Here is a 144,179-nt window from a genome sequence, read left to right as displayed (position 1 = left end):
ATACTTATTGTTGCCAACCCTTTTCTTCCTATTTGCCATATTCTCCATAGTCCAGCTGATCAGGATGAAAACCTTAACTCTCCCACAGTCCTTAGCTAATCTGAGAGCAAATCCTACTGTCTCTTACCTTCAAAATATATCCAGAATCTAACCACTTTTTACCATGTCCACTGCTCTAACCCTGGTCCAGGCCATTGTCATCTCTCACCTGGATTACTGATAGTCTCCTCACAGGCCTGCTGCTATCATCCATGCCTAGTGCAGCAGACAGAAAAGTCCTTTTCAAAACCAAGTCAGATCATATCACTCCTTGGCTCACAACTGCCCAGTGTCTCTCATCTCACCAAGAGTTAAATCTAAGGCCCTACAATGACCTGTGAGGCTCACATGGTCTGGCTGCCAAACCCCTTTGACCTTATTTCCTACTTCCCTCCCCTTGGTTCACCCAGCTCTTGCCTCATGGACTTCTGTCCTCTGACTGCTCTGTCAGCATATGAGCTCCACAGAGTCGGGGATCTGTTTCTGTGTGGTTCACTCATGCACCCCAAGGGCCTGGAACAGTGCCTGCCACAGTCTGTAGTTACCATGTATTTGTTGAATAAGTAGTTCATGCCTACCTATCATAAAGTTAGGTGTAGATTTGCCTGGTTTTCAATTAATCTAACTGGTATATAGAATTCTGTCAAATCATGTCACAGTGTTAGTTACTGAATATAGTTCTCTCTTAAATAAATAAAACTACAAGGTATAAAACTCCAGCTCACTACCTTTTACACAAAGTTAGCCATTTATTAATCTCTTTCATATATTGAAAAGCTGTTTCATTGGTTGCTGCCTTAGTTTCAGGATCTGATCTCCACATTGAGGGAAATATTGCTTCTTATTGTTCAGATTATTGGTTCATGACTATTTAAGGGCCTAGAAATAGAAAATAACCTTAAAATAAGCAATTTATTCCTTCCCATACAGAATCAAATCTACTATTGAGTATCTTCTGGGATCAGTGAAAGTTGCCATGAGAATATATAATAGCTTTTAAGTTGTTCATATAAAATTGAAAATGGTTACTTATGAAATAGGAACAAAACAAATATTTCCCTTTAAAACAATTTGTGACTTAGTAATTGAACTAGAACTTTCTCAGGATTAATCAAGAATCTTTCCATACACATCAGAGATGATGATAAAAATGAGGGTGTTCAAACTGTTGTGGTGATTATTTCACAGTATATACATAAATAGAATCATTATACTTTACATCTGAAACTGATATAATATTACATGTCAATTACATTTCAATTTGTTTTAAAAAACAAAGGTACTCAAATATAGCCAGGGTACCCAATTATGAAAAAGCTATTCTATTGGCTGCTACCTCAGTTTAAAGCAAAGTATATAAATATATGACAGAAAATATAATATAGATAAAAATGAATAGAGTAAAACATTTAAAACAATCAATTACATCTCTGGCTTAATTTGAAAAAAATTATTATACTGAAGTCTCATAATTACTTTTTTAACTCTAAAACCAGAAACCATTACAGCAATTTTATAAGGTTTTTTTTTGCTTAACATTCTTGAATTGAGTTCATAATATGAGTGCTTCCCTGTATCTCCTGTCACTCACATATCTAAAATTAAAAACAATAAATTTATTCCGAGAATGTGTCTTACACTCTTCCAAAGTTGTTTGTGGAGTTCTCAGAACTTTGAAATCTGGTTATTTCAAGACTCGATACTTCCCCAAACCCTTTTCATTCTCTCTCAAAGAAGAAATCAGTAAGGAAATTTCAAACCCTAGACACATCCTACTGACGTCATCGGGAGCTTTTCTGCAAGGTTTGATGCACACACAGCACAGTATTCAAGCACTGGGCCCAGGCCTCCTCCGTCAGGCCTATCCCTGCAGGGTTTGCTTTGCTTTGTTTTAAGAAACAAGAATCTCATTTTTTGACAAAGGTCTGCAGAGGTCATTACCATTTGGGACTGAAGGAAACCCAAAACTGATTGCCAAGGAATGATTTTGGATTATCTAGTCTTAGCTCAGCTCAGCTCAGTTCAGTTTAGTCCTGCAGTCAGACATGTATCTGGCTTGCTGGCCCAGTGCTAACCGTTAGACCAGTAACGCACGACCCTGCTTTTCACACAGTAAGTACGGTTGTGGAAATGGCTGCAGGGCGCTCAGTAATACAGATGAGCTGTGCTTGCCTAGCTCTGAGAGTCAAGAAAACTTTCCGGACAAAACACACAGGGACCAAATTTTCAATACAAGTGAAATGGAAACTGAGCAAAACCAGGTGGAAAGAGTGTTTACGAACTCCATTGATCCATTTTCACTAATTTAGGCAGGAGGAAGGCTATTTTAAAGGAGGTATTTTAAAGGAGGGTGGATTTCTGTGTTTTACTCTATCTTTGGCTCGTTCACCTTTGCTGGGCCCACTTGGAGTTAAAAGTAGGACCATGTTTAAAATGTTTGATTTGTTTTTCTTCCCATTGTATAAGCCTTTTCATTAAAAAAATTAGTTGCCTTCATCTGCATTTTGAGAGTAAAATTAATATATTCTGGATTAAGTCTGAGGAGAAATACATCTTTAACTCAGTAAAAAAGTCATTCGTTTTAATAATCTGCTTTAAAATTAGTATTTTTAAAAGAAGTATTCAGTTTGAGTTTTATTTACCAATATTGTAAGAAATCCTATTTTTTTAAAAAAAGAACTGCATTACAGTTTCTTCAGTCCTTTGTGAGTTTGTCTTCCTTCGTGTACCCACAGTGCTTGTTTCTATAACATATGGGACTTTATACATGAAAGCAAAGCTGTGTTTGTAAAAAAAAAAACTTCTGGTTTTAAATTCCAGTTTTTATTCCATGTATACCCTGTTATAAAAAAATTACAGATCATTGCTATTTTTGCCCAAATTTCACCCCACAGAAATCCCTTTATTAAGAAATGAGAGTTAATGAAAAGTAGGGCTACTGTTTATATGGCTACAAATATCGCTGGGGAAATATTTCATGTTTAGATTTTGCTTAACTATTTATAGTGGTGACTCTTACTACTGTAAAGCCCTCTTTTCCCCATATAATGGATATCTTTGTGCCTGAATTCTATATACTTATATGGTTTACATTTTTATCCAGTCTGACCACATTTTATGCCACATGACTTTGTCTTCCAAGCCTAGCAATATTATAGCAACACCTTCTGGTAAAACAGAGAGCGACACTGAAAATCTAGTGAAATAAAACAGTGCCTGCCTAATAGTGTCTTAAATCATTAGCAGGGAACACAGGTGAAACTTAGCTGTTTAACAGACTTTTCATATCAGTTATTAGGTTCTTTTTTCTATCCTCACTGATGGTCTTGAAAGCTCTCAGTTTTAAGCATCTGAGTTCCTTCCTCTGGCTAATACCTCTTTGATGTATTTTATCTGCATTTTAACTAGTTAGCATGGGGTATGTATAAATCTAAGTCTTCTAAAACATTTCTTGCCTGAGTACTGTATCAATGAGTGAATTTTGGAGTCCCTCTGGTGGTCAGTTAATCAGTTTTAAGTGAGACGTTTCCCATAACCTCTCTTAGCTACCAGCCTTACCCACCTGTCCTCTTATCTCTGTACCTCCAGCCAGCCTATGCCACCCCTACTCCTTGCCACACACAATTCCTTACCTCGTTCCTGTGAAATATAAACATACAATGCACATATTTTCTACAAATTCCTAATGCTGGGTTGTGAGAACATTTTGCCCATGACATTGGTTTTACAATAAAATACTCTCACATTTTACGACACTGCTAAAAGTTGAAACTATTGCCAGGTCCCTGGCTCCTCAATTAAAAATCACAGCTCTGGCTTTTTCCTTACTTAAATATAATTTAGAAACTAATTTGAATGTTTAAAGAAGATCTTTCTTCATTTGCATGGCCCTACATAACTTGCATTTCTTTTCAGTCACCTGATAGATTCTTTCTGAACATTAATTTCACTAATTCAAGATCCCAAGCAGAGAACAGTTTCACTCAGAATAAACAGTAGCTTGGGGTAAACATGGTACAAATGTACAGTCTTTCCACTGGCTCCTTGTTTTCACCTACATTGGAGTGAAGTCTTCCTGGGACTGGCCCTTGAGCGATGAGGAGGTTTTCAAACAGATAAGTCTTAAATTATCCTTAGAAGAGATTAAGAAGTTATTTATGCAAACAGAAATGAGATGGCTCCTTGACATTAGATGTTGTGCCCTGACATTTGTGTCATTATCTATGTTTCTAGTCAACAGTCTCAGATTTCAGGGCATTCCACCTTCATTTCCCACGAGTTTACGGCTTTTCTGAGTGGATGTGTATTGGCTGCCTTCACCCTCAGTTGAAAGATAGTCATTCATCCTTCAGGGCCGTGTTTGCTTTCACTCAGAAGATGAGTGTATGTAATTCACTGTTTACAACAGGAAAGGAGTGAAAGCAGTGATTGTGTTGGTGCTGAGATCACTGGGTTGCCTAAATCCTTCCAAACACACAGCTCCCTGAACACCTCTGAATCCACCGCCTTTCCCTCTTATTATAATGAATTTAAGTACCAAAATGCTACATTATACATCACTAGTCATCAAATACAAGATGTCAACCACCCATTTTATTAAATTAAAGTGAAGAGAACTGAGTATAAAACTGTGGTAGAAATATTATCATCATAGCATAGATTATGCTCTTTAAAATTAGAATAATCAAATATCATAAATCCACATATACACATACTTTATACTATTAAAATAGTCAAACAGATAAAATGTACAGTAGGAGCTAAATATAACTAATGTTGCATTTGTTAAAAGTCAGCACTAATAAGATATGTATCGTGAAAAAATTTGCAAGAAAAATCACAAATGGCCTCTGTCACTGCCTCTTCTTAATTGTTGCACCACTGCACATGTGTAAAAACACACAACCGTAGTGTAATTTACTTTGCAGACATCTTTTCCCTGTGGTTTCTGATCTCCAATTCACTTTCATATACTGTGTGGCCTGAGGGTGTTCAGTGTTTTTGAAAAGGGGTTGGAGTTCATGTTTTAATATTTATAAGGGGATGTAGGCAATTCAATATAGCAAATAGAAGATATGTTCCATTATCGTTTGGCTTTTTATAAGTAGTTACTCTTCAGTTATAGCAACCCAATGTCCAACATCCTGGCATTCACCACAACTCTGATGAAGGTATTCTGAATCTGGAACAGTGTGATCTGCAGACTTTCAGGAGTAACTGCTTCAACTGTTGTTGTATGGCCCTAGTTATTTTAAATGGGAGGATCTGGCTGACAACACTAGAAACACGGATGCTTAGCACCATCTATTGTTCAAGAACAAAACAACTGTAAATAAAGGGGAAAGTCATTCTTAAAGTAGCACGTTTAAAGAGAGAGTTTGTATTAGTTTTCTACTGCCACTATAACTACCTACCACAAACTTATTGGCTCAAAACAACACAAACTCTTCAAGTTCTGTAAGTTAGAGGTTGGGAAGAAGTCTCACTGGGCTCACAGCAAGGTGCCAGCAGAACAGCATTCCTTCCTAGAGGAGAAGCTGTTTCCTTGCCTTTCCTATAATAGCTCATAGAGGACACAGAGGCTATCCACTTTCCTTGGCTCGTGGGCCCCTTCTGTCACCTACAAAGCCAGCCACACTGCATTCGTACAATCACTCTCTCATAGTCACATCTCCCTCTGATTCTGACCTCAGCAGGGAAAGATTCTCTGCTTTTAATGACTCCTGTGATTAGCCTAGGCCCACCCATCTAAACTAACCCAAATAATCTTCCCATCTCAAGATAATTAATGACATTTGCAAATTCCCTTTCCCCATGTAAAGTAACATCATCACAGCTTCCAAGGATTAGAACCCACACATCTTTGTGGAGTCATCATTCTGCCTACCACCGGGTCTGGGAGTCAGAGCATTAATTAAAAATCTTGTGCAAATACCACAAATTTAAGTCCTTGACTTTTGATACAGTCAGTGGTATATTATCATTTATGTTGGAGGCATCAAAGAGGAAGGCTGCAACATTTGTCATTTTTATAATTTTAGCTCTTATGAGTTCAGGCTACAATTGTCCATTAACTCTTACTAATACAGAGTAGGTAAATGTTTCTTAAAATTGCCATCTATTAAGACCCTTCTAAATTTAATATTCCTTAGGGGAAGCGTCAGTCCTTATTTCTTATCTTTCAACACCCAAACTACTTCCTTCACCTCATCCTACCCTTCGACCTGGTCACCAACGTGAATACCACAGGTGTAAACACATCTACAAATATTAACACACTCAACAAATGTTCTTTTCTAATGTTTAATTTCTATTCTACTAAGAGGCAGTGCTTTGAATGTCTTTTTTATAACATACAGTGCACCCTCCTTGTCTGTGGATGATCTGATCCAAGACCCTGAAACCATTTACTTTTTTTTCCTTTACATGCATACCTATGATAAAGTTTAATTTGTAAATCATGTAAAACTAATAAAGCAAAAACATTTACAATAATGTAGTACAATAAAAGTTATGTGAATGTGGTCTCCCTCTCTCTCTCTCTTAAATATTGTATTGTACTCTACTCACCTTTTCTTACAGGAAATAATTTCCAGCTTCTCTTTGGCACATCCAAATTGCCAGCATCACTACTGTTGTGTTTCAGGGCCATTATTAAGTAAAATTAGGGTTACTTGCACATGAGCACTGCAGCACGATGTGATAACTGATGTGATGGCTACTGAGTAACTAAGGGGCCTGGAGCGTGTGCAGCAGCGTGGACACATCCAGCAAGGAGATGGATTTCATCACGCTGGTCAGAATAGTATGCAATTTAAAACTTGAGAATTGTCCATTTCTGGAATTTTCCATTTAATATTTCAGTCCATTTTTGACTATGTGTTACCAAAACCACACAAAGGGAAACTGCAGGTAAGGGGCAACTCCTGTATAGATAACTTTTCTACCCACCTTACAACACTGAAATACCATTTGTGATTATTCCTATTCATTTCCCATAGCAATGTGATTGATATGTGAGTGATAGACAACGCTGATAGGCAGTACTTGGTATCCAGTGTTATTGTATTTATAACAATAAAGCAGATGCATCAGCTACTGGACTTCCGGGATACTGCTGGCATTTCAACACTAATCTAGAAGAACTGGCAAAGGGCGGGTGCTCGAGGAATGTTCAAAAATACTTGTGCATCCCTTCTCTGACCAGGAGTCACTGGTGGTGCTTGGAAACAGAAGGCATCTTTGGGCTGACAACGTTGTTCAGAGTCCTCACTGATTTAGAACTGGTACTCACCACTCCAAGATCTCTGGCAGAGAAACTACCTGAAAAATAGTTTGCTCTGGCCACATTCACTTTGAGATGTGTTTGATGTTTCTCACTTCAGAATGGGAACCATAGACGTTGTAGAAAATTGTATCTTTTTATAACTTCTCAAACTTGGTAATAAAATAAAGGCACTGAGTTTTTGAAAGAACTTGAAAATTAATGTAAGTGCTCAAAGTCTATCAGAATATCATTCACAAAATAACTAGAATGTATACAGAGATTATGGTTTATAAATCACATTCACAACCATCTAACTTGGTAATGGCACCAACCCTTTAAGACAGACATCATTTTACAGTTGAAGAAACTAATGCTCATGCCTAATTGACTAGAATTCTAAAAGAGCATACTTGTTCACAAGGATATGAAGAAAGGATCACTATTATATAACGCTTTGGGGAGAAGACTCTTATTTTTCCTCTATGAAATATAATCAGTCAACTTTGATGAGAGTGATCCACCTTTATTAGTTACATTCAGTGGGTATAACTAAAAACTCCAAATAGTAGACTTATTACACAAGCTAGAAGTGTATTTCTCTGACATGTGATGGTCCTGGTGTAGGCAGTCCCCGACGGCTGGGCTGGAAGCAACATAGGTTCCTTCCATGTTCTGCTCTGGAATCCCCCAGGCAGTGGTTTCCAAGCTCCCACCCCAGAAACTCTTATTTGATTGTCCCACAGTGTAACCCAGGCATCACAATTTTTAAAAAACTCCCTAGGTAATTCTGATATGCAGCAAATGGATACAACTTTTCAGAATGGCAGTGGACTATATCAAAATGTTAAAATGTGTGTTAAAGTCTTTGACCCAAACATCCACTATAAATTATGTATTCTAAGGAAAAGTTTAAGAATGGGAATAAAGATTGAAATAAAGTGGTGTGCATCTCCAAGTTGTTTATGATAGCAATAAATTGGAAATAACCTATGGCAGAAACTGCTAGACAGCAGAATCTGTTTCCCCTAGCTCCTGGCCACACAGCTGCATTACATTTCCTAGCATCTTCTACTGGTGGAGATGATTATAGGACTGCATTCTGGGTAATGGGTTGTGAGCATAAGTGACACAAAAAGCTTTAAGTTTTAGTCCATGAATACCTCCTGAGTGGTCACCCATTCTCTCATGTCCTGATGTTGGTGAGATACAAAAATTCAGTGAAGAAACTCAAAACTCTGGATGAGGATAAAGCTACTAGGGGAAGAAACCTGGGTCCCTCCTGGAGTGACCATGTGGAGAATATCCCTGAGCAGGAACATGCACATTATGTACGCATAATGTGAGGAAGAGAGAAACCTTTAGTGGATTAAGACACTGAGATTTTAGGGTACAGCAGCTAAAGTTGACCCTAATATAAACTTTAGGTATTCAAGAATAGAAATATTAGTCAAAGAAGCTTAAGTGAATTTCTTGCAACATTGGCTTTCTGTGGATGACTTATTGATTGCAGTCTGGGCAGTAGCCAAACCAGAATATATATAAAAGCATGTGCTTCCATTCTGCTTTATTATGATCAATTCTAATACTAGGCTATTAAATTAATGCACTACTATTTATTTGACCACAGTCATCTTTGTGTGGTTGAGTTGGGGTTGTTCTGCTTCACATTTTTGTTTTTGAAACAATAAGAGGTAGTCCACCCCCACACCCCCCGCTTCAAAAGTCACCTGTAACTAAAGCCTTCAAAAATTACATGACAGGTTCTGACCAGTGACTTGCCACAGAATCATGGAACTGGAGAATTAGGATGAATTAAGGGTTGGTTAAGCCAATCACTCAGATAATTTGAATTCCAGCCACAACATTCTTTTCCTTGAATACCTCCAATTATGGGTGCTCACTGAACCTAGAAACAGAGCACCTTAGCGTTTCTGTGTCTGTTTTGCAGAGCCAATAACAAAGATAAAAAGATGAACACAGGCAAGAAGATAAGCCAGCATTTATTGAATGTCTATTGGCTAGGTCCTGAGAATAGTATTCCTTCCATATATATTATTTCACTTAGTCTTCACAACAACCCCATAGGGTTAGTGTGCCCATTTTTCAGAAGACCCAAAGCTTGTAGGGTTGAAATGATTCACATGTCCGCCAAGTTTATATGTCTGTCAAAGTGATAGATGCAGTGCTTACCCCTCCTGAACCTTAGAAGGAGAAAATAGGAAGTGGCAGAGGATAAAAAAAGTTTTGGTTAACGATTGATGAGATTATGTTTGACATTTGTTTCCCTGGAGGACTGGAAAAAAATAGCTTCCAGTAGGCACGTGGCTTCTAGAGTGAGACTTCTGGGATTTACATCCAACTTCTGCTTCCTAGCAGTGTCACCTTGGGGGGACCTCCTGACATCTCGAGGCCTCGGACTGCTTCTCTGTACAATGGGAAAATGTATGCTAGCCGCAACCTGTAGTGCTACTGAGGATGCTTGGAGATAATGCCCATTAAGTTCCTCACACCATGTTCCACAGATAGTGGTGTTTGCTGCACAAAGAAGAGGAAGGTAGCAATAGTTATATCAGCTAAGAAATGAAAACACTTCAGGGTGTCTGCTGTTTTCTCAGAGACATATCAATAGATATGAAAGTGATGTAAATGCATAATATAGTTTTAAAGTTGCATATATTTTACTTCAAGTCATTCTCATGTGGCAAAAATTCTGAGATACCCTGTGCTTTGTATATGAACATGATGTTATTGCTTGTTCTTTTTGAAATATATCTCTACCCATCATCAGAATTTGTGCTGGGTATTGACCACTCTCCTTCCCTATACATTCCTCAGTTAATTTCTTAAACTAACAACCTAGAATCTTAGGGATACAGTCTATAATTACTAAACTCTGAGGGGGGCCAACCTAATAGTTTCATTAAATGGCAGAAATAATTATTTAGGATAGTAATTTCAAGCATACTTGACTCAGGTTCTGAATATTATGTCAAAAAATTAAGCACTTTTTTTTGGTTTCAGAACATATCAATATAAATGACAAACATAAAGAAGGTCTCATCGATTTATGTTAATCTGTTCAAAGAAAAACTGAGGAGTTTTCTTTGAGTGTTCCCATGTTGCACTTATATGCATGCAATGATTTCAGTGCTGCGGGAAAAGTTAAGGAGTGTCTGTCTGACTGGGGTTATTTACAACTCAACTCCAGTTGTCCGTGGGAATCAGGAAGAGATGGAATGCAAAATGGAAAGAAATGTCCTGGTGAGCTGCAGAAGAAAAGCATTTGGGACTTTGTGCTACTGCTGAGGTATTAGACAGAAAGTTATGTGGAACTGAGGAGAATTATTTGATTAGAGAATGGTAGTGGTGAAAAAACAAAAGCAATGGAACTCTTAGCAAATAAAATCCAGTGGAACCCCAATGTACAAACAAGCTAAAAATGGAGTTGCTCTGTTGAAGCAGGATATTTAGATCATCTTCTAATAAATCTTTCCTCTGTTGTAACTTGAGTCTCTTCACATTACGGTTTGGAGATGAGTATCTACCTGAACACATGATAATCATCTGGGGTTGCTTGTTGAAGGTGCAAATATCCAGGTCCCAAAACCTGGAAATTCTGATTCAGTAAGTCTGATGTAGGAATATTTATTACTGAAATACCCTACTAGTGATTGTGATGTACAGTGAAGTTTCGGAAGTGCTAACAAAGTCTTGAAGCTAAGGCCATTGAATAAATCCTACAAATAATGTACCTATTCCAGTATTTCACAAAGTAAAGCCATAAGACATGAGATATAAGTTACAAGATATATATATATCTATAGATAGATAGATAGATAGATAGATATGATATAAAGTTATAAAATAATGTGGCTGACAAAAAAAATAGATTCAGTGCTCTATATTTAGCCTCAACCAAACAATGAAGACAATGGAAATGATTAAAGTTATATAGTTAAAGGATGACCAAAGCTTGGCCTGAGGATTTGGCAAAAAATGGAAAGAAAATACAAGTGCACTCAAAGAGAACCAAGTAACAGCCTTTCTCCACTGCACAGCAGTCGTCACAAGGGACTAAACAGAATGGACTCCTGCGTTCGATTCCTGAGCAAGAATTCTGTTCTTTCCACTTAGCTCTTTGACCTTGACTGAGTTATTTAATCAGGACACAAGGAAGTTCAGGGATCACAGGGAAGCTTCCACTGGTAATCTTCACCCACCTGCAGCAGATAGTGGCTAACTCCCAGGAAGACCCCAGAAGTACAGAAAGCCCCCATGGATGATCTCAGCTGCCTCGAGAGAAGAATGGCTCTCCCTTTTCTGTACTTTCAAAACCTTATATAAATGTCTGCATTTAGCAGAATTTAACCCAGAAACATATTGGAAAGGGATTCTGAGAATTATATTTCTGGAGTTCTCCCCTATAGGAGAAGAATGTAGAAGGCAACATGGATGAAGTAGCTGTAGTGCTAACAGACAATCTGGTATCTTCTTGTCTGTCTCCCATGTTTCAATGCCTTCTGACTCTGCTCACTCTCCCACCATGTTCTTCCCTGCTCCTGGAACTAGCCAGGCTGTTAAGAGTCCAGAATTTGCCACAGCCAGATGTTGGTACATTGCCTACCACAAATATGAATGCCTCAGAAGTCTGGCAAGAATTGAAAAGCAAGAAATACTGTATTAACTTTTATAAGGGTTTACTACGTGACTTCTGTGAAGATAACTTGATTTCTCTCAGGGTTCATGGGCACACAGTAATTCCCTCAGCTGACTAATACTATTTACTTCTACTTTTCTCAGGCAAAGAGAAGTCCTTTTTGAGAAAATGTTATAGTGACACTGCCTTAGGCCACTTGAAATATTAGTTGATGGTTCCTTGATCATGTGTAATTGGTACTAACTTAACTCACTCCTCTATGCCCTTCCCTCTCTGCCCCAGCATTATGCAAATACACACCAAAACAGTCATGTTTGGAAATGAGAGAATTATTATACCATAAGATTTTGAAAATAAAGTCCATATCCTTATCTGTTGGGAACTGCCCTGCTTGGTTTCAGAAGCTGTAAACCCCCCATGGCTAAGGCTGAGTGAGTGACCTTGGGACCATAAGCCACTAAGGAGACGAAGCTTATCTCCCTGGCAGAAGTGCTGCCTCTGCCTCTTTTACTTCACTCTGCCTGGCCCCCAATGTATGATCAGTTAGCCAATGATGGGTAAGATTCCTCATGGGAGGGACAACCTAAGACAGGCCCTTCCCTGGGGCCCAGGGAAGGACTTGGGGGACTATAGCAAAAGGGGGTGATGGACCCTCACCCCTCGGCTTTGATATAGCCTGAGTCCTCATTTTGTCTACAAGAAGTCTCCTAACCTATTGGCTGCCTTATTTCCCCTGCCTGATTTAAGCCTGAAACAATGACAGAGGGCAGTGTAGCCCTGTGCTAGAAAAGGCAGATTCCCCGGGTAATCAGGTGTAAGAAAAAGTATATAAAATCCTGTGAAACCTGCTTTGCTAAGAATGCTCTCAATTAAATGATAAGGGTCCGAGCAGGAAATTAGTTTGTTTCCCAAAGTTTTGTAGCCCTTTAGCTAACAGACCCTGACTCAGAATAAGCCCTCTTGTAGTTCTTTGTATGCTATCTGTTGTTTGATCCTTACTGCCTGACAATGATTAAGGAGCTTTACCTGTATTCCTGTGCAAAATGAATCCAGTAAAAGCCCATTGAGGAAAAGGCTCTTGGCCCTTCTTCTTTGAGAGATTGATCGGCCACCTTTCCTCCCCACGCAGATCGTGTCTTAGTAGACTTATTCTCATTCGTGGCGGGCGGGGATGGGGGGCCTGTGGTGGAGGTCCCCAACACTTATCTATCCCTAGGGCCATATTCTACAATAGAATTAAATTAACATCCCATCCCTTTTGAAAGAAGACTGATGCACTTACTGACATAGAGTACTATATATTAGAATGTATCCAGGAACTCACAAATCCATGTTAAATTCCTACTTAGGTAGTTAGTTGGCAATTAAGTCCTCTTAGGAAATAAAAACTTCCCTGAAGATTAGAGTATGGACTAAAAATAAAACCATAAGAAAGGATTAACAAAAACATGTCAGTATTAGAAAGAGATTAAAATATAATTTGGAACCTAAATGCACAAAATGTTTATATAACATTTTATATAACAGTTTATATAAAAAACTTCTAAGATATATTTTTTCTAATTTTTTTGCTAAATATTTAAAAAATAGAAGGCATTTCTAGAGACATATATACACACAAAACCTGGGCACTAAAACTACCAAAAATGTTTAATATCACAAGGTTTTTGAAATTGCTACATATAATTAAAAACATTTAATAATAATTTGTTTAAATGACTTAAATGCTGCATAAAGATATAATAAGAGAATGCACCTATCTTTTTTTAACCCTCACCTGAGAACAATTTTCTCATCACTTTTAGAGAAAGAAGAAGGGAGAAAGAGAAACATGGATATGAGATTGAAACATTGATTTATTGCCTCCTGATCATGACCAAGGATTATGTACACCTGAACTGGGAATTGAACCTGCAACCTAGGTATATGCTCTGCCTAGGAATCAAACTCACAACCCTTTGGTCACTGAACCATACTCCAACCCACTGAGCCACACTGGCCAGGGCCACACCCATCTTAAAAACCAGTTAGTGAGAGGAGGACTCAGAAGATATAATTCTTATTTGTGAATAACAGAAAGTATATGTTAACTTTTAAATATTTAAATTCTTAGAATAAGAAAAATGGTAGTATTCTTCAGTCAAACTCAAGAAATACTGTTCCTTTGCATTTAATCATTGCTTGCTTCAGAAAAATTAGTGATGACATTTTCTTTGGTTAAGTTGTCTTTGTTTCCATCCCAAAGGTTAACATTATTAAACCACTTGAGAAGTACAATCACACTCTTTCATAATCTGCTTTTTTCCCTTCTTTTTCTACACGTGTAGTGATATTACACAAATTAGTATATATATCATCAAACTTCAGCTCAAAAAATCAACTATTGAATCTTGTAAGTAAAATTACTTATATAACACAATGTTTCACTTTTAAGTAATTCCTGCTTATTTCTATGTTAATTGGGACAATGGCTATTAGACTACAATGAACAAAATTAACATTTCTGGGGGATACTAAAAGAAATCCCTCACCTTTCCTCAACAATAGTCAAATGGGTCCTGTTTATCCACCTCCAGAAGTGAATCAATGCTCTTAGCTTTTAGTTGAAATAGTTCTAAAATTCTCTCATAAGCCAACTACTCAATTTAAAAAGTTTAAGGCAAATTTAAGGCAGTCTGAGGACAGAGATCATACATTAATAAACCTCAGACTTGTTCAATATCTGGTTTGCAAGGTACTCAAAAGTGACTCAAGAAAATAGTATAGGTCTTAGAATTGCATGGCGAGAATGCTAAAGAGAGAATATTTTATTTTCTATAAGTTGACTCCTGTATATCTGAACCACCCTCAGCCACTCTCTCAACGCATTAGAGCTAATACTTTTTTTGAAATACTTATCCATAAAACTTGTTATTAATGGATATTAGAATGTTTGCATTCTGTTCAAGAACTTACCCAGTCATTTTGCATGGAAGTAAATAGTAGTTAGGTTAACACCTAAATGAAGAAAAAATAACAGCACCTTCTCTTCAAAAGGTAGCAAACCCCTTTTGAAACACCCTTTTCCCACACTTGGCTCTACCTCTTTACTGCCCTCATTTCACTTCTCCTCTGCCCGCTCTGCCACCCTTTTCTTCTTTGACACCATCTACATGTGTTATATGTGGCACCTTCATGTGCTCCTTGGTTTATTGCTGACAATTTTGTGAGGAACATCTGCTGCTCAGATGTTCAGTTCTTGTTTGTCTTAATCACTTCTCACTCAACTCTAGAATGAAGGGAGTTAGACAAGATTACTCATCTAACATAAAATTATAAAATCACATTAATAAAACTGATCTTCCAAACTTTTCTGTATTTACCAAAGGACAAAAAAAAAGCATATACATTTAACCAAAAGGTCCCTATACCTAACCTATAAAACTATAATCATATCAGCTTACTTTCAGTTTTCTATTCAGATTGCAAAGTCAACATTGATACATATAAGAAATAGGCTGAACAAGTCTTCTAATATTCTGAGGAAATGAAGAATCTCTAGGAAGTTGTCTATCCAGCTTTACGTCTAAACTATATCTGTAAATCCATATAGTCTAAGAAACATTCCCAAATTAATCTTACCCATTCTTAACAAGCTCAGGCAATATTTGACTTTCCCCTACCATTCTTCCCCATATAAATACATAAGTGTCTTGAGAAAAGGACATAATTGTCTGTTTACTAGACTGTAAGAATTCTCAGGGACTTGCTGTCAAAAACTAGAATGTAAAGATATAAAAAGGCCACTGAGGAAAGTCACTGATTAGGAGGAGTGAAAACAGACTGGAGGAGCAGTATTCCTTTGTGTTGAGTAGAAACAGATCAGACCTCAAACCTAACTGAAGACAGGAAGAGGAGGCCTACCTGGCTTTTTGAAAGTGAAAAAGTAATCGTGTCTGTCTCAACAAAACAAAACGTGTGCGAAGTCTGAAGTAAAGAATAACCCCGAGTGTTTCTGGCAGCCAGAATCAATGAGGACCTCTCTAATCACTGGAGACAAGTCTAAAACGTTAAGTGAAATGAGTAAGACTTGAAAAGTGCATTTTATCAGGAAATGTATGCTCAGGTCACTCAAGCAATGAAAATTAGATTATTTTAGAAAGCCAAAATAAGGAGAAGATAAAAATGAAAGTAATGGGTTGTCTGGAAAGGCTGCAGAATAAAACTTTAATTTAAACTCTTAAGGAGGAAGGTACAGAAACTATAATCTATAAAAGAATTCATCATCGTCCACACATTAAAGATTGAAGATTTCTCTACTAGAAGATTGATTTTTATTAGTACAGATTTTGCTCTTTGAAGAGAATAAAATTACTCTTTTACCTTTAAAGAGCCCAAAATATCAAACTGTGAGATAAGCTACAGTATTCATAAACATAGTACTTTTTAGTACCATAGGAATGTAACATCCAAAACCAAACCAAACTAATCTGTTAAGAATGACAATGGGAAAAAAACACACCACCTAATAATCCACAGGTATGAGTGTCATTGAACTGTAACAAAGGGTGGATGAGAACAAGCCGTTCAACTGAAGCCATAAGAGGGTCAGTATTAAACCCAAAGAGGAAAATTGGTCCATATTGTTAGAACTAGAAATGACACTATACTAAGTTCTATCTCTATCTATCTATCTATCTATCCATCCATCTATCTGTCATTAGCTGTCTCCACATTTTAATATAAGTACTTATTTAGTTAATAAATAATACTAAAGAAGGTGTGTATGTATGTGTACTATGTGTAAGGAAGGCATTCAGATTAAATACCCTAAATGAGAAGATCTAAGAGAAAACCATATGTCTAAAAATAGGATATTTACTTAAAAGAATCTCATTTTTCTTAGCCTAACTAATGCTGGTACTATTGCTTGGCAATTTATCAAAAATGCTTTGGATTTAATATAGTTATAAGTTTCACCTCTTTCCTCTCTCAGAGTAAAATTTTAAGTCCATTTACTCATAAGATAAATGATCATTTTACTTATCCGAAAATAACTGCCTTTAAGCTTCAATGGTTTTTAAGGCAAAGTAAACTAAAATTTACCAAAATAGCTTTAAATTTGTGCCAGAAGAAAAACTAAACCAACTAGGGCATTTCAAGTTGAAGGGTAGAAATGATTGTGTTTAAAGAGATATCAGAGGTCAACAGTTTTCTGAGTATTCTTCTGGACTAAGGTGAGTTGATTTATAGAATGTGAAATCTGATGAGGACCCAGAGATTACTTGTTAGAGCCTCCTTTTTTTTTCCCAAGAGGGGAACTGGGGACACTTCTCAGGAAAAACAACTAAAAACCAAACAACAAAAAAACTGCAGAGCATGAGACAATATTTTCACTGAGAACAAATGAGATATAATCCAGAATATATGGCTAAGGCTGCTGAAAAAAAAAAACAATACTAACCAGGAGAAAAACTAAATTCAATGGCTTGGGTTACTTGCATATGATTTAATGTCTTAGTTTATTAAAAATACTCCACAAATGTTCAGAGCTACTACCATGGGAAAGTACAGATAGTACCTATCATAAATGCCTAAACTGTAAAGCACATATTTAAAAACACAATTTATAATTTGAAGATAGGGAGATATATATATTTGAACTCAGTAAAAATTTCCCACAGCAGCTTATTCTCACATTTGAATGCAAAATACTTTCAGGATTTTGGTTTAACATAACCATTCCAGGACACCACAAGCATGTTCGTGCTGGTAACTTTCTGTCAGAAATGATCAAGGAGAGAGGAGCCTGGTTAACAAAAGCCCTTTAGAAGGAAAAAAAAATGCATATGTTATTTCAATTCTTTGAAGCTCAGACTTCTAAGCAATGCGAATATCTTCAACAAGTGAAAAGGCATTCCCCCAGCCTTTCAGGTTGGGAAATGCACTCATCAATTGCAAGAACTAGAAAGCTGGACAACGAGGAAATTCCCAAGATATAGCTGTTTATGTGAACAAAGCGTTTTACAAACAGGGCATGAAATGCCTCTGCAAAAGTCAAGTCGAAAGGAAGCAGTCTAAAACATACAGGCCATCACTGTGTGAAGCAATAATTACTCACCTTTCTTGCTGGAAATACATCTGTGGCATTTAAATTCAAGGAAGCCAAATCCTCAGTAGAGCCTGTTGTTCCATATTATATCTGGGTAGTTCATTTTGGGGAGAAAGACTGCACATATGTATGATTAATAACCCCTTGTTGAGAGTGTGTCCTGTAGAGCTGGTGACCCCCTTATAAAGAGATTTTTTGTTTGCTGTATCTGAAGGCTTAGGTCTCGGGCAAAATAATGGCCTGCTGTGGCTTATTGAAATCTCTCTTCCAGAAATTTTGGGCAGACATGGAGAGTGTGGTGGTGGTTATAACTCTAAAGTGAAGAATTATGTAAGGAGGTTTCCTAATAATCAGCTTGTCACAGACTTGAAGCTTTAAACCATGAAGAGTTGAGGCAGCACATTTATTTATGGTTTTCTTTTATAACCACAATATCTGGATCACTCGTAACCAAACTAAGAAAGAAAGTTCTCTGAGAACATTTAATTCTCATTCCATATCCAAATTTTTTCAACTGTTCCCAAAGACCTTGACAAGCAATCTGGGTTCCCAGCCAGGGCATGATCTATGATCCCACACTGCTGTTTTGCTCCGTCTCCAACGGCCTTATAAACCCTAAGCAACCCCTGTAACACTACCCCCACCTTCACGTTCATTATTTTAAGCTGAAAGTATTATTAAAATGATTGTAGATTCACAGGCTCCATGGAAGAAAGATTACAGAGAGACCCTGGGTGCACTTTTACCAGTTTCCCCAGATATAAGTAACAATGTACCACATTGTAGGATTCTGTCACAACCAGGATTTTGACAGTGATACAATCCACTGACTTTCCTAGATTAACTTGTACTTACATGTATGTGTGTGCATTTAGTTCTATTCCTATGTTCATTTTTTAGTAATAATTTCAGCTAAAATATATGGAGTATCTACTATCTGCCTGGCACTAAGTTCTTTACATGTATTATGCCATTTAATACTTGTGTTAAGTGCTATTCTTCCCCCGTTTTACAGATGAGAGAGGTGAAAAGACTTGGCAGGGGCAAAGCAAGGCCATTTCACTTAATTGCCACATCACTTGTCTCTCCTTATTTCAGAGCACCCCTCAGTACGCAACACGCAGCCTTGTGGAGCCAGAGACAGACTGTGTCCCGAGCGGGGTGAAGCTGGGAATGCATTTCTAACAGAGCTATGAAAGTCCTTGTCTCCTGTATGGGATTTTTAGGGCAGTGAAATTATCCTATGTGATGCTATCATTTTGTGGGTACATGATGTTATACATTTGTGAAAATCCATACCACTGTACAACACAGAAAGTGAACCCTAAGTATGGGTATTAGTTAATAATAGTGTATGAATATTGGCTCATCAATGATAACAAATGTACCATATCATTGCAATATGTTAATAATTGAGGAATGGGAGAAGGAATGTAAAACAGCTCTAAAAAATAAAGTCTATTGACATAAAAAAATTTTAAGTCAATGACTCTTTCAGATGGACCCAGCTAACAAAGTAACAAAATATTTGTATCTTTGGAAATCTCCAAACTGTGGTCACTGAGCATTTGTACTTCACCAGCTGCCTTGCATTATCTGAAGTGGCAAGAAAATAGTGACAAAAACTCAGGCACTTAGAAGGAGCCCTGGGGAATGTATGTGGCTTTTTCCCCTTCCACAGCTTCCCTTGCACCGACCTCAGCAGCTGAGCAGAATGAGGGCAAACAGAGCAGAGTGTCTGTAATTCCCATCCATTCCTGGGCCCTGTGGAATTTGAACTTAATCTTGCTGCATTGTCACTTGAATGCTAAATCTTAAATGTCAAAATATTCTTCAAGGCAGAGGCATCAACATGATATCTGAAAATCTCTTTTCCATACTTTTTGGAAGCTCTGAAAGAAAATTCTGCTACTGCTTCAAAAATATTGTTTTCACGTTCTTGTGGAAATTCACAATGGGAATATTATATTTAATCATTACCACAAGCAGAAATACTTATTTCTAATGGAAATAATATAAGACATGAATGTCATGGAAAATATTATCTAAACTTTCATATTGGGTAAGAGTTTCACCCCACACCTAAAGTGTATTGCACACCTAGAAAAATTGCCAATGACCGTTCGCTGCGGAACTGGTCCTTTGACAAATGTGCTGTGCTCCTAGGCACGCTGTCCCACCACACACCATCACACAAAACCAGAAAGACAAATCACTCTTAATAGCTATTCAGAGGAAGATATCTGAGTATGCCTCACCCTCCTCTGCCCCAAATCACAATCCAATATTAACTTCTAATCTTTTTCATTGACTTTGGTAATTGTACCCTTTGAAGACAATCTATGAATATGCATATGGCCTTTAGGCACTTTAATTGCCATCTCATCCAATTAACAGATAATTAAAAATGCTCTGTAGGAGTATCTTTTCCCCCTTCCTTTTATCACCAAAGAGTGAGCAGTGTCTGTAAGGAAGAAGCGCAAAAAGCAGTCCAGACCATTGACGGTTGTCGGGTGTGTCAAAGGCAAATACAGCCAACTTCCTTCCCTCTCTAAATTCACTAGATTTGGGTTTCATGATTGCTATTCTCCTTCAACCAGTTAACTAGCTCCCATGGGGCCAATTATGAGATCTTCCCAAAGTTACAGTGTGTTGTTAGAGTCATTTTCATGGAGAGTCTCAGGGGTGAATCATTTTTACAGCAAAACAAGGAGTAAATCAAACACGGCTAAATTGGTGGTGAGATCCATTTACAGATATGTAACCAGCTTTTTCCACACTCATCAATGGAAGGAAATGAGCATATCTCAGCTCAAGAAATAGAACTTAACTTGACAGAACAATAAAACAAATATAAGGTTTTTTAAAATATATAACCACCAAGATGAGCTATGTTATAAATAAACATACAGTAATAAATTAACCCTCAAATCTCAATGACCCCATTCAGGTTTATTTCTCAGTCATGCAACATGTCCACCACGGGTCAGCAGGGGTCTTGGCTTAATATAGTCTCTCAGGGATCCAGGATGACGGAGGCCTCAAGCTAACTCACGATTCCATGGTCACTGAAGCAGGAAGAAGGAAGTTTGCAGTGAGCACCACCAATTAAATGCTTCCGCAAGGAAGTGACACATGTCACTTCCACTCACATTTTATTGGCCGAAGCAAGTCATTGGCCAAGCTTACCTTCAAGGGGTCAGGAAATTGCAACCTTCGAAGGGCCTCCACAGGAGGAAAACCAGAATATTTGTGAATAGCTCTAATTATTACCATACTGCCTATTACCTGTGATTGACCCACAGGAGATTAATAATTCAGGGCATTTTGGTGAAGTTTGAGAATTTCGCACTGAGTATTTCAGCTACATGTGAGCGACCCGGAAAGTCTATGATCATGTCTAACGTCAGGTGGGAGGTAACTATTTAGCTAACGAGTGAGTTTTGTGGTTCTCCACTTGTTTCCACATTTGCTGTAATTTAAGGAAGGTGATAAAAACTGTATCTCTTACAAGCATAATTAGTTGTCCCTTATAAGAACTTTTTATTGTTTTAGGTACTAAAAGGCTTTGTCCCCCTCTGAAGAGCTGGTTGTTTTCCCTTATAAATAGTTAGAACCAGTTTCTAAACTTTGAAATAGCCCCAAGAATTAACATATTTTCTTATACGATTTTAACCTCATTTTCTACTTTGCAACTAATTTAAAAATAATATTATATTTATCCTTTTTATAAACTACCTCAAGCCTTTTGTGAAAGAGATGGAGAATGAATGAGGAATTTGAATTGAAAAATGAACCTGTCATTTTGTTAAAAACAATAGTTTTCCTGGTTATGATGTACTAGAGTAATGCAAAATGTTACCATGGCAAGACACTGAGTTTAGGATGTACAGGATTTCAGTGAATTATTTCTTACAAGTGCATGTAAATCTGTAATTATCCCAAAGTAAAAAAAAATTGTTTCACCTACAATTTAAATTAAAAAAACCTACACTAGCTCCTAAAGAGTGTTCACTGCTAATGTTTCAAGTCTTTTTAAAAGACTTGATAAATAACACTCAAAAATGCCAAGGTTCTCTTTCAAACCAGTCATTTAATGAAGAAATGTCCAATTTACCGTGCAATAGAAATCATTTTGGCAGACTTGGAAGCTAGTCAATGTGATTCCACAGCCAATATCTCCCTCCCTCCCTCCCTCCCTCCCTCCCTCCCTCCCTCCCTTCCTCCTTTCCTTCCTATTTTCTTTTAAAAGATATTATTAAATCCTTCCTATAGTGCTTTAAGGACTATAGTAAGTAATTGATAAATAACACTGGAAAAGTGTCTGCCCACAAAGTGCTTATATTTTAATGGAAGAGGCAGTAAAACTGCAATAGCAATACCGGCTTTGAGGCAAACTGAGAGTGCTTGGATGAGAACAATGGCAGTGGAGAGCCACTCTAGATACGATGGTTATTAGAGGGGAGGAAGGAGAAGGAATGGCTTGTGTCATAAAGGAAAGGATAGGAGTATTCCAAGCAGAAGGAACAGCGTGCACTAAAGGCCTTGAAGGGAGGCGGATCTGCAGTATCTGAGAACCTGGAAATTGGCCAGTATGGCTGACAGCTGGTTAACAAGGAAAGGGCAAAAGACGATAATGAAAACACTGTGGGCAGAGCCCCAGCCTGGGAATTCCAACTGTTGTTATAGGTCAGTCAGCTAGGACTGACCTGATTACTGATGTTTGTCTTAGTAAAGAAATTCATTGTTAAACCAATGGAAACTAAGGTTACTATTCTTTGTCTCTCTGCTGTATATATCATTACTGCTCCCATAGTCCCAAAGTCAGAATTAGAACTGTGGCTAGAACCCTACTATGTAAATTAAAGCAGCAGTGACAGGAAAAGTTGATTTGTTGATATGCTTAGGACAAGTATAAGTATGTTATGACTCTCAGAGCCAGCTATCACCACTTTGCTCTCTGCATCTTTTCCATTTGTCAAACATTCTCCTAAAGACTTATGCAATCCGTTTCATTATTAATTAGGCTTGACTACAATATCCCTTGCAGGGGTAACAACACTATGACATAAATTTATATCAAAACTTAAGTGAGTATTCTGGAGAGTTTAACTCCTAAGGGTATGGAAGGAATTACAGCAGATGAGATCACAGAGAATTAAACTTTATGGTAATACTTGATTAAAATTGTCAGGTGGATGCATGGATGATGAAGGTATTAATCTTTATAATGTTTTAGATTATATAAATTTCTTAATAGTGTCTTTTTTAAAATTACAGTATTGCTTTCAGGTTCTCTCCTGAGTAATTTTTAAGCAAATGAGCTCCAAAAACAGGAAAATTAAGGGGCAGGGGTGGGATGGAAAGGATCATGGGAAACCCTGACTCCCTTAATGACTGATTTCTCAGAGCTGAGGAAACCTAGAATGAGAAGGAACCCGAGGGCTCCACTAAGTGAAGCCTTTCTTCTCTGAGGAGTCAATCTGTTCAAGGTCGTGCATGAGGTGGCAGAGCTGGGGGACGAGGTAGGGTTCCGAGTCTCAAATCCAGAGCTCCTGACCTCAGTCTGCCACTTGGCATTACACCACAACTTTCTTGAGCTTCCTTTTTGTTTAGTCACTGGTGACACCACATTTCATTTTGGTGACAAAAGGAACATCCAGAGTTAGAAGTAAACCTCAAGATGATTATTTGTTGGCAAACCGGAGAAAGTACCTTAAATAAGGATGGTAAGGGGAAGTAGGGACAGTCACCATGGCTGAAAAGAAAAAGGCACTGAAGAAATCACTGCAATTGATTAACCAGAAAGTGTAAAGCAGAGTCCAAAAGTGAACATCGTATCAGGAAGTATGAAAGAAATGCCACTTCAAAAGACTGCGTCCTCTCCATTGACCAGAATGTTGCTAAAGCCCATTGTCCAGGCCCAGAGTGTGAAGGGTGAGAGAAGCAGAGAGCTTTGAGAAGCTAAAGAGGTAGGCACAAAAGTTAAAGAGAAAAAAGGAAGCACAAAGAGGAGAATTGAAATTCCACCTAGAGAGGCAAGAAGTATTGATAATATTCTTTCATATAGAAGGATATTTTACACAGGCAAAATTAGAATTTCCTGTTTGTAGATGTCTGTCTGTAGATAACACATGAAAATGTCTTTGTATGATAAAGCAAAGAGAATTTAGACTTTAGAGAAAAAAAATCCTAACACTTTAAACATTAGAATGATCTCCTAAAAGGGCCAGCTGCTTCTGTTCTGGTGAAACTTGAAAAAGAACAAATTCTTCATATCTATGCTGGTTTAAAGGCAGTCCAGCCCAATGTAAGAATTCCTTCCAGTCTACAATAAAACAAGGAACCATGTTTCTGGCAGGAACTAAGTCCAACTGACTCGACTTTCAGATGCCTAATTTCAAGTTCTAGGAAACCTACTACACTCCGAACTGGGGAAGGATCACTCATTGGGATCACGTGGGCCCGGCACTGTACCTGCAGTACCTCACAAAAATACTCAGGCACCTCAGGTTATCAGTCAACCAACCGTCATTGGCAATGAACTTACTTTAATGTAAAAGGAAGCATGTATCTTAGGTTAGTATTCCCAGAAACTTAGGAACAGCTGCAATTTGGCTGGGAATCTTGTTTCTCTTTTTAATTGTATATATATGCCCAGAGGCTCTCTAATAGCTCTAAATAGAAAGAATAAATAGTGTGCAGGAATTCAGTAATTAAGAGTCTCCTGTTGTTTCCTGTGTGGTAATTTTCACAGAGACCACCATGATAATTTACTCACACAAGACTGAGACGGAAAGGAAGTGCCAGGAGAAACCTCAGAAGGAATTAGCAATTTAGGAGGTGCATTTCATAATCAAACTCGCATATGTTAGGTTTTGAGCAAACTGAAGCCTACCTTGAGTTCTGGGATGTAAAGTCACTTCAACTTTGGGACAAACACCTTCATTTATAAAACTGATTCTGCGTTTCAAATGAATCTTGTTTCTAACCTCACAATAGTTGCTTGGTGGTACCTCCATTTTAAGTGGCTCTGTTCAGCTGAGAAGTGTTTAGAGCAGCTCATTCACATTTGAAAGTGCAGGTAAATTATCTTGTTAGCATGAGGATACTGATTCAGTAGGTCTGGGGAGGGGCCTGAGATTCTGCATTTCTAACAAGTGCCTAGGAGTTAGCGGTGCTGCTGATCTGGTAACGATGCTTTGAGTGCCGAGATTTTAGATGACATGTCCAGTAGCTACTACTGTATTTTAAGTTTTAAAAGACACTCTCTGAAAAAAGTAAAAATTAAATGAAGCCCGGGTAACAGGAAGCTAGGATGATTCTCAGTGCTAAATGGTCACGTGGCTTTGGGCCAAGAGGGAGATCTTATAAGCTGAGACCTCAAGCGCAAGCTGGCAGGCAAAAGCAGTGCCAAGCAGCCTCCACCCCATGGAGGAGGCAGGAATCAGCCCAAATCACCACATCCAAGTGGTGATGGCAAACTCAGGTCTAATCAAGGCCATTTCAGTAATGAAGTGTTGCAATCTGGTTGATGGGGTCCAGAAATAACCGTAATCGAGCAAGAGGCAGTGATTCATTCCAAATGTTTCGATCTAGATTGACTGGATCCATCTATGTTTGGACAGCAAGAGACAAAGTCCAGGCTTGAGAGGTCTGTGTCCCCATTGAATGGGCTGAGGCTGTGAGCAGGTTGACTGCTAAAGAGAACTATACCAGGGCAGAAATCCAGTGAATCAGGATGGATGGACATGCAGGTTGAGGGTTAGGAAGAAAGCCCAGTGGGATTTAGTAGCTCATCCAAGAGACACCAGATGCTGGGATTAGGGAAGCAAAGCTAATTTCACACCCTGAACCTCAGCTGTTAATGCACTATCAGAGCTGTTTCCAGTTAACTCACGAATTGGGTAAGATTGAGCCTGAAAACAAGTATTCAATATTTGGAGTTAAGTGTTGCTTTAAGAAAGGAAGGTGTGGTGCTGTCAAATATTATGCACCTACTAGGTGCTAGGCACTCTGCTAGCTGCTTAATAGATGCTGTACTTCTTACATACGATTAAAGGATTTTGCTCTGGGAAGATAGGAGAACGAGTAAAATGTAATCTTTTGAAGTTACTAGTTATACGGGCGAGTCAACTATTGACATAATTACAAGTTCTCAGAATCGCCGAGATGAAAGGGGAAGTATGAAAGCAGAACTGTCTGTGGCCTTCGTACACTTGACTGACTACAAGTCACTCACATCAGTGATTAGCAGGAAGAATAACTGTTGAATAGAATCAGGAGTAGGGTCATTGTCATTAAAGAACGTTTGCATTAAACTGGGGGAAAACACTCTAACAGGAAATGCAAACGTTAACCTCGTGATTATGACAATACCTTCTTTCTCATAGGAAATAAGTTATCACCTTCCTCTCTTGAGAGAACAACTAAACTGGTGAGGAGCTATTTTGAATGATCTCTGTCCCCATCACTTAACCTCATTTGGCTTCTTAGTGCCTCTTAAACTGCCTTATCAAATTGCACTGGAGAAGCAGACCAATTCATTGTCTCTGTTCAAGAGTTCAAAAAATGGGTCTTGCAAAATATAACTCCGATATATGGGGGAGATAAATAAAAGTCCAAATGATTACAAAGATTATTCCTAAACTGAGTGTGGTGGTGAGAGCATCAATCAGCATGCATGGAGTTGAACCCAGATGTGGCACTGTGCGAAGCCAGCAGGGTCCAGGGGACCCCCGAGAGGGTTAATGTAGCCCCGCCTTCAGTAAATCTATAAACTGATTTTTATCAGGATGGCAGCTCACCTGACAAAATAACCCTGCTCCCTCAGTTACAACAAAAGGGGAGTTCTTTACATCCACTTGTGGCCACACGGTATTTTCAAGGCATACAGTCCAGCCAGAAACACTAAACTATTGATATGATAGGGGGCCTTGAATGGTCCAACACTCAGAAATATTTTCCTCACTGATGCCTGAAATTTCAGTGGTGTCTACCTTCATTTCATAAGCTTGGCCTGTACAACCTTGCCAGTCTGGGAATTCTTATTTTCTCTTAAGCACTCTCTTTGCAATTAGAGCAAATTATTGCTGGTGCCTTATGTGATTAACAGTTTTCTGAATGCTAAACATGCCTTAAGTTAGATACTTGACTCAAAAAGAATAAGACAGCATATGATTTTCTTCCTTAGAAAACCGTAAGTAAGGATGTTGTTGTATCAAGGGTCTGTAGAGGAATGGAACTGATATGTGTAGAACGCATATATATCATGTTTTACATTTTATGCATATATCAAAGACCTTATATATTATTATACAGGGTGAGGTAAAAGTAGGTTTACAGCTGTGAGTACATAAAACTTTATTCTTGTATTATTATTTATTAGTTATCTTATTATTTTTTCATACAAACAACTGTAAAACTACTTTTGCCACCCCTCCGTATGACAAAGACCTTTGGAGAGCATGACCATGGTTTTCAACATAGTAATGAATTATATTATTAATTGATTACACACACACACATATATGGAGAAAGAGAGATTTTAAGGAGTTGGTTCATGGAATTGTGGGGACTGCCAAATCCATAATCAAAGGGCAGGCTGACAGGCAGGAAATTAGAAAAGATGTTTCCATTATGAATCTGAAATCTGCACCACAGGCCAGGCAGGCTGGTGGCTCAAGCAATGTTTCTATGTTACAATCGTAAGACTGAATTCCTCCTTCTTTGGAAAACCAATGGGCTTTTAAGGGTCTCAACTTATCAGATGAGGCCCACCCTCATCATGGAGAGCAATCTGCTTTACTCAGACTCTACCAATTTAATATTAGTCACATCTAAAAAATACCTTCTGCACGGGAGCATGTAGGCCAGTGTTTGGCTGAACAGTTGTGTGAGCTTGACTAGGCTGGGCACCACAGCCTAGTCAAGCTCACACATAAAATTAATCATCGGTTACAGTCATGTGGAATACGGAACCTAACTCATATTTCTGAAAATTAAAAGCATCTAATTCCTTCTTAATAATTTTATCAATCATTGCTTAATCTAGTCCTCGCTTGCTTTTACCTCTGGGCTTGAGTTTCAGTGGATCCCGCCTTTCTAACTCCCCATAAGCACTTTGGGGCCTCTCCATTATGTCACTGGTCCTGCGCCATGGATCGAGGAACTTTCTCCATCTGCACCAGGCATAGAGGGGGTGCTGATAATGACAGCAATTTTGTGGAGTGTCTATTTGCCCTGCTTGTCTTCCGGTTCATAAAATTCCACCGGCTTACACTTTACACACAAACCGTTATAAATAGTTTACAATATTAACTCATTAATCCTATCACCCATGAGATTGGTACTTTGATGATCTCCATTTTCTTCTCCAATTTGAGTAACTGGTTGAAGGTCACAGTGTCAATGGGTGGCTCTTAACCATTCTGTTAATTATTAGACAACATGCATGTTCTGTTACATCCAGCCATGGCTTGGAAGGAGCCAGAGATTGAAGGTGGCACCACCTCTGCTTATCATTATCATGAATACTGATGAGAAATGTTTACTAGATTATTGTAGCTATCTTTAAAACAAACGCGGTTTAATCATCTCTTTTGCATTTGGAATACAATCAGCCTGAATTGTGCAACTCTAAAACTTTTCATGAGTTCATCTTACAGATACTTCAAAAATCCTATTGACTTTGTGATGGAGACATTTTGGAGAGAATGACCACGGGTTTCAATCCATGTGGTCCCTGTTGCCTATGGACATAGAGAATAAGCCCAGTGATTATTCTACACACACGTAAGCATTAACGTCTTGGCTGTAGGGGTTTTGGTTACAGGAATGTAGTTTTGCACATCGTCACCATTATAGCAACAGTCTACAATAGACCATTTCATCCAAAGATAAGTTATGGTGCAAAGCAACTATATGTCATGTATGTGGAATCAGTGCTTGATTTAAAAAATATGCTTGCAATCAAACTGAATCAGCTTAGCAGAAAAACTATTATAAAGGTTGAAATTCACTCTTGCTTCCACCTCCCCCACTTTTTTTTTTGGTTGTTAGTAAACCAATGTAGAAGGGACATACTCTACCCTGAAGGAGGCTGCTGTCTCATTTGATAAATCATATAAGCTCCAGTGAATGCATGTCATCACCTTCAGGAATGTCAAGTCCATCTTTGTCACTCTTGGGGGATTTGGGCATTGACACTGTAAAAGGACTTGACTAATAACCTTCTCCTGGACCTTCCAAACTCTTCATGCAACTTCCCGATAAAGATCTTCATGAAGACCAGTATTTCCAGTTTGACAGGGTTTGGAGAAGATGCTCATTGAGCACTTTGATGCTTTGATGCAGTTTATAATACCCCCTTGAAAAACCTTAGGTTTTGCTGCACTTGCAATCACTGAGCCAACTCATAATAAGAAAATGGATGTGAAATATGTGACCCTCATATATACTGCATTTGGTTTTATTCTGTCAAAGATCTGTGTGTATGAAGGCAATTTATGCAAGGCCTGGTTTGATTAAAAGAACACACCATTGATGTTCACTAGGTTTAGACCAGATACCTTTTCTTTATAGTGTCTTTTATTCTAAAGCTGGCTAGTCACATACGGGCATGTCATTTAGGTAGGTTAATTATAACAGTGAAGGGGAAGAAGTAATCTATTACCTTTATTCTGTGCAAAATTCCAAAGGCAAAGGTAAATTTGACTAAAGACAGATTCATACCTAGGAGAAAGGACAATCTCAAATGCACATGGTATTTCTTATCCAAGTGTTTGAAAATATGAGACGCATTTATACTCTGCCCAGTTGTATGGTTTCAGGTCTTCCTGGGGTATTCAATTCTTTTCATTCTCTCAATGTCATTTTGGTTTAAAAATACCACACTACATTTACATCCCACAACCAAAAACCTTGGAACAGCATTAAAATGATAATTAAGCATTATTATTTCATGCATTCAACAATGCCAATTTCAAGGGACTACACAAACAAGATTCCTTTAAGTTGTTTTATTGATGACAGAAACAGTGCATAATTAAAGATCTGGTGAAGAACCCACAGACAATGAAGAATGTGTCTATTGCTAGCAAAATACAATTATTCCAGGTCCTTTAGACACTGCAGGGTTCTTTTACACCAGATGCTTCATATGTAACAAAGCCATTTTTTAAAGTTCATTGTGCTTCCATTAAACCTTCAAAAAAATGAAGTAGTTTCCTTTACCCACTCTATTTTCCACATTTCCATCATTATGCTTTTAGTGAGCCTAAATTCCTTTTAACATACTTTTAACAATTTTTTATGAAATCCTTATTTTTTAAAAGACCTTATTTATTTGTAGAGAGAGGGAAAGGGAAGGAGAAAGAGAGGGAGAGAAACATCAGTGTGTGGTTGCCTCTTGCTCATCCCCTACTGGGGACCTAGCCCACAACCCAGGCATGTGCCCTGACTGGGAGTCAAACCGGGGACCCTTTGGTTTGCAGGCCCGCACTCAATCCACTGAGCTACACCACCAGGGCCCTGGAAATAAACAAAGTGTTTATTTCCTTCTACTTGAGTTTTCTTAAACAGAATTTCAAGAATCACTACACAACTTGTGAAATTTGCAATTAGCAGTGGCTGTGGTTTTTCATTACAATCAAATTTAGATGTGAGAACATGTTTTGAAAATTCCACAGTTAAGCTGATATTCTCCTCTATCTTTAAACTCTGATTTAAAAATGACTTCCTCAAACAAGTTATTTTCTCAAGTAAGCACAAATTCTTCAGAATGGTGGGCTAGGCTCCACATACTAGCTAGTCGAGTGGATAGTAGGATCATTCATTCTCATCATCAATGGGGAAGCAATTTACAGATGCACACAGAGGTGGCTAGCTTATTTTTAAGATGATTCAAAAACTGCTTACAGCCATACTCTTGAGAGAATTCTTGCATTCTTCAAAAACACATCAATGAAATAGAAATTGAGGCATCTGTCTGAATTCCTTTTTTAAACCTGGGAATGACTTTAATGGCCACATGAAATGAGCTTGAGGAAATTGCATGTTGTCGCACATTTTAGTTAAACACTAAATGATAATATCCAACTAATTTCCCAATCAGTCCATCTCCACCAAGAAAAGGGGGTATTGGTAAATACTATTCCTAAGGAGGACAAATAGTCCCAGTCTAATCCGGCCACAATCTACTCCTTGTCACTTATGCTTTTATTCAGCCTCAAGAAGCTTCACAAATCTTAGAATCAGACCACTGTAGAAATGCCACAACAGATCATGTAGACTATGCAATTATACAATAAAGCATTGCTCATATAGGTCGTCATCTACAGCAGTTTCCATGGAACACAACCCTCAGATTATTACCTAATGACCATAGCCTAATTCTCACGTCTGATGAGCTGCCACTACATTTGGTCACTTCCTAATTGGCAGGAGTCTTCGTGTTTGGCACCTGTGTTGAAAGCTGAAGATCCCTGTGGCTGGCAGAATATGAAAAAAGCTCCTTTGGAAAATGCAGAAGCAAGCCTGATTCCTTTTTTCCCTATCATTCCTTTCTTTCTCTACCTCCAGTTGTTCTTCCTCTGATATCTTGTCTAGATAAATTTTCCTCCATAAGTCACTAATGGGTAACAAGGAATGTAGCCACTGTGGTAGTGGTTATGCAGAAAAATCTGTTGAGGAAACTACGTTTTAATTCACTCCCATACCACAGCTTAGAGTTGACCTTACAATCCCAACAGCAGATTCTGTAAGTTGAACACCATGCAACTTAAGTTTTAGGCTTTACTAACTGTATCTATTATGGGGTAAAAAAATATACTTTTGACAGAATAAGATTACCTAAAACTTCAGTACTTACACTTAGCAGATTTCAAAGACTACTTCATTTTCTCAGACTAAAAATTTTATGCCCTAACATTCATTAAAGCAAATATATACATATATATGATCTCAAGGAATTATTTACCCACAAATAGTACTATAGCCTTTTGATACATTTCATTACCAACCTTCCTCCCCAAAATATCTAAGTATTTTATTATGATATGTATGTTGAAAATGAAAATAAATCACTTTCTTCTACCTTTGTATTTTTGAAGGGCTTTTTGGCAAGGATAAAAATGAATCTCTTTGCAATGGTTTAATTTACTTTTATTTTAAAATCTCAAATTGTGAAAAATCATTATTAAAGTTAGTCTTGCACCTATTTTTTTTGAGTAGCTAGATCCATTATTTTCAAGCAAATGCTCTTAAACAGACATTTTCCTCAAAAAATTCATACCAGGAAGATTTTACTTCAGTATTATCTAACTCTGAGGTCAGCAAAGATGCTGTGATTCGAGGTGTTTCTTTGTTAGGTGCACCACGATGACTCAGCAGTGCTCTGGGGGAATGCAGCTAACAAATGGGCTAAGGACTGGCAGTAAGTAGTAAACTAGAGGAGGTGATTCACACCACAAGGCAGTGGCTGAATAACTCCTAACTACTAACCAGACTGAGTAGTTTTGACTAGAGGAAAAAAGAAATATTTTAAAGGGCAAATACCCTTTAAAAATGAGATGAAAATATTCATTGTAATTTCTTATTAAGAGATGTGTTCTGGTCTCTGGTTCTTTATTATCATACTGTGTTTTTGTTTAAGTAGTACATATAAACAACTTGAGGGAAGTATACTATATGTACTATTTATTTTCTAAAACTAACTTCCTAATTCCTATTGCAAGTTGGGTTAGATGTACATATGAGTACTCAATCAACATTTATCAAATTAACTGATCAAATCACAACAATCTTCATGATCCTCATCAATTTATAGGTTATGGTTATTGAAAAGCTGGTACCCTTTGCCTCCTTTTCAAAGAGAGATCTGGAAAAGAGATGGCTGAACAAACTCTTCTTGTTGCAAAGCCAAGTGACAAGGCAAAGTGTCCACTAAAATTACTTGCCGGCATTACTGTGTGTAACTAGGTTTCTGCAAATCCACATTACAAGGAAGAATTCTTTGATCATATTTAGAATCAGGACATGAAATAAGGGCTCCTCACAATGTTTCTCCAACCCCTGGTTAAGCCCTTTGCTTTAATGCATGCAATGAATATTTATGACTCTAATATTTTCAATATCAGTCCTTGAAAGTGAACAAATGCTATCATTTTCTGCTTAAAACACATTTTCCCCAATCATAAGGGCAAACCAAACACATAATTTTAAAAATAAACTTTTGAAGAAAAAAGAATACAATGATTGCCCTCCAAGGGGGGAAAATAAATAAGCTTATTTTGGCAGCCGATTTCACAGCACAAAGCCCTAAAGCAGAGTTCAAACTGCAGCTTTAATAATGGGCTCCTACTATTCTTTTGACTAAGATATATACTCATTAATTGCCTTCAAGTGCCCAAGAATGGCCTGATTTGAAGAAAGCAAGACCGCTTGTTTAGATACAATTGTATCAAGCAACAAAACTGATATGGTGAGGAATTTTAACCCAGGGTGTATATACATAATGTAGGCCTCAGGGGTGCTCACATGACATGTCACGTAGTTGACGAAGCTCTGCACTTTCTTGCTGCTACCTCTGATCTTTTTTTCCCCTTTACTTACAGAAATCTTTTGAGAAAAGAATAAAGGGTGTTTACCAGGGAAGAAAAACACAATCCCTTAACAAGTGTCTCAGTCATTTCTCTTTCCCTTTAACTTTTCCTTTGTATTTTTGAAAGCAAAGGGGAGAGCAGGTACTATTAACTAACTGATTCATTCTGCCAGCTGCTCAGTGCACATCCCTGACGTGGACCCTTCTTTTGGTGCTATGAGTTAGTCCTTAATAAACTACTGTAACTCAGAATATCTCCAATAGCAAATATCTTCAGGAAATGCCCATGTTTTGTCTATGTTGGAATGTTTCATTTTAAAATTTGGTTTCTACGGATCTGCTGGAAAAAGCTGACAAACTTGGTCTGAAATGAAAAAAAAAAATGTGGGAGGAAGAGAACATGCAAAATAAGTTAATCATTATCATTTCAAGTGCCACCAGTTCTGTTTCTATTCATGCACATGTGAATTGCTGAATCTCATTTGATCAACCAATTAAACATTAAATAATTGCAGCCAATTATGCAAATATCAGCAACAATATTAATTTGTTGATCTTTTTGAGCAGATTAGCCTTACATGTTCCTAATGCTACACTATCTTACACCTTAAATGATCAATTAGTGTTAGGATAACTAAGCCCTGAAGAATGGATAATTGCCTAGTTATAATGTGCCACTCTTGCTGTATTAATCCACGACAATTAAACAAATAGTGCATAAGGAAAAGAGATGTGCAGATGTTCCTTTTAAATCTACTTAACAAGTTAGTGTCAAGGTCAATTTCCTGTCTTATTACTTGAAGGAGAATGGCAGATTGTGTTCTCTGTTTTAGGATACCCTCAGTTTGTTTAAATACAGACACAATGTCAAAACGTTGTTCTCTAGCTTTTATAATGGGCATGTCTTGTCATACTAAGTTTAGAGATGCAAAGTAGAAAAGGCATTTATGGCAAACAAACAATTTCCATTTTTCATAGAAATGTGAGTCTGGTCACTTATGTGCTACCTGACAGGTTAAAATTACCTAGAAGTCTTTTCTAGAATACTATATGAAAAATGAGTGGGGAGTAAAGAACAAACTGTCAGTGGCCAGAGGGGACACATGTGGGGGATAACTAGGGAAAGAAGGGGAAGGGTCAAGTCAAGGAACATGTATAAAGGACCCATGGACAAGGACAAGGGGGGTGGGGAGGATTGAATATGGGGGGGGAAGGTCAGGGGACATCAATGGGGGGGGGATAAATGTAATTAAACAACAATTAAAAAAATTTTTAATGAGTTCCCAGGATTTAGCCAAAGCAATACATACCCTTAGCATGTTACTGGGAGAAGGAGTATAGAGAAAGATAAATTACCTGAGGCCTGAGACGAACAGGTACTTCTGATCAACAATTAAAAGCCCCCTAAAAATATTTTTACCATTCTTTTTCATGTTATACTTCCCTAATTTTCATTTTACCCTTCCTATCTAAAAAGACCCCATGGCCAAAAGTCTTAGAAAAGAATCAAAGCCCCATTTGCTATGTGCAGCTATGTGCCTTAAGGAAAATTTTCCAAGGTACTGAACTTTTAGAAAGTTTTCCCCTTGCTTTGAAAAGAGAATAAAATATGACCAGCAAGATGAAAGTTATTAGTACTGAAGGAAACCCAAATATAATGTTTAAGAGTTGACCTTCCAAGGGTAAATGTTTTCTATTTTATTTTCACTTTCTCCTAAATAAACCAGGATACAATTTTAACTCTGAGCTCCTAAACAGGGAAAATGACATCTATAATTGCATTCAGTGTACCCTAATCATGTGTCATCTCCCTATTCAACAGAAAAGAGCACCTATAAAACCAAAAGTATAAAGACCAGAGTATACCTCTCTGCTTTCTACTAAAAAACAAATTGAGATGATTTATTTTATATTTAACACTTAATATACAACATTTGTCATTTCCATTTGGTTGGTTCAACGCTATGACTTCTCTGTAGAGTTATAACTGCAATTCCAAGACAGTCTTTACACATGAAGCAATTCCTCTGAGGAACAATGCTTCTGAGTATCTCTAATAACTGAGCAGTCCATGGAAAATAAAGACATTATGAGGTAAATACACACAATGTCAGAATCAATCACAATTCTAATAAAGAGGTTTCGTAATATAGAAACAAAGAAGGTTCACTTCTATAGAAGGTAAATATTCATTTAGTCATTATTTACTGAGTACCTATTATGTGCCAGGCATCGGGGACACAAAGATCTCTAAGGCACAGACCCTCAGTGATGTAGTGGAGTCTACCAAGCAGCCAATTACCTATGACACAACATGGAAAGGGCGATGGCGGAAGTGTGCACGGGTCCTACTGATGCACGAAGAGAGATCGTGACATCAGGGAGACAGGAGAGATGCCCCTAGAGATGGACTTGGGGGCCTGCAAAACAAACGTGACATGAGGAAATACAGTTCTTCCAAGTCTTGACTTCAAACAACAAAACACCTTCTGAGGGTGGAAATGTGTCACAGGAAGTGTTACCTCTGAAATTTACTCAGATCAGCTTCTAAACACACACAACACAACTCATTTGGTTGAGGAGCAGAATAATACTTATGCTAAAGAATAAACAAACATTTTTGTTTATTCTGAATGAAGTACCAAGAGAGGCACCAAGAATACTGAGGAAATTCTATGCTATATGGCTTACATTATTATAATCTTTCTAAGGGAAGGTAACATAAGCTTCTACTACCAAGTTTACAAAACACCATTTGATGATTGCAATTTATTTTCTCTGGCATGAGGAAACAATCACCCTCCTAACATGGATAATATAAACTACATTACGCACAACTAAAAACAAGTAGCCAAAGAACATATCATAATTCGAAAGCAACACTCTGTCCCCATAACACACAGGTAATAATGCTGTATTTTCCATTCAGGATACGATGATTGTCCAGTCACTCTCTTCTCTTCCATACTACAACAAAAACAAGAAAACATCCTTCAGTATATAAGCTAAGAGGCTGTACAAAGGGTTCACTTATGTTTTGAACATTAAAAGTATATACACAATAAAAATAGGGTCAGACAGAAACAGCCAAATACCTGGAAAGAATTACAAAATATTTAATTATTGTTGAACTCCAATTTATAGTTGAAGAAGGTCCCTGATAGATTTAAGGGCATGCCTTTTCATTACCATTCTGTATTTAGCTTCTGCTCTCCAGACTGACTTTAACTATTATCATCCTTACTCTGAAGCAGTGATGCTCAAAGTTTGTTCCCCAGACCAGCAGCACTGGCGTTGCCTAGCAGGATGTTAGAAATGGGCATCCTCAAGCCCCACCCCGGACTTCCTGAATCAGAAGCTTCGGGTATATCCTAGCAACCTGGGGTTCAACTAGCATTTCAAGAGACTCTGTTGGGAGCTGAAGTTTGAGAGCAACTGCTCTAAAATCCCCTTTCTCAAGAGCATTTTATGTTCATGGACAAAACACAATATTATATTGACAAGCCCAGCGGATCTGCACAGTGACTTTGTTTTCTAAATGAAAGTTGTTTGTATTATGTTAGTGTCCCAGTTTTTCTTATCCCTTTGAGAATCATGGACCTGTAGCATAATCATAGTCAGATTATTTGCATCTGCAAATTTGCTTTAGCAGACCTAAATTTTAATATTTAAAACTGAAGTAAATGAAACATAAAGATATTTGAGGTATCAAAAACAGAAAGCTAATTCTATATTCACCTGTTCATTCATTCATTCATTCATTCATTTAACAAACATGTATTTAAATGAATGTTCACCTTTGAGCAAGTATTGCACACCAGCCCCAGCGCACCAAGAGCCGTACAGACTGACTACCTCATTTAACCCCACTGGAACCCCAGACAGCAGGTGCCTTTATCAATCCTGCTTTATTTTATAAATGAGAAAACTGTTTATCGGTGAGACTAAACAACACACTTAAGATTATGCTGAATAAAAGGTGGAGCCCAGACTCCAGTCAAGGTCTCTCTCGCCACCAAAACCACATTCCTGACCACCGTCTAGATTTCCCTCCACATGTCTTCAGAGTCATGTGTGCAGCCTGACTTGGAAGAGATGCATCTCCCCAAAGTGGCACGTCATGAAGTCTGCCACTCAGTGTTCACCTAAATCAGAGGGTAGCCCCTTCTCCCCACGAATTGGCTCTTTAGTCCTAATGTAACTTAGGCTGAAATTGATACAAAACATTTGAAAACTCTGAGTTGAAAAGAACCTTATTGATCACCTTATTTGAATGAACCAAGTAAGTAAGGTTCTGGGTTTTACTTCTTTACCTCGAGAACAATTCCACTCTTACTGGTTTTGTATACTGGGATTCCAGGAAAGATTTCTTTTGTAGAAAGTACTATTGCTTAGAAATCAAATGTGAAAAGCAATGGACTCTTGAGGAAGCTTCTAATTTTACATATAAAGACACTAAGGGTCTAGGAAACTCATGGTCACAAGCTCGGTTCTCCTGCCTCTGCCCACTGCAGTTTCTCCTTTGTCACATGGTCCAAGTGCCATGTTGAAGACCTCAGGATTTCCCAAACCAGAAAAATTACTGGGAACCATGAATGGGTCGACCTACAACCTTCTGGTTTAAATGAAAAGGAGAATGAAGGAAGCCCAGCAACTGGCTTAATCCACATCAGAAATCAGTGTCTAGCCCTGGCTGGTGTGGCTCAGCGGATGGAGCACGGACCTGCAAACCAAGGGGTCACCAGTTTGGTTCCCAGTCAGGGCACATGCCTGGGTTGCAGGCCAGGTCCCCGGTGGGGGACATGTAAGAGGCAACCACACAATGATGTTTCTCTCCCTCTCTTTCTCCCTCCCTTCTCCTCTGTCTAAAAATAATAAATAAATAAAATCATTTTTAAAAATAAAACAAATTGGTATGTAAAGAGGGTGGCCTCTCACTATTGGCTGATTCATGATGAATGCTGAATAAAACATTCCCAAATTCTTCCGGATTTACGTGTGCTGTCAACATGATGGAAGAGAAGAACAAAATATGTCTTTTATTTTCCTTATTTGTATTCCCATGAATACATTAGATACTTTTGCCATTAATAATATTTGAATGTCAGCATATTGACATTTTAGCAGGTATACAGAACTGTGATTCATGACCACTATAATTTCATCTTGAATCTCATTGGTTAAAGTAAATTTGCTTTCAATTAGTTGTTTTAGTTTTATAAGCAGTGGAAAATCAATTTGGGTTTCAGTGACAGTCATAGGCCATATTGCTCTGTGAACCTACATAATATGTATTCAGTTCCCCCCCCATCCTGCAATTTATGCTTTTATGTGAAATCATAGCATTCTGAGGTGTATCCAAGAGATAGGATAATACAGGTAATTCATAATGTCTAGACCTAGGCAGTTAGCAATCAAACTTTTCATGTGGATGATGGATAATCCAATTTAATTTTGTAAGGAAAATAACTCAAAGTACAGATGGCAGATTGTAGCAGAGACAAAATTATATGCTTTCCCAAGAGTAGGTGTCCAGAGGAGGTTGGAGAAAGAGCAGTACCAGCATGGGTTAGGCTGTCCTCCTACCATTGTCAGGGTCATTACCAACCACAGCAGCTGGCCCATGCCTTCAACACCTGTCAGTCCTCCTGTTAGTCACAGGTACTTGATTTTCACTGGAGTCCAGCATGGGGTTAAAGCGACACAGCCAATCACACTGAGGCAGGGGGAGGGTACTTTCAGCCTATGCAGAAAACTATCTGAGTGGTATGCAGAATTTTTCTTTTCACGAATGCCCGTTGAACACTCAACCAAAACATGACTAATGACAAGTTCATTACCTCACAGGCAACATATGTATGGCAAATAATTTTACATGTCCCTTGCTAAAAGGCCTTTTACATTCAGCAGAGAATTCCTAGCAACATAGAAGGACAACCTCTGTGTTATGTACTTAGTTTCTGTAATATCATAAAAATATAATAAGCACTGCCCACAAGGTAATAATTCGTTGTCCTTCTTCCCAATCCTATTTCATGGCCATGCAAAGCTCTGCAACCCCATAACATGTGGGGTCATGTGTATTAGGAAACAGGAAGAGGGCAAGAAGCTCGTCAAAGGACGGCACCATCAGGGGGATTGCGAGATGTCCCCTCAGAACGTGCTGCAGCTGCAGGGCAGCTCAGGACTTCTGCAGGGAAAAGGGATGGGGCTCTGCCTCCTTCTGCAACCGAAAGTCATCAAGTGGTTCCACTGAACAAAAGAAAAATACCATAACCACAAAGGGTCATTTAGTCTTATAAGGTGGTAGCCACTAGTGGGAAAACAGAATTTAAAAAAAAATCTTTCTAGTAACCTGCAAGTGATACAAATCCCACTCATGCTTTTCTTTCTTGTCTTTTTTTAAATCTTGATGTTTATCTATTTTTAATTAAATTTACTGATGTTACATTGGTTAACAAGATTCCATAAGTTTCAAGTGTACATTTCTATGATATGGCATCTGTAAATTGCATCATGTTTCCTGACTGTTTCAGATGTCCACCTCTCAGTCTCCACCATCACTACTTCCCACCTTCTGAAACTCACCAGCAGCTCTGCCAGTCACTCAACATGCTGCCCCTGATGTTTAATACCTGGGTGGGCTCCAGTTTTTAGTTACTCCTCACAGCAGTCCTGAGGTGCATGTCACTTTGAAAAATTCTAAATCAGGGTCTCCGAAAGTTTTTTGAAGAATAATTTGACATTATTCAAGACTCTCCTTTCACCTTTTTTCAGAATGTGTTAATATACAAGAGCGACAAGGTTTTGTTCTTTAGTATGTGCTTGTTCTGTCATTCACACATTCATTTCTCTCTCATTTATTCAGGAAATGTTACTCAGTATGTACTATGTCCCAGATCTTGTGCTGATGACTGGGGTTACAGAAAGAGAATAAAACAATTCCTACATTCAAACAGCCCCAGAACAAAGATGAGTGTGTAACCAGAAGATAAATTAAAGGCCATAATGTGATGATCCCAAGTACTATGGCAGCTGGAGAAAGAAGCAGCACTTAAGTGGGTAAATGTGTGTTTGTACTGGGGGAAGGGATGTTATTCAAGGGAGATTTAAGACTCCTAGAGGACATGTGTCTTGAATGACAACCGATACCTTATCAGGTGGGCGAATTGTAGAAGGTGCAGAAGCTGAAAGGAAGCAGCAGACAGCAAAGCACGTTGGAAAACAGAAAAGACCCAAATGGTCAGAGCACAGGTAAAAAGGATGGTGAGTGGAAGAGCAAAGAATAATGGGAGAAAACAGAAACACAGGAGACACCGAGCACGTTCTCCAAGTTTAAGTATGGTGAAGTATGAGCACAGAAGTGTTTTTCTTTGTGGCTTAAAAAAGAAAAGGGAAAAAAAAAAGAAACTGCCATTTGAAATATTTCTCTCCAAAGAGGTATTTGTAGGACAATCTAAGACCCAGGGAACTATATGAATAATTAGCCAAATGGGATGAATACTTAACTTCACAGATGCTTTCTTACATACAGAACTAAACAGGTTAAGTGAAAATCAAATCAGCATTTAAGAAGAAATTTTTCCCTCAAGGTCACCTTGGAAAGAATCTCAAAGTTGGGGTTTTTTGTTTTGTTTTGTTTTGTTTTTGGCTGTTGTTGCTCTCCTCTTTTTCAATTTACCAGAGCATTTTGTAAGGAATATCCATATTTCCATGTAATGTCAAAGTGATCAAATGTGAAATGTGATGCAATTCTATGCTTTTTCCTCCATAACTACTTAAATTATTTCTCTTGGAGAAAAACAGACAACCTAGTAGCTTGGATGACAGCACCAATTTGCCATCTTGCAAGAGATTAATTTTGAAACTTTAGGTTCCATGCCCACAAGCATAAAATAATTGAAGAGGAAAGATGTGTCCTTAGATTCAGCACAATGGCCTTTTGGTAACTTAACAATTTGAAACAGAGTTGGTGTTTCTGGTTTGTGGTTGAATTCAGAATCATTGTATTATCTCATGTATTCTGTGTAACTAACTGTATCCTTTTGTTTCTTTGTTCAGTATGAGCTTTGACTGTATCATTAGTTTTTAATGTTACTGCCATTATCCACTGTACTTTACTACCTAAGGAAAAAAGAGAAATTATCGACTACTTCTTAGCCACAGTCACTGTACGGAGACTGCATATAGGTAAAAAGAAAATGCATGTTTCTTCTCATTCTCTGCTCTCTATTTATCTTTTATTCTTAAACTTTTTCACATGGTGCCACATTAACACTGAGTATTAATTGTGACCTTCTGTATCAGTGTTCTGTGACTTCCCTAGTGTTTTGTCCTCCTTTTAGCTACTGTACCACCAATACCTGAACAGTCTCTGGCACCTTGTTTGTGCTTAATAGATGTATTTGTTGACTGAATGAACAAAAACACTCACTTCAGTCACCTACATTCTTGGCTTTTATCATCTTACTTTTAAAAACACTCTTTCTGCCCTGGCTGGTGCAGCTTAGTGGAATGAGTGCCGACTGAGAACCAAAGGGTCACCAGTTCAATTCCCAGTCTAGGTCCCTGGGTTGCAGGCCAGGTCCCCGGTGGGGGCTGTGTGAGAAGCAAATACACATTGATGTTTCTCTCCATCTCTTCTCCCTTCCTCCCCCTCTCTAAAAATAAATAAATAAATAGAATCTTTTAAAAAATAAAAAATAAACGCTCATTCTGAGAATTTTTGCAATGGCTTCCCATCCTGCCCCAAAATTATGTCTTGGGGTTCTCTTCTAACTGAGGGTTCGGAGGCATTATTTGTCACCACCTCCAGGGTGACACACGCATTCCTGCTTTGGCCCTCCTCAGCCGCAGCTTCACGGACACCTCTACTCAGATCTTTCTTTCCATTCAAATTGAATCTGATTCCCCCCTCAGCCTAGCTGAGTATTTTCCTTTTCTTCTGATCCTTTCCAACCAAATCAAGTCAGTTCAAATTTTCTTATTTCATATAATCTCCAGAGGTAACCCTGAAATCTCATTTTGTGAATTAACTACTATAGAAAATAACATTCTCTTCTGTACAAATTGTTCGAGAACATTTTCCAAAGTGGTTTTCCTTTCTTATCACCATAACCACACTTCCTCCCCTCTTAAAGACCTTTCAACTTCTATTTTTAAGAAAGTCTTTTGTAATCTAGCAAATTATATATTTTAGTTCTGTTTGTATTTTTTTTATTTGAGCAAAACACTGCTAACATGACTTCTATCAGATTTACTCAGGCAACTCTAAAAAACATATAAACACCTGAAACACCCATGAAGAAAGTTTTATTAAATTTCTTTAAGTTTCTTCCTATTGTTTCTATGTATACTAGTAGAAAACAACTCTGAATCTATTTTATGCCTTCAATATTAGGATACCCCTTTAATTAATTTGCAGAAAATTCCTATGGAAAAATATTTGTTGAAGAGGAGAGGTAAGGAAGCTCATCGATTCAATAGCCACTATCATTCCTTCCTTTTATTAATATTACCAGTTTTGCATAAAAGGTGCTCAGTATTCAAAAATACTGTTTATCACTGTCCGAGGACCTCAGTTGCTCTGGAGGGACCTGCGGCTTGCCCAACCACCTGAATCTTTGCTTAGTGTTAAGATCCAACACCATCTGACATCACCCAAACTGTCAAAGTGCATTTTGTGTTTCAGTATAAATCTCAGCTCCCCTTAGGGATTTTCACTGACTGGTACCCATCGGCTCAATGAGATCACCCGGTAACTTTCTGAAGTATTTACAAATTATAGAACAGTCTCTGATTTCCTGGTATTTATATGCTTGCCTAGAAAGTTGCTTAAGTGCTTTGTGAGATATTAGATTGTTGCTCCAAAAACATAGGCAAAACAAAGTTAGCATATAAAAAAATAGGTGTGCACACCTTTGGACCCAACAATTACAATTCCAGGCATTTATCCTAAGGAAATAATCAGGGATGCACTATTTATAGTAGTAAAAGAATTGCCACCAAGATCAATGTACAATAATATGATTTCTTTTTTTTTAAAAGATTTTATAGAGAGAAGGGAAGGAAGGAAGAAAGAAAGGGAGAGAAACATCAATGTGTGGTTGTCTCTTGTGCATCCCCAACCAAGGAACCTGGCCTGCAACCCAGGTATATGCCCTGACTGGGAATCAAACCAGCGACCTTTGGTTTGCAGGCCAGCACTCAATTCACTAAGGCACACCAGCCAGGGCTGATGTCTTTAAAAATTGTAATACATAGATATAATAGAATTCAATTTAATTTCATACTAAAATTATTTCAATATGAAAAAGCTCATGATTTATTACATGAAAAAGTAGGTAAAAGTATGTGTAACTCCATTTTGTTAGAAAATATAATTACATAAAAATATATAAATGCTTTCAAAATATTAAAAGTTGAGACATCAAAAATTAACAATGGTCAGTGTTGGCATCACAGGTAATAATAAATTTTCCCTGTGCTTTCTTCTACTTGTAGGTTTTTTTCTTTTATAAAAGTATTATATATTTTAATGAGATTTTTAGATTACATATGTGTGTGTGTGTGTGTATAAAATTTGGACTCCCTGACAATTATTTATTTTCTTTCTTTCTTTTTTGTTAAAAAAAAACCCTCAAAACATTTCTTTCCCATCTCTGCATTGCTTATACCCGCACATACTATCAGGAACATCTTCCTTAAATTTGATTTGTTGACCCCAAGTGGCAGAATCTAGTCTCTTCCAGCCATTGAGACATGATTTGGTTCTATGAGCTGATTAAGATAAGATGGCATTTTAACCGAAAGAAGCCCTTACCTGAATATCAGTCAGTTTGCCCAAGATCCGGCTCGCCAGCTTCGGCCCATTCTCCATAGACGGGATGTGTAGAGTCTGCGAAAGAAAACCGGACATGAGACAATTTGAGAATATTCATGTAAACAGTGACGACCAATAAGACACTCAGTGATGCCACTGTATTATGGCAATTCCAATGAAATAGGGAATGGCCCTATTATAATCTGATTCTGTTAGCTCCTTATACCAAAGCCTCTTTTCTATCCCAAGTTTGAATACGAAGCAGCCAGTAATAGGTTGTTCATCGCCCACCAACTGATTTCAGGACACAACCGGTTTGTACACCAGTCTCCGGGCCAACTGAGAAACAAATAAACTAGGGATGGCTAAAATAGTGGCTGAGCTTGAGAGAACCCTACCTCTTCCAGCATGCCTCAGAGGATCAATGACTGGCCTTCATATCTAACCCTCCCGGCAGGAAATGAGAACTCAAAGATATTTTGCCACAAATTAAAGCAAGTCATTTCAGGAACATAAATTAAAGCAGGTTTATGCTTTCACAAAAGGGGCTTCTAAACTGATACCTGTTCCAAGGGCCACACCCTCCACAATGCTGGACAGCATGGTTGAGTTCAAGGCTGAGAAAGATTTCTTGACCCTTATTTGTATTTCAGTCATGCCCATCCATGCCTTGCTGACTTGCTGATAGTTTGACTTCAGTAGATAGCCCATGTTCTCACCTTTCTTATTATGCCCTTTAGGATAACAGGATAATTAGATGTGCCCTTTGGCTCTGAATGCCCTCTAAAACAAGGCCATTAAAAACATGCTAAATTTTATAAACTTCTTATTTCTAGAGGTGAAATCATAATTGGACTCCAAAGTATGTGACCTAATGGCAACCATAGTTCATTAAAAAGTAGACCAATAACACATTATCTAGATACCACCATAATAAAATATGAAACAGCAGCTTCATAATCAGTACACGTATTGAATGATAATAGAATCAGTCATCTCTACTGAAACTGTCTGTCCATGGACTGATGTCAGGAGCCATCCCCCAAAGGCAAGTTCAAAAACCTCAAGCAATGAAGCAGCCACCATTGAAATCAGCAGAAAAAAGAATCAGTCCCTCAGCTGAGAAAAAATAATTATGATGTTGAACATTAAAACAATAGAATTTATACTTAATATAATTGATTTAAGCCAATTCATGTTTTAAGAACAATACCCACATGACTTTACGTGATAAAGTTAGCTGATGATGTTAATTGTAAGTATTATATCTTTGTTATAATGTGAAAGCAAAAAATCCAACCAAACAATGGAAGAACAGCACCTATAATTCAGACTGGTTTACGGGGAGGAGGGAATTTCTTCCAACCAAATGCCTGAATTCCTTTTGGAAGATTTCAGTAAATGCACCAGGTTTGCCAAATAAAAAATTCTGTGGAGTGCTCTAAATAATATCAACAGCAATAATAGTAACAGTGATAAAGGTGGGAGGTGAGCATTCAAATGAATCTTCCAAAACTATTTGCCATTCCTACTCCAGTAGTTTGGAAATACTTTATGGAAACCAGAAATTCGAATCTAGCTGATGTCACCCAAATTATCACCCTTCATTTCATGTTTCAGCTCCCCTTGGCTATTTTCACTGACTGGCAATCATCAGCTCAACAATGGCTCAACCATTACCCAGTATACTTACTACCCAGGGTAGAAAGAGAAATTATTAACTTCTTAGCCATGAACACTGAAGTATACAGAGACTGTATACAGATAAAAAGAAAATGCATGTTTCTTCTCATTCCCTGCTCTCTTTCTATTTATCTTTTATTCTTAAACTTTTTCACATTAACACTGATTATTAATTGTGACCTTCTGTATCAGTGTTCTGTGACTTCCCTGGTGTTTTGCCCCCCTTTTAGCCTCTCTACCACCAACACCTGAACAGCCTCTGGCACCCTGTTTGTGCTTAATACGCGTATTTGTTGACTGAATGAACAAAAAACACTCACTTCAGTCACCTACATTCTGGCTTCTATCATGTGACTTTTAAAAATGCTCTTTCAGAGAATTTTTGCAACGGGTCCCCATTCTGCCCCCAAATTGTCTTAGGGTTCTTTAAGGACTCAGGGCTGGGAGGCATTATTTTCTACCCCTCAGTGGGGATGACATACACTCTTTAGAGAGCCAGCAGAGAAAAGTGAGTGGAAGTCTAGAGACACCGCTTGACCCCAAACGGACAAAAGGCAGGTGTGACACTTGTCCAGGGACAAAGCTGACTCCCCGTCATGCTGCAGCTCACACAGATCACTGGGAAGAGGAGAGTAATTTATTTGCTAATACAGGTTCATGGGGACAATTCACCTCAGTTAATGAAATGCCAAGTTATATAAAATACTTTTTGCGTCCTGGGCCCATCTAGCATTTTGTTCACACATTTAAAATAATTCAATTATAGGCCATACTTTTAGAAATGGCAGGTGGTGAGGAAACACTGTCTTACCTCGCCTTTGTACAGTATGTCGGAAACCGGGCAAATGATGCAGGCCGTGCCGGTGCCGAACATCTCCTTCACTCGGCTCTGCTCCAGGGCTGTTGTCAGGTCCCCCATGGTGAGGTGTCTCTCCGATACCTTGAATTCACCCTGTTTGCAAAAAAAAAAAAAAAGGTGGGGGGGATTCAAGAGACATTGAGTCATTTTAACCAAAAAAAATTTCACCGTTTGCAATATAAAATATTAAAAAATACCTGTTTCCAAGGAAAAGGCATGCAAAAAAAAAAGAAAAAAAACCCTGCACTGCCTTTCTACTTTACATTCTTTTTGGACCCAGATAATGTCATGCCACCCTTAGAAGGAAAGCTGAAGAAAGCAATACCATCTTACTGGTAAACACACTGACGTGTTAAGCAACCTGCTCCAAAGTCACAGCCTCTCTAAACCAGATGATCTGAATATAAAAGATAAGATTGTCATTATAAAATGCATGGTATATTTTAATACATGTCAGCTTTTTTTTTGCCTTTTATATGTTGTCATGGCTAAAGCCTCACTAGTTATGCATGGCGGTGCTGCATAATTTGTGCTCTATGCTAACAGTGTCTTAGATCCTATTTATCATAAAAAAGAATATGGTATCATAACATTAATAATTATAGCTACCATTTATTGAGTATCCACTGCATGCCAAGCTCTCTTTTTTATAGTGGGTGTTATCATCCCCATTTTACAGATAAAGAAATAAAGGGTTGAGGAAGTCGAGTGACAGCCATAAGGCCACACAGCTAGTCAGTGGCAGAAAGTGTGTCTGAGTTTAGATCTGATCCAACTTGCTCCAAATGTGGTCCTTGCTCTACTGTGTCTTTTATAAAATAAAAACATGGACTGGGTTTAAATATCTGAAAGATTTCATTATTTTAAAATATCAAGAGTATATTTGGACTTCATATGAGAAAGTACACTGTATATTTTTTCTTCATAAATTAAGTTCACTGATTCAGTTGACTTTATGGCAGTAATTCCCTCCCTTCTTCTTAGTGCCGTATTAGATTGAGTTTCACTGCAGAATTATTGGTGTAACCTCATCGACTTCTGCTGAACTATTTCAATGTTTTATTTGCTCCAGGATAAGAAATGAAAACAAAACAAAACAAAAAAACCCAATGATTTTTTAAGCTATCTGTTTAAGCTATCTATTTAATATGCATCCTTTCATCTGTGTAATTCTCACTCTTTTATGTTAGTGGTTAAAGTTCAAAGTTTGTCAACAGGCCATTTTAATTAAGGACAACAAAGAATGAATAGATTTTTTAAAAAAATAAAGATTATTTTTTAAACCTACAAACCCTCAACAGATAAAAATGGAAATCACAGCCATTGGCAAGATTCAAAACACTGGGAGAAGAATGCATCATGCTGTAAGTATATTTATTATTTGGAAGGGCAGGAAAAAATGCCTATGATAGAAATATGGCTTTTTGCAAGTTTCAATTTATCTTAGTCTATAATTTCAATTATGTTGTTCAAAGGTAAATAAATTCCAGAAAATCAGCCAAGTTAACTGAAAACAAGCTGAGCTCTGTGTTCTGGAAAAGAAAAATAAAATCTCATAAATATACAGAATTGTTTTTACTCTGCTCACTCTTACTTATCTTTGGACAATTTTCCCTGTCTGGCAAGTCATGGTAACCCCCCACATGCCTCTTGGCATTTATGTCTCACTGTTTTAAAATAGCTTTTAAAATAAATTACAGCTAAGGAGTCAAGAAAAAACTTCCTCTATAATAACCTATTTTCATGCTAGCAAATCATTAGTGTGGGAAAGCATTTCCACTTGCAACTTGTCATCCAACCTTCTGGACTTGGTTGAATTCTTTCTTTAATAAAACAAAAATTACTGAGCTTAGAAACTACATCTTTCCAACTGCAAACATATTTAGGACAGGGCAAGCTGTTTGAAATTATACAAACAGTTTGTAAATGTCATGCCCAATGTGCCAGCCAGCATGTGGCAGTTGTGCTATAAATAATTCTACAAAATCCTGTAGTAGACAAGGCCCAGTTTCTCTATTTCCAAAGTCTTTTCCAGAGAGACTATGCTAATAGTCTCCTAGATAATGTGTGTGTTTCTAAACATTTGCCCTATTAGTACAGTTTGACCACAGCTTGTTCAGAGCCTTTTCATGTGCCCTAAACATCAGTTTAACACATGGGTCAAAAGTTATACCCAAGAACCTTTGCCAGATAACTAGCTCATTCAACATTCATTTTGAGTATGTTACAATGTCGTTTCCAATACTAAACAGTTTAACGTGCTTGCTTGTGTCACATGAATCAGAAAGTCTACTGAAAACAACTGTATACTCGCTTGAGTGTTTGGTTTTAAAATAAGTATGTATGTGAATTTGGGAGTACAAGGGGCAGGAAGGAAGGAAAAAGAGGGCAGCTAAACTAATAATGTCATGCTAGTAAACATTCATGTTGGTAAAATTCTTTAATTTCTACACTAAGCATGGTTACACTGGAATAAATAGAGGATGAGAAGAACTATGCATCACTCGTTGCCATGTGGAAACGATACACTTAGACTTGAAAAGTTAAGGACTGGCTAAATGGAAGCATACATAGTACAAACCAGGTGAGTTGGAAGGAGACCCAGATATGGAGCTTGAGACTAGCACTAGAATACTTCTTCACTAGGACAACCTGCCAAACGGGTTCTCCCTGCCCACCTTATAAACAATACTTATTTGATAGTCTTGCCAAAACACTCCTAGAAGAGTTCTTTTCACTCAAATTAAGATTAAAGATTAGATAACATTGGTTGCAACTACAGGATATTATTTCAACACTAAGCTGGGCTTACTGTGATTTTTTTTTCATGCTTATAAAAGTTGTTCATGTCAAAGACCCACCCACTTGCCAGCCAGATCCAGAACGCTCTGTCTCATCACTCCTGGAAGAATGATGCCATCTAGTGGTGGAGTTGCCAGTTCTTCTTCTGTCAATTAGAAATTGGAATTATTTTCAAACTTTAACTGTATTAGCCATGCCTTATATCAGTAGCCATTAAAAAAAAAAAGCAACCTGCTTCTTACAAATTTGCTAGTAATAAACATGGAGATAATGTTACTATTCTGCATTGTCAAATTTCTCAAATCTATTCACACTTCAGGTAGATCTTTATTAAAAGAAGAAAAAGAAGTTGAGGAGGAAGAAGAAAAAGAAAAAAAAGAAGGCAAGCCACTCATCTAATCACCTTTCATGTATCTTTTTAAAAATATTTTATTTATTTATTTTTAGAGAGGGAAGGGAGGGAGAAAGAGAGAGAGAGAGAAACATCAATGTGCGGTTGCTGGGGGTCATGGCCTGCAACCCAGGCATATACTCTGACTGGGAATCGAACCTGCGACACTTTGGTTCGCAGCCCGGGCTCAATCCACTGAGCTACGCCAGCCAGGGCTCACAACTTTCAAATTTCTCACCTTTCATTTATCTTTAACCAGTAAAAAAGTGAGGTGGTTTTCTACTAAAAAACAGTAAGAGTTTTTTTAGTAGAAAATTTTACTTCAGTGGATTAAAGCTGGTTAGTGATTAGAATAATGGAGATAGGATCTGACTCAAGAATAATGGTCATTAATAAACCTTTTAAGAATACTGTGGAGAAGCCCACCCCTGTAAAGTGTGGATGCCTGTGCTTGCCGGCCACTGCTCCCAGACTACTGTTTAACAACTCTCTCTCTAAAGTGATTTTTACACTGTAGAATTACTACCCACATCATATACGGAGTTGCTGACTTCACCTTCTAAGTTTCAATGTAATGGGCTCAGGATGGGCTCAAGCATATATGGCTAACAAAAAAGAAAAGAAAAAAAGAAATCCAAAAAATCAACACAAAATTTCAGAGATGACTCAGAGAGAGCCAAGGCCACTGAGACACTGGTCCACTCGAGAAAGACCACGGGCACTCCAAACCACCGTGAGGCTTGGCATGATGGCCCATCTACAGAGCCGGTGTGGTCCGTCAGCCACAGACACTCCTTAAAGAAGGAACTCCCCAATAGCCAGCTTCGTCCTCTCTTCCTCATGCCTGGCACCCAGAAATCTTCATCTTGTGGGAAATTCAAGCCTTAACTCATTCACTGCTTTATGAAGATGTTAAAGCTTGTAACAGACGATGCGTTGCCCACTGTATGTTTGTAGAGGAATTTACAAGGTATGCTTGGAAGGATCACCGGATGACAAAAGTGGGTGTAGAAATCATAACTGGTGTCTCTGAGCTCCCCCAAGCCATGCTGTGCAGCTAACAGGGACTTTGGAAATCACCTAGTGCAATCCTTATTTTACAGAAGAAACCGAAATCCTGTAAACATCAGTGATTTGTAAGGTTGGTGATACTGCGGGATGGGCCAGGCCTTAAGTGTCACAACACAGGGGTCTCTTTCCCTTTCCCTTAGTAGACGGGGGTCAAGGCTGGTCTGCTCCACTGCCATCACGACAGACATCCCCAGCAAACAAGCCTAGAAGACCAAAACTCTACATTTACTCCCATGTCCCCCAGACCCAAGCACTCTCCGTGGCTCAGGGTGGCATGTAGTATGTGTTTCTGCATAAAAAGATAAATAAATAATCCTCTTTGCTAGGACACAGCAGTGTGGTTTTTTTTTTTAATTTTGTGTTTAAAAATCATCTGCTGAAAACTGCTTTCTGGAAAGAGGAAAATTTGGTCTTGGCAATGTCTTTGGGGCTACTTGTTATCCCGTTTGAAATGTTACTCTCAAAAATAAACCTGTGCTTTGCAATAGCTGGCTAGCTCGTCACATGAATGTATGGATCTACGTGTGTGGTGTGTGTTGATATGCAAACACACACCACACATGTAGAAAACATACTTCCGGTGCCCCCAAACTGGACCTTTCCTGAAGCTTGCTGAGCTCTGAGATTCTATCAAGTTAAATGCGAACAGCGGCCCCGTATGTGCAAATCCAGTTTTGTGAAATATATTTAACACCCAAACTGTAACCACTAGCCTGAGGTCAAGGAACAGAACATCTGTTTCTCTGGTTGCCAGACAGAGATGATGACATGACAACATTTGGGTGAGAAATATTCATTTTCCTCTGCAACCACAAACATGCTTACAAGAGCCAGAACTGGCTCCAGATTGCCCAACAGGAGGAAAACAGAGCCTACAAATGTAGCTTGTTTTTGACAGAAAAACCATTTTTAGGAGCTGAAGAATTTGGAAGCAATAACAGCAGGATTCATCTGTGACATCCCGAAGTCAAGCACTAATGAGAACCAGGAATGTGGGTTTGCGTCAGTGCCCCAAATACCATCAGCACAGTTATTCATTTATTCAACAAATCTACAGACAGGCCCAACTTAATGATGGCTTGACTTAGGGCTTTAAGATGGTGTGAAAGTCATTCCCATTCAGTAAAAAACAAACTTTGAATGTTGATCTGTTCCCGGGCTGGAGATGGATACACTGCAACACTCTCTCCTAGTGCGGGGCAGCAGCAGCAAGTCCCAGCTCCCCGGCAGCCACGCAGTCATGAGGGTAAATGGCTGGTACTCGACGTGCACTGTGTCACCAGTGTTTGGGATGTGGTGTTCTGAGCACATTTAAGGTAGGCTAGGCTAAGCTATGATGTTTGGTAGGTTAGGTGTATGAAATGCATTTTTAACTTTATCTTTAAAATTTAATGATGGGCTTATCAGGATGAAACTCCATCGTGAGGAGCATCTGTATATTGGGTGCCTACCACCTGCAGTTGGCTATCTATGCACGAAGGATACAGCAGGGAGCAGAACTGGCAGAACTCCTTGCTTAGTTTCTAATAGGCAGAGGCAAATAATGATCATGTTAAATAGTATGTTAGACCATGGAGAAAAAAGAAAAGAGAAAAAGTGATAAATGCTGGGACATGAGGGGAAGGAGTTTGCCATTTTTATTAAGGTGCTCAATGAAAGCCTTCCTGAGAATGAGAGATGTGGGCAAAGACTTGAAGGCAGTGTAGGAGTGAGCCAGCAAAGCCAGCGGGCATTGGAGGAAAGAATGTTCCAAGCAAAGTTGGTGTAAATGCCTGATGCCCAAGAAGTCTCCTAGGGCCTGAGCAGACTGAGCAACATCAACACTCATTGCCATGACCGTTCTCCCAAACTGTCTATGAACTCAACCACAATAACTGAGTCCAATTCTCAGGGCAGCTCTACAGTCCAGTACAAGGTAAAAATTGTTCCAACAGTGAATAGCAAGTGTGTTTTAAATTACTCATCAGCTGAGCAGGAAAGAGAATTGGGTCTGCGTGATCATACCCTCGGGATGCCGTTACTGCAATCAGAAACCACGAGTGACGGAACAAGTGCCGCATGGAGTCATCATGCACGGTGCTGCCCTGTGAACAGACGGTCTACCTGATCGACCTTCCTGGGGCAGCCATTTGTCCAAAAGAATCGGGGAAAGTGCGTGCTCATAGAAGACAGCAGATTATCACTATAAGAGCTGGGCTTATACCTGTTGTCAGTAAAGCTTGTGAAAATCAATATTTTGCTGATTTTCAACTTATTATTCTCTATATTTTCATAAACCTACATGGTTAAATCAAAGTTACTATAGAGTTGCCTCAATGTCTCCTTTAGGTTTTAGCACAAAGGTTACTCCTAACATTCTACTAATTCCTCTCACAGTGCTGTCCAAACATGTATTCAGTTTCCTTTCTCTTTACTTCAGCGTTTATTTAATCCGTTAGGTGAATACCCTCAAGTTGAAGGGGCACATTCACATTAAACTCTGAGGTTATCTCAGGCCACCATAATCTGAATAATAATTCTTAAAGTCTTGTGTATTTTATAAGAGTCAGAAGACAAATTCACTCATTTCTATTCTGACCTTTAAAAGCCATAGTGGAAATGGTCCATGATAATTGTTTGTATAAGGGATAATTTTTCACCCAGACTGTTTCTGGTTAAATCATGTAGCTCTGATTCAGACTGTGCTTAAATCCTGACATCTTCCATCCAGAAATAATGATGTTGCCACTTCTGTCTGATGTAATTGTTTTCATTTGGAGTTGTGTGGGTTTTGGGGTGGGGGGGATGAGAGTAGGGAGTGGGCAGGTGGGAAGAATGAGTTGAATCAATCTATTATCTCCTAAGTGCTGAGTTCAACACTGGCTGTCATCTTTCAAGCATAGCTTTTGATATATGTCATATGCAATAACTCAAATTTAGAAATCACAAATATTCCAGTATAAATTATATTCTTAAATAGTGCCAAGTATAAACAGCAAGAACGGAAGAATGAGTATGATCTGTATCTGCCTCTTCATATGCCAAGGATTACCAATCCCAGGACAAGGTGTACTCACACCTTCGTTTATCTGCCTCTCACTGCAATGCAAGGCTCAGTCTTATTAGTCTCGGCAACTAATGCTCAGATTGCTGTATGGCTCTAGTGTCAGCCACAAGTCACCATTTTTCTCTATTTGTAGCCAAATTAAAACAGAGCAATAGAGACTACTCTAGCTACTTCAAAATAAAAATTTCACTTAATATTTTATTTAAGCCCTGGCTGGTGTGACTCAGTTGATTGAGTGCCAGCCAGAGAAGCGAAGGGTCACTCCCAAGAGTTTGATTCCCTGTCAGGGCACATGCCTGGGTTCTGGGCCAGGTCCCCAGCTGGGGGAACTCGAGAAGCAACCACATATTAATGTTTCTCTTCCTCTCTTTCTCCCTTCTTTCCTCTCTCTCTAAAAATAAGTAAATAAATAAATACATCTTAAACAAAAATAAATAAATAAATAAAAGTTATGTGAAACCATTATTAGACTCTATAAGTATTGGTAAATTATTCAAGAACATTTTACATTTCTATACTCCATATTGTGAAATTAACAGCCTAAAAATGCAAACAAGCCTAAAAATGTTTTTAAAATATTTTATGACTATTAAAATTCTACTAGAAATAAATGTATACATCTGTATTCTCACCTCCTCCCCTATTAATGGCCATTTAATTCAATACCACAGACACTGAATTTCACTGAACTACTATGGTCTCTGGAAACTAATAGTAAAAAAAAAATAGCAAAGAGATACAATGAGCATTCAGGATATTAAAGATACTAAAGAAGTACTGATTTTTATAGTAGACATACAAGTATATTAACAGACTTAAATGAACCAGGATCTAAGTACAATCCCAACATAGAGTAGTATGTCTTTAAAAATACATGTCTTTTACTCTGGAGCTCAACCAAATTGAGCTCCAGAGTAAATCTGCAAGGCTCCTGAGACATTCCCAAAATATGTATGAAGGGCAACAATGGTTGAAAGAATTATAGCAAGGGAATATACTAAATGGCACATCAGCAGAATCAGTAGACTGTGTTTATTACTATAGCATCTCATTCATAGTAGGTGGTATATGACCATTGAATTGATCTGAGCGCTATCTCCAAATACAAAGGATTTCTAATCAGAAAAATGTTAAAGATAGCAAAAGGGGTAAGGCAGCAAATCTTTAAACTGTGTAGATTTAAATTTCTTATGTTGACATCTCACTAATAAATGAACCAGGATCTAAGTACAATCCCATGATAGAGCAGTATGTTTAAAATAAGTACATCTAGAGTCAAAACAACAAAAAACAAAACGATCACAAATTCTGTAAACTCACAATCTATTTGGATGGCAAAAGCACAGTATTCTTAAGACATTGGAATTGTGCTACTTATTCCCTTGTTCTGAGGTTCTAGTTCTTATCTTCCCAATCCCACTGAAAATGACTGAAGGAAAAAAAAACAAGCAAGGAGCTGACATCTAAGTGCATTACCTCCATCTTCATTTATCCAGTAAAGGAAAAGATTCATAGTTCCAACTTCTGTTATCTGGTTATCCTCTCCATAGAGCCACAGAACCTGCTGACACCCGTTATCCAAGGCTTCATACTGGGCAAGAAGAGATGAGCCATAATTCCTTTTAAGAAATAGGAAACATACTGATTATGAATATACTTCAGCCTTTACCCCCATTTTTATGCTAAAATACTCGCCTTTAATTCACCATGGATGTAATCAGTGTACTATGTTCTTAATATACATATACTCTCTAGTTAACAGCATAACATTAAATTAGAACCTAAATGATTTAACTGCACTGATTTGAGGGAGAGAGGAAGAGAGAAAGTAAAACAAATTATGGAACTCTAACTTGAAAAGTAGAGATATGAGAACACAAATAGCCAAATGGACAAAATTTACCTTACTGTGTATTTTTTCACCTACCAAACAATTTTACATGCATTATTTCATTTAAATCTCACACCAGTACTGAGTCAGTTCCTATTATTATTTCCATAATTCAAATGAGAAGTTGAGGCTTAGAGAAGTAACTTGTATCAAGTAACAGCAATTAAGTAGAAGAACATCAAGTCTGTGCTCTCTTAACAGAGACCTTTCAATATACCTAAGAAATGTCTACTTGTCCAAAATGTGGGACAAGATGTTAAAAATCCTTATTTTAACAAAAAAGAATTCTCAAAGTCCATTTTCCTCAACCTGCACTCTTTATCTTGAGTTATTCAAAATCAAAGGGACATGATACATCTTCCTAGAATGGCAAATTAGCTTGATAATATTTTTAATTTATTTTTTATTCAACTTAAACAGCATATATTGCAAGGTATGAATGAATGTTTAAAATAAAACATGAGAGTCCTCAAATAAATGTGATACTTGCTTGACCCTCAGCCCCTGGTTATATAATTCTCTTTCCTTGGCTTTCAAAGGATATGAGCAAACAAGTTTGAGAAGCATGACCACATCACTGTCAAGGGTAGGAAATAAACCCAAGACCCACTATTGGACAGTGAAGCCCTTGAAGTACACAAAAACAAGCAACTGCCACACATAAAAGAACTACAACAAAGCAGGAATGTTATCTTCCACAAAATACCCTTCCAGGCCTTTTAAGTGGTCACTTTTACATACGGGCAAGATGCAAATGTAGAGTATTGTCTAAGAAAACATGTCAGTTAAGCACAAGAGCTGCACAGTACAGTGGTGATCTGCCATTCTCACCTGCACGGCTTCCCTTCCCTCCCCTCCAGTCTCCGTGGCACTTCCTATGCAGCCAAAGCATCCTACTCAGTTAGACAGTCTAGCATCTTGCCCTGCCCAACTGAATTAAAGGGTGGGTGTGTAACCTAAGCTGCTCATGTAAATCCTTCTTTGAGTTCATTTTAATCTTTAGGATGTGAAAGATAGAGTCTTCTCGCTTCAACGATGGCGGCCGCTTATTTGCAATGATGTAGCCTGGGGTCTACTGTGTCCCTGATTACCAGCCTTCACAGGAGAAGACACCCAAAATTGGAGAGCCCTAGGCTAACACTTAGCCAGACACTATGACAAGAGATGGGGGCAGAAGGGGGTTGGTAGGACACATGCGAGGGCATGCAAAACCTGGCAACAATTTGAGCCCTCCACAGAGCCCTATCTAGATGAGCCAATCAATACTTTTCCTGCTTAAAATGGCTCGAGTTGGTTTTCTGACTTGCAACTGAAAGAATGTTGACTAATAACTAAACTACTCTAGAAACTATGAAAAAAAAAGCATTATACTCCACGGCTATAGCAATCTGGAGCATGAGAAGGTTTACTCACATGGAAGTAATGTAAGAGTCATTAAAAGAAGACACGTGAAAAGATGTTCAATGCCACTAATCATCAGAGAAATGAAAATTAAAACCACAATGAGATATCATCTGATATCTATCAGATTGGCTATCATCAATAAATCACCAAACAGCAAGTGCTGATGAGGATGTGGAGAAAGGGGAATTCTTTTGCACTGTTGGTGGGAAGGCAGACTGGTGTAGCCACTGTGGAAAGCACTGTGGGGATGCCTCAAAAAATTAAAAGTGGATCTCCCTTTCAACCCAGTGATCCCACTTCTGGGAATATATCCAAACAAACCCAAAACACTAATTTGAAAGAACATAAGCACCCGTCTGTCTGTTCATTGCAGCATTATTTACAATCGTCAAGATATGGAAGCAGCCCAAGTGTTCATCAATTGATGAGTGGATAAAATATCTATGAGACATTTACACAATGAGATACTACTTGGCCATAAAATAGAAGAAAATTTTACCCTTTGCAACAATATGGATAGACCTGAAGAACATTATGCTAAGTGAAATAAGCCAGTCAGAGAATGACAAATACCACATAATTTCACTCATATGCAGCATCTAATGAACAAATTGAGCTAACAAGGAAAATGGGCACAGACTTACAGAAGGAGAGCAGGATGACAGCTGGAGCAGGGGGCTGGGTTAGGGGTAGAGGGATTGAACGAAAAGGAAGAGAGACTCATGAGCTGGACAACAGTGTGAGGATTGCTGGGGGAGGGGCTATAAGGGGACTAAATAGTAATGGGAAAAAAACACAATAAAGGTTAAATAAGAAAAGATTCTCAAAATGCAGATAATAAAATATAAATCATTGGTTAATCTAAAGATGACACAATTTTGTCATATAAGGATTTTATTTAATAAAAATGCACATAACCTTTATTTAAAATTGATGATGAATAGGCAGTAACTGAGTTACATTATGAATAGTTTTGAATAGTGAGCATTAACCCAACTTTAGGGGGATGTCCAGCAGAGAGCCTGGAGGGCAGGCCATCCTGAGTCCAGGTGCAGCTCCCGCACTTCTACTCTTTGGCTCTGTGTGAACTCAGGTCACAGTTTTTGGCTCACTGAATTCATCTGACAAATGAAAACTCTTGCTTTATATAAATACTGCATAGGGTTGTATGTGAAAAATAAAATAATAACAATAAAAGCTAAGAAACAGGTTACATAAGGTTCTAATATGTAAAAAACATATATAACTATTATAACTGACTTTTTTCTAGTTCACAGATACAACTATTGAGATTGTACCATACCTGACAATAGGTAAATTAGTTTTCTCATAGTAGAATTTCATTTTTCACAAGAACACATAGTTTTCACAGTATGAATATTTAGCCTTTGGAAGAACCTTCTAAAAACAAACACACACACGCTTTTGAGAGTGTGGCAGAATTAAAACTATGGCTCCTCAACAACATAAAACTATAAGGGCAAGAAAGAGAATTAAAGCACATTATTTAAGTGCATTGAAAGGAAAGGGGTTTTTGTTTGGTTTAATTATCATATTCTATACATGGTATTTTTTTTCTAAACACACATTTTTCTCAAAATTCTCTCAGGCACAAACTGCATTATTAATATCCTCAGGGTAAGTGATACCATAATAATATGTATATATTTGGGTTCACTCCTACATACTGCCAATATTCAGAAAAGAAACACATTCCTTGGAGGAAAGAGAAAAATGAAAAAACCATCTACATAAAAAATTAATATAATTTTAAATACAATAAATATCTGAGAAAAGAAATATTAAAGACATTTCTCCAAAAGAGTAAAAAAAAGCCTCATAATATCAACTACTGTCTGTTGAGAAGTTCCTACTTGCCAGACCGGGTACTAGGTATGTAACCCCATTGTTTCATTGGCTCATCATAAAACAGCCCTAGACTTTATTACACGTTTGAGGATTTGCAGGCAAAGAGAACTTAATGGTACAAGATCACACAGATAAAAGTGTGTGAGTCCCAGATATCTGACTCCCAAGGCCACGCCCTTATTCACTGCCAGGTTATGACACCACACTTACTGAGAGCTTCCCATGTGTCAACCATGGTGCTGGGCACTTCTCACAGGGATGGTGGGCATCACTACCCTGATTTTATAAAGGAGGAAACTGAGGCTTAGAGCAGTTAAGTGGCATGCCTAGGGCATTTCAGTTTTTAAGCCAGGACTTTTTAACTTCAAAGCATGCACTCAAGTGAGGAGTAAGAATGCAAAAAAAAACCCCCAAAAACACACAAAAAATTTAAGACATGGATGGAGAAGGGGCTGGCCTGATCTTTTCAACTTACCTTATTTTTCAGACCATAAGACACACCTAGGTTTTAGAGGAAAATAGGGAAAAAAATTGAAGCAAAAGATGTGATAAAATATTTAATAACATAAATAACATACTATTTTACCAATGTAAATATAAACAGCAGCATTAACAACCATTTTTCCTCCCAAATTTGGGGGAAAATAAGTGCGTCTTGTAGTCCAAAAAATACGGGTAACTAAGAAGCTAAGATATTGCCTAGGAATGAATATGCTCCTACGATGAAAGACCCTCTGACTCAGTATTTCTCAACTCTGGGGGCACGTTTTAAAAATGCTGATGCTCAGGCTATATGCCAGACTCAAGAAACCGGAATCACTAGCAATGGGATCCAGACATTAGTAGCAGGTAAAGCTCTCTGGGTGGTTACAGTTTGCAGCCACAGGTGAGAACTGGGTGCTAGAACTCTCCTTAAGCTGTGTGCCATTGTATTATTTTTGTCATGTATATTTAGAAACAAAAGGATAATATTATCTCTGAGGGCTTCAAAATAGTGGAATAATCTTAGAATTAAAAAAATCTTTCTCTCAGATTCACTTAGAAAATATTTGAACTTATGAGATTCAACAGCTTTTTAAATAAATGCTAGTTGATGACAAAGGTCCTTAAAAAGTCTAAGAAAGTAATTGTTGAATTAATTAGGTTTAGAGAATATGCAATAATATGTGAATCTAAGGTTGCTGACAAAATGTCCCTGCGAAGCAAACAGGTTGACACTAAACGCAGAATCACTTGTTTCCCTTGCACCTTTCCAGGCTGGAAGTAGGGAGCTTTAGAACTCCTTGGAAACAACAGGTGGATGGGTTCAAAGTCTGTTCTTTTGGTTATTGCCTTCCCACTGGTGATTCTTGCTTCTATGTACATTTATGAGATCAAATACTTTTCTCTCAGGGAGATTTCAAGTCAACTTCTATTGACCTGCTGCTCTACCTGAGCCTAATGAGTCAAAATATTAATTAAAAAATATATATACTTTAGCCTTGGCTGGTGTGGCTCAGTAGATTGAGCACTGGCCTGCAAACCAAAGGTTCCTCAATTTGATTCACAGTCAGGGCACACGCCTGGGTTGCTGGCCAGGTCCCTAATAGGGGGCGTGTGCAAGAGGCAACCATACATTGATGTTTCTTTCCTTCTCTTTCTCCCTCCTTTCCCCTCTGTCTAGAAATAAATAAAATCTTTAAAAAGTAAACAAATAAATAGCAACCAGCCCACACAGAAAAACTAAAGCCATCCCTGCAATTTCTCAATGTCCCCATGTTAATTTTTTCCCTAGGCAGGTAGGGGGAGCTAGAAAGCAAGACATAAGGAAGAAAATCTATTTTAAATTATGACCTCTTTATCAAGATTGCTCATTTACTATAATGTGCACGTTAAGAGAAGTTTTAACAAAGTATACTACAGAGGGTATGCAGTGCATATCAAGAAGTCTGAACAAGATAAATAGAAACCAGGAGAGTAAACAGAATTCGTTTCAACCTGGTTAGCTGAGTATACCCAGGAAGGAGTGCTCTAACCCAGATGGAAAGGAAAGTCACTTCTTGGTTTAACAAACCACACTAGGATTTCTTTATCTATTGACAGAATGCAGTTTCTACATTGAAAACAAAGATGATAACACATAGAATGTTATAACTGTTGGGGGGTAAAAAATACAGACAGACAACACAAGGGTCAAAGCTAGCTTCAACATCTCACTTACATCATTTGACTCTCCCAGGATTTCCTGAATCTACATTTTGTACCTGGGCCCAGAATATTGTCACTGAGTACCCATGCAGGGCTGCTGCTGCCCTGGATACATGATGCACAGAAGCACTTGGTAGTCACAAAAGAAGAGTCCACACTGGTTAATGCAGCTATTCTTGCTCACCCATAGGGGCATTCCCCAGTCACAGCCAAGTCCACCCCAGAAACTGTCTAACACTTTTCAAATGCTCTTTATTTCCAGCCAGCTACATATGGCCTATGAGACTGGCCTGACAGAGCCAAAGCAGGGCTGTCCCTCAGCCAGTTGGCAGCAGGTATGGCTACAATCTGTGGCAATGAAGACAGCACTTCAATGAAGCAGGCACATTCCCCAGACAGGACTCCCTGGAGCTGTCGGAGGGCCTTGGCCCCAGCACCAGACGCTCTTTAATGCCAACTAACAGCCTGCAGTCAGAGGACCAGCGTCCAGGGGCAGTTCATTCAAAGCACTGATTTAAACGATGTGTATGCAGAACACCCAATGTTTCTCCCTATAAAGGACCACAGGTTTTCCTTCAAACAACTACCACAGTGAAAACACTGAAAACTAAACACAAAATTAAAAGGAGCATTACAAATTAAATGGTATTATATGTATTCATATTGAAGTGAAAAGACAACTAAATGCTCATGAGGAACTCTTTCCTTAAGACAAACACACAGACTTACTTACCCTCCCATCTTACAGTCCCCGGTCCCACCTTTCCAGGCTCGCACAAACTTCGGATTGGCCCACAGGGACACTGGCTTTAAGGTTTCCTTTGAGAAGTAAGGTCCCACTGGGCTCAGGATCACAAAGATCATGGCTTTCGTAGGCTTCTTGACTCCAAGAGAAGGCTGCAATAAAGGAAGAGTACACATAACTGTCCATTTAAAATGTTGACACCAGTCTCAGAGTCTAGGACAGATCTGTAACTATCTCCCAAAGGGGCCATCTAAGGACAGGAGCTGTTACTTCTAACATTGACTTACGCAAAGCCTGATGATCTCCTAACAAGAAAACACGGAGGATTGAGTGCTTACATTTCACTTTGCTTTACTTTCTGAGTTGTTTTGATTTTAGAGGAAAAGCAAACATGTCCATTTTTATTTTAGTAGGGTTTTTAGAGACATATATTTTTAACAACTAACTATATAACCCCCTTCAATGTTGCATTGATTGGAAATTGAAAAAAAGAAGAACTCAGACATGATTTTAGTCTTTGGGAGTGAAATATAATATTTGCTTCTCTAACTTCACCTTCTGTTTTCACACACATGACAGGTACCAGACAGTAAGAGTGTAGCTATGCTAGAGGCAAAGACACCAGACAAGATGAATGTACCCCCGCAAAAGGCAGAGGATAGGACTCAGGAACTTGTGTCATGAATGGCAAAGACATTTTGATGCTCATGTTGAGTCTTCACTGGAGCCTGGTCTGGCTGGGTTAGGGTAGGAACCAGTCAGGGAAAGAGTGAGAGGAAACTCGATTCCAATGGATTTGTGGCTTTTGTAATGTCTGGTGAAACAGTGAAAGTGGATCTCGGGAAATTTTTTTCTGAGTTTTAATTATATTTCCCACGCTACTACCTTGGCCCTGCTCCCCCTACCTATGCCCAGGTCACCAAGAGCCAGGTAGGTAAAAAAATTGTGAGCATAAAGAAGTGTATCTGTATATGTGCACACTGAGGCCATCTGAAAGGTGTGCCACCCTTAGGAAAAGGGAAGCTGATTGCACTCACATTCCATGTAAACATGAGGACTAGCCTTGGTGGCCACACAGCAAATAGACACCAGGTGACAGGTAACCACATTAAAGAAATTAGTCAGCAAGCAACAGGTTTTGTTTGTGTTTGTTCTTTAATGGGGGCTGAGGCTCCCCCACCGATAAAGAATGAAGAGTCTTAAAGTTTTATTCACCTTTTTTTTGGTTTCATTGTTTGGGAGAGAACACCTTAGAATATACACATCTATCTTCACAGCTTTCATAAAGACTATCTTATTTCTGCATTTTTTTCACTTATCAGTTGAGTACAATGATCTCTTCCTATCAGAGGAGCTTTAAAGCTTGATATTTTATATTTTTATGGACCCTTATATTGAATAATTAAGAGAAGCTTCTCAACATAATTTAGAAGTACAATAGACAAGATACAGTCTCTACCTAGCTTCTAAGTTTCTGAACAAAATAGCTTTATTTGTAGATAAGCATTTTATTAGACATTATAAATTGTTGGACTTTCTTCACTCTGAACTTATGTACTGTTTTGCAACCTGTATTACACTAAAAAAGTAACAATAACTCATCATCATAGAAATTTTTTTCTGAGATAAATTTCATCTTATTCATTTCCATCTCCCAATGTTAACTGACAGGCAAACTTTATATATTCCACTAGGTGGTAGTAAAGAGAGCACACATGGAAAATGGAATAATTCTATGTATTAAATCTATTTCTTTCTTTTTGAATCCTCTTCTGAGGATATTTTTCATTGACTCTAGAGAAAGAGGAATGGGGAGAGAGAGAGAGAGAAACATTGATAGTTTGCTTCTCATAGGTGCCCCAACTGGGGATTTAACTCGCAATCTTTTGGTGTTCGGGAGGATGCTCCAACTGACTGAGCCACACTGGCCAGGGCAAATCTATTTCTGAGAAAAGATACCTCAACAAACCTTTAAGTATTACTTCTATTCCTAGCAAGCAGGTAAATTATAGACTAGAATTTTTCAATGCTGAAAAAATGTGTTCATGTGTACTAACATTTTATTTTCTGAAATTTAAGCAAGGTCAACTGATGTCTTACAAGAACTTCAAGTATTGGTGTTGATGACAACTTAGTCACCTTCATCCTTAAAAGATGACTCATATTGACTGTCTTTTCATGAAAAGAGCTGTGACTTGACTGAATGAAAATGATCATACTGTTACAGGGTGCAGCCTAGAGGGGGGACCCCAAATGGGCATTTAAAATGGGGTCCAGAACTTAAGGTGTCCAGGAGATTTTAAGATGTCTCCATCCCCCCACCCAGGGTGTGGGTTGGGGGAAGGGACAAATGGAGCAAGGCCATTGAGAGCTGTTTTGCATAGCAACAGCCTTGCAGCTACCCTCTGGCCTGGTCATTTAACATATCTATAGCCTTTGGCTGGTCGCTTAGATATGTTAAATAGCTGTGATCATCTCTGAGCCAGGGGAATGTAAGTAACTTCCCCACCAACACGTGACTGGGGGCAGATCCCCCAAGCTACAGCGCCTGCATGGGAGCTTGGAGAAGATTGGCTCCAGGACATGGGGCCACACCTGCCCAGACTCAAGATGGCAGCCCAGTAAAGCTGGAAGGATACGAATTCTGGCAAGTGAAGCCGAGTGTGGGAGGAGTTGGAAATGAGGCTGCAGAGGAAGATTGGCCTCGGGGATTTAAAACCCAGACTTGGCGGCCATTAGGAGGGAGAACCATGCGCAGCCCTGAGGAAAGAGAACCGTGCTGCTTGAGGAGGGAGAACTATGCGTCTTTAGCAGAATAGGGAGGACTTCAGCCATTGAGGGAGAACCGTGCTGCTTTATGAGGGAGAACCATGCGGCTTTGGCAGAGTGGGGACTCTCCCCTTCCTGCAGCCCTGAGAGAGAGAACCACGCGGCCTTGACAGAGTGGAGACTCCCGTGGCCCTGAGAGGGAGAACCACGAGGCCTGGACAGAACGAGGACCCCCACAGCTTTAGAAGGGGGAACCACCACCTGGTTTTAGCAGAGATCCTGGCAACTCAGCCGAGGGTGCCGGGTACCCAGGGAGGTCTCCCAGTCGAGGTGGAGGACTAACTAAGAACCAGAGGACTGCCTGAGCCATGGACTTCTATTTCCTTTCCTGAGATATGGTACTCTGGACTGAGCAAAGGGGGAAGGAAGGAAGGACTGTGTATGTTTGTAGGTGTTTTAAGGGACTTTGGGATTTTTGATAAAGACATTAGGTTACTACTTTAAGTTAGCATAGCATTAAATAAACATTTCCTTTCCTTTTCATGAATCTCTGGCATTGAGAGACGTCTTTCCTCTGGCGGCGGACATAACGGACCCGGGGCCTTCTTTAAATAATAGTATATTGTCTCAGGCCCCCCTTGTTCTGTTCTGTAACAATACGGCTTTAAGAATGGGAATAAAGAAAATGTAACTGCATCAGAAAGAGAGCTTGCTGATTGGGTTTCTACCCTCATGAACCAATTTGTTTCTTTGCCTTAATTCTCCCTTCTATCCTCAAAGGCAATTTAAATTCTGTAGCAGTACAGAATTCAGAGTTGAGAGTACATTTGAGAGTAGTTTACTATACAATACTAATCAAATGGCATAAACATAATTTTATATTGACAAGATCAGGCTTCTGATCCCATAAACCAAAAGCTATACAAATAGAAAATGTGAAAGACAACAGCTGATAAGTTGTCTAAATCAGTTTCAGTAAGTCTCATTTCCTTATGAACACTTTCATTTTTTATTCCTCTTTACTAGTTTCTTTGATTATTTTAATACATAAGGAATTGAAGTTTCTTTGATTATTTTAATACATAAGGAATTAAAGATTTATATTCCTTATTTTCAATGGGAAAATAAGATGTATATTCATTTTTTATAAATCTTTATATTCCTTATTTATAAATCTTATTTATAAATAAGATTTATATTCCTTATTTTCCCATTGAAAATAAGGAATATAAATCTCAGATGCAGAGTATATAACTTCCCAAGGGACCACAATGACTTTGAAATTGAAATTCTGATGTGTACAAAACAATAACAATCTTATTTTACAAAGGTATTAAATACATACATATTTTGCACAATATAACATGGCACTTGATGTGATGAAAAACAGAGATATGTAATGGTGAAAATTACCACTCTGATTTACTCAGAAAATTAGTTTATAAAAAAGCAGAATGTCAGAGGTGATCTGCCTCATATTAGAAAGAGGTCAGTGGGCTGAGAAAAGAAATAAGAGCCACATGTTTTGGCCTTAAAAAAGGAAAGCACTGCAGTGATATAAAGTTTAAGAATAATTTTGCCTAAGCAAGGCAAATATAGTGTAGAAATAAGGTAATTGGCAACAATGGAAACATTTTTCTTTTTTTTCCTTTTTTTTTAAATATTTTATTTATTTATTTTTAGAGAGGGAAGGGAGGGAGAAAGAGAGAGAGAGAGAGAGAAACATCAATGTGTGGTTGTTGGGGGTCATGGTCTGCAACCCAGGCATGTACCCTGACTGGGAATCAAACCTGCAACACTTTGGTTCACAGTCCGCACTCAATCCACTGAGCTATGTCAGCCAGGGCAACATTTTTCAAAAAGAGCAGCATGCCTCTTTTTTTTAAATCCAAAGAACAACTTATTTTTTTTCAATCTTGCCAGTCCTTTAATAAGTTTAGAGGGCATACCCAAGGGAGCAGAAGAGTAACTGGAAGCTACACTAACCTCCCCTCAGGACCAAGCTGGAATTACAGCTCAATTGTAGAGAAATCATTCTGAATAACCAACTGAACACTAACTGGAGAGAAGCCTTATAACCACAGACAGACAGAAGGAGCCACCTCACCAAACATGACTCGTAGGGAGTGTAGATGAGGCCTGAGAGGGCTGGCTGGGCTCCCACAGGCAGCAGCTGAAGTGCTGGAGGGATGGTTCAACAGCTGAGGCTTCCCCTTGAGAGTGTTGGGTCTAAACCCCAAGCTGGGCTCCCAAGCCTACAGCACCATAGCTGGGAAAGGAACCAGAAAACATTCAGCTGTGAAAAGCATCAGGCTTTCTGTCTGCCAGGGAGAGATGGCTGGAGATGCAGAGAGCCTCTTAAAAGGTCAACACACAAAATTCCATTTGCAGCCACTTACTCTAGGCTCCAGCAGATGGAAGGAAGAGTGGACTAGAGATGCTTGAGGAGAGACTGGGGCTCTGTGGAGAGAACTGAGGAACAGCCACCAGGATCCCTGTACTGAGTCACCCCTCTTACTGCACAGCCTGTCTTTCTCAGGCAGAGCATTCCCCTCTAAGTGTCATCAGCAGCAGGAATTACTCTGCCTCACCCTGTGGAGCTTAAGCTATGCTGCTGAGTACAGCTTGAGGTAATATCAGTGATTAGTTTAACAACTAAGGTGGATCTCTAGGACATCTGAGACTTAAGCTGACCCTTCCTCAGACCTGGTGATCAAAGCCAGCCTAGGTGCACAGCCTGGTTCTTTCTTTCTGCACACAAACAAACCCAACAAAGTGAGCAACATGCTGTGGATTGCTGATAGCTCCAAATGAGTTAACCAGGGCCATTCACAAGCAGCATCCAACAAAGGTCTACATCAGAGTCACTGCAGACCTACCTATTATATAGAAACACCTACAAAGAAGCAGCCAAAATGAGAAGACAAAGAAACAGACCCCAAATGAAAGGAAAATTCTCCAAAAGAACCAGAGGAAATGGAGGCAAGCAATGTATCAGATAGAGAATTTAGAGTAATGATTATAAGGATACTCAAGAGCATGAAAAAAGACAGAAACCATTAAAAAGAAGTCCAGTTAGAAAGAAAGAATGCAATATCTGAAATAAATAACAAACTGGAAGGAATGAAGAGTAGATTAGATGAAGCAGAGGATTGAATCAGTGATTTGAAAAACAAGGTAGGAAAAAACAACCAGACAGTGAAGCAAAAAGAAAAAAAGAATTTAAAAAATTCAGGAGAACTTAAGAAACATTTTGGACAACATGAAGTGTAACAACATCTGCATCATGGGAATGCCAAAGGGAGAAGAGGGCAAGCAAGGGTAGAGAACCTATTTGAAGAAATAATGACCAAAAACTTCCCTAATCTGCTAATGGAAAAAGACGCACAAGCCCAGAAAGCTCAGAGAGTCCCAAAACTGTTGGTCCCAAAGAGGCCTACACCAAGGCATATCATAATTAAAATAGCAAGGCTTAAAGACATGGAGAGAATCCTAAAAGCCACAAGAGAAAAGCAGGTAGTTACATACAAGGGAGCACTGATTAAACTACCATCTGATTTTTCAACATAAACATTTTAGTCCAGAAGGGATTAGTGTGTAATGATGAAAAGCAAGAACCTACAACCAAGGCTACATTACCAGCAAGGCTAACATTTAAAATCAAAGTACAAATAACCAGCTTCACAGATAAGAAAAAGCTAAAGGAGTTTGGTGACACCAAACCCATAGTGCAACAAATGTTAAAGTCTTGCTTTAAGAAGAAAAAGAAAAAGAGAAGGAAACAAATAGGGAAATAGTCTAACAATAAAATGGCACTAAATGTGGATCTATCAATAATCACCTTAAATGTAAATGGCTTAAATGCTCCAACCAAAAGACAAAGGGTAGCTGAATGGCTAAGAAAACAAGACCCACGATAAGCCTCTAACCAGACTCATCAAGAAAAAAAGGAATAGGAATCAAATAAATAAAATCAGAAATGAAAGAGGAGAAATTACAGCTGATGCCATAGAAATACAAAGGATTGTAAGAAATTACTATGAACAACTATAAGCAAAGAAATTTGAAAACCTGGTTGAAATGGACAAATTTCTAGAAAAAATATAATGTTCAAACTGAATCAAGAAGTAGCAGAAAGCCTGAACAGATGATAATAATCAGTGAAATTGAGGCAGTAATTAAAAACCCCCGGCACACAAAAGCCCTGGACTGGATGGTTTCACAGAAGAATTTTACAAAATGTTTAAGGAAGAGCTAAACCTTATCCTTCTCAGACTACTCCAAAAAAATTCAGGAAGAGGGAAGACTCCCAAACTATTTTTATGAGGCCAGCATCATCCTAATCCCCATACTAGATAAAGACACAACAAAGAAAGAAAACTACAGGCCAATATTGCTGATGAACATAAATGCTAAAATCCTCTTCCAGTAACACATTAAACTGCATCCAGCAATACATTAAAAAGATCATACACCATTATCAAGTGGAATTCATCTCAGGGATGCAAGAATGGTACAATATTCACAATCAATAAATTTAATACTTCACATAAACAAAAGCAAAGACAAAAATCACATGATCATATCAATAAATGTGGGAAAACATTTGATAAGGTACAACACCCATTTATGATAAAAATACTCAGCAAAGTGGGAATAGAGGGAGAATTTCTCAACATAATAGGCCATATATGAGAGAACTACAGCCAACATAATACTCAATGGGAAAAACTTAGAGCTTTCCCACTAAGATCAGGAACAAGACAAGGATGTCCACTTTCACCACTCATATTCAACATAGTACTGGAAGTCTTGGTCACAGCAATCAGATAAGGAAAAGAAATAAAAGGCATCCAAATTGGAAAAGAGTAAGTAAAACTGTCATTGTTTGCAGGTGACAGGATAGTACACATAGAAAACTCTATAGACACCACCAAAAAACTACTCAACCTAATAAGTGAATGTGGCAAAGCAGTGGGATACAAAGTCAATATTCAGAAATCAAAGGCATTTTTGTACACCAACAACAAAATACCAACAACAGAAATCAGGAAAAAAAATTCCATTTGCTATAGCAACAAGAAAAATAAAGTACCTAGGAATAACCCTAACCAAGGAGGTAAAAGACTTGCACTCATAAAACTACACAATACTGAAGGAAAAAATTAAGGAAGACACAAATAAATGGAAGCATATACCGTGTTCATGGAATGAAAGAATTAACAGCATCAAAATGTCCATACTACCCAAAGCAATTTATAGATTCAATGCAATCTGTATTAAAATACCAATGACATACTTCATAGATATAGAACAAACATTTCAAAAAATTTTATGGAATCATAAAAGACCTTGAATAGCTGTAACAGTTTTGAGAAAGAAGAACAAAATAGGAGGATCACACTACCTGACATCAAACTATATTATAAGGCCACTGTAATCAAAACAGTCTGGTCCTGGCATAAGAACAGACACATAGATCAATGGAGCAGAACAGAGAGCCCAGAAATAAACCCAAGCCTCTCTGGTTAATTAATATTCGACAAAGGAGGCACATGCATAAAATAAAGTAAAAACAGCCTCTTCAACAAATGGTGTTGGGAGATCTGGACAACTACCTACTAAAAGCTGAAACTCGACCACCAACTTATACCACACACAAAAATAAACTCAAGTTAATAAAAGACTTAAATATAAGTCACAAAAACATAAACGTCCTAGAGTAGAATATAGGCAGGAAAATCTCAGATATTCCATGCAGCAATATTGTCACTGATAGGTTCCCTAGAGCAAGGGACATATAGGAAAGAATAAACAAATGGGATCTCATCAAAATAAAAAGCTTCTAGATGGCTAAAGAAAACATCAGCAAAATGAAAAGGAAACCAACCGTGCAGGAAAGTATATTTGCCAATGATACCTTGGACAAGGGTTTGATCTCTAAAATATATAAAAACTCACAAGATTCCACTCCAGGAAGACAAACAATCCAATTAAAAAATGGGCACAGGACCTGAACAGACACTTCTCCAGGGAGGACATACAGAGGGCCCAGAAACATAGGAAACGATGTTCAGCATCACTAGCCATCAGAGAGATGCAAATTAAAGCCACATTGTGATACACCTTCACACAGGTCAGAATGGCCATCATGGACAAATCAACAAACAACAAGTGCTGGCGAGGTTGTGGAGAAAAGGGACACCTAGTAGACTGTTGGTGGGGGAATGCAGACTGGTACAGCTACTGTGGAAAACAGTATGAAATTTCCTCAAAAACCTAAAAATGGAACTGCCTTTTGACCCAGCAATTCCACTGCTGGGATTATATGCTAGGAATCCTGAAACACCAGTTCAAATGAATCTATGCACCCCAATGTTCACAGCAGCACAATTTACAATAGCCAAGTGCTGGAAACAGCTTAAGTGCCCATCAGCAAATGAGTGGATTAAAAAACTACGGTACATTTACACAATGGAATACTACACAGCAGAAAGAAGGAGCTCCTACCCTTCAAGACAGCATGGATGGAACTGGAAAGCATTATGCTAAGTGAAATAAGCCAGGTGGTGGAAGACAAATACCATATGATCTCACCTATAAGTGGAACCTAATCAACAAAACAAACAAGGGAGCTAAATATAACCAGAGGCATGGAAATAAAGAACAAACTAATAGTAACCAGAAGGGTGAGGAGCTAGGTAATAGGGGAAAGAAGGGTAAAGGTCCTCAAGACATGTATAAAGGACCCATGGACAAAGACAACAGGGTGGGGGTGGGGGTAGGATTGAGGATGGAAGGTGGGGATGAGTAGGGCAGGGGAGAGTAATAGGGAGGGAACTGTAACTGAACAACAACAAAAAAACACAAAAAAATCAATAAATTAAAAATATTTTCAAAAGACTATGGGGCATTCCACTTACACAATGGAATACTACTTGGCCATAAAAAAAATTTCACCCTTTGCAACAGTATGGATGAACCTGGAGAACATTATACTAAGTGAAGTAAGCCAGTCAGAGAAAGACAAATATCATATGATTTCATTTACATGTGGAATTTAATCAACAAACTGAAGTAACAAGGAAAACAGAGCCAGACTCATACACAGAGCAGGATGACAGCTAAGGAGAGGAAGGTTAGGGGGTGGAGGGGTTGAACAAAAAGGAAAAAGAACTCATGGACATGGACAACAGTGTGGTGATTGTGGTGGGGAGGAGGTTATTAGGGGACTAAATGGTAATGGAAAAAATACAATAAAAAATTAAAAAGAATAAAAAACATTATTTTTTTAAATTAACAAAATAAAAGTAAAAATAAATAAAAAGATTCGACTAGAAAATGGTAAAGGATATTGGACTGAGGGTCCTTGCACAGGCTTGGCCGTGCATCACAAAAGGAACAGATAACAAACCCATGCAGTGTTTTTGTGGGAAAATCCAATTCTTTTGATGAAAGATAAAAGAAAAAAAATCCTCAATAATTATACAGTGCTTTTTTGTTTTTAAGACATTTCACAATCATCATTTCTTTTTAAAAAAAAAATATTTATTTTTAGAGAGAGGAGAAGGGAGAGAAACTTCGATTGGTTGCCTCTCATATGCTTCCAACTAGGGACCTGGCCTTCAACCCAGGCATGTACCCTGACCGGGAATCAAACCAATGACTTTTTGGTGTGCAAGGACAATGCCCAACCCACTGAGCTATACAGTTGTGGGCTCATGGATATCATTTCACATCATCCAACAATCCAGGAGTGAAGGATTATTGTATGCTACCTTTAAGTTGGAGAAACTGAGGCTCAAAACAAATGATTTGCCCAAATTTTCACAGTTATTAAGCTCCAGATCTTCTCCCCTTAATTCAGAGCTCTTTTTACAATATCACTATTAAAGAAAAACAAATTCAGTAGAGTACCTAAGATTTCCTAACCTGAAGAGAGTTCAAACCAGGGCATGCTTCCCAGCACCCTCGGCCTTCCCCATAGCACACACACAGCATCTCCTGCTCAAACCACAGGGGGGTCTTTTCCCTTTGAATTCCTCCTCACCTTCCTACCTCTCCATGTTTTCCTGTCTTAACCCCTCCCCCTGGAATACTCTCCTTCCATCCCCACCCGCTTTGGGGCTGAAATGTGTCTGCACCCCGAATTTATGTGTTGACACTCTGACCACCAACCTACTGTTTTAGGAGATAAGGCCTTTAAGGACATTGTTAAGGCTAAATGAGGTCAGAAGGGTGGAGCCCTAATCCTTGGGGCTGGTATCTCTCTAAAAAGACACACAGGAAGATGAGTCTCAGCCCCTGCTCCACCCCCTTTCCTTCTCCCACAACACAGAAGGCCCTTAAGGACACAGAGAGAAGGTGGATATCTAGTATCTGGGAGGCCTCACCAGACACTCTCCCTGTTGGCCCTTTGATCTTGGATTTCCAGCCTCCAGAACTGTGACAAAATAAATTCTGGTGTTTGAAACACCCAGTCTGTGGTGTTTTGTTTTGGCAACCAGAGCAGACTAAGACATCCCCTCTCTCTCCTAAGTAATACAAACACTTCCATCTCAATTTAAATGTTATTTCAGGAAATTAGACCTAGACAAGGTTAAGTGTTTGTGCTAGGTGCTATTATAGCATCCTGCACTTCCTTGGGTTTAGATAAAATGCCTATCACCCTTACAACTGTTTTATTTTATTTTCTGCCTGTTGCTAATCTATTCACTTCAAGCAGTGCAAGACCCTATCTGTCCTCTCTACTCAGTATCGTACATTGTTTAACCAGGTTAACGAAATATTTTCCAAATGACTGTCCATTTTAATAAGACATTGTTTATAGAAAAGGGCTGTGAAAACCTAGATGATTACTTACCACAATTAAATTATTTTGATTTTTTTTAATCTCATGCAAAACCTACTATGTTGCATTGACACCAGAGAGACAATGTTCCTTTGTCTCTTGCCTGATTTCCTTTAGTGCCACCTCTAGACTAACAGACACTATGTAGACATTGAAAGAGTATCATGGGGGAAGCTAACGTCCAGGCTTTTCTGAGGCTTGCTGCAAGATGGGGAAGGGATAGGGCTGAGTTTATTTCTCAGTCTGTTCAAAAAGAAAGATAGTGCAAATTTAACAGAACATTCAACTCTTTTTTAGTTTTTAAGTAAGGATGATTTTAAAATTTATAAAAAAACATAGTTAAAAGAAAACTTAAGATAAAGTGAAATAGACAAAAAGAATGCTTAACCTTCTTATCTAATATTATGTAGAGGCAGTGATGACTGATCACAGAGTTAGTCTAAGGATTAAATTAAATACTTTTCTGTGGAAAGCATCCAGGGCCTGATCTTCTTCATCTTTTCCAAGCACTTAACTCATAGCAATAGTTACTTTTTGCTTTTATAAATAATAATTGATGATAATAATGGTAAACAAATTCCATGTATACCACTGCACAGAGCATTAAGATGATTGCAGATGTGACCACAGAACTGTAGGAACTGTGGAGAACAGGTATTTAGGGAAAAGACAAGAATTGTTATATTGATGACCTGGGAAATACAGGTTGAAATCAATAGAAATTTTAGCCTGGGTGAGGAAACAAGTAATCAAGAATAATTGATGGGGAAGTGCTCAGGAAGAGCCCAAATGAATCTCTCTTAGAAAAGCCATGCTTCATTTCTATGCTGAAATGGCTCTAGATCAGGAGGCCAGCAAACTTCGGCCTGTTGCCCATGTTTTAAAAAGTTGTATTGGAACACATGCGTTCATTCACACGTTGCCTGTTCCTGATTCTGCGTGTGCACTGCAAAGGCAGAGTTCAGAGTTGACTGGCTACCTACCCCTTCACAGACAAAGTTTGCCAGCCCCTTCTCCAGATGGTAGGAAAATGCTACAGGAGGGTTTTCCTTGTACCAAGGCTGGCTTCAAAACCAGCATCTCCTTACTGAGCTAGTCTCCCCACTACAACTGACTCTGTGATTCCACCCAGTTTGGTCATGTGGACTGGGTCAAGCATGGTGCTGAACCTGAAACAGAGAGACAAATAAGACCAACACAGGGAAATGACAATTGCAATCAATAGGCAAGTCTCACCCCAGGTGACCAAGTGAGGAAGAGGGTCCTAAGTGGGCTGATAAAGGGGAAAGGATGTTATACTCAAGGAAAGAGCCTTCAAGAAGACAGTGATGTCAATGGGGTAACCATGTGTCAGGGAAACTGCAAACCAGAGTGGGGTGGGGCAATGAGATGACCCTCATCTAGTCACACATACAACCTGCCTGTGCCATCACCCTCAGAAGTAGAACCATGAGAGGAGTAGAGTTTGAAAAATCTTTTGAATGTTTTAACAATCAGTTTTCCCCTTCATTTCAATCATTTCCATTAGCTTGAAAATATGTCAAAATATCTGCCATCTAAAACAAACACACTCCCTTTACCACATGTCCCACTCCAGGCAACTACCTGTTCAGCTCTCTGCTCCCCGTATAGCAGAATTCCTCATGAGATTAGTGCATGCTCACCATCATAACCTCCCCTCCTCTCATTCTGTCCTGAATCCATGACACTCAAGCTTTCGACCCCACCACCCCACTGAGATATGCTTATCAGGCCCACCGAGGACTCCATGTTGCCAGATCCAACAGTCAGTTCTCAGTCCTCACCTCGCTGGTCCTTTGGGCAGGATTTGCCAGAGTTGCTCATTGCTCCCTTGTTCTCTTCACTTGGCTTCTAGTACACCAAGTCCTCCCCTTGCTTTACTTTCTACCTTCCAGGCTGCTACTTCCCATACGCTTGGCTGATTCATTTTCCTTTCTTCCAAATGCTAGCCTGCCCCAGGGCTTAGTTCCTGCCCTCATTTCATCATTATCTACAGTTCTTCTCTTGACTACTTCACCCAGGCCCTTGGCTTTAAAAGCATTTTATGTTAAACATTACAATGTTGTCACTTAAATTCCAAACTCAATCTGGAATTTCACCCTTGTAAATCTACCTACCTACTTGACATCACTAATTTAAATGACCACATCCAAAACTAAACTCTTGATTCCATCCATCACCACTTCAACAAATAAATAACAACAAAAAAAAACCCTCCCCCCTCACTCTTCTTCATCACAACAAATGGTTGCTAGTCAGTTGCTTTGGCTCAAAGGAAAACTTGACACGTCTCCTCTCACACTCACACTGTTTATCAGCAAACTGTGTGAGCTGCAATAGATGTCCTTAAATGTATGTCTTTCCGTGTACTAGGGGATATGTCTGCAGCATATGTTCCTTTAAAAAAGCCTGGATTTTTAAGATTCCCAAATGTAATTCTTCTGCTTTAGTCAGTTTTCAAATAGTGATTCTAATGTTTGTTATGTCAACATTATGGCTGATCAACAGGGCACTCACTATATAAATTATGCTACCGCATTTCACAAATTCTAAAATGTCCATTTTTTTTCACACTTAGCATGTCTGAAATGTGAACTCAGAATTTTACAATTGCTATTGCTAAATAACAGTCATGGCAAGGCTGACGTTGGCAGGCTTGGAATTAGCCGTTCACACTCATGGGAACTCCAATGTGTCGTGGGCATTGGTAATGCTATACATGTCAAGTCTGCCATTGGAAATGTCTTCTAAAAGTTATGGTATGATTTAGCTAAATCATACAGTAACTAAAAAGAAAGTTATTGCATAGAAAGGCACAAAAACAGGAGTAGGACATGTATTTGATATTAGTGGAACAAATATGTATAATAACATTAAACAAATGCAATTTAATATTTTCTTGCAAAGCAACAACCATGTCTTCTAATGGGACCTGTGACAGGAACAAATGCACAGAAAGATAAAGCAGTGTTAGCTTTTATTATTAAGATACACAGAAAAAGAAAAACGCATATCACAAGCCCAGAAGTGCAACTGATGGCAGGAGAAATTCCAGATGTCCTCAGAAAATATGCATTAAAAAAAAAAAGCCTGGTATGACCAATAATCATGAATCACTCAGGAGTATTGGGAAAATGCTATCATAGTGTTGACTGGCAATGTTTTTCTATTTCAGTGCACGAAGTAATGGTGTATCTTATAATTTATGGCATCTTGTAATCAATTAAGCATGGTATATATGTATGATGGTATGAATACCTTACAGCTAGGAAAATGGAAAAACAAGAAGTATATTCAAGTATACTACACAGAGGGATCTTTACGCAAATTGTAAATGCAAAGACAATGATACAAATGGTGCACAGTATTGCTACCATTTATGTTTTCTGAAAAAAAGGACATGAGAGACAGAGAGAGAGAATGAGAACAAGATCAGACAGGGATCCAGAAACAGTGTTCATCTAGGGAAATGTAACAGATCAACCAACAGCTGGCCCCATAAAGCAGGGAAGAAAGGTTGGACCATTCAATAAACAGTGATGGAAGAACTTGGTAATCATATGGAGAGAAATAAAGTTAAATACTTCACACAAAGTTCACTTCCAAATGGGTTTCATTTAATTGGAGAAAGCAAAACTCTAAAATACAAAACAAAGATGACCTTGGAGTAAGGAAAAATTTCTTTAATACATAAAAATCACAAAACATAGAAAAAACTAATTACACTAAAATTAACTACTAATCAGAGAGTGAAGAGACACAAAAAACAAGCCCCAGACTGGAAAACTATTTACACATTCAATACATTTATCTAACAAAGGAATTCCCACAGACTGGGAGCAGGAAAAAGGCTTCTGCTCAGCACTGTATCCCTAGACCTAGCACAGTGGCTAACACATAAAGATGCTGAAGCAAACAGGTTAAGAGCCTGGGGGTTCTTATTTCACCTCTTTGGGCCTCAGTGTCCTCATCTCTAAAAGGATGCCAGTAGCACCTACTCACAGGGCTGTTGTCGGTTAGTGCATGGAAAGCACAGAGCACACTGACACTAAGGAGAGCTTCATAATACCAGTGATGCTGAAGCCGACAAACCAAATGGCTATTTCATCAAAGAGAAGTGGAACTTTCCTGGCAAGAAACAGGGCTTTCTAGGGATGGAAACAGTAAGAGGGACCATGGGCATCTTCCTGGGAAACAGTGACTCTTTCACTAATTCCCTGGCTATACATTTTCAAACTGCTCATTGCAGTATTACGAGAAGTACCAGCAAAAATGGAATCCCAGTAAAGGACCTGGGGCAAAGTGTGGTAGACAGATGTCCATTGTGGGGAACTGTGCAGCAGTCAGAAGTGACAGACTGAAAATACAGAGTAACCTGGAGAGAAATGAACAGCAGGGCTAAGGGAAAATGTTAAGAAACACAATGAGATCTATAATCCTTTATGCAAATTAAAACTACAGACTTACAAAGGAATAAAAGATACTTAAAAACACATACAAACCAAAGAATATTCACACGATACATGAGAACGGTTTCCAACGGGGGAAGGATGGAAAATAAAGACTAAAGGGAAAATACAAACAAACAGAGGGACCCATACAACCCACGATAGCAAGTGCCATGAACTGAGAGGTGTAATTAATAACCAGGTACACCATTACTCCAAAAAGTAAAAATAAAGGTAATAACAATCGCCCTCTGTGAAAAAGTTCAAATGGACAAGAACAGCCTCACGAAGGTGTCCATTGGTAGGAGTGGCCTGATAATAACAAGCTGATTATCATATGCTATAATCAATGCAAATAAGCTGGATCTCTAAAAACAGACTCAAGGTTTGCAGCTACTAAAATGGGGCTGTTAATATGAAACAGGCTCACAGAGTTATGCAAATGAGAATTTAATAGTTTGTAAACAGTAGAATGAATATATAAAAATATCTCAAATAAGGATGCAGAAGCACACATTAAAAGTGGGCAAACCCAAGTTAACGATTACAAATTGTTGCTGTAACACCTAGTTTTCAAATCTATTCAGCTTCTTTCCTTTAAGGAAGCTAATTGTGAGAGAAAAGATAAGATATATAAGCATAAATAAACAAATGCAGTGTATAAAGGAAATTCTTTTTAAGGAACTCCTATGATTATTGGTTAAACTATAAGTGTAACGTCATGATTTCGCAAGGTGATAAAAGGAAAAGAAAAGACATATCTATAAAATGTATATGCCCTTAAGCTCCCTGTGGAATGAAACACAAATCAAAGAGATTTTGATCTTTGGCAGCAAGATTTTTAAATGCGAGCTCTAATGAAAATTTCATACTGAAAGACTTCCAATCAAGTCATGAATGGGGAAATTGCCTATATGAAGTGACTTAAAATGTTTATGCATTATTCAAATTGCATTCTGTGCACCGGAGGCTGGTATTAACCAAAGCAGGTCAGTTCTCTCATTGAGCTCAACTCCAGAAATGTATTTAGGGGCACTCCAATATGGAAGTATGAGTTAAGTGAATATGAAGAATTAATCACCTTCCACATGAGGCAAGGTCAGTGTGTCTTTTGAGTGCAGTGAAGTCAGATCTACTGGTAGCTCACAGATGTGTGTCGACAGCCTGGGACCTGGTCAAAGGGCTGGGTGAGCTGACTCCAGACCGCCTGGAGGGTTGGCTCTACCATCAGACTCAACCTTCCTAATGACACTTACTCTCAGCCCTGATGTTATTTAGTCCCGCCTCACTCCACCACTTCTCGAATGCAGAGAGTCATGAACTGGGACTGAGTGGATAAGTACAAGGCTAGAAGCAACAACCAAAGGAATTTCAGAGGTCGTGGTTGTGCGTATCTTGCTATTGACTGTGATCAGAGCACCTGTTCACTTATCAGAAACACTGAGGAAATAAAAAGCCCACAGGCATGCATGTGGGTGTATCTGCCCAGAGTTATTAAATAGGGTGAAGTTGGATAAAATAGATGTGGAAATCAGCAAACCTTGGCTTTTTTAGATGTAGGATTATTAGATATCCAGTATTGAACTTGACAGTCATATAATTTTGGCTTCTTCTCTGGTAAAGAAAAAATTTATGTGTAGATATTCTCTATTTAAATATTATGAGTTTAGATTTTATCTTAATTTGCAATTCACAGTAGTTTGAAGCACTCAAGCTTTCAGTTTCTCTTAAAGTTTTTAACTATGTACAAATAAATACTTCCAAAAACGTTAATTAAAATGAATTCTGAAATTCTTTTTTAATTTGAGAAATATTTTAGTAATATAAATGATTGTGCCTTTTAATTTAGATGTTTTACAAGAGGCTCACATATTAATGTTTAGTATTTTGCTTAATAATATGAACTTTATAAAAATTGTTTTTCAAATTCCCACCCACTGGGAGCATACTATTTTTTTTTATTTAATTTTAATCATTGTTAAACACAGTTTTCTCCTTTTTACTCCCAATCCAGCCCTCCCTCCCACCCTCCCCACTTCCCTCCCATTACCACCCTCCCCCTAGCTTTTGACCATGTGTCCTTTAAGTTGGGAGCATACTGTTTTTATTAGCAATCCCTACTCACTGGTTATGGGGGAAGAGGGCCCTTCATTCCTACTCCTTATCAAGTAATCCCAAGGCTTCAGGAAGTCTTCTTTTTATTTTTATGAAAATAAAAAGAAGTAGCTCTCCCTCCTCCAAATTTCAAAACCATTACCACTGCTAGACCCGAAGAAGGACCAGAGGGACCGGAGAGACTAGACTGGTAAACTGAGGAAATAACGGTTAGTCTCGATTAGAGGAAGGCGAACTGCCTCACTTCCTGCTCATTCCTTTAACTCATTCACCTTCAGCTCCGTGGCTGTTTCTGGGCTGTAACGGCAGAGAGCTCAGTAGCCATGACAGAAACCAGATGGCCTGCAGAGCCTAAAATATTTACTCTCCGGCACTTTACAGAAAATGTTTTTTGACACCTGGGCTTGATGATCAGAAGAAAGGAGTCATTAATGATGATATTGGGGGCTAGTTCACACTGCACACTACAAGTTTCACACCAGAATACACAATAATAACATCCCCATCAAAGTATCCCAAAACTGGGAGTCCGTTGGTACCTCAGTTCCAATTAATGTGGGACGAATATACAGACTAGCAGATGTTGAGTATGGGACCCATTCTTGATCCAATTTCACAAGCTGTTGAATACACTCCATAAGCTCTTCTTTGTCAAATCCCTAAAGAAATAAAAAGCATAATATATAATGAAATTTTCTTCATTTGGAGCATAGGAAATCATCCTCATGAGAGCTTTAGACTGTTAAAAAGGTAATAAAACCAAACAAGAAATTCTTTCTGTTATATTTTCCCCCTGAAATTATAAAGGGACAATAGATTATCCACATGTGGAAAATATAAAGTTGGATCTCTACCTCTTACCGCATCCAAATATCAGCTACAGTTGGATCATACACTTAAGTGTGTAAAACATAAGACTTTTATCTTAAAAAACAAACCACTATCACTGTCACCTTAAGGTAGAAAATAATTCTTAAATAAGATGTATAAAGCACATCTCATAAAGAAAAAATGGATAAAATTTGACCACTTAAAATTTAAGCACTTCTGTTCATCAGAAGATGTAAGAAGCAGTAAACTAAGTGAAGTTATTTGTAACATAACCAACAAAGGATTGTACTGGAATATGTTATCATATCCTAAAAATTAGTAAGAAAAAGACATATTACCCAGTTTTTTAAAAAGGGCAAAAGCTAAGTGCAGTGTATTTCTAAGGAGGAGATGATTTTCATAGGCTAAATGGTGACAATTTGTCAAAAAAGTAGTTTCTACTCACTTGGCAGGAAAGAGAAACATGCTTTCAGACTCATGATGGGCTACCCAGCAGAGAAGTAAGTCAGAAACAGGCATCTGAATAGAGCCCATGACCCCAGGATTTAGCTTTTTATTCTAACAGTAACCACAGTGTGGGAATATTACAGAAACTGGGGTGGCCAATCATATAGGACATATCCTCACCCTGCTTCACCTGCTTGGGTCTCTGGCACTGCTGTCTAGAAATAAGATTTAGTGGAAAGAGAACCTGATTAAGAATTTTAAAACTTGCATACACTTTCTTACCATTCATTCTGTGTGACTTTAGACAAGTCATTTAACCTCTCAGGGCTTGAGTGCTCCTCTCTGAACAAAGCTGTTACCAAATTTATAATACATACTTTCTTGACAATTGCTTACTGCTGTGATTAAAGACATACAGAATGTAAAACTACATGACACAGTTTGTAGCAGACTCGATATCCAAACGTTACTTCCTTTTCCTTCTGCCCCCACTTTAATTTTTCCCCAGTGACACACCTGTAATGGTAGAGTAAGGAAACTAGGACCAAGTGCAGAGAACCTACCTTAATTTCCCTTCCCCTATCCTACTATACGGCCTCTGAAGGAGGTGGGCGAAGCATGGGTTACAAAAACAGGGAGAAGGAAGAGCCTGGCTAATAGGGAGCAGTTACTTGAGTTCAGTGTCTTTAGTGCACAGCTTGGGCTAGGTTCCTGAAGGCTAGGTACTCAGAATGTGGAAAAGAGGGAAAAGACTCTCCTTTCAGAAAGGTGGCCTGGTCACTCCTTCAGGGATGGAAGTAATCCACTTCACCTCCACATACATGTAATCTTAGCACTGGAATCTAACCCACCTTATAATGAATTCCACTCCACAACAACGTCATAGCCAGGATCCAGTGGCCATGAGAAACCATTTTCACACTTTTTAAAAATAAAACTTGGGTAAAATGTCAAGATTATAATTAAATAACTGTTCACTTGCTAGTGTCTAAAGCAATTAGGCAAAATATCCCCAAAATACCTGTGTTGCACACCATGTTTTCCATTTTCAGTGTTACAATTTCACACAGTCTTTAAATTGTATCTATTTTAGTTTGAAGCATGTTTTTATTTCTTATCCTTCTATCTCCTACATACACATTAATTCCCCACAGACATTTAAAGAAATAGATCGTGGAATTTCCATTGGTATTGGTTCCTTCTTCATATGTTTTCCTCACTAATTACAAAGTAAGACAGACATAACTCCAGTGTTCAAAGTATTCTGGAATGATTTCTTTGGTGGTAGACTCACAGTGAACCATCACATCAAGAGAAACACAAAAGAAATCCCTGAATTTACGTACCGGCAGAGTTGCTCTCAGAGCAGATCGGTGCATTCTATCCATGTTGAGGTTTGGCCGAAAGAGTCGAATTTTATTATCTACTCCTCGAAATGCCTTCAGTCCTTCAAATAACTGAAGATAAAAGAGAGAGAAACCTCATAAGTTAAATAAAAACAATCCTTGCATTCTAAAGAATGACCTGTCTCTGGGCGCTCACCTCCTTCACCCTGTAAAGCTGTTGACACAGACCTCAACCAGAGGTCCCTGAATCTAGAAACACAAACTGTTGACAGGCTGGTTACAATCACTGGGATAGAACTAAGTCACTGTATCACCAAAACCTGGTGAGGAATCAGTTATCCCGTGCTTAGGCAGAGCTATACTGCTAACCAATACATTTATGGGGACTGGAAGGAAAACATCCCCAGCTACATAAGGCAAACCAACTGCCTGCACAGCAGAGGTGGAGACCAAAGGCCCCAGCGGGGTACCTCAAAATACCCATGGATCTTTTCATCTAACGTGGCTCGCTCAAACTCTAGATAGTAGATAATGTAGATGTAACCAGAGTCGCTTCTGTCCCCAGAATTGTGGAAACCGAGCAGGTCAAAAGATTGTACTATGTCAAGGCTTTGTCGCCTTTCTCAAAACGCCATCCCAGTGAAACCACTGCACAAAGGTGTGAAAAGACCAAGAAGTAAGTATGTTCTCACAAATACAGAGAAAAAAGAAAAATCCCTGATTTTAGTGGGAAATTTTAACACAAGGTTCTCTAGGTTATCAATAGAACAAACAGGCTAAAGATATGACAGATCTGAAAAAAGAACAGCAAACTAACGTACCGGACAAACAACACCCAGTCTACACCACCTGCGGAACACATGTTTTCTTCATGTTTTCCACTGGAAGATAAGCCAGAAATCAATACCAGAAATATAGCTAGAAACTGTTTACATTTTGGAAAAGAAGAAACCTATTACAAAATAAAGCATGAGTCGAAGAAGAAATGTAATGGAAATGAGAAAATGATAATTGAATGATAATGAAAAGTAGGCCCATTTCAAGGCTTATAGCCTTAAAACTTACACGAGGAAGCAGAAAAATATAAATCATGTAGTACAATTAAAAAGCACAAAATTCAATGTTACAGGAGCAAGTATATGAGTAATTTATTAAATATAATCAGAGTAAATCTTCGGTTAACAAAGAAGGTTGTCTAGAGAGACACTCATAGATGGAGCGCAGACCGACAGCTCTCCATGGAGGAGAGGGCTTGGTGGGCTTGGTCAGGGCATGGAAGACTGAGCAAAAAGGAAAAAAAGAATAAAATTTGACATAGACAACAGTGTGGTAATTGGCAGGGGAGGAAGGGTGTCAGAGGTAGGAGAGGGTTTGGGGGGATAAAAGGTGATGAAATGAGACTTGACTTGAGGTGGTGAACACACAATACAGTGTACAGATGCTGTACTATAGAGCTGTACACCTGAAACGTATCACTTTGTTAAGCAGTGCCACACCAATAAATTCAATAAAAAGGAAAAGAAAGAAATTCATAGCCATTGCAACGTGCTAATTTCTATTCAGTTCACCCTTTCTCATGGATTTACAATTTAAGTTTACTGATAAAACACAGTAAGTTTCTTCATATATAAATAATAAAAACTAAACCACATTTCTAAGGATTAGAAAAGGTTAAGGTTGTCAGATTGGACTTAGTTCATAATATCTGAAACAAAAAGATACAAAAAGCAATATATCATAGAAATATTTGGTTAGCCAAAAATCTTGTTTAGTTTTTAGTTTTTAGTTTAGTTTCATAAGATGGCTCTAGTAGTGCTTAGTTGTTTTTAACTTCATTTGAAATAATTTTGTAAGATTGTATTGTGACGACTGTCATATCAGTGAGTATTAAAAAAACATCAAAATTGGTGAGTTTTTGTGTAGCCATTTCAATATTGAAGATGGAAGAAAATAAGCAACTTTTTGGTATATTCTGCTTTATTATTTTGAGAAAGGTAAAATTGCAACTGAAACTCAAAAAAAAAAAAAGATGTGTGCACTGTACGGAGAAGGTGCTGTGACTGATCAAACGTGTCAAAAGTGGTTTGTGAAGTTTCGTGCTGGAGATTTCTTGCTAGATGATGCTTCATGATAGGGTAGACCAGTTGAAGTTGATATCGATCAAATGAACACAGTAATTGAGAACAATCAACATTATACCATATAGGAGAAAGCCAACATAATAAAAATATACAAATCAAAAAAGTTATTGATGAAAATGAAAAACATGTCTTTTTTTTTTAAGGAAAAAACTAAAGGGACTTTTCAGCCAATCCAATGCTTTCTAATATAGAGCTGGTGGGCGCAAGTAGTAGATAAAAAGTTCTTGATATTTAATGTACAGCATGATAATTATAAATAATACTGCACTATAAACTTCAAAGTCACTAAGAAGCTAGATATTAATTGTTCCCGCCACAACAAAGAAATTATACTTATGTGACATAATAGAGAAATTAGCTAAGGTACAGTGGCAGTCATACTGTAATATGTAAATATATCAAATCAACACAATGTATACCTTAAACTTATAGAATGTTATGTGTCAATTATATCTCAAAAGAAGTTGGTAGGGTTGTATTACTAAGTACAAAATAAAATACATAACATTTCATTATTGCACAACTTTAAAATTGTATGTATTTGATGTAGATTCAAATATATGTAGACATTATATGATGATATTGAATAATATACATGCAGAATATACAAAAGACCTACGCAGTATGACTAATCTGAATTTATCCCTGGAATAGAGTTTAGTTTAACATTAGAAAATTAATGAAATTCATTATATTATGTTTATGAGAAAAAAACTATATGATCTCATTAGATGTAGTTCATGAATATGATAAAATTAAACATTCATTTATTATTTAAAAATTTTTTAAAGATTTTATTTATTTACTTTTTAGATAGGGAAAGGGAGGGAGAAAAAGAGGGAGAGAAATATCCATGTGTGGTTGCCTCTCACTTGCCCTGTACTGGGAACCTGGCCTGCAACCCAGGCATGTGCCCTGACTGGGAATTGAACCAGTGACCCTTTGGTTTACAGGCCAGCACTCAATCCAATGAGCCACACCAGCCAGGGCTCATTTATGATTTTTTAAATGTTTGTTAGATAATTAAGAATAAAGGGAGCTTCCTTACATGACAAAGGATACATAAAATAAATGCAGGAAACATTAAACTTAATAGTAAAATTTAAAGCTTACATTTTCAGACTGGGAATATCATAAATTGTCTGCTGTGACCACTTTAATTCACTATTCTACAGCCAGTATAATAAGGCCAGAATAGTAAAATAAAATGCATTTGGTTTAAAGAAGAGAAAATAAAAGTGTCATCGATCATGAAACATAGAGAAGATTAAATATCTGGAAAATAAAAAAAGAAACTGACACAATCTCTTGAAATTATTTGTTTAGGCAAGGTAGCCAGCTGCAAAATTATACTCCTATGTAACACCAGCAGTTCAAACACAATACCATTTATGATAAAATTAAAAAGAATACTAAGGTGGGAAAAATCTAACAAAAGAGTGAAAGACTCATAAGAAAAACATAAAAGTATGCCAAGTCATTAAAGATCTAGCTAATTGTGCAAAGCAATCTCATGCTTGTGGACAGAAGACTTTAATGTGATAAAGATGCCAATTCTTCTCAAATTGATTTATATATTCAATGCTATTCAAATGAGAACCATGTCAGAGCATTTTATTTTATTTTAACAAACTAAATTATGAAAGTGGATTGACTTGATAAATTGAATCCAAAAGTTATGTAGAAAAGCAAATGACCAAGAATATCTAAGGCACTACTGAAGAGCTAAGTAAAAAGACTTGTTCTATGATCTGGAGGTTAAGAAGGCACGGTGTTTGTGCAGGTAAACAAGTGAAACACTGAAACAGAACAGAGGACCAGACAGACAAGACAATGGAACATAAATGAGGACCCAGAAGCAGACCCATGCACATAGGACAGCAGTGCAATGACACGTCAGAGGGAAGAGAACAGTGTTTTTAAATGGTGCTAGGATGATTTGGTATAAGAAAGAAGAAAGAAGGAAAGGAAAAAGGGAAAGGAAAGGATAGATCCTACTTCATACTTCATATAAAAATTAACCTAGGATTAAAGACCTAGCTGTGAAAGACACAACCAATAATGTAGGGGGATATCTTCATAATCTAGGGGTAGGAGAAAAATTTTTAAACAAGAAACAAAAGTATCAAACATAAAGCAAAGATTGATTAATTCAATTTTTAAAAACTTAAGTGTATCTCTCATCATCAAAAATTACATAGAGAGTTAAGAGTATAGAAGAGGATATTTGAAACACATATAACTGACAAAGGACCCATATCCAAAATATATGAAATACTTCTAAAAATCAAAAAGAAAGACAACACAATAAAAAAAGTTAGTTAAAGATTCAAACAAGCAGCCCCTTCAAGTAAAAAGTTATCCAAGTGACCAATAAACATATGAGGAGCCATGTGGAAATTAATATCACAATAAGATGCCATTACATTCAATTGGCTAAAATTTTTAAACCTGACTATGCTAAGAAGTGACAAGGTAGCAAACAATAGAAATATTTATTCAAGGCTAGTGATTATAAAAATTGGTGAAACCACTATGGAACATAGCTTGCCTATGCTTGTAAAGTTGAAAATACATTCTGTGACCCGTAGCATCACTCCTATGTCTATCCTTCAACAGCACTTCTCAAATTTTGTGGTGTCAGGATACCTTAAAAATTATATTCATAAAAATTATGAAGTTTCCAAAGAGCTTTTGCTTGTGAGGTCTTTCTATCAATATTTACCATATTAGAAATGAGAAATGTATTTATTTATAATTCTAAAATCATGACATGTTAACATATTTTTAATGAAAAAATACCTCTATTTTCCAAAAGAATTAGAGTGAGGTATGGCACTGTTTCCAATGCTCACGAATCTTTCATGTTTGGCTTAACAGAAGACAACTGCATTCTGATACCTGCTTCTGCATTCAATCTCTTGCAATACGCTGTTTTGCTTGAAGCACATGCACAATAGAAAACCCAATCTCACACAGACATGGAGGTGAGACAGGGAAAGGTATTTCTGAGAGCCTTTTCAGGGAATTATGGGTAGTCTTCTCTGACAGCCCTCCTAAATTTGCCCAGTGGTGTGGTTCCTTAAAGGTCAGTTGTAATAGAATCTGAAACCATATCAATGAAGTGTTTGCCCTATGTTAACTTATTAAAATCCAGTGGTCTATCTGCCAGGTCTCAGAACCGGTAGGAAATATATATATTAACAGATTTATTTGAAGAAATTGGCCGACGCAATTGTGGAGTCTGACTAAGTGAGTCCAAACTCTGTAGGCTGGGCAGTCAGGGAGAGAAGATCGCAAGCAGGCAGGCTGGTCCCCCGGTGTGAGCTGCAGCTCATCCACACGGGGCCCAGGAAGGGCAGCAGAGGAAAAGGGGCGCACGCAGGTCTCACTGCTATGCAGGATCTCTTCCCTCATGAAGTGCTAAGGTCAGGCACACCCAGAACAATCTCCCTTTTGATTAACTTTCAATCAAACAATTGAAGACTTAAATGACATCTGACAAATTTCTTCACAAGAGCACCTAGACTGGTGTTTGACTGAGTAACCAGAAGGTGTGGGTAGGCAACGAAATGGCCACTGCTTTCTGCAGTCATATAACGCTCACAAGAGGATGTTTTGTAGTCTGTTCTATTTTTTTAATCTTCCCCCAAAAATATGTTTATTGATTTTACAGAGAGAGTAGGGGAGGGTGGAAAGAAAGAGAAAGAGAGAGAAAAAGAGAGAGAGAGAGGGAGAGAGACATCGATATGAGAGAGAAACATTAGAAACATTGATCAGTTGCCTCCCTTAAGCTCCTTGACCAGGGGTCAAACCCGCAATACTTGGGTGTCTGGGACGACACTCCAACCAATTGAGTCACTGGGCTAGGGCTATAAAAACAAACAAAAAAAAAAAAGGAAAAGAAAAAGAAAGGAAGAAAGGCAGCTAGTTCAGCTCACAATGCAAAGCAATCTCACAGTTGCTTTTCCTTGAGACAACCACAGTACTTCAGTATGCAAAAGTGCTTTATGCAATGTTACTATTTTGTCACCCAGAATGTTAAAATGACAGTTCCTGAAGAGTCCAGATTTAATAAAACTAATCATTGTTACTGCTTCACCAAGAATATACTTAAGAAAAAGTTATACCGTTTTTATACTGTGACACATGGTAATAAAGAATATGACTCCCTAGCAAAGGGTGGATGCCAGAGTTGTACCTAGTACAAATGTCAACACACTGTGAAAAAATAGTATCTCAATATTATTATGAAGAATTTTAACCTTGCAATCTCTTGAAAGGGGAGCATAGGGGTCTGTGGAACACACTACGAGAACTGCCAACTTGGAGAAATTCATAAACAAGTACACCAGCATACTATGTAGAAGAATGTTCACAGAAGGAAACCACACAAATGTCCACCGACAGAGAATGAATACACTCACATAATGGAATACTACTGCCACGAGGAACATGTGATGCGGTGGTACCTACCACCCTCAGATCAAGGCATCCAGGGCCTCTGCCCTGAGCCCTACACTTTAGATCGCCTCTCACCCCCAACCTCCTTCCAGCTGTGCCTGTCACCTTAAAGCAAGTAGTCAGCTGGACCCTGAGTTTCTTTTCTAGACCAGACTCCCAAGTACCTGGTTCTTTAGAATCCCAGCCCAATGGCCCTAGTCCCATTTTCAGGGATTGAATGAGCCATCCTAGGTTCACCCCAAGAATAGACAACACCACTGGTGTGCCCACACATAAGTCCAAGGGAATGCAAAGGGTCTATGGTGGTCTGGGCATCCACGCGTGTATGTGTGAGGCCCTTTGTGATACAGTATGGAGCAAGGGCAGGAAGAGCTAGAGTGGGTGGATCATGGGGTCTCTCTGCACTTTCGCCCCAGGCCCCACAGATGTTAGGTTCGGTCCTGCAGAGACAGATCTTATGCAATATTGACCTTAATAGGCTCACACACACAATACAATTCCATTTACAAGAAGTTCAAAATAAGGCAAAACTAAAGTATTAGAAATACATATACTCCAAAATGAAAAGCAGGAAAAAAGTTATCACAAACGGATAATGTTTGCCAGAAGACACAGGATGTATGATGTGAAAGGGGCACATGAAGGCTTCAGTGGTCTATTTCTTTCCCTGGATGAGCATTCATTTATAAGTATTCATTAAATAGTACATGCATTGTTCACTTTAACAAATTATACTTTATTTCACTAAATATTTATTTCAACCAGAAAAAGAAGGTCCTGTTGTCATCTTATTTTCTTCTATCCATATTCTCTGTTCACAGTTCACAGTTCTCTCTTTCACTATTAAAAATCTTCACCTATTTATCTATTAAATAATATTTTCAGAATTAAAAACCACATGTGGTTGTAGGTATCAAAATAAAATGGATTCTAAAATCAATAGGGCTGATGAGTGGAAGAGAAAGATGTTCAAAAAATTACTTACCTACTTATTTTCGAATTAAAAAATACAACTATTACTGAACTTAAAAACCATACTGGCATTCAATAACATGTGTCAGTATAAAGAACAGTCCTACCTATGCAAAAGCCTGAAACATGAATGTTTCAAACACAGTATTTGAGGAGAAAACCTTTGAAATAAAGTATTTGCCTAACTTTCTTAGCAGGTGTTAAAAAAGAAAAGAATTCTGAGAACAAGATCATGATGAGTTTGTTTACCATCCTATCCGAGCACTTTGCACAGTCCCAGTGCATAGCGGGCACTCAGCATCCACTCAGTGAGTGAACAGGGAATGGTGTGAATATGACTCTGGAGAAAATTCAGGGGTCCTGAGGTTCTCTGGAAATGGCAATCACTCTTCCTAAATTCCTAATACTGTCTTAATATCTGACCTGTTAAACCTAAGTGCCCAAGTGACAAAGAGGTAACCAAATGCATCACTGTCTCCCCATTTTTCACTGATACATGCCATGGACAATAGTTTCCAAAAATAGCCACACAATTTGTCAAGGCCTTCGTGATCTTCTATAACTATGACATCCCTCATCAAGAGGGGAAGTGGATATATTCTATCATTTTGAATTTGGGCAGGCGTTTGTGACAACATAGTACGGCTGAAGCAATGCTGTGATTTTGAGGCTAGGTCATGAAAAGCATAGAGCTTCTATCAGGGTTGAGTTGCTTGTGACACACAGCTTTGGAGCTCAAGTCACAACGTCTAGCTATTCTAAGGATGCCACGCCGGAGAGACCACAGGGACAAAAAGTGATGCCAAAAGTGATGCAGCTTTCTAGCCACAACCTCTTTGAGGTTCACCAGACATGTGAGTCAGGAAGCTTTTGAGCCAACTCCAATCCCAGCCACTATCTGAAAGCAACCACATAAGAGAGAACAAGCAAGAACAACCAGCAGTCCTGGTCAACCCCCAGAATCATGAATTGCTGTTTCAAGCCATTAATTTGTTACATTACAATAGATAACTGATGTAATAACACACAACCCAGTTCTTAATGCAAAGCAGTCCCTGTGCTTATATTATGCAAGGAACACTAGTAATGCAGATTTCAGATTTATTTAACAACAGCTAACAGCAAACAGCAATTGAAGATTTTGAAAAAACTACCCTAGTCACAAAAATCTAGATTGACAAAACTAATCAACTCACTTAAACAGATTTTTCCAGTGAGTTTTTAAAACCAATAGCCATCAAAATCTTTTTTGACTTTCAAAAATGACATTAATACTTTCTCATTTACTTCCCGTAAGGCAGTAGTTCTCAAAATGCAGTTCCAGGAGCACTAGCATGACACGGGACAACTTGTTAGAAACCAGAACCTCTGAGGGTGGAGCTGGGATTCCGATGAAAGCTGTTTGAGAATCACTGTCCTCGGCCTCGCCAGATTACAACTTTCAAGTTCATGAGCATTTTATTTCATTTACTCTCCATGGTCCATACGACATAGGTGAGGGCAGCTATCATGCTTATTTTATAATGAATGAAGCTTAGACTAAATAATAAAGAACTCATCCCACTTGCTACATTTAAGACACAAAGATGGGAATGAAAGTCTAAATTCAACATTTAGTGGGCACATGGGGACAGCGAATATGTTTCCAATTATTTGAATTTATAATTTTGAACACAACAACTGAAGAGGCCTTTTTGTAATATCAGTGTACACAGTCAGGGGTAACATCACAGACGGTAGGAGCTTGGCATTTGAACCCTGACTCCTCTTCTCTTAATGCTGTGTACTTTTGAGCAGGAAAGTTAACTTTTCTGAATCTGCTTTGAAAATAGGTGATAACAATGCTTCAAGGGTTAATAATAATAGCTAATAACTAATAGCTAATAATAGCTAATAACTGGACATTCATTATGCACCAGGTACAGCTCTCTATGCTTACATGAGTCACCATACCTTACTCTTATAATAACACTGTGAGGTAGGTATTATCACCACCTCAATATCATAGGTAAAGAAACTGGAAGTACACAGTGATTAAATGTTTCCCAAGTCATAGTGCTCCCTATGGAGCAACAGAGACAGAATTCAAGCCTAGAAGGTCTGAATCCAGAGCCATAGGTTTTCTCAGTTAGAATAATAAAGCATCCACCCAGTACAGGGCACATATCAGGAATTCAATAAAAAAAGTAACATTATCATTATTGTTATAAATACTTACCATTACCATCTTTTAGTCCCTGAATAGGTAGACTGTTGTTTATTTCCAGCATCCCAATATTCTGGGAAAGATGTCCATCTTTACAATTTGTAAACATTACAAATAAGTAAAATAAAATCAGAGTTAAGGGAACAAAGACTTGTGCATCTAAGTGTGAATCCTGAGGAGGACCAGAGAAACATCTCTAAATATTTAATATTTTATACTTATACTTATTCCACTCATGCCTGAAGGATGACATCTAATTACATGTCCCTTAACATGTATAACTATACATTATTACTTATCATAAAAACAAGCAGTTAGCACGAAAATCTAACCATAACATTGTGCTCAATGGCTTCTCCTCAATTATTAGAAAATCCAGGAAGATAGGTGACCTACTACATATTGAAAGTACAGGCTTTTTGATTACTAATTTTCTTACCAACTATCCTTCCCATTTGCTGTAAATGATTTCTTATTGACATTATAGAAAACTCAAGATTATCTAAAAAATTAGTTCTTAAGACTTACCAATAATGAGACTATAGGAAAAATTTTAAAGACTCATCACTTCCTTGGGTAAATATGGTCAGGACCATGCTGCCCAAAAGCAATGGTAGCAAGGGGAGGTACTTGATGTCTGCAGCGAAGAACAACCATGTGTCACCAGCCTTCACTGCTTTGCACTTACCTCCACTGCATAGTGCAAAGCCGACGAGCCAGGATGCAAGGACAGGTTTTGAAAAGGCTTGATATGTGGTTTCTCCCATCCAAACTCTGAGGACCACTCGATTGTCAACATGTGATCCGTGAAAACGGTTCCAAAAACCACATTATTTGGGTCTGGTTTCTCCTTTAAAGTGGTGGCTGGTGTGATTATTAGATCTTTAGCCTGGGGAAGAGAAATCAGCACCATTAAAGAAAAGCAACTGAACATCTACTGGCTACAGATAAAGAGAGTTAAAAAAAAAACCCATAAAATTTAAGTCGCTGGCCATTAACAATTGAAATCACTTGACTCTGCTATCCCCAAAACTTCTTTACCTTATCATTGGAATGGTGAACCTTCTGACCACCTTCACCCATTTCCCTACCCCCTACACCTCCACTTGACTTGCAAATGTTGGCAACCAGCTCAGAAATTTAACATTATATGAGCCAGACAAATCATGCCTGCATTCAGAATTTAGCCTGCTATTTGGAATCTCAGCAATGTACACTGCCTAGTAAGTATCAGAACCAAAATTCAGTGATATTTAGAAACAGGGACAAAAATAGCAGATGGGGTAAAATGAATCAGAAAAGGGAACACATCTCCTCTTTGTTACCATTATAGGTCCCATGTTGAGCACTTGGCAAAGAAGAAAGGAGTGTCTTCTATAATAAATGCAGCAACACCAGCAATAACTTGTTAAAATAAAATGAATGCCATTAAGAACTGAACACCTTGGGGATGGTTATACTTCAACCCCCCCAAAAAAAAACAAATTCTTGGATAAGCCTTAAACCTCCCAGGGAAGCTGCAGAAGCAATGAACAGAGTGAAGCAACTGTTTTCCTGCTTGAACACAGAGAAGTCGAGAATGAACACCAACATATTAATCCTCTGTTCTGTGCCAAGGAAACAATGAACAAAGGGAGCTCGTACTGAGAGAAAGATAAATAGAGCAATAGGAAATAACCTCATGCAGCAGCATTTCACCAGCACTGCACGGAGCCAGCTTGCCCCTTACAAATGACCAACCACATGAGCATTCAAATCACAATCTCATCACTAACTTTTTCATAGTTCTAGGAAGCTGACAAAAATCATAGGTGAAAGAAGTTTTTGGCCAATTATACAATATTAACCAAGCACAGGTTCAACCTGTTAAGAAGTTATAAGGAAGGTCAAACTCCACTTCTTTTAACACACAAAAGTATATATCCACCATCTCTATCCCCAAAATCAAACACAGAATTTCACTTTATATCATCAGCTTTTATTATTTTCAAATGACCTAACTACTTCTGATTAATAATTTGCTGTCTTACAGCTGCCTTATCATTTGGCATGTTATGAATGATAATCTGTTTTAATTTTAGAATAATATTCAGGCTTAAATGTATTTAAAAACAACCAGAAAGCTCATTACAAATCTAAAATGGAACACAATATTTCCTTTAAAACTTGGTCCCTATTTCTGACATTCATATTCCTTTCTACTTCTTTACTCCTTAACCCTTAATTTATTGAACAAGAAGAGTAAGCCTGTTTATTATTTTACTGAAATTTTTAACTGTAAAGAAGGGAAGAAAAATGAAAAATATAAAATGGGCAACTACTACTGTGGCTACCACGTTCCTTCCCACTTCCTAGAGATGGCCTCCATTAACAAATTCATTATTTATTGTCCAGTATTTTCTTTGCATTGTTGTTCCTTTCAAGGTCACTTATCATTCTTCCATTCTCACAACCCTTGGTATCCTACACTACTCACCGAACTGAGCCACTTGTCCTTTCAGGTATTTCTTTAGTAAGTCTGATTCCCTCAGTAGCAAATACCCTGTGTTTCTCTCCTGTTCAAAGTCCATGAATGTCTGCAGATTCAAGTCCAAATATTTTAGCCCCACTAACCCCCTTTTTCAATTGTATCTCTCCCTAATGTGCTGCCTAAGTCTTTTACTTATTATTTATCAATGCATTCAGCCACAAGTAAATCAAAACCTAACAGGGAGTTGGTTTTCTCACATTAACGAGTCTGCAGGAGCCAGGCCTGGTTATACTCTGGATTGTCAATGTTCTCTGATTTTCCTGGCATTCTCCTCAGGGTCAAAAAAGGCTGCTGTAGTGGTAGCTTCAGTTTTAATGACCTGACCACAGTCTAAAGAAAAAGTGGAGAGTCCCTAGCCAGAGGATTCAGTTAATTGGAGCATCATTCCCATATAACAAAAAGCTACAAGTTCATTTCCAGTCAGACCGTATACAGGACGCAACCAACAGATGTTTTTCTCCCTCTTATGCCCTTTCTCTCTCTAAAATTAATAAACATAGCCTCAGGTAAGGAAAAAAAAAAGAAAAGAAAATTAGAGAGGACAATACCAGACATATTTGTTCCCTTTAGCCACAAAGTAAAACTTTACCCAAATTTCCTTTATGCTTTATTGGTTAGAACTGTGTTAGATGGACCTCTCTAACTGCAGGGAAGGTGAGGAATGCAAGGTTGTCCCCCAGGGTTGGTCAGTGAACTGTAATAAGGAACAAGAAGAGCTGTATTGGGAAGACATTAGCCCAGTGCTAGAAAACAGTGCCTGTCCTTAAGAATTCTTGTTCATATACCTTTGTGTAACATGGAAGGAAAAACAGACTAAAACTTGACTACAGAAATCTTCCCCCTGCCATACACACACACACACACACACACACTGTTTTCCTCTCTGCCATTTCCTCCACTTGTAGCACTGGGCATGAGATGCCTCCCATTTATCCAAACTCTTTTCTTTCTTCTTCCAGCAGTGAGTGTGGAAACTGTAGCACCCCATCTGGCTCAGTAACCTATTCTAGTATCCTCAGCTTTCAAACTGCCCTGCACTACCTTTCCGTACTCCTCATGCAGCCCCTCCACATAGGCGGCTCACCCTCCAAGAAGCTTGGTTTGGTTCCACCAAATCCTTTTAATTGATGTGAACAACTGGGAAATGGAAGTCTCGCTTCCTTATTGCACTGGGCTAACTCTCATTTAACACAGCAACTATTATATGTATCATTTGTGTTTGATTAATTCAGTTCTAAATTTCACAGAACTTGGCTTCATCTTCATGGTTAGATATTGACATAATAGACTGCTACCGTTTTTATTTTTTAGAAAATTGTACTTACTATGTTTCATAAAAGACCTTTTGATTGTTGTTTTTACAAACCCTGAAAGACCCAACATTAAGAATGGTCACGACCTGGTATATAATTTTTACTTTTCTAAACACTCTCCGTAAAATTCTTGTGGACTACCCATATAAGCTAAGGCCCAGAGATCAACTTAATCAATGGCAAAGCAGATACATTGAATAAGGTGTTTTTATGCTCAATTTGGTGTTCTTGTAATAAGAACTTGCTAATACCAGTTAACTTTCTAGAAACTGAATATAAATTATTATATTACCAGGTACTAGTTCTATTTTAGTAAACCACTACATTCTGCTGTAAGGCATGCAATTTCTTAATGATGTGAATAGCAACCCTCCAACTCTCTGATCTGTGTGTAAGGGCTGCCCCAATGCCACTTTTTCAGAGTAATGCGCTATTTGGTGGCTTTGGAATTGCACCAAGAACTCCGGTTGTCCTTTCTTTGAGAAAATTCCTCTCATTCTGAAAACTAAAAATAATAGCTGTTAACCTGAGTTCAAAGAGAAATTACCTAACAATAATAAATTTAAACAATTTTAGATGTTATATTGTTAAAGTTGAAGGAAGCAGAAAAGTAAACAATATTAACTAACAGTGTGTGATTGGTTTTGTGTAGGTACGAAATGCAGTTCTAAGGTAAAAATCATTGGCATAAAAGAAACAAATTTTATAAACAACTTTAATGAGTGTTCTTTAAAAGAACAATTCCTTTTTCTACATTCCCTTTCCAAGTATGGATAAAAAAGTAACTACTTGTAAAATCTCCTGCATAATTGTCTCCTTCCAATGCACCATATTCCCCAATGACTTCAAGTCAGAATGTTTCATGCCATTGGCTTGCTTGTGGGAGAATTTGGAAGGCCACTATGACTGGATTGTGAAATGACCAGAAATATTGACAAAAACAGGGCATATTAAAAAACAACAATTCCCTAACTCAAAACACATGCTTGGGTAATCTTTTGCTCTGAAATAGGGAAGCCGGTAGCAGGCTAGCACAACCTGGTTGAGAGCACCAGAGGACTGCCTCAGCTGACATTTGGGCAAGAGCTTCTGCTCCGCACTTCATGTTGCATCTGCCCGTCTCTGCAGAGGCCTCAACGCAAACTTTCAAAGACTATCTCTGCATTACTACTGTATCAGAAATGGCAGAATTTTGTTCTACAATAAGTGCTTTCTTTTTTTAACTCTATTTGAGAGGGTTAAGTGCTCTGTTATTGTCTTTTAGAGACAAAGCTAATAAGGAGGTAAGAAGAGGAGAATTTCGATTTGGAGAGCCACATTCTGTGGAGATCTATAAAGCAGGGGGAATTGGAAGAAATAGACAGCTGACCTTTTCGAAGCAAAGAAGACTCTGGAGTCCACAAAGAGATCCCATAGGATTCCTCGGTAATAAGGCATCTCATTGCTAGACCTTGTTGGAACACTGCACTCTCACTGTAAAATGACTGCCTCAAAATGGGAGAGGGAATGCAATATGAAAACTATCCACTAGAGCCCCGAGAGGCAATTTAAAAGTTATACATGGGGTAAATCAAGAAAGAGGTTAAAAAATGGGTCAAAAGCAAAGATGGTCCTTTAAAATGCACCACTTTCTCTCAAAATTATCAATTTCATTTTTCTCTTGCTTCATCACATATGCACTATGAATACAACCACATTTTGATAGGTAAATTCATGAGTATAAATGTCAATATGCCTCCCTCAACTAAAATCCAATAAATAGAAGTCTAAATTAACAAATAAAGACATTACTTACTCTGTGAATTCTTTACTTTGAGTAAAGAATTTACTCAGTAAAATAGTTACTCTGTAAAGAACTACTCAGAGTAAAATAGTTACTCTGTGTATGAAAGGATAAAGAATGTACTCCCCCTTCGGGGAAGCACAGTTGTGCCTTTCCCTCCCCCTCTTCTCCCCTCTCAGGCGTGCATCTCCCAAACTCTAAAGGACCCAGGAGTCCTGCAGCCAGGGGAGCAGCGGGCGGCAGCACCTTGTCCTGAGCTAACCCCCTGAACCTATCTCCAAGGCCCCTTTTCCCTTACTTCTCACTGAGCTGACAGCAGCCCTGCCTGGGCTCTCTTCTGCTGCTGCTTCCACCCTAAGCCCTTGTTTCACTGTCCCCAGCTTTAATAAATGTACTGTCTGAAAAAAAGTATAAAGACCTTTTGGGAAAATTTTTATTCATCTATATACCCTTTGAGTAATCTATTTACTGTAATAGATGACCCTTAGAGATTATCAAGTAAGAGTCCCTTTTATCTCATTATTTCAAGGACCCATATCTCAAAATCTCAGGCCCCAAAAATGTGTTAGCATTTAGTCTCAATAGAGAAAGCAGATTGGCTACAAGGTTATAAAGGATATTCTCTGTAAAGGACCACTAATAATATGGACAAATAGGATCCACATACTCACTTTTGTGAAGAAATTAGTATATTCTATTGTGTTTTGATTTTTAAAAAATCCTGAGTGCAGGGACCTTATCTTGACTATATCTTTGGATTTCCAATGCCTAACAAGTCACTGGTACACAGTAAAAGCTGGAGGGGGTAGTTGTAAAACATGGGTCAAATTTCACTCCCTCTCTGAACCCTGCCAGACATGAGATCATCAGGACACTCTGTGCTGTGGATGACCACTGGCAGTGCCTGAAACAGGCAGCAGGAGGGCAGAACCAGGCATAAAAAGCAGCAGCAAAAAACCTTGGTGGTTGGGGAGGGAAGGAGGAGGCGGAGGTGGAGGTGATGATGACTACAGAGAAAATAATACCTTACATTTGTATTTTTATTGGTTTCAAAGTACTTTTACATGACTCTTTTTCAGTTGTTCCTCATTATTCTTCTGTGAAGCATGAGATTTAATACATAAAACCATAATTCATTGGGAAAAGAAGAAAATTTTACTGTAAGATATTAGGTGCTGCTTAAAGAGAAAAATCACAAACTTAACTTTTTGCACAAATGGAGTGAGGGTTATACAGTCAGATAAACCTTTAGGTAAATATTCATTAATTGATAACTTTCCAATGAATATTAATAATTTATGAAATACTATAAGCAATTATTAACTGCTAGGTAGTTTTAGATGTGATGTATATACTCCTGCTCCCTAAATTATTTTTTAAAGGCATAGCAACATATCAAACTACTATAGCTGTGGCCAGTGTTGCTCAGTTGGTTGGAGTGTCCTCCTATAAACCAAAAGGTTGTAGGTTTGATTCCTGGTCAGGGCACATGCCTAGGTGGCAGGTTCAGTCCCTGGTCGGGATCCAAGCACAGAAAAGAGGTAACTCATCCACGTTTCTCTCTCACATCAATGTTTCTCTCCTCTCTCTTCCTCCCTTCCCCTCTCTCTCTAAAACCAATAAGCATGTCCTCCGAGTGAGGATTTAAAAGCAAAACAAAAAAACTACTGTATAACCAGCACAGTGAAAATTGCCCCAAATGTCAACAAGAAATGAATTTCCTTAGTTGAATTGTTTGACTTAATCTCTGGCACATAATTTACCTTTAAAGTTCTCATAACCGCATTTGATCCTGCTTCTCTGGCACATTCTTCCAAGCATCCATTATTGCAGTCCTTAAAGAGGAATGAAATCCATTAATTAAGTAAAACCAGGTGGGTACCAGGGGCCTGGGGTAAGCAATATCACTCACCATCACAATCGTGCTCTGCTGCAGTACCCAAGCAAACAGGAAAAGGAGGCTGGAACACCCAGGCATAGCCCCACAGGAAAAGGTCCTGAGAGTGATGTCCCTCACTTCCCACCCTGCCCCAGGTCGTGACTGTTTTTGTCTTCCACCGCTGGCTTGTGCAGGCTGCTTAAAATCCAGGTTAGCCCTACAGAGCCACGGTTCACTAGCAAAGAACAAGAAGGCAATTGTCTCCCTTATATCTGAGCAAATAGTCTAGTCCAGGGTTTTAAGCCATTTATAGAAAAATCTCCAGGGTGCGCTCAGCCTCGTGGTCTTGTCAATCTCCGGCATACAATAGCGAGCCTGGAAAAGGGATGGGGAGGAGAGTGAATCATGTTCTCCCTGGGCAGGGTCCTCCCATGCAGGCGCAGGGACACCAAACACCAGAGGCCAAAGACAAAACTTCATGGAATTGGGGGTAATTTAAAAGACACTTAAGGACAGAAAGGGAGAATGGCAAATTGGAGAAAGATGCAGACCTTAAAATTTTTTTAATACAGCCTAATTTGCTAAGTAACTGCAGGAGAGAGGGGAAAAAGGGATCCAAGGAAGCAGAAGGCTGCGGGCAAAATATTTTGGGGTGGCAAAGGCAGGTAGGATGTTGCTGTCAGTTCTGGCAGCCCAGAAATCCCGCTCCCACCCCCTTCCCCAAAGCGGTTTCCATGGCGACTCTCACGTCCCTGGGTGGGGGTGCTCTCAGTGCTAGCGGCACATCTCTGCTGGGTTTTAGACTTGGCCGGCGGGGGCCTATCTGAGGCGGAGTTCACAGGCTAGGACCCTAGATTTTGGGCAGGGCTGTGGTAAGAGGAGATATCTCGGTGGAGGCAGAATGTTGCAGGCAAGGGCGGCAATGCGCCTAGCCAGGCCCCGCGCACTTAGGAGACTCGGACTCTAATCCACCCCCCTTCCTCAAACTCCCGGGCTCAAGGTACCTGGCGGGAGAGGGCCGCGGCAGCGCTGGGCAGGCTGGCCATGGAGAGGCTGCGGGAGCTCCGGACTGCAGAGAACGGCTGCGGCAGCACGCAGAGCGCGGCTGGATGCGAAAGGGAGCGGCACTGACCGCAGGGAGTCTGCCGCCACCGCCCCTGACCCAACGCAGGGCGAGAGGCAGGAAACCGCGCATCCTCTCACGCAGCCCCTCCACCCTCCTGGTCCCTCTTGAGTCGGGAAAACCAAAGCCCTAGTCCCTGCCACCAGATGTCTCGGGCTGGGGCACAAGAGTGTGTGCCACCAGCGGCCACCTTTCTGAGTGCAGGCAGTACCCCATTCTGATACCCTCCTCACCCCCGCGGAGAGTTGCAGCCCTGCTTGGGCAGTTGTGCGTGGGGTCTTGTCTACCACCGGCGGCCATGTGCAAACTAAGTCGCATTGTAACTCGGCGTTGCAGGACCACTAGGCTCACGTTCCCTAAGAGCTGTTTTCTACCCACAGACCTTGATGCCACTTGGATCCACCTCTTCATCATTTTCAGACAAAATAGATCATCAACGACTCCCAATGAAACTGCCTTGACAGTTTGCTGATACAGGCTTGGAATAGCACCATTTAGAAGCTGGGCTGGAAAAGGGATGTTTGAAATACTACTGGAATGGAGAAAAGAAGAATCGTAATACCTGTTGAAAGGACAAAGCCAGCCCCATTTGCTACTGCGGCACCATTGCTGAGCAGGCCTGTGACCTTGTGAAGCATGACTGCCATTTTATTCTTCTGAGCTTGTCCCCAGCACTGGAAATTACTGGAACAAGAACAGAACCTCGCTCTACAGCCACAGGCAGAAGATAACGTTGGAACAAACTGCAGCATCCATGCCCCACACAATAGCTATGCCCCCACCATTTTTAATCCAATTGTAACCCAAAGAAAGTTCCCAGCCCCCACCCCTCAAGTCTGGTGCATCTCTCCACACCATACCCCTCTCCTTTCTCAGACAGTGAATAAAAATTTTATTCTCTACACTTTCTTCTCTTTGTAAATTCCTTCACAGCCAGTGTCACCGACCACCTTAACTTTTTGGTGGCCTGTACAGGAACATTCTCTATTTCTCCCTCTCCTCCAGCCTCCTGAGACTTGGGACTAGAGGAGTAGTGGGCAGTGGAAGCTGGACCTGGGCTGACCCCCTAACCCTGTCTCTGTGAGGTTTGGAGAGAGGATTCTAATCCTTCTCCATCTCTCCGGACTCTGGGGACAGCCTCCTTCTCGCCCATCTTAATGGCCAGCGATTGGTAGGTCTCCCTGAATCTTGGGACAAAAACTCCTATTGAAGGTGATAGCTTATATATACCCTTGTCACTTTGTAAACCCCAGTACTGAGTCTATCACTTTCACAGGGTTTCAGCTGGGAGGGATGCTTCCAACCATCTCCCTGCTGGTTCAGTCGGCTCTCGGGGCCCAGAGATGCCTGGCTCTGAGGCAGAACCTGTGTTCAGTCTGCCCTCAGGTTCGAGGATGCTCAGCTCTGGCCACAGACCTCTGGGCCTTTTGAGTTGGGGGTGCCCTTCTCAAACCTCGCCTCACCTCCAGTTGTTCTCATCCCTGAGATATCCTTCCCTTTTCTTTTTTGTAGTTTCACCATGGACAATATTGAAATACCCCACCCAAGGAATCCCCATTGGGTTAGGTATGGAAGAACGCGAAGGCTTCCGACCTCAAACCCAAGCGCTTGATTTTCTATTGCAACACAGCCCGGCCTCAATACAAACTGCCTGACCAGGAAGTCTGGCCCATGAATGAATCTCTTAACTATAATATTATCCTCCAACTTGACTTGTACTGTCACTGCTCTGAGAAATGGTCTGAGGTTCCTTACATTCAGGCCTTTTTCAAATTCTCACCATCCTGATCTCCGAACTTCCTGTCACGTGTTCTTATTGCACCAACTTCCCTTCCTCCTCCATCTTCCCAAGATTCGGAAGACCTCTTCTCTCTGCACCCCCTCCTCCATATCCCCCGTCACATGACTCTTCATCACCCTTTCTATCTGCTCTCCCTACTCCTCAGACCTCTATCCCTGCTGCCTCTTCTGATTGGGCTTCTCCTGGCCATACCAGTTCAAGCCATCTCTTTCAGAAGCCTCCTAAGCCTGTGACCCAGTTCCCTCTCCAGGAGGTTGCTGGATTAGAGGGCATTATTCCTTTTCAATGTCAGACCTCTCCCAAATTGAGGTCAGACTTGGCAGTTTTTTGGCAAACCCAGCTAAGTTTACAAAGCAGTTTGAGTATCTCACTCTGTCCTATGACCTCTCCTGGAGAGATATTCATATTATCTTTGCTACATGTACCAATTTGGAAGGAGAGGCTGTATTTGGCCCAAGGGACAGGAGTATGGGGATGACCTAAATCAGAGGCAGCCTAATACTTATGCCCCTGGCACCACTGCCATCCCTGACCAGGACGCCAACTGGGATGCCGAAGTAAGTCCTCTGACCATAGTAAACGGGATCACATGCTCTCCTGCCGCACAGAGGAGATGAAGCCGGCCACTACTGAGCTTGTTAACTCACAAGGTCATAGGTCTGCTAGGCAAATGGAGCCACAAAAGCAACGGCTTTTAAATAAGAAGTGGTAAATTAGGCTGACTTGAACTGGGGAAAGGAGGAGGGCAGTTTATTCTGGGTAAAAGCAGTTAAATCTGGTCTGTTTTAGAATTGATTTTATACCATCCTAAAAATAATATAGCTATAATTTTATCAGAAAACAATATCCCCTTCCTCCTGCCCCAACCCTCCTTCATACAATGAACAGAAAAGCCTCTTTTACTGGGGTGGAGTCCCAAGCTACAAAGACCATGCGGCCAGGCAGGCCTCATCAAGGAATGTCCCCAGAAACCCAGTCTCTCTTTTTTTAAAATCCTCACCCACAGGACCAGACTAATGATTTTAGAGAGGGAGGTAAGAAGGGAGGGAAAGAGAGAGTAGGAGAGAAACATCTATCGGTTGCCTCTCAAATGCTACTGCCCCAGACCAGGGAATGGAACCAGCAACTACCGCATGTTTTGGACTATAAAACATGCTCTCCCCACCCCTCCCTGCCCCAATGTGGGAGGAATAATGGTTGTTAATGCTGCTGTTGAGTTCTGTTTACATTTACATTGGTGAAATATTATGTTATTAAATATTTTCCCACATTTTTTGCTTCAAAATTTTTTTCCTGTTTTCCTCCTCTAAAACCTAGGTGTGTCTTATGGTCTGAAAAATACAGGTGAGTATGTGCCCTGGCCTGGACTGGAACCCACAGCCTCTTGGTGCATGGGACGACATTCAGCCAGCTGAGCCACCCAGCCAGGGCTGGGGTCTGTTTCTAAAGAAATTTAAAATCAAATTTTAAAATTAAAAAATACAGACTTAGTAAACTAAGGCCAGGTTAAAAGCCTAGCCATGTAGCTCAGCCAGTTAAAGCGTCATCCCAATATGCCAAGGTTGCAGGTTCTATGCCCAGTCAGGAAACATAGAAGAATCAACCAATGGATGCATAAGTAAGTGGAAGAATACAATTGATGTTTCTCTCTCTCTCTCCTTCTCAATAATAAATAAATAAAGACTGAGTAAACTCTAGAATAAAGACTGAGTAAACTCTAGAGCTTCCAGTTTGAGACTCCTGCCCAAAGCTTAAGAATAAGAAACCCTTAGTTGAAGAATTATAAACAACTTTTTTGCATTCAAGAGGTTGGTGTAAATGTCCCCACCAGGCATTCATTCAGAGCCTGTTATTGTTTTAAAGGCAGCCACAACCACACAACTTCAGTCTTCTTGTTATTTTAAAGATTACCTGTAAATCCACCCTTTTCAGTGAAGAAAGCATATAGAATACAAGAATGGTGCTACGGAAGAGTGACCGCAGCGCCACCTCTGCCTTTCAGAGCCCAACTCTGTGCAAGTGCCGTCTCTATTAACTGCTCCTGCTTCCTCCCGCTTCAAGGGACTCTAGTTTGACTTTCGTCCAATTATTCTGTCTAAACACTTTTAGGTTCCTAATAGCCTTCATTTTGCTCAACCCAATGGTTTTGCATCCTGTGCATTTTCAGGGCTGCATCTGTATGCTGATGACTTAAGTATACACTTTTTCATTCTATCTCTTTCCTGAGCAGTAAGTACTCAACAGGGTAAAAGACAAAAATCTATCTAAAATATTTTGATGTGTATTGCATTTTGACTGCGCTGGACTAGGTGCTGGGGTGCAGTGGGAGCCCATGTCCACCCCATCACCATAAACTGCCTCTGCCCCAGGAGAAAAAATGCTGCTTATGTTAAAAAGTGTTAACTAATCTCACAGAGGTAAAATTGCAAATGTAACAAGTGCCACCTGTGCTTTAAGAGCCTCTAATAATGGGATGTAACAGCCTTAGAAAGGTCTCAAAAGGCTGTCCAGCAAGGGATTTTTTTTAATTGAATGTGTTGGGTTGACACTGATTAACAAAATTATAAGGGTTTGTGGTGCAAGATTCTGCAACACATCATTTATACACTGTATTGTGTGCTCACCACCCCAAGGCAAGTCTCTGCCCATCACCATTAGTTCCCCATATACCCTCCTACACCTTCCTCCAGCCCCTAACCGCCCCTCCTGGCAGGCAATCACCACACTGCTTGCAGTCTATTGCCATGAGTTTTTTCTCTTTTTTTCTTTTGTGCTCCTTCCCTTCCCCCTTCACAGCTGTCATACTGCTCTTCCAGCAAGGGATTCTAAAGCATCTGGAGGATTAAAGAAAATTATTATAAGAAGGGGTAAAGAACATCCAGAATGTAAATGAGTTCCAGGCCAGAAGGACATCCCTGAGAAGGGAAGGCACCTGGTGATTGCAAGGGTCTGAAAGAAAGCCAGGCCTGGGTTAGAGACAAGCAAGGGGTGCTCAGTCCAAGGTGAGACTGGGAGGGCAGGCAAGGGGGCAAACATGTAGTGTCTTAATAGAGAGAGAGAGAGTTAAAGAATAAGGTCCCCCCACAAAAAGTTAAAAGCATGACTGTGCCCTCTGGAGTCTCCAAACACTGTAACCAAAAGTAGGCCCAGCTGCCCGCCACTACAAAACTCAATACTTGAGAGGCAGGTGCTGATGTAAAGGAAAGTGGTTTATTTTCAGGTGCAGGCAACCTGGAGGATGGGGGACTCACGTCTTAAAACCTATCTCCTGGGAAGATGGGGGCTTCATGTCTCAAAGCCCATCTCCACCTCCACCTCTTAGTAGAGACAGATATTTTTTATAAGGAGGGAGAGGGAAATGGAACAAAGAGATCAAGGGAGTGGGGTGAGAAGTTCTCTACGTGCAGACGAGCACAGTCTATTCTGATAAGGCAAGTGATGGTCCGGTGTGCGTCATCCTGGTGTAGTCAGTCTGGCTTCACGCCACCCTGGTTTTACCTCATCCCGGCTTCATGGATGAAGGTCAGCAAATCTCCTGGAGCTGGGGTGCTTGAAGAACAGAATCTGTATCTTTTTAAACTAGTTCCTAGGATTCTTATACAAATGTGCTCTTCAACTATAAGCTGCATATTAGTCAGAGTCAGCATTTACAGAAACAATGTCAAATGGTACAGAAAAAATGTCAAAAGAATGGTGGGGTGGGTTACAATTCCCCACCAGTATATTTCCCACTATTACACAGCCACTTCTCTCCCTCACAGCCGCCCCTCTCCCCTGGAGACGGTCTCCCAGGCGGGCCCCCCTGCCATGCTCCCTTCTTGCCGCATCTGATATATCCTTCAGGCTGTAATCAGAATATTCACTTAAAAAAACTTTTTCTAAACCAGTCTCTCCCCACCTCAAAACCAGAATAATATCTGCTGGTGTTGGGAACCACCCTGTCTGGTTTCAGAAGCTGTATCCCCCGCCCCACCAAGGTTAAGGCTGAGTGAGTGACCTTCGGACCAAAAGCCACTAAGGAGACAAAGCTTATCTCCCTGGCAGGGGCACCACTTCTGCTCCTTTTTCTTCATGAATGGCCCCCAATGCTCGATCGGTTAGCCAATGACGGGTAAGATTCCCCAAGGGGGGAATGACCTAAGACAGGCACAATCACATGGAGGCTCTCAGGGAAGGACTTGGGGGGCTATGGAAAAAGGGGGTGATGGACCCTCACCCCTTTGCTTTGACAAAGCCTGAGTCCTCCTTCTGTCTGCAAGAAGTCTCCTAATCTCTTGGCTGCCTTACTTCCCCTGCCTGACTTAAGCCTGAAACAATGACAGAGGGTGGTGCAGTCCTTTGCTAGAAAGGGCGGGTTCTCAGGGTGATCAGGCCTAAGAAAGAATACATAAAATCCTGTGAAACCTGCTTTGCTAAGAATGCTCTTAATTAAACGGTAAGGGTCCGAGCAGGAAACGAGTTTGCTTCCCAAAGTTTTGCAGACCTTTAGCTAACAGACCCTGACTCAGAATAGTCCCTCCTAGTTCTTTGTATGCTATCTATTGTTTGATCCTTACTACCTGACAATGATTAATGAGCTTTATCTGTATTCCTATGCAAAATGAACCCAATAAAAGCCCATTGAGGAAAAGGCTCCTGGCCCTCCTCCTTTGAGAGATTGGCCACCTTTCCTCCCCAAGCAGATCATGTCTTGGTAGACTTTGTTCTCATCCATGGTAGGGCCGGGGATGGGGGGGTGGGGGGAGCCTTTGGGTGGAGCCCCCCCACATGCTGGTGGTTCAGGAAGTTATAGGCATTTTGAGTAAACATCTCTTATCTAGTACTCAAAAGCACCCCTTCTACCACCACCACAACATGCCACAGGCTCTATTTTATCCGTTTGCAGAGGCCGGCTAAATTTCCCAAGATCATATACCTATAGGTCAAGTGAGTTTTACCACAAGGTTGGTAATCCTGCCCACAATTCCAATGGCTCCGATTATGATTGTGCACCCCTATCAGTAAAAATCTGAGCATGTATAACATTGTATTTTCCAAAGATCAGATTGTATTTTCCAAGGATAACTGCAGCCTTGCCTTTCATTGCAAATGCTCTTCTGCTCAACCCCATCATGAAGCGGAGTTTATTTTCCCCGCCCTTTTGAGTGTGGGTGGGCCCTGTGACTTTTCTGACCAGTAGAATTCGGCAGAAGTGTAAGAGGGATGCTGTACCAATTCTAGACGCACACTTTTAACCGACCTGGTAGCTTTTACTCTTGAGAGCTCTTGGGTCTTCCCCATTCGGAACCCAGCCACCTGCTGTAGGAAGCCCAAGGCCCATGCAGAGACCACATGCAGGCTCACCAATCAGCAGTCCCGGATAAGCTCCCAGCCGACATGTGGCATCAACTGCTAACCCATGAATTGTCTGTCTTGAACACTTAGTCCAGTTAAGCTTTCAGATGACCGAAACCATGTGCTAGACCCCAGGCTAAAACCACCCAGCTGAGCCCAGAGAGACTGCTTATACAGCAATGTAACCAGAATGGCATGCCAGCCTAACATGTTTATTTAGTTATTTATGAAGATAACCTGTAGCTCAGTGGATTTGAGCATGGGCTGCGAACCAAAGCATCGCAGGTTCAATTCCCAGTCAGGGCACATGCCTGGGTTGCAGGCCACGGCCCCCAGCAACCGCACATTGATGTTTCTTTCTCTCTCTCTCTCTCTTTCTCCCTCCCTTCCCTCTCTAAATATAAATAAATAAAATCTTTAAAACAAAAAAGAAAATCTAAACTTGTTTTTTAAGAAAAGAATATAACCTAATACATGAGTCAAACACAAAAAATAGGACTAAAACAGATGAGATAAACATGAAATAATTAGCATTTTAAAATATTTTTCTAATTATGATTGTTTTCTTGTACCATCCTTTGCTAAAGGTCCAATATAAACAAGGGCTAAGTAATCATAAATGATAATAGATAAAAAGGCCTTTTCTTTTTAAGACTTTATTTATTTTCAGAGCAGGGGAAGGGAAAGAAAAGGAGAGAGAGAAATACATGGATCAGCAACCTTTCGGTGTGCAGGCTGGCACTCAATCCACTGAGCCACACCAGCCAGGGAGATATGAATGCCTTTTGAACAGTCTTGTGATGATCCCAAAATCCCGCGGCCCACTGTTTGCCAGCTCTGACCGAATCACTGATATTTTTATCTCAGAACATATGGATAACGGAGCACTCGTAATAAGGCGTGGAAAAGTAGCCCTGGCCAGTGTGGCTCAATTGGCTGGAGCGCGTCCCTTAACCGTGAGGCAGTAGGTTTGACCCCCAGTCTCGACACGCAGCATCCCCTGTCCAGGCGTGAACGGGAGGCGACAGATCTTGCACCGATGTTTTTCTCTCACCCTTCCTCTGTCTCTAACCAGCAATGAAAAACTGTCTTTGGGTGAGGTGAGAGTTAAGAAAAGAAAGAAACAAGGAAAAATACTAACTCTTTTTGTTCTTGTTTTCTGCTTTTTCCATGATGAATATTTTCTTTATTCTGGTTTTATGCTGCAAATTTTGTTTGCAGAAATCTTTTAAAGCCACTTGTTTCTTCTGCCAGGATTATTAACTAACACGGGATGGCACAAGCTGTAAATCTCCTTAACCGGGCTCCCTTAATCACAATCACAGTTCACTAAGCGGGTGCACACACACAGTCCACAGTGACCCCTCCGCGCAGTGAGGCCCGCTGCCCCTCCCCCTCGGAGTCACCGACTCGGAGACGCGGCTCGGAGACGCGGCTCCGAGTCTGTGACAGTGTGATAATGGGACCGGACAGGCGGGAAGCGCCCGTGTCAGCCCATGTGAGTTCAGTATAAGTACGATTTAACTTTTTCCTACACGTCGTAGAAAACATAAATATACATAATTAATGCTTCTGACACCCCGTGTCTCTGTTACACATCCCAGGTGCGCATGCTCCACCTTGAAACTACTGGGCTCGAAGTGCGAACTCCTGAGCTCAGTCTGTAGGGCTCTGCGTGTGGTGGAGCTGCCTGTCTGTCCGGACTTGCTCTTGTTTTGTCTCTCCATTCCTTCCCCATCCTCATTTGAACTCCCCGTTTCCTTCACACACAAAGGAAATGGCTACCCATGCAAGTGCCTGTGTCATTTCAAGGTACCCTGAAAAGGGGGGACAGGTGGCCAGGGAAACAGGTGATTAGAAACTTCATCTCATGTTTGGAAACAACTCAGGGTATGGTTTTGCTTTTGACAGAAATAGAGTCACACATCATCTTCTAAGAGGGAGAAACTAATCCTAACGAAATGAGGTTTGTTTCTTTAAAATCCAAGGTATTGTGCCCAGGATGGCTTCGGAGAATAATTTGTTTTACACCAGAACAGAAGTAGCTGCACTGCTTTCAAGAGTGCAGGTTTTTAATAAGTACATGGCAAATAGAGAAAATCAAGAAGTAGTTGATGATGGACAATGAACAAAAGGAAAATTACATATTTTCAAAAGCTGTAATCTTTGGGGGAAAGTTACAGTGCTTTTCCTGTGTGAGTGTAATGTTTGTTCAAGAAAATATAAAATACCACCCTTTCTTAGACATGTCCCTTTTTCTCTGTCCAAAGTAAACCGGGCACTTACCACCTCCTCCTCTCCGAGATCATTCCAAGTATGGGGCAGAGACACAGACAGGATGAAAAAGCCCATCAAGCTTCCTCACGGTGAAAATGCCAAGGGCACACCTCCTGTATTTGCCATTCCTGGCATGCCTTTTATGCACCTCGAATACTGGAATATTCATATGAAACAATGAAGCAGGGAGCCATACCACATGTCACCTGGATGAATAAGGGCTCCTCACCAGGTCTGATGATTTACAGACCACAGTCGAGGGGATGACAAGGCCAGCAAAATTTGTCTTGCTCCTGCTGCCTCCATCATTAACAGAGACTGAATGGTGGGTACCGCCACACACACCAAAACTTCCGGTTTCAGGTGTCGTCTTCCACTGGAGTGGGAGCATCCAGTGCCAAAGAGATAAAGGCATGAGGCCTGATAAATGGGTCTGTGGTGGCTTGATTAGAAGAGGTTTAACTGATGCAATAATCTGACCTCCCTTTCTTTAGCCCTGGTGGTTCTGCAGCTTGCTGGACAATTTAGAGTGAATGAAAAAAAAATGCTTTTCCTTTGTAGAGTGGGAGAGACGAGCGTTGTGAAAACAGAGGTGGGAAAAGGGTACTGGCGAGAGACTTCCTCCTACTGTAGGCAAGACTCGGGAAAGACTTAGAGAAAGGTGGAGAACCTGGAAGCGAACTGACTTCCTAACACCTGTGGAAGTTGTGCAGGTCAAAGACACTAGTTTAACCCGCCGAGTACTAGAACAGTTATGACACCCGGTGGTTGCCCTACTGGTTGATGTGCCAGTCCCCTCCTGCCTGGGCAGTAACTTTATTGTCTGGGATTTCCAGTGCTTAGGACACAGTCATGCACTCCACGTCCCTTCCTCCCTTCTGTGACTTTCAGCCTGTGGAAAATGCCATGGGTACTTACGCTACAGACTTCCCAGTGCACAGCAAAGGAAAGCGTGAAGAAAAGCGAAGGGAGTTGCTATAACAAAACAGGCTGGGCACCTTCTAGACAACAAACATTTAGTTCTCCCAGTTCCGGAGGCTGGAGCCTGATGCCAACAGGGCTAAGTGAAGGCCCTCTTTAGGGTTGCAGACTTTCTGTTGTGTCCTCAGGTGGTGAAAGGGGCAGGGGATCTCTCTGGAGCCTCTTTCAGAAGGCACAATCCTACCGCTGAGGGGCTGGGAACCTCCCAGAGGCCCCGTGTCCTCATATCATCGCATCTGGGGGTTAGGATTCAAATGTGAAGTGTAACCACAAAAAAAAAACCTCCCTGATTATTTCATGTTTGTTAGGTGATGAAATTAACACACACACACACACACACACACACACACACACACACACTTTAGTGAAAGAACCAGGGGTTTTTATAAGCTGGTATGTGAACCTGTTTTCTTCAAATGAAACATCCAAGACTCGATAGTTCACTTATTTGAGCAGACGACAGTCTTAGTCTGACAAAGACACAAGCGTGCACACACACAGATACAAGATGTTCTTTATATGAACATGCTCCAGAATAACAACCACCCTCCAGCACACGTATCCACATCAGGCCCTCAATTCTACACACACTTCATACTCATAACACCACCCATAAGGCAGATATATTATTATCATAAACCCCATCTGGCGGATGAGCAAACTGGCCTCAGTGCTCACCACTGTGATTTATTACAAACACAGAAGGACACAGCAGAGGGAATCAGCAGAGGGAAAGGGCAAAGGAACAAAATGCAGAAGAAACCAGATATAAGCTTCCAGGGTCCTCTCTCTGCAGTTACACAGGATGCACTTCATTCCTCCTCCACCATGTTACAACACGTGAAATGTTGTCTACCATGGAAGCTCCTTAGAAGCTCATTGCTAAGCTTTCTATTTGGGGGTTGGTCCAGTGGCACCCTCTACCTAGCAGATACCGAAATTTCAGGTGCTCAAGGACAAGAGCAGGTGTTCCACAGAAACCACATTGCTTATGTAAATCAGGGGTGTCAAACTCATTTTCACTGGGGGCCACAACAGCCTCTCAGTTGCCCTCAAAGGGCCAAATGTAATTTTAGGTGTATAAATGTAACCACTCCTTAACTAGGGGCAAGGAGCTCGGCGCTGCAGCCAGGTAGAAACAAGGTGCAGGGCCGGATAAAACAAAGTGGAAGCCGGATTCAGCCTGCAGGCCTTGTGTTTGCCACCTGTGATGTAAATAGATAGGTACAGTGAGCCACTCTTACCAGGGGCTTGTGGAAACCCTCTAGAAATCACAATGCCCAGACACCAGCCAAGGGCCAGCCTTGCAAGTAGATCTTTTCAAGTCTGCCAGTCTCAGGCCTACTTTGTTCATTCGCCTTCTGCACAGGAGGAAACTGAGAGGATGCACCGCGCTGGGCTCAGTCTATCAGAAGCAGTGCTAGTGGCTAGAAATGCCTGGGGCCCCGTGGGGTCCCCCTGACATCTCTTTTTTCTAAACCCATGTTACAGCTGGACCAGCCTTTACGGTTCTGAATAAGGTTTGCAGGACATCCTTCAGCAATAACCTTCATGAAACTTTGAAGAAAAAAAGAGTTTATCACTTAGAGGCTATGGAAACTTTGAAGAAAAAAAAATTTATCACTTATAAGTTTGTCATATATAGGCCCCCGTAGGATAAGAGTTTATCACATGAGAGGGCCCATAGTGAGGTCACTGGAGGGGCCTGTGTGGAGAGAGAGAGCAAGCACTAGGGATGCCACTTTTATTGGGGTCAAAAATGCAGGCCTAGGGTTTCATGGGTTCACTCTTAATTGAAGAATTTAAAACAGAGAGTGGGAATTTAGAGTTTGGGAAAAGAGAAAAACAGAAAGACAGGTAGTCCAAATGGTCAGTTATCAAAATCGACCAAGATCTTTTAAAACAAAGGAGACTCAGTGGGAGAAAGGTGGCCTGGATTTTTATCTAGTCCTGGGACTGGCAATGTGTACATTGGAAACAGCCTTCCTAGAAGAGGGTGCCCCTTTGAAAGGATGCCTCAGCAATCAAAGCTGAAGTCAGGTGCCTGCCTTACAACAAGAACAAACTATCATGGCTTATGCTACAGAGGCCTTGATCAGCAGTGGAGAAGCAGAAGGTAGGGGCTGCCATTAAGGACAAGGGTATTTAAGTACGGTATTTACCACGTAACTGCACTTAAGTCAATTAAGGACCACATACAGAATGGCTGCATATGATGTTCTCAGGAGATTATAATGGAGCTGAAAAACTTTCATAGACCAGTGATGAGGTAACCATCATAATGTGAAACACATTACACAAATACTGCTGTTACAATTGCCTACAGTATTCAGTACAGTAACATGCTTTTTGGGTTTGTAGCCTAAGGGCTGTAGGAAAACAGAGCTTGTTACCTCCCAAAAAGGTCTCTTTAGCATAAGGATTATTTGGGCTGCTGAATTTCAAGAAACAGCAGACATGGGAGAAGCTCTGAAAATTTTTGATCAGCAGATAAAAAAGTACTAGGAAAATTGCCTGCCAGATGCAACTCTTATCTGATTAATCTTTTTCCCAACCCCCTCACCTACCCTTTCTTCTCCTTATAAAAAGGTCTACTTGACATGAGGTATTAAGATGGTTTTTGAGGGCACATCACCCACCATCTCTTCAGATCTCTGGCATCTGAATAAAGTACCCCAAAAGATTCAATCCTTGTCTCTACTTCTTGGTTCTGGTAGTGACACGTAGCTTAAATGCCAACTTTTCTGGTTTCAGGCGTATAACAGTGAAACAACCAGAAAAGGAGCAAACATATGCAGAGAGCTTTCTATAGGCTTCTTATTGGCTCATTCTTAAATATAAATGGATTGATGTAAAGTACAGCATAGGGAATATAGCAATATTGTAATAACCATGTATGGTACCATGTGGGTACTTGAAAAATCAGGGAGATCACTTTGTCAAGTATATGATTGTCTAACCACCATGCTGTATACCTAAAACTAATACAAAATAATATAAACTGAAAAATAAAACTTTGTGTGTGTGTGTGTGTGTGTGTGTATATGTGTGTTTATATATATATATATAACTTTGTATACACACACACACGGAAACTGAAACTGAAAAATAAATTTTGTATATATGTGTGTGTGTATATATATATACACACACACATATATATCTCAACACAAGTCACCAGATATTTGAGGAAAGGCCCCTAAATGAAATGTACCCCCCAAAATTAAGCAGAAACAAAAAAGAGGCATGGGGGAGGGACAATGCAAAGAACAGGAAAAAAAGAGTTTTAATTATAATTACTTATCAGAAATATAGGTTTTAATTGTGCTTTGTTCAGAAATATAGGGAAGATATTTTATCCATAAAACAAGAACATGACAATTTTAAAAAGAATTTTAAAAGCTCTTACAAAATGAAGACTAACATTTTAAATACAAGAAAAGGTTGTAATATAACATAGGTAAAAATCTTCCCCCAGAGACAGGCTAGTAAGCCAGGACAAGTGAAATAATGAAACTAAGATGTGTAGTTCCGCTGTGAAGCAGTTTACAGTCATTTAGTAAATTGCAAAATCCTATCATCCCTAACCAAGGACATTAAGAGCAAATAGTTTACACTTCTCTTCTGCAACCAGAGGGTAAATAGTTTAAGTCACGCTACCCAGGGAAATAGATAATAAAAATCCAATTACTGCCATTTGTGCCAACCACGCCCAAGGAAGGATAAAGTCAGAGGAATAAATCTCAAGTTGGGGGCAGCCGCATTAAGCTGATGACTATTCTACTGGGATCCTTCCCTAAACTCCCAGCCTTAAAAACCTCAAGACAAGGACTTCTCTGGAGCATGCCCTCGCCTTTCCCTTCTCCCTCTTCTTCCTTCCTGGCACTTTCACCTTTGCCTTAATGTCCCCTAGGCTCTGCGGGCCCTTCTTTTGCTTCTGTAACTTGTTTCCTGAGCCTACACAGCACAGCCGGATCACTTCTACTACTTCTGTCACTTTCTAAACAAACTTTCTCTTATCAGGTTCTTGGCTCTGAGTCCTTCCTTTGCTGAACTCAAGAACCGAGGTTCACTTTCACCTCTAGAACCAAGGTCCAATTTTGCTGCCAACACCCCAACTGTTAGTGAGGGTGAGAATGGCACCAGGTGTTATTGATAGAATGATGGGGTCAGACCAGACCTTGGTTCAGTAACCTTAGTAGTTGAGTTCTGGCTAGGAAAGAATTTAGAGCCAAGACTCGAACTCTAACAGACTTCTTTATTTGGGAAGTCACAGAGGTAGAAGTCAGTGGCAGAAGAAACAGGCTCAGTAGAAAAGTTACAGAGGCAAAAGAAGAGCCCTTGGACCTTAGGAGAGGAAAAGGTGAAGGTAACTTGCCTGAGGGGAAGGAGAGAGGGAGGGGAAAGGTAGATGTGCTCCCTGGAGGGAGAATCTGCTGAGTCCTCTGTCTTAAAAGTTTTTAAGGGTCGAGATCTTGGGGAGGTTCCGCTGGAGGAACTCAATAGAATATCCATCAGCTTTCCAAGGGGGTCTTTTCAGGGTCACAGTCTCCAGTGATTGGTCAGCACCAGGGCAGGGGATGATTAGTGCAGCTGGTCACAGTATTGATGGCCTTGCTTGTCTGGTTTTGCTGCTTTTCTGGGCCTGGGGCTGAAATAAAACTGAGACTTATCTCCCGGGAGGAAAGGTCAGGTGGCCTGTATGACCAGTGACAGGAAAAGTCAGGGAATCCAAACTGCATGACCAGTGATGTGCTAGGAGAGGAAAGTTTGCCCTGGGGGCGAGGCCCTTGTTTTCCCAGTTTTGCCTGTTTCTAGCCACCCAGGGCCTTCGGACTTGGTGACCTTCTGCACCTGCCCCATCATCCTTGCTCTGCTCATGTGTGCCAACCACATACCCAGAAAATTGAGCACAGTGACAGAAAAATTTTTTAAATTATAGGATCAATCAAGTAAGTCTAACATGAAGCTAATGGGAGTTTAAGGTGGAAAAAAAAAAAACCCCACAGGGAAACAAAAGGGGAAGAAATTGCCAAAGATATATAACCAGGAAATTCCCTCGGGTGAATAACTAAGGACTTACGTTGCCAACAAATTTCCAAATACTAGCAATAAAGTGAAATCCTGAATGTGTCGAGAAAGAACAGAAAACAGGTTACATGTAAAAAGGATCGGAAACAAGAGTGCTTGCTCTTGGGCTTCTCATTAGTGACACAGAGGAAACTGGAAAACAATAAAGCAATTCCTTTAAAATTCTGGTGCAAAATCTTTTCAACCTAGAAAACTAGTTGCGATTAAATATCAACCTAGTGTGACAGAACAATAGTATTTCGGGCATGCAAGGAATCAAAATATTTACTTCTCATGCACTCTTTATTTAGCAACTACTGCAGGATATGCTTCACACAGATGAGGAAGTAAACTGAGGAGGAGGAAGCCACAAGACTCTGAAATCTGGACACCTAACAAAGAGAGAGGATGATGGGTGGCAAGGAGAAGTCTTAGAAAGACAATTGTGCAGCTGGTCTGGAAAGAAACCAGAACAGATTGGAGCAAAAACAAGGAAGGCAGTAGAAAAAAAGAATACAGAAAAACAAAAAAAGGTAAATGGGCACATTTGACCTATGCAAAATTATGTTGCGAGGCTACCTATCAGATATTTGGGAAGCATTCACAACAAATACATAGCAAAGTAAGCAAATGGAAGAAAATAATGCAATAATTAACTAAGAAGAGCAAAATGCTATGTAAGAAAAAAACGTAAACATTGTGTATTACGTGGCTCAGCAGTGACTTCTAAAAATGTAGTTCCTTCCACCCTGCGCCAAGCTCGCCAGGGACATTCCACTGCACTTGGAGTGAAATTATGTGTCCCAGCTCCTGTGATCTTTCCCTTTACTCACTAAAGCCCTGGAAGTCTCACTTGCCGCTTCCTACAAATGGGACACTACCTGTGAGGTTCTTTTTGTTTTGGTCTGGGGTTTTCCGGTGGTAGTCAGGGCTTAAGTTTACCTTCCCTGTGAAGCTTTCCCTGACTAGCCAATATGAATTACCCGCTTTCCCTCAGCTCTGCCACTATAACATTTTACTTCATATCATTTTATTTTCTTCTTGTTGTACTGCTAACTGAAATAGTTTGTCACTACAGTCATGCATCACTAAACGACGAGGGTACATTCTGAGAAATGCAAGAGGTGATCTCGTTCTGTGACCTCACCGAGTGAACTTACACAAACCTAGACGGTACAGCCCACTGCACTCCTGACTTCCCTCTGCCCTTCTCAGTTCTTGGCTGACGCATCCTGCAGTCCGTCGTGACCAAAACATCATTATGTAGCACATGACTCACTGAAAATAAAAGTAAACTGTAACAACACTAATTAACAATGACGTAGTACTTATTTGGACCAGGCACTATTCTTTACATTTGTTATTTTATTTACTCCTCACAGCATTCCTATAAGTTAAGTATTATTATTACCAACAATTTATAAATAAGGAAACTAAGGCATGTTAAATAACTTGCTGGAGGTTACTCGAGAGCAAAGCTGGGATTCACACCCTGCCTTCTGGCCTCAGTTTGTTCTAACAACCACCATGTGTCACGGCCTTTCCCTGCAAGTGACACGAGAACAGAGACTTTACCCCCTCTTCATTCTCACAGCCTCAATGTCTTTAAGCAGTCACTGCAGTTTACACAGTGAGTACTCTACAAGTATTTGCTTGGTAAATGCATTCCAGTGATCTGAGGTAATCATCCTGAGAGAAATGAAAAGGAATAAATATTTGTTCTCCTTTGCTATTAGATGTACCACTTAATGCATCTCAGATTTGTCTACATTTCTGCACGAGCTGCTCTGGTTCCTCTGGTTATACAATCTCTCGATGAAGATATTTCTGTCTTTTATATACTTCAGGTCATTTTGCTGCATCAGCACTTGTCCAGTATCCAGTGGCTGGAGGATATGATGGTCTATCGCAAAGGTAAAATGATTATAATGCTGATTTCCCATGGACCAAGTAGATCCAATGAGTTTCTTAAAGAACATCCAGAAGACTTATTGATGGAGTGGTGTTGGAAAGAGCAGAAAGCTACAGACCACTCCTCATTGAATCTTTAGTCCAGGGGGAAATACAGAGTGAACAGATGCAGAAAATGATGATCTGTTCCCAAGGACAAGAAGACACATTCGAGAGGGGGTTTAGATGGTCAGAGAACTCTAAAGGAGTGATGCCATATGTTTCTGTTTATGGATTCCACACCATTACCAACCCACTAGTCCAAGCACCATCATCTTCCTTGCATCCTACAACAGCCTCCTACCTCAAACCATGTTGGGAACCACCCTGACTGGTATCAGGAGCTGAAACCCCCACCTAGGCTAAGGCTAAGGGAACGCCCTTGGAACCATAAGCCAGCAAGGAGACAAAAGCTTATCTCCATGGCAGGAATGCTGCTTCTGCTGCTTTATTCATGACTGAACCCCAAAAAGCTTGGTCGGTTAGCCAAAGACGGGTAAGATTCCCCAAGGGGGGAACGACCTAAGACAGGCACGATCAGTTTGGGGGCCCCCCAAAAGAAGCACTTGGGGGACTGCAGCAAAAGGGGGTGATGGACCCTCGCTCCTCGGCTTTGACATAGCCTGAGTCCTCATCGTCTGGGAGAAAATCTCCTTGTCTCTCGGTTGCCTTAGTTCCCTTGCTGCACCTAAGCCTGAAACAATGACAGGGTGGTGCAGCTCTGTGCTGAAAAGGGCAGATTCCCCGGGTGATCAGGCCTAAGAAAGAACATGTAAATTACTGTGAAACCTTCTTTGTTTAGAATGCTCTCAGTTGAATGAGAAGGGTCTTAGGAGGAAGTTAGTTTGTTCCTCAAAGTCTTACAGCTCTTTGACCCCAACTCAAAATAGACCGGCAGAGTTCTTTGTTTTCTATGGTTCCTTACTTCCCCTAATGAGTACTGTACTTTACCTGAATTATTATGCAAAATGAGCCCAATAAAAGCAGGTATGGACAGTAAATCAGCATGCTCCTCACTAGAAGGGGTGGCCATTTCGTCCCTACTTCCCCACAGAAACTAGTTTGTCTCTGTGCATGTTTTTTCTCGCGTGTTTATCGTCGAGCCATCCGCAGCGTTCCATGATCACTGCTGGCCGGTAACCCACGCAACAAAACCATACACAGCTTGCCCTTGGCTTTCACACCAGATCATGCTTTTCTAATGATGAGTTCCCTAATTTCAGCATCTTTTATAGTCTAGAGAGTCTGGTAATTTCCAAATCATCTAATCCTGGTTCCTTTTTTTCTTAACAGTTCCTTCCTCAATTTATCGATTTTCTTTTGCATTTTACTATAACTAGCAAACAGAAACCAGGATGCACCTTCAATATTTTGCTTGGACAACTCAGCTAAGTATCCATTTTCACCACTTATAAGTTCTGCCTTCCACATACCTGTAATGCATCGTCCCACTGAGCTTTCCTCTGCTGTGTAACAAGGATCCCCTTTCCTCTGGTTTCCATAAGCATGTCCCTCAATTCCTTTTGTGCCCTTATCAGCAGCACTTTTAGCATCCATATTCTACTAACAGTATGTGACTCTTCCAATATTCTGTAAAAAGAGTCTATGCAGTTTTTTTACTGTGTTCCTCACTTCTTCTGAGTACTCACCAGCAGCATCTTTAATTTCCATATTTTTACCAACATTGTTTAAGACAAGCTAGGCTTTACCTATCAAGCTCCTTAAAATTTTTCTATCCTCTGCCCAGTGCCCAATTCAAAGCCACTCCACCTTTTGAGGTATTTGTTACAGCGACATTCCATTTCTGGGTACCAAAATCGTACATGAGCTTCTTATTGTTGCTGTAACAAATTACTGCAAATTCCACGGCTTGAAGGAACAGAAATGTATCACTTTATAGTGTTGGAGGTCAGAAGTTCTACATCAAGGTGTCAGCAGGGTTACATTCCTTCTGGAGGCTCTAGAGCGAGAATCTTTTTCCTTGCCTTTTCCAGCTTCTAGGTACAATCTGCATTCCCTGGCTCATGGCCCCTTCTTCTATCTTCAAAGCAAACAGTATAGTATCTTCAAATCTCTCAATTTCTCTCTCCTCTCTCTCTCCTCAGCTTCCGCTATCACACATTTTCTTCCCTGTGATCATTCTGCCTCTCTCCTGTAATGACCCTTGTGATTATATTGGGCCCATCCAGATAATGGAGGATAATCTCCCTCCAAGAGCCATAACTTAATCACATCTGCAAAATCCCCTTTACAATAACAATTTCCCAGAATTAGGACGTGGACATCTTTGGGGTGGGTGGAGGACATTATTTAAACTACAACACTCACCCACCACCTACTATGAGCCAGGAATTAAACTCTATGCATTTTCATGGTGGTAAAAAATGAGATGTTTCCTGCCCTCAAGAAACACGCAATCTAGTGGAAGAGCCAGACCTCAATCCCAAAACCGCACAGATAATCACACAAGTCATTGTGAATTGCAATTAGTGCTCTGAAGCATTGGGGGTCATGGGGTCATGAGAGTCTCTCTGAGGCAGTGGCATTAAATCTGAGGCTGATGGGATGATAAGGAGCTGGCTGGGGAGGAGAAGAAAGAAGGCCTTCTGGGCAGAGGGATCGGCAAGTGCGCAGATCCTGAAGCAAAAGCTGGGGATGAGCAAAGGTGGAGATGGTACCAACAAAGTGCTATTCCTCTGCAAAGGTGGGAGGGACCAGATCTCTTCAAAATTTAGAGCATGGTAGGGACTTCAGGTTTTATTGAAAGCATAACAGAAAAGGGTTGAGTTTTGGTAAGCAGATGATGTGATCACACTGCTCTGTGGAGAACAGATTCGGAGTGGGGGTCAGGGTACTCGAAAGTGGAAATGCATATAGCTAGTGAAGTGAAAATAGTGGCTTGAACTGGGCATGTGGCAACTAAAATAGGAGAATTGTACAGATGTAAGATAGATCTTGGACCAAAAATTACCCACAGGACTTAGTGTAACGTAGTGTGATTCCAAAGTTCGAGATATGACCATCGGTATGGGTGGCATATGAGGAATGTAGCAAGTTAATGGAGATGAGAAGTTAAAGGAACTGAGATGCCAGAAGGAGAAGGTGTCATCCATGCACCTGGAAATAATGTGGGAAAACAGGACTTGGAATGGAAGGGAGACTCAGAAGCCAAGTGCTAAAATCTTCCGTAATAACGGGGACAGAGTGACCAGGCTGTCTGTCAGTAATTGTTACGAGGAAGAGAGGGGTAGTAAAGACTGATGTAGGATTGGCAGAGAGGGGTTTTATAGGAGAAGTTTGATCTGGAAACAGCACTGGGCAGGGTGGAGGAGACCAGCCCCTCTCCAACTCTGAGAGAGGAAAATGGAAAATACAAGCAACCTCCTCTCAACAAGATGGTAGGGAAATGACCTCACCTGCGGACAGAAGGAGCAGGAAACATCTAGGGAAGGTGAAGAGGGGTGCCCTAACACTGAGTTGCAAAAGATAGGGTGGATAATTTGGGTGGGAGGGTCTAGTGAGGGTTGAGCCAAGAGAGAAAATGCAAAGCATCAAGAAAGAGCAGAGATGATTGAGGCATTGTTTTTTTAAAAAAAGTGTGAAATGCTGAATTTAACTGTTTGCTGGTTGCCAATGTTATGAGTTCCAACATTTTATTCCCTGGAGGATGTTGGGTACTCAGGCCACTGTTGTCACCAGTGGTCTGGAAGGCAGGCCAGGCACGCTCTTCCTCACGGTCTTCTATGGTAAGGGAATGAGACTGAATCTAGGCCTAGAAGTCTGGGGCTGGGTGAGAGCGGACCATGTTTGTGTCTAAAATGCTCTTACTTCCTTGTTCATCTGGACTTCTGCCACAGTTCTGCTCAAACATCACCTCAGCTAGAAAACCTTTCCTGATTTCTCTTTTTATGCACCTTATGCAAAATTTTATTATAGCACCTGATTACTTTGTTGGATTTTTATATATTTCTCTCCCTGAATAATTTCTCAAGAGTAAGAATAATGCTTGAAGTGTTTTCATTTGATAGTCTAGTAAGAGCTGCATAATTAAATGAAACTTGAACCAATCATTGTCTGCTTGTCAGTATTGTAATATATAATAAATGTTAGGTTTGAAGAATGGTTTGCATACTCTTCATATAATAGTTACTCTAAAGTTTGGTTTTCACATTATGTTAACCTGCTTTTCAATAGATCTCTTCAGTTAGTTACAATTAAATACACAGACCCGAAATTCTGCCAAGATACAGATCCTTGGTCTTAACTATGCTGAATTACCCAGTATTTCAGCTTTTCTTGAAAGGCAAGTTAATTTCAATATTAGCAATATTAGGCATTTCCATTTCCTTTTTAATTTCAGCTTTGAGTACAATAAATTCAATGTTAAAAATAAAAATATATATTGTATAGAGTGAAAACAGTCATGGAGCTTCTTTTTCTATTATCTTCAGAAAGCTTACTCATTCTTTCCTCCATCAATGCGTTTTTACCTCAATCTCTCTCTCTCTCTTTTTTTTTTTCACAGAGAGAGAGGGAAACATCGATCCATTGCCTTTCATGCACACCCCCACAGGAAACTGAACCTGCAACACAGGCATGTGCTCTGACCAGGAAACGAACCAGTGACCTTTCCCAGTAGAGAAGATGCCCAATCAACTGAGCCACTCTGTCCAGGGCTTCCTCATTCTTTTTTACACCTGATGAGTAGGTGAGTGACTTCCAATCTTTTATTTCTGCAACAATTCTGTAATACTGTTGTTCATAAGTCATTTCACACATGTATAAGTAACTACAAGGCACTTCTAATTAAGCTAAGTATTAGCAATGATGTTAAGCCATTAAATCTATCTCAAACTATGTAGTTAAGTTCATATGGTTGCAAATGACCCCTCATTTCTAGCTTCAAAGTGTTGACCTTTAAGATCGAATGACAGACTGATTGGCTACTATAACCTATGTTCTAAGAACACTGGTCAAGAGAAGTCAGGGTGCCTGGTTGAACAGCAGACACAACGTTAATGAAAGAGGAATGCAGGAAACTATTAAAAGAGCATAAACCTAATTAACATCCTATATCTACATATTTGCTGAATTACTGACATTACTAATAGAATATCCGCTCCAATGTTACTGGTGGGGGGGGAGCCAGTTTAATAAATAAGTAATGAAAACATATGATAATGACAAGGAAGAATGAAGTAGCACACAATGATGGCATGAACAGTAGAGAGGGGTTTTATAGGAGGATTTACATGATATGTGTTATATTATATTTTAAAAAAGAAACAAACACTTGTGGAAAACTATCAGCATAGCCAAACATAAATTGTTGGTAATTTGTATAACCAAAAGAAAAGGGAAGTGAGTTAATTATCAAGAAACTTTTAAACGGTGAACATAGTAGGTAGAATTTTCCACAGAAGATTTGGAAAGTCTTGGTTCTTAAGGAATAGAATTCAAAGCCAGAAAAATAAACTCAAAAGAACAATCCTTCTTTCGCAGAAGTAAATGCCTAAAATGACCTAATAGATTTTTTCTTTCAAAATTCCAGTATTCAATGAACACTGCTTCTAAGTGCCTCTTTTGTTGGATTTGTTTGTCAGTGTATGCATTCATCAGTTTGCTTAAAAACGGCATTGTTTGCAACAAAATAAAACCATGTTAAACAGTATTGGAATTGGTTAACATTCCCAGACACATGACTTTGTTCTATATTTTAAATTCGTTCCTTGGGATGTGACACAATCCATTTCCCCTTACATACTGCCTAAATCTGAAAACAATGATAAGTTAGCAGATTGGCATCACTGAGTTTGTTTCTTATAATTTTCATGGTGTTCAGTTCATATTGCTATGTGGCATCTTTTTGTATGAACATTCCCAGAAATGTCTGCAAAGTATGCTTACAGTCTATACAGAGTTTCACTACTGATGCTAAGATGAGTTTGGCAATAGGCATCATAACATACAAATATTTGTTGTTTTATAAGTCTCTATCTTTTAGGAATCAATTTGACTCCAAACAAACCCAGGTATAAAAAAATGTATCTGCTATTCTAAAACAAATACAAAACAATCAATTAATTTCCCAGACAAGAAGAAGCTGAAGGAGTTCATCACCACCAAACCAATATTACAAGAAATACTACTCTAGTTGATGTAGTTCACTGGATTGAGTGCTGGCCTGGGAACCAAAGGGTCACTGGTTCAATTCCCAGTCAGGGCACATGCCTGGGATTCAGGCAAGGTCCCTGGTAAGGGGTGCGTGAGAGGCAATCACACATTGATGTTTCTCTCCCTTTTTTTCTCATTTCCCTCTCTAAAAATAAATAAATAAATAAATAAATAAAACCTTTTTTATAAAAAGAAATATTAAAGGGATTTCTTTTTTTAAGATTTTACTTATTTATTTTTAGAGAGGGAAAGGAGGGAGATAGATAGAGAGAGAGAGAGAGAGAGAGAGAGAGAGAAACATCAATGTGTGGTTGCTGAGGGTCATGGCCTACAACCCAGGCATGTACCCTGACTGGGAATTGAACTTGCGACACTTTGGTTCGCAGCTCGCGCTCAATCCACTGAGCTATGCCAGCCAGGGTCATTAAAGGGATTTCTTTAAGAAAAAGAAGAAAATCAAAGATATGAATAAGAAAGTACCACAAAGGGAAAATTTCTCACTGAAAAAGTCAAACACATAGTAAAAGCAGTGGTCAACCAACACTAAAGCTAGTAGAAAGGTTAAAAGGCAAAAGTTGTAATTACATATAATTATAATAGCAAATTAAAAGATACACACACACAAAGTAAAAAAATAATGATAAAAACGTAAACGAGGAAGGGGTGAGTAAAAATGGCAGTGCTTTTAGAATGTGTTCAAGTTAAGCAACCATCAACTTAAAATAGAATGTTATAAACATAGCTTGGTATATATGAAGTACATGGTAACCATAAACCAAAAATGTGGAAGAGATACCAGAAATAAAGAAAAAGGAATCCAAACACAACATTACAAAAAGTCACCAACATACTAGGGAAGAGAGCAAGAGACTAAGAAACAGAGAACTACAAAAAACAATCAGGAAACTATTAACAAAATGGCTATAACTATGAATACATACCTATCAATAATTCCTTTAAATATAAATGGATTAAATGCTCCAATCAAAAGATGAATAGACAGAGAAGTCACACATATATATAATACAATGAAATATTACTCAGCCATAAAAAAATGAAATCTTAACATTTGCAACAGCATGGATGGACCTACAGGATATTATGCTGAATGAAATAAGTCAGAGAAAGGTAAATACTGAATGATTTTGCTGATAGGTGGAATCTAAAAAACAAAATAAATGAACAAAAAAACCCCAGAAACAAACCCATAGATACAGAGAACAAATTGATGGTTGCCGGAGGGGAGGGAGATGAAAGATACTGGGTGAAAAAGGGAAGGGATTGAGAAGGACAAATTGATAGTCACAAAATAGTCACAGGGATATAAAGTACAGTATAAGGAATATAGTCAATAATATTGTCATGACTCCATATGGTGCCAGGTGGGTGCAGGAAATATCAGTTAAACAAATGTCTAAGCACTATATTGTACACTTGAAACTCATATAATATTCTATGTCAACTGTAATTAATAAATAAAAACTTAAATGAAAAAAGTGTAGCTCAATTAATATCACAAAGCACCATTGAAGGTGCAAGGTTCATGACAGAGGAGAAGAAAGGTAAATGAAGGGAGATTGCAAGAGATGATCAATATTTTATTTTTTCACTTCAAAAGTTTACCATTCTTTTACCTTCCCACCTTCCACCCATATTCATTTCACTGTACAATATAGTTACTGTTTTAAAAAGGTAAAATGCCTGGGTAATGAGCGAGCTTCATGGTGAATGGCATGATGGAGAGTGCAGATGGAGGGGGGAAAATGGGGAGGAAGGGGTCAGAAATGACTCTATGGAAATGTGGGAGCTCAGTTTAAGGAATAGCAAACCCTGTTGGGAACTGCCCTGACTGGTATCAGAAGCTGAAACCCCCGCCTAGGCTAAGGCTAAGGGAACGCCCTTGGAACCGTAAGCCAGCAAGGAGACAAAAGCTTATCTCCATGGCAGGAATGCTGCTTCTGCTGCTTTATTCATGACTGAACCCCAAAAAGCTTGGTCGGTTAGCCAAAGACGGGTAAGATTCCCCAAGGGGGGAATGACCTAAGACAGGCACGATCACTTTGGGAGGCCCCCCAAAAGAAGGACTTGGGGGGCTGCAGCAAAAGGGGGTGGTGGACCCTCGCTCCTCGGCTTTGACATAGCCTGAGTTCTCAGCGTCTGGGGAAAAAACCTCCTTGTCTCTCGGTTGCCTTAGTTCCCTGGCTCCACCTAAGCCTGAAACAATGACAGGTGGTGCAGCTCTGTACTGAGAAGTGCGGATTCCCCGGGGTGATCAGGCCTAAGAAAGAATATGTAAATTACTGTGAAACCTTCTTTGTTTAGAATGCTCTCAGTTGAATGAGAAGGGTCTTAGGAGGAAGTTAGTTTGTTCCTCAGTCTTACAGCTCTTTGACCCCGACTCAAAATAGACCGGCAGAGTTCTTTGTTTTCTATAGTTCCTTACTTCCCCCTAATGAGTACTGTACTTTACCTGAATTATTATGCAGAATGAGCCCAATAAAAGCAGGTATGGACTGTACATCGGGGCGCTCCCCACTAGGGGGGGTGGCCATTTCGTCCCTACTTCCCCACAGAAACTAGTCTGTCTCTGTGCATGTGTGTTTTTTCTCGAGTGTTTTCGTCGAGCCATCCACAGCGTTCCGTGGTCACTGCTGGCCGGTGACCCACGCGCAACAAAACCCTCCATTATGACTACAGAGGAATGCATCCACACAAAAGAATTATGGGAGAATGGATTAGAAAAATACCTCAAGTACTAAACTAAATTCAGTAGATACTAGGGGAAGTCATAGAGGCATTTAGAGTGAGATAATTAAATGATCAAATTAGTACCTAGGAAAATGACGGCATGAGTCGATATGCTGCAAGGGGCATGAGAGAACTTACAGATACAGTGAAAATCGAATCCACAGGACACAATATCTAACTGAATGTGGAGTCGAGAGGTTAAGAAAGAAATACAAGATGGGTGGACTTGGGTCAAATATCCACCTTTGATATAATCAGCTGTGGCCAAGGTAGAGTATAACCTGGTAGGAACATAGACAGGCAGCCTCGTCCCTTCAACAGAAATGACAGGTAGGGTATTATCTAAGAAATGAGAAGGCTGGTCACCACAAACTACTAAACTCTAAGAAACTGTGTATTAACCCTGTTTAACAAAACAGACACACACTTCAAAACAAAAGTAAAATAAACAAATTACAGTGCAGATTCTGTGAATCAGTCCCTATTCCGTGACTAGTATAGGGGATCACAATATGCTGCTTTGGTATAAGAATTATTTTGAGCTGCAGGTATGTAGGATCCAACAGATGCAGAAGGAAGCCTTCATGGAGCTTCCTTTTCTGACGAAAAGCAGAAACCTAAGGAATGAGGACTGCCATAAATCTCCTCTCCTGGGGAATTTTTATGGCCACGAAGATGGCAGGAAGTCAGCAAGGAGATGGACCTTCACAAGCAACCTTACCCATAAGCTCCCATATACATTTTCCTTCCCACACTTTGCCACCCATGAAAGCCTAAAACCTGCACCTTTGCCTTGTCACTTTTCCACAGATTTACTAGTCTTTGTTGAGATACGATGTAAACCTAAGTTCTAACACCCTTTTGCATTACTCATCACTGAATTTCTCCAATGTATATGCATGCTGCCTGTTAATCAACTCTTGTTTTTCTCTTGTTAATCTGTCTTTTCCCAGTTTAGTTTGCAGGACCCAAGCACTGAACCTATGAGGGTTGAGGAAAAGTTTTCTCCTTCTCCAGACTATTAAAACATAAAGAAGAAAGTGGTAACTCATGTGCTGATTTAAAACAAACAAACAAACAAACAAACAATTGGTTCCCTTTCCCTTTCTGTTTGAACTAAAGGCAGATGATGGTTCAGGCTTTTCAGTATTCAAAGGGCAGTGTGGGTCTCTTGCTTATATATTTTTATATCTCAGCTGGTTGCAAAGGCAAGAGACAACAGCAATCTGCTGCTTTAAATAACTAGATCATTTCAGTATTTTCTACCAGTCTTCCATGGACTCTATTATGCTGATTTTAATTACACATAATTTAATTTATTATAGATATAAAACTTTGTGCCTATGTACGTTTTTGCATTTTGCTGGAGAGACTGTGCTATTTTCCATAGGATTTACAAAGTGATGTCAGATCCAAGAGAGGCTAGGGCCACTAGTGAGGAGGAAAGCAGCCTGGACTAGGAGTCAAAATATCTATTGTCTCATTATGCTTTGCTATTTCTGATCTTAAGCGATTCTAGTAACTTTCTGACTTTCATTTTCCTCACCTGTAAAATGGGGTTAATAAGACCTGCAATGCTTTCCTCATACAAATGTTCTGAAGTTACAATTCAATGTTATGTAATTTACATGGCCTTTTAAAATATGAAATCATGATCTTAGTTAAGCAAAGAAGTCTTTCCTCAAGCCTGGAGGTGCTCTTCTATAAACACCAGCATTAACTAACCTTGCAAGTGTACGGAACATTCATTCACCAACACTGAAAACCATGGTGTCCCCAAGCAATGCATTACGCTTCTCCATGTAGGCTTTATAAATCTACCTTCTATCTTCAAAGTTCAAAGAAACATTTATTGTCACTCCAGATTCCTGAACCAACATCTAGTAAGTACTAAAATCAAAACAACTGAATTTTGAATGTAAACCTGCAAAAGCAAATGAAAAAATTACCATAAAACGTACATGACAAAAATTACCATAAAACGTACATGGCAAAATCACCCTTTAATGTGGTGATGGAACTCTAACAACTGCTAAGTGGTCATCCAGTGAAAATCCACCCTAGGCCTCATGCTCAGACTGTGAAGAGATCTTTGTCGGTCACGTTAGAGACGTCTGTGGAATGTTTGGCCTGGAACATCCCAACAGGTGCTCCTTTTGCCTAGATTTATAAAAAGTTAGACATAATTGGAACTCTCTAATAATGTTTCAATGTTCTAGTAGCTGCTAGGAATGAGCTAGCAGCTAGGAATGAGTGGCTAGAGGGGAAATAAAGGCAGGGCCCTCACCATTGCAATCAAACAAAGAACTTAATATAGGAGACTAAAAGCAAGGGAACACATCTCACCGGTTGACCCAGTGATCCTGAGACGGGTCCGATAAGGCTGCCAGGAATTCCGAACAACACATGTAGATTGTGAAAGTGCGTGGGGGAAGCCCTTAAAAGTCTGTGTGTATCATCTCCACTAGCTGGGAAAAGGAAAACCTTCAGACTGTGTATTCACCCCTAGGCCTGGAAGGGAGAAGGGGAGAGGCACTACAGTACCCAAAGAAAAAGTCATAAAACAGCTTTGGTTAATTTCCTGCCCCCCATCACATATGCAAAATGAACAAATAGAGTCTGGAACAAGATAAGGATTTGAGCTAACAGACCCCCATACATACCTATGTTTGGGTAGTCATGTCTCCCTGGGGGAAGTTGGGATCACCCTTACCCATCAATCATATGTAACTTCTTCACCCCAATTCCACCAACTACATTAAGTCCTCAGAACAAAGAACTCACTCTCTTGGCTCCTGGCCTTTTCTTGCCAAACAGAGGGCCCTGGCTAAGGGGCTTCTGGCCATCTGGGTGCTGGCCACCTGAGCTTTGGCCACCCTACTTTTGCTACTCTTGTTCTTGTTCTCCCATTAGAACTTAGCATTAATAAACTTTGCTTGCAGGCTAGTAGGCTTGCTGATCTGTAATTCTTTACTGCGTTGGCAAGAAGAACCAAGTTTCTGCTGGTAACACCAAGCTTCTTAAAGCCTCCTAAGGCAAATAACTAGCCAGGGTCAAAATAGTGAAAAACATTTCTCAAACTAAGGGATAGACTGTGAACGCAACTAATCAAATATTCAGATCTACATATCAAAATACAGAACTAATAAATTGGTTCTTTTTTAGATGAAATATAGGACTATTATTAATGGAACTAACTGATTTAACAAGTATTTCACAGTTTTTCATATCCAAAGAAGCATGTGTATTTCAGTATAACTTCTGGATTATTGCTTGCTATAATGTTATTTTCTCTATTTTTTTAAACTTATCTTCCTTTATTCCTTCCTTCTTGACTTTTTCTATATTTTTGGAGCATGATTATTTCCTTAAAATTTTTTTTCTCATTAACCACTGAATACAAGAAAACTTTTTTGGCAAAAGAGCTTTTCCCACAAAAAGCCATGGCCTACATAACAATCGAAAAATGTTTATGTGATATGCTATGCTGTATTAATAAGGTCATATAATTTCTAAGTTATTTTAAGGATATAAATACTCAATTTCTAAAGGCAATATTATCAGCTTGTGAATTTGAGGGGATTAATTAGAAGCACAGGTGCAACTAACACTTGAACTCTGTTACAGAAATGACCAATTTTGCTTTGGCTTTGCATTCACCATTGACTTTATGAATCAAATTCTATATCTTATGATAAAAATGTTTGCACATATTTGCAAAGTTATGTTTATGGGTCAGAACATCCCAAATCCTTAATTCTGAAACACTTCAGAAGTGTGAGTTGCACCTCACATTTGTATCTCAGGGGACTTATGCAGAATCCAGTTTCAGAGGCCTTAGTTGAGGGCACTGACACTTGTTACCAAATGCACTACAGGGGCTCAGGAAAGCCCGTCAGGAGGAATGTTTGCCATAAGTCACATTAAATATTTAGCACATTTGGACAGCTGTTAAGGGATAAAGTTACAACACAAAGGCTGCCCACAGTTATAGCTCTAAAGTGAACAGACCAGTCACACTTGCCTCCTGTGCTCAGAAAGAACGATAGCATCACACTGAAAGCAGAGGATGCCTGGGAGAAAAATGCCTGTCATGGAAAGTCCCAGATTCTCACTCTGACATGGTAACCAAGTTCCTTGGTCATAAGGCTGAAAATGACAGTGGGTTTTTGCAGGGAAGTATTGGTTACTAGTGAAACTGTGGTTGCCAACCCTAAATGGAAATAGAGAAAGCGCTTCCCTTTTCCAACTTCCTACACCCATTGAGAAGAGGCCATTCAAAGAAGCACAAGGTAAAAATCCCAATACATAACCAATTCAAACTCTCAAGACACCCACAGTTTAGAAACAAGCTTCATTTATGCACAGAACTAGTTTACTAGTAAGCCAAGACCTCCCTGGTCTACATCTTGATATTAATAATAAAGAATCGAAGGGGAGCAGCATATGCCACCCAAAAAATGCCTCTGAGAATCTCTGAAAACAGAGAAGTTGCCTTTCTCTAAGAGGAATTCATGTTTATAAGGGAAATCCTCATTTGTAAAGGTGTCTCCCTCTCTGCGCCTGGAAGAGAAAGATAACTAACTAAATCTTTAGAAGGCTCCTACTTAAATTTGAATGAAACTTTACCTTTGTTTACTTGGCTGCCCCTGATAACCTCCAATAACTGTTCCTCCAGCAGTTTTCTTTGTTGTTTGTTTTTAGCTGAACACGGTGTGTAAGGTGGTAGCCTGGGACATTTCAAGGAGTTTCGAGGTTTTCCTGGATCTCTCCCATGTATGCTGGAGGTATACATGTTATTAAACTTCTGTTTTTCTCTTGTTAACCTGTGTTTTATAACAGGGGAATCTCAGCAAAGAATCTAGAGGGGTAGAAGGAAAACTCTTTCTTCCCCTATAAAACTAAAAGTCCTGACCTGAGCTAAGGGACAAAATCTAAAATCACGAAAAACACAGCTGCTGAAGGAAATCATAACTAGGTTTTAATTCTTAGCACACACCTCTGTAATAATCAAATGACTATTTTCAACTTTCTTTCATAGGGGTTTAAACCCATTTCAAATAATTGGACCTCAGTTTCAATGAACGAAAGGCAAGAAAAATTTTGGCATACAAATTAAAATTTTTCTTTTTTAAAAAATAAACAAATAGCCCTGGCTGGCGTAGCTCAGTGGATTGAGCGCGGGCTGGGAACCAAAGTGTCCCAGGTTCGATTCCCAGCCAGGGTACATTCCTGGGTTGCAGGCCATAACCCCCAGCAACCGCACATTGATGTTTCTCTCTCTCTCTCTCTCTCTCTCTCTCTCTCTCTTCCTTCCCTCCCTAAAAATAAATAAATAAAAATCTTTAAAAAAAATAAAAAAATAAACAAATTTATTTATTTATTTATTTATTTATTTATTTATTTTTAGAGAGAAGGAAGAGAAGGGAGAAAGGGTAGAAACATCAAATGTGTGGTTGCCCCTTGCACGCCCCCCACTGCAGACCTGGCCTGCAACCCAGGCATGTGCCCTGACTGGGAATCCACCAGATGATCCTTTGGTTCGCAGGCCAGCACTCAGTCCACTGAGCCACACCAGCCAGGACAAAAACTTCCTTAACTCCCCTTTCTTTCTGTGTAGTTCTATAGTCAAATGAAGTTGCTCATTATGTAAACTCACTAAATGAAATATTGGCCAAAATTAAATTCTTGCCTTTTTTTCTCCCCTTTTCCTTTTCTCTCACCACCACACATCCACCAATGCACTTCATTAGGCCAGCCGAACTACCGCTGTCTCTTCTGAGCCTTGCACGCGGTGCCACATCCTGCGTCTGGAGTGGAAACCCCATCTCACTGCTAGGTCTCAAGTCCTGCCCCCTACCAACAAACAGCTCTCTGTCCTTCCTTCACTTATTCTTGACAATGACTTCTCATATCACTGTCCCTTTAGGGTATGTGTCTCTTTAAAATCTCCACCTTAAATTAATCTAGTAAAACATAATATGTACAAAACCTTTTTACACACAGGCTATTCAATATGTGTACTATTTTTCTGATTCAGTTGCCCTTTCTGTATGTGTCCATCTTAAAACACAAGCTCCCAGGCAAGACCTTTTGTTAAGAATTTGCTGAGGACAGGGCTTATCATGGTGCCAGGTGTAAATAACATTTTTAAAAAACTAATAAATATAATAGCAATACTTGGGTAAAAGGCAAGTAGAAAACTTTTTAAAATAATAAAATCAAATTTAAAGAAACCTCCTTTGATCATGCCTAGAATAACACCCTTTCTCTTCAGATCTTAGTAAAATTTCAGAAAACAGAGATGAGACTACCTTAAAGGTATCCTCTAGTTTCCTGTGTATAAAAAAAAAGTACCTTGTACAAGAAACAGGGGTTTTTGAACTCATGTGAAGGAGGCCATGAACTTACAGAAATTGCATAATCAACTATAATTCTATGTAAGAGACAGAGATGCTGGAAAAGCAAGGCTGTTTATTTTCATAATTTTCTCCTTTTCTCAATAATACTATACTCAGTCGAAGTGTATTTTTCAGATGCAATTAAACAGGCATCAGCAAGTCAGAAGTAGAATATCTAACTATAGAAGAAAAAGGCTGCTAAATTTTTTACTGTGGCACGTTTGCATGTCCTCTTTTCAATACAAGACAGTGTTTCCGTTCAGTTCCTGCTTAGTCTTACTGGGTATTTTTGTTTGATGAAAAGGGCACCATTTACCTATTGATTCTTGTGAGATTATGGGTAAGGGCCGTTGAGAACCCTACTCCATCTCCCTCTCAAAATTCTGAAGCATGGCTTCATTTCTCCTAAAAATGCGGGCTGCACAGAGGAGTCTCTTACTTCCTCAACGTTAGCTAGCAAGACGAGTTGCCCACCCCTCACTTTCCTTTTCAAGAGCTGCTCTTCAGTTTCCAGTGTCACTGCAGTTTTCCAACGTGTGAGATCAGGAAAAATGGAAGGCTTAGTGTTTACTCCTACCCCTAAACCTTCAGAAGTAAAAGGGAGCTAAGCCAATTACACTTGATTAGCATAAGAATAGCGGCCATTGGGCTGCTCACTCAGTTTGATAAAAGGACGACCTCAGGCTTACATGATTTGCAATTCCTAGAAGCTTTAATTTTCGCAGGGTACAAAATAAGAGGAGGTTTCTGCTTTTCACAGCAGCTCTATGTCCCCTTGCCACCAATGCCACCTAGTTGATCACCAACCTCCCTCTTTCATTAGGCACACCCAGCAGAAAACCCCTATTTACAGGGAGGGACACCCCCCAGACCTCTTCTCCAAAGTCCCCCACCTCCTGTGCATCTTAAAAATTGAGAAAAGCTTCCTCTCCCTTTCCTTCCCTAACCCGCAAGGAAAGGAGCTGCCGGCAGCCTTTTATCTCCATTCACAAGTGCAGCTGTGGAAAAGCCTGCCAAGGCACCTCCCGTGAGCGGAGACTCAACGGTCTGGAGAGAAGGGAAGGTCCCGTCCAGAGGCGATTGACAAAGAAGGTATTAACAAAGGTTTGCTTGGACACAAACCGTGGTGGCCGTGCGTCCGGCCCCTTTCTGCCAACTGCATCTCTGAGGATTCGCAGGAGCAATCCGTACACACGCGTTGTGTAAAATACAGTCAAAATCATAAGCTGTTACCTTCATTGTTCCCGCGGCGGTGAGGATGGCTGGCGCTGAGCGGAGGACCAACCCGATGTGTCCCAGGCCTTCTGCGCCTTCTGCGCTGTGGGCTGCGGCAAGGTCTGGGGAGGCGGCTGCTCCACGTGGCGGCGGGACTGCAGACCGGCCCTCTCGCAGGGAGATGCTGGCTGTCGGGCAGATTGCATCAGCAGGAAGAGCTGTGAGGGTGTGTTTCCCCCAGGCTGCTCGCTCCCCACCACCCCAACCACAAGAGGGTAGAGTCTCTCCCAGCATGAAAATCCAAACCCCGGCCCAGTCCTGAGCCTCACGCCTCACCCACCGCTCACTTCTGGGACTTTGCATTTCCAGAGTGGAACACTTCGTAGTTGCCAGTCCAGTTTGCTTCGCTAACACCAAATGCTACAATGTTTAAATGTCCCACCTCTTGCTTTACAACTTCCAGGTCACCTTGGTTCGTGCTACTTACGTTCGTTCCATCGTAGTGCAGCATCCTTAGCTTCCTTTCACCTTTCGATATCTCAGCCACTGTGAGGCATCCTTTCAGCTTTGCTCTACTAGCATCATTCGCCACAATGTTGAGGGTTCTTATTCTCTCTTCTGCCCCAGGAACTGAGTGCTTTCTAACCTGGGAGTTGACACCTGGAGTTCTTTCAGCACTTGACACGTGGCCAGTGTGACTGAGGAACTGTATAATATTTTATTTTATTTCACTTCAATTTAAATTTAAGCAGCCACAGGTGGGCAGCATAGATAGTTATATGAGTTGGAATTCTCACGAAACCACTGGTGTGGCTCCAGAAAATGGGTGATGTATAGACTGGTGAGTGGAGGTCTCCACGGTCGAGCTTTGTGGGTGAACCTGCAGCAGGCAAGACACGCGTCGAGACTGGCTTGCCATAACAATTTCCTCAAGTTTAGGAAACAGAAAGATAGAATGATATACTTGTGTTCCTATTTAAATTCATATTTAATTACAATATTACCAGTTGGGGAACATTTTTTTAAATAGGCCACATTTCAGGCATTATGGATACCCAGAAGAGTTGGAAACCAGTCCCGCAGCTGGAAAAGACAGGTTCTTGGGGGCCATGCACTGTGTGTTCTGGGAGAGATTAAATTGCTGCAGTGTTTGTTCTGGAGCAGAGCAGGCTGCATCTAAAATGCTGTGAAGGAAGTTTCTAGGTTTGAATGTTAATGTCTTAGATTATTCAAGGATAGCTGAATTTCAATGTCCAAGTTTTCTAAATGGATTTTAACTAACCATTGACATTCAAAGTCTACTATGGTAAGCTCTCATATATTTCAAGTAGGCGTGTGCACACACAGGGCTTTACTTTGAAAATGTTGGAACTGACAGGAAAGTAAAATTTCACTATTCAGAACTTTCATTGTTAATAATCTAGATATTACCTTTCAGGCTTTTTTTTTCTTTTCTCTGTATTTGAGATCATATATATTACATATAAAATTAGCTTATATCACTTAAAACCTTCCTTTTTTAATTTATAGATTATTTCTGTACTATTATTTCTCTACTATTTTATCAATTTTGAATGCCCTCCTTTTATTCGGTTGTATTTGAGAGTGGGTGGAGGATCAAGTCCTCAAAACTCTGTGAAATAGAAATGCCAGCCAGAACTTCATTAAGTCACCAGAACACTTCATGAGCTTTGGGTTGCTGTGCTGTGGGATTCAGCAAAGTCATTCCACTTCTCTGGATTTTCCCTTCTGAGACTCATGTACGTTAGAAAAATATGGACGTTCTATCATTTTATGATTTCCTTTGTGCTTTTATTTATAGCCATTTTTTAAATTAAATAAGCGCGTTTCATAGATGTAGGACTTGGGTAGAACTTAGAGAAAATCTTAGGGGAAGGAATGAAGTCTGTAATTTAAAAAATATTCAGTGTAGTTGGCATAATACTACGTCCACGGCAATTCATGTAAGTGGCCCTGCTCTCCAGCATGTGTTATAGAATGTTGTCTAGCACTGCACAGAAAAGGCCAGGCTTCCTGCAAGCCACTGTCCTCCACCAATAAAGCCTTGCTAATTAGTATATTGAATGTTAAATATGGGTTCTATTGGCAAAACTAGTGTCTGTGTGTTTACTGAAAGGATAGATGTTAGAAACTGGCTCTCATTGGTAAAATTAATATTCTCTCTCTCTGTCTCTGTCTCTATATATACACACATTAATATATATATATACACACACATTATGTAGGTGAAATTAGTTAGGGACACTCTGAACTAGTTCACAGTTGGTACAGTAGGCTGTCCCCCATGATCCCTATTCCTGCTTTTGTGAAATCTCTTACTCTAAGGATGGGCTAGATTGAGTGACTTGACTAAAATGGATAGAATATTACAGAAGTAATGGGATATCACTTCCAGAATTAGGCTTAAAAAGATCGTTGCTACTGTGTGTGTGTGTGTGTGTGTGTGTGAGAGAGAGAGAGAGAGAGATGTTCTCCTCCTGCCCCAGTCTCTCGCCCTTGGACTGTTCTCCCAGAGGAAAGCCAGCACCAAGCGGGGCGGCAGCCTTGCTGAGAGGCCCATGTGCAGAGGAGCTGAGACCTGCCAATAGCCATGTGAGTGATCTGCTGAGAGGCCCATGTGAGAGGGACTCAGGCCACCAATAACCATGTGAATGATCTTGGAAGCAGAACCACCCAGCAAAACAGTCCAGACTCCTAACCCACAGAAACTCTGAGATCAGACATGTTGATTGCAAAATGAACAAACAAGCAAAGTATAGCCAAAGACATTAAAATTGAGAACAGGCTGACAGTCATCAGAAGGGAGAGGGGAGGGGATAAAGGGGGAAAAGGGTGGAGGGTTTACAGGAATAACTATAAAGGACATATGGACAATAACAAGAGGGGGGGTGAAAATGGGGGAGGGAGGTGAGGAGGGCTAGGGTGGTGGGAAGGGGTTCGGGGAAAGGCAGAAAACTGTACTTGAACCACAATAAAAAAAATTTAAAAAAAAGAAATGTTGATTGATCTGGGTTTCTAAATCTTGGGGTGATTTGCCTTCCAGCAGTACATAACTAATAAAGATGAGCAAGACACTGACGCTGAGAGAAAGCACTTGATGCCTGGCATATTTCTGGCATTAACAGAGCTAACGCACAGAGTGCCTGTGACGTGCTGGGCAGTGTTCCACGTATACTGCAAGTAGTGATTCATTTAGTCCTCACTTGGATACTGTTTTCATGGACACTACACATGTAAGAAACTTGCCATAGAGAGGTTATGTTAGTTGTCCTAAAGGCAGAGTTTAGAGAAAAACTTAGGCAATCTAGATCTTGAATTCATGGTCTTAACCGCTATACTGTATTATTACTCCTTTTGTGGTTAATTATAGTGGGAAGAGAATTAAATTCAGTCAGAAGGCCCTTATAGGCAGCAGCAGAGGGTGAATGAGCAGAGTAGTTGGAAATGCTCACCAAAGGCTGAGCTTGAATTGATTAAACATTAAGCATTAATACTATCTACATGAAAGAAATTACCCATCCCTCACTTCCACTAATAGTAACTAGCAAACTATGAAGAACCCCATCTATTTGGGGCATTTTTCAAGGGAGGCAGAAAATCCAAGTAATAGACATAATAGATATGGCCATCACTGGTTGTTAGTGACACTGTCGATTTGTTCAAATAAATTAACATTTCTGTCCCACCTGCTTCACTCAAGAAATACAGTCATCAACAGATCTACCCAGGTAGCCTCCCTCAGAGATAGAAGTGAATATGTTATTGTGACTCTGCCACGCCTTCTTCCAACCATGTTTTTTGACAAGGTCTGAACATGGAAAGAGGGCATTCAAGGTATCCATCTTCCTGGAAGAGAGCGTAGCATACAAAGGGGGGCGGTAATTTTTCTGGGGATTGCTTTTAATAATTTCCTTGCTAATATTAATCATGGTCTTACTTTGTACCGATTCCCATAAGAACAGGACATGAGAAGAAAGAGGTTCAAAAAGAGTTAATGATTGATTTTGAGGGAAATTCTGAAGGGACAACTAGCTCTCCCTAGACTATTGAATCATGCCCAGATTGTTTTAAACAAGGAGTTTATAAACCTGAGTAAAAAATTATCCCCGATTGTTCCCATAAAAGAATTCATAAATCAGTTACAATAGGTTGAATTATTGGCGGACTTTCCCATGCCTGTTTCTTACCCATAGATACAAAGAGTCTTTCTAGAAAACAAGAAAAAACTATATATACCCTTACCCACAGCCCAGGGATACCCCTGGGTAGCATATTAGATTATTGGCCAATTATGGTATCCCCCAAAAGGAGCTAATGGTCTCCAGAGGGTTCCAGATCTGCCATTGCCTTATACAGGAGCATATAATGAGGGTGGCATTAGAATGGTCAATAAGGATGAAGTTTAAGTGCCTTATAATAGTCTAAATTTCATGGAAAGGCTAGCTCAAAGCAGACCTCCCTGGTGTTTATTAACTAAGAAATAAAAAGGGTTTATTGTAGTCAAATTTCCTGTTTATCTCTCCTTACATGTTTGTTTTGGAGATTAAAAGGTGGTGGGATTGTCAGATATCTGTATCTCAGGTTTATTGATTTGCATAATTCCAATGAAGTTGTATAAAATAATTTCTTGACCAAAGAATAAAATCCCCTCTAATGAAATAGCCCCTGAGTGTCTAAAAGTTGTTGGAGTAACAGCCCCACCTTTACCTTGAATAGGAATATATATCAAATAGAATTAGACAGGCAAAGAAATAAGAAAAGCTGGTTAACTATTATAAATTAAGCATGTAGAAACAGTTACCAGGGAGTTAGAGTAAGGTAAATAGGTAAATAGGTAAGTTAGACATCACAAAGGCCTTGTAATAAATTTCCTATAACCTCTATTCAATTTAGCGTATCGTTTTGCCCCATAACAAATTCTGAGAATTTTAATAAACAATAAGACATTCAAACTTTGTACGTACAGCTATTTCTAATTGTCTGATTCATGGCTCTCCTGGTTAAAATAATCTTTGTTTAATATAACTGAATCTATGGGAATTTTTGTATTTTTCCTGGTTACCTTTGTATTAATTTTTTTCTGCTTTACCTAATCGCAAATGTCAATCACTGCTAAAAATGAAAGTATAAAAACCTGCTTGTACTTGCAATAAACGGAACAGAGCATCACTGTCCTCTGAGGCATGTTGTCGTCTGTCTCCCATCGCCGATGCCTTACCCACCTTTCAGGAAACCCTGGACCTAGCTGCAGCTGGACCGCGGCAGGACTCTTCATTAGTAACGAAAGTCATAGGCTCTTTGATTTCTCTTTCCTCCCTTTCACAGTGGCCTCCATGCCCCTGGGCCTGGCATTCAGAACAGTGTGAAGGGAGCAGGCCCCTGGGGGCTCAGCGGGGCCTCAGATTTACATCCCGCTGGCCAGGTCCCGCAGAGGGCATCAGGAAATCCCTGGTCATCTGTATCGTGAACGCTGTCTGACCTGGTTGGTAAAAGCAGCAAAGCCCCAGCACCGTTTGGCTGTTGCTGATAAACATGCTTTGTTGAGTGTCAGGAAATTAACCTAGTTTAGTTGTCCCAGAAGATACTGTAGGCCACAGATAAGCACACGTTGGAAAAAGTTTTCGTGAAGATGCACATACTGATGTCTCCTTCTTATGACCTACAAGGTGCTGATATGTGTTACAGTGGTCAGCATTGGTCTGACCTTGTAACAGTGTCCCACGTGGCTGCTGATTTGCAGCAGAAGTTCCTGTCTGAGAAACTTCCTGTCTCCCATGCCTTGACAAAGCTCAGTGCGTTGATCTGGGGGTATAGAGAATGCCTAGGTTTCACATAGAGTGTTTGATTTACTATTCAACTCACTGTGCTAGTTGCTTTGTGAGTAATTTTATAGGGGGAAAGTCCTGGTGAATAAGTGATTTCATTTTGTATATCATAAAAACAAGAAGGTGAATGCAATAGTTGTATAATATAACCTTAACACTAATGCTGATCTGCCAGAAGGGAATAATAGAAACACATTTGTCTTGCAAAATAAATAGGGCTCTAATTGAAAGTATTCATGACTGCACATTTGGGAAGAATGAAATACTGCTTCCATTTCAAAAATGCTGGATGTTCTCTATTTGTTATGCTAGTGTGTAATATGGAAATATGAACCACTCAAAGTTGGTTTTTTTTTTCTTTTCAAAAGTGCACCTAAAGCAGATATATACACAGAGCATCTAACTCAAATTAGAGGCCATATGAGGCCTCCTCTTGAAGAAAGGTCATACACTTTGGGCTTGTGTAGCAACGGGAACACTACCACAGCTAGTTACCGCCTTGGCCATAGCATTGATCTTGTCCTTACCAATAGCCACAGCCCCGTCATATCTCAATTCCAGATTCTTCACTGACTGCCATCTTCTATTCCATCTTCACTATTCTTGACTCTACCAGGACCCCCCATCCATTGATCCTGTCACTGTTGTCCTGTTTCTCATCCCCACAGTAATGTCCTATGTTTTCTCCCCAGCAGACTTCAACCCCATGGTCCACCAGTAGAGTCATTGCTTTGCATACACTCTCAACTCTACTAACTCCTTTTCATGTCTCACGTAGCACCTGATTGGATAAATCATAGCCTTCGTTAACTCCAGTTCTCCACCTGCTCTGTGTCTATACCCATGCAGCTAAAAAAGCATACAATCCTGCTAGTTGGTCTCACATTCCATCAACAAATTTTCATGCTGTCTCTCATGCTGTCTGGCAACAGTGCTGTGCTTTCCTAATCCTGTCTTTCTAGGTTATTTTATATTTCTCCTTGCTCCTCAGACTTCCAACACTATTTCCCTTTTGGCTTTGCTGGGATCATTGAAGCGATCAGAAGAAACCATCCATGACCTCTCCCCAGTGCTTACTTAACTGCACGGTGTCCATACTCGGTACCTCCCCTGCCCTGTGGGTGGGCTGCCTCTGTGGCTAGCAAAGCCTGCGCCCTCACCTGGCCCTCGGCTTCCTCCTCTGACATGTGTTTAACGGTAGGGTTCATCATCCCCATTGCTGTCTCCTACAGCCTCCAGTTTTCCTTTCAAATCAGCTCTTTTCCATAAACATGCAAACATGTTAATTCTTCCAACTAAAAGAAACTTGAAAACCAAAGCACTAAACACCCTTGACTCCATTTCTTTCTGCTTTTGTCCATTTCTTTCCTTCCTTTAGCAGCAAACTCTTGTTTTAATAGCTTTATTAAGGTAATATACAAAAACTGTACAATTTGGTGAGTTTTGACATATGTATACAGCAGTGATACCACCACCATAATTAAGGTAATAAATATATCCACTACCTCCAAAGCTTCCTTATGTCCTTTTGCTATTGTGTGTGTGTGGTCACAATACTTAACATGAAATTGATCCTCTTAACCTTTTCAGTGCACACCACATTTTATTAACTATAGGCACAATATTCTACAGCAACACAGCAAACTCTTAAAAAGTAGTGTCCATTCTCACAGTGTCTAATTTCTCTCCTCTCCTTCAGTTTTGAATACATTATAATGAAATTGCTCTCCTCAAAATCACCAGTTACCTGTTTCCTTACTGCCAATCCAAGGTCATTTTCTAGTCCTCACTTTACTTTGCTATCATCAGTTGATCACTTTGTATTCCTTGAAACTAGGTTTCTAGGACCCTGCATTCCTCCAGTTTTCTACCTTCCTCTGCCTTTGACCTTTCCGCTGCTCCTTTTCACTCTCTTTTGCTGGTTCCTCGTCATCTCATCACCCAGGCTGATAAATGTTGACAAACCGTAGGGCTCAGGCCTTGGACTTGTCTTTCCTATCTACCTTCACTCCCTCAGTGGCTTCAGTAGGTTTCACGACCTTATGTGGACCTTCATGCTCAGGACTCCCAGCCTTATGTCTCCAAGCCAAACCACTCTGCCGAATCCAGACCATATTTCTAACTGCCTACTTGACAACCTCCACTTGAGTATTTCATAACATCTCAAACTCAGCCATCTGAAATTGAGCTCTCAATGGTCATCCCTTCCTCTAAAACATTTCAGTTAATGGTAGCTACATCCTTCTAGTTTCTGAGTCCAAAATCTTGAAGTTGTTCTTGATTCTTCTCTTACTCTCAAACCTCACATTTGGTCTGCCAGCTTATCCTTTCTCATCTAACAGGATCTATCTATCTATCTATCTATCTATCTATCTATCTACCTACCTACCTACCTACCTATCATCTATTATCCATTTATCTATAACATTATTTTTCTATCTATAACATTGTCATTGTTTCTTCAATGAGAATGGGTTATTGCTATAAACAATATAACTAATATCACCATTTCTACCTTGACTCCTTTCAGTTTATTCATTTATTCAGAGCTTGTATCTGCTCTCCTTAAAATCATCCAATGGCTTCCCATCTCACTCAGGGTAAAAGCCAATTCCCTCTATAGCCCTAAGATCCTACATAATTAATTCTTCCTCATTAATGCTCTGACTTCATTTCCTACTACTTTCTTCTGTTCTGTTCACTCCAGTCACACTAGTT

General features: G+C 39.6%; 1 protein-coding gene and 1 long non-coding RNA gene across 7 annotated transcripts; one reads left to right on the top strand and one right to left on the bottom strand.

Moving 5' to 3' along the window:
• Positions 1-34,894: 34,894 nt before the first annotated feature.
• On the bottom strand, positions 34,895-136,208 carry BCAT1 (branched chain amino acid transaminase 1). 6 transcript variants are annotated; one of them, XM_045830147.1, is made up of 12 exons: positions 136,103-136,208; positions 135,634-135,803; positions 100,426-100,497; positions 93,725-93,925; positions 83,254-83,364; positions 81,169-81,288; positions 62,414-62,577; positions 55,806-55,948; positions 49,881-49,966; positions 46,972-47,112; positions 44,478-44,552; positions 34,895-36,622 (listed from the first exon to the last, which is right to left on the bottom strand). In XM_045830147.1, exons 2-12 carry the CDS (start codon positions 135,637-135,639, stop codon positions 36,581-36,583), a joined length of 1,161 nt encoding a protein of 386 aa, XP_045686103.1. In that variant the 5' UTR covers positions 135,640-135,803; positions 136,103-136,208; the 3' UTR covers positions 34,895-36,580. The 6 variants fall into 6 exon arrangements, with proteins under 6 accessions (XP_045686103.1, XP_045686100.1, XP_045686104.1 ...); XM_045830144.1 differs by lacking the exon at positions 136,103-136,208 and adding an exon at positions 135,963-135,993; XM_045830148.1 differs by lacking the exon at positions 136,103-136,208 and adding an exon at positions 135,956-135,992.
• Positions 116,296-119,041, top strand: LOC123813105. The gene is made up of 3 exons (XR_006784643.1): positions 116,296-116,426; positions 117,439-117,660; positions 118,975-119,041. It is a non-coding gene; the product is annotated as an uncharacterized LOC123813105 (long non-coding RNA).
• Positions 136,209-144,179: the final 7,971 nt, after the last annotated feature.

Source organism: Phyllostomus hastatus, unplaced genomic scaffold, assembly GCF_019186645.2.
Source record: "Phyllostomus hastatus isolate PE091 unplaced genomic scaffold, TTU_PhHast_1.1 phas_scaffold_93, whole genome shotgun sequence".
NCBI classification, from domain to species: domain Eukaryota; kingdom Metazoa; phylum Chordata; class Mammalia; order Chiroptera; family Phyllostomidae; genus Phyllostomus; species Phyllostomus hastatus.
The sequence above is the reverse complement of the archived record's forward strand: the minus strand, read 5'-3'. Positions and strand labels throughout refer to the sequence as shown.

Coding starts and splice junctions, on each gene's coding strand:
- BCAT1 (XM_045830143.1), bottom strand. CDS start 135,909: ATGCTGGGAGAGACTCTACCCTCTTGTGGTTGGGGTGGTGGGGAGCGA. Junction 81,289..83,253: donor CTCTGAGAGCAACTCTGCCG/GTACGTAAATTC, acceptor TTATTTCTTTAG/GGATTTGACAAAGAAGAGCT. Junction 62,578..81,168: donor CCACATTAATTGGAACTGAG/GTACCAACGGAC, acceptor CCTTTATTGCAG/CCTTCTCTTGGAGTCAAGAA.